Source organism: Echiichthys vipera, assembly GCF_963691815.1.
Source record: "Echiichthys vipera genome assembly, chromosome: 8".
NCBI lineage: Eukaryota > Metazoa > Chordata > Actinopteri > Perciformes > Trachinidae > Echiichthys > Echiichthys vipera.
Window position 1 is genome coordinate 9,526,837 of NC_139833.1, and position 144,179 is coordinate 9,671,015.

General features: G+C 38.9%; 1 protein-coding gene across 1 annotated transcript; it reads right to left on the reverse strand.

Annotated features, from left to right (window-relative positions):
* Positions 1-17,670: 17,670 nt before the first annotated feature.
* On the reverse strand, positions 17,671-117,838 carry grik3 (glutamate ionotropic receptor kainate type subunit 3; the record flags this gene model as incomplete). Its single annotated transcript, XM_083917552.1, has 16 exons — positions 17,671-17,865; positions 18,604-18,854; positions 19,085-19,310; positions 22,299-22,516; positions 29,431-29,549; positions 34,381-34,604; positions 41,660-41,863; positions 45,953-46,066; positions 48,188-48,295; positions 52,435-52,578; positions 54,673-54,843; positions 58,551-58,604; positions 63,162-63,343; positions 63,485-63,742; positions 63,975-64,148; positions 117,724-117,838. 16 exons carry the CDS (start codon positions 117,836-117,838, stop codon positions 17,671-17,673), a joined length of 2,757 nt encoding a protein of 918 aa, XP_083773678.1.
* Between the last annotated feature and the right edge of the window lie 26,341 nt (positions 117,839-144,179).

Genomic DNA, 144,179 nt, shown 5'->3' on the forward strand with positions numbered 1-144,179 from the left:
TTCTCAATATGTATAACACACGCTCTCGCCAAATGAAATGTTCCCTCAAAATTGAGGTCATTTCTGTTCAAATGTTGTTGTCCTGACAATCCACCAGGAGGGAAAATACTGAATATTCCAAGAACAACTGTGATGACAAAGGAAATATTCAGCATCATCATACCATCATACCATTGTTAGACATCCAGTGAAGTCTTTTTTTTTTCATTAATGACATTTTTATCAAGTTAGATGTCTTTGGTCAGTCAGTACAGTACTAATCCAAACTACTGACAGATGAAGACATCCTTGTTCTCAGACTGCAGCTCACAGTTTCTGTAGAATATATTTACACATGAATGAAAAGCCCTGTGATTTGGAGGATTTGTAATGCAACATAATTTGGCTGAGCATCCGCCTTAATATTTTACTTGCTTAATCAAACTGCAAGAAAGGGTAATGCACACTACTAATTGGATTGTGTCGTTTAATTCAATAATGAACAAGAAGGGAAAAAATAAACAAATGAGCTATCCTACGCAAATTAATTCCAAATCATATTGTAAGTGTCACAGTACACAGAGAGTTAGTAATATTAAAAGCTTTCTCACAACACCAAAGTACGGAGTGCAGTGAAGAAGCATTAAGAAGTATCCTGTCTGAATGTCATCAGTTGCTCATACACATATTCTGTATGATCTGTGCTGTGCAGGTCTTATCATTCTACTCCTTCAGTTTCTATCCAGAGCGAGCCGGATTGAAACCTATTTCATCTCAATCATTGATCTATCAAGTATTACTCTGGGGCAGATAAGATGATTAGCTGGAAACTGTCTCAAAGTATTCAGACCCCCTAAATATCAATGTTTGATTCTTGAATTTAATTCTGCGCCGCACCTTTAGCATATAGTAGCATTTGTACGACTATAAAACACAGTTCAAGTCCTACCTTAATAGTTGCACGACTGAGTTTTAGTACCATTAGAACATAGCTTTAAATGTCATGATACATCTGATTTTAGTATGCCTTAAGCAAAACAGCATAATCGCAGATACTGTTATTTACATAGAAAGCTCTCACAAGATCGCACACAAGATTAATCACTTGTGGGGTTTTACTCAGATTTGAAAACAAAGTACCTCATCCTGATCCATCTTGATGGTATAACATATAGCTGTCAGGCCTCTGCCTGCAACTGACAGAAAGGAAACAGAATCTATGCAGCCTCAGGCGTCTTCCCCTGGGGAAACCCAGGACATATGGTTGTTGAGATGCAGGGACTTGTTATTCTGTAGTAAAAGAGTCCCACTGGACCAGTTAGGTAGTAATGACAGTATGGAATGAGTAGACGAGAGCTGTATCTCCACAGGTGCTGCATTGAAGTCCCACTCAGGGTTTTGTGGCCTTTTTTAAATTGATACAATGACTCATCAAAGAGTCATTCCTTTTGAACATAAAATTGTAGTTCATGAATGGCGAGGGCTTGCAGCATCGGTTGGGGTTGTTGTTATGGTGCTAAAGGCTAGTGCTTACCTTCCCGAGGCTAATAAGACTGATCACAGTTAGTGCATCCTGATCTGACAGGTCAACAAGCGTATAAAAACCAGTGTTCTCATTAGAGCATGGAACATTGATTAAGATTAAAATTAAAATGATCAACGGCACAGTGAAGCCCAAGGACCATGCACAAGAACATCAGCAATGTTTAATGCACCACAGGCTGTTTACTCCAAGACAACGTCAAGTCTTGCTTTGCCAGCTCACCAAGTGTTTTTTTTTAAATAGCTTAATGCAAATACAACATTTCCACCACTTGCACAACACATCACATGGCATATAATGATGAACAACGTTCTTATGCATTTCATTATGCTCAATACGAAACATATGTTTCCATTCCCAAAACTCTTTAACCAATTCAGTACTGTATCACTGTAATCGTGGGATATTGTAGAGAAGACTGGTGTCTGTAGACATAACCAGATTGGACATGTAGGTCGAGCTGAGTGCTGCAGAGAGGTGAACGGCTTCTCGACTGTCTTGGGTCCACTGATTATGATCAGCTAGCGTCAAGCAGCTCCCAGCAGATATCAGCACATTATCTCAGGTTTAGAACAGCCTCTTAATCACACCAGGCACAGAAATCCATTAGTCTCTGTCACTTTCTCCCCAACTCAGGAAGCTAGATCCCAATCTGCCATTTGAATGTTATGGTCCCTCTCTTTCCATTTTCCCTCCAGATTTTTTTCTCCGATCCCACAAGACCTTTCCAAACATTGCCTTACCATTACCTTTTCTGAATTTGTTTCATATTGTATATTTCCATTTGTGCCTGGCCAGCAAACCAATGTATATCATCAGCAACATCCCTCCAAAACATATTTCCCCATCAAGCTTGTCAAGAATGCATAGCATACAAGGCAATGTTGTATTTGGAAGTGTCATGCATTAAGGATGTGAAGTTGTGATGCTGCATCCAGATTGCATACATTTTTCTGGAAAAAAAATATTCATAGTGACATATAATTTTTTTTTCTCCTTTAATTTGTATTATAAACAATTGGTCAATTCTAAATATGGTTCATGCATATCTCTATTTAAAGTTAAAATGTCCCACACATACAAAACAAAAAAATTTAAATATTGATATTTGAAAAAGCATGTGGACATAACCAATATTTTTTGTTGATGCCTCTGTGCAGACTATTTTTGCTTATAGAAAAATCAATAGAGCTTGAGTTATCAAATCCAACGTGTGTTGCAAGAGGGTGCCAAAGGGGAGAGCGAGCGGCAGCAAAATCGATCCTGAGATATTGCCTTATTTAACAGGTGCCATAAATAGCAGCATTATGATGTTAACTATTGCTGAAGTTACAGCGAGGACAAGGAGAGGTCAGACTGCATGTTACACTCTCTTTTTGCCGACTCAAATGTGTCCAGTGTTTCATCAAAGTACAGTATCCTTACCTGCCTAACTTTACTCCCGTGGGCAGATTTATTTTCAAAATACTGCAGTGTTCCTTGCATATAATGCCGTAATCATATAATGCAAATTGTACTGCTACTAAATTGAATTCATCAGATTTTATCAGCAAAACGGGGATCACTCTTGCTGGAAGGGCCTGTTGACTTTTAATTGAACTGGTTTGACACACATGCCTACACAAATGAATATGCAGACGAAATACAGGAGACATTTGTGACAAGATAGGAAAAAAATAATCAATGAGACAATTAGGGGGAACACAAGCAGTGTACAGAAATCAGTCCATCAATAAGAGCAATACATCATTTTGAAGAGGACTGGCAGGGCTAAATAGATTCCATTAGGTAAATAAATGTATAATCAAGACGATTAATTGACAGATGAGGTACATTAATGCAAAAGAGAATGGAGGGTAGGAGAGAAGAAATACTCTGACGAAATGGATATTGTTAACAGCACAGTAGCATCAGTACCAGATTTATGTGTTGTATGAATATACTTAAAGAGAAGACTGCATGCATTTATTCTAAAATTTTGTTCCATTCATTAACCCCACTTTGGTTTTATATTAGTGTTGTGATGAGGCTGCTGTCAGCTGCTGCTTTTCTTATAATTAGCTACGGCCTCCATATCTTATCTGCGACTCTGTGGCCATGCTCCAGCAGCATCTGCTGAACCTGTATCGCCACCCTGGGTGTGCCCTACTGCAAGTGAGCCTCAGATATAACCTCTTCCTAATCCTTCCACCACCTCCCTACGTGCCTCTGCATGGGAGCCATCCTGGCAGAACTACAGAGAAAAAGGGGCTTATCAGAAATGTGATTTGCGTTGCCCAACATCGTAGCAACGCCGACTCAACCATTAAAGGGTAAATTTTGTTCCTACGGAATGATCTTAAAAGTAACAGGATTAAAATGAGCAATGTAACCCATGTGTAGTAAGAACTGTGGTGTTGTGTAATTCAAATTAAAATAGCTTTGCATTAGCTGTGAGGTAAATGGAAATTGAATTGATAACAATTACTACATTAATAATTACTACAAAAAGTAATCGTGCGGCAATCATACTATGATGTTACCAAAATAATTACTACTACGGCAGCTAATAACTGCAACGACTCTCTCGGTTTTGTGACCCAAGCGTACACTCCTACAATCTTATTTTTGTAAATCAATGATCAGCAAGTAATCCAAAATGAACTGGGTTGTTTTCAATATTGTTGGTATGTGGAACACCTGTACCACAGTTTAGACACTTGGTGGGAGTTATCCGTTGGTGTGATAGGAACTAGCATAAGTCATGGAAAGTCGAATATCTCCTCTCTTTTTGTTTAAAAGCACTGCACTCCCTGCCCTGAAAGCTTCATTATGGATAGTAGATAGGAGTGGAGACCTGCTTCTGTATTCCATATTGTGAATTTACCCAGTGTCGGATCAATAAAGTTGTCTTCTAAAGTTTATCTTAAATATTAAACTTGTTATCCAAGAAGTTCCAGAAATGAAAGGCGCAAATTATTGGTCCCACAAAATTAATATAGGACACCCTAAATATAATGCCAATGGCAGATGTTGTCCATATTTGACTTGAAATTGCATTTCAAGAACTAAGACACATTTCTAAGCAACTTAAACAATTTAATTAAATTCAAATCCATTCTATTTATAGTGCCAAATCATAAGTACAGTTATCTCAAGACACTTTACATAAAGAATAGGTCAAGACCACAACTATGATTAACAGAGACCCAACAATTCCCCCATGAGCAGCAACTAGTCACACTATCTTTACCACAAGATGAGGTTTATGCAGTTTAGCATTAATCTAATTTGCAATTTTTTTTTTTTTAATCACAGTTACTTTGCAGCCATTTCACTTATAAAGATGTTTTATCTTTCTGATCTTCTACAGTTATTCGTGTGGAAATTTAAATACAGTATTTCAAATATTGTTGTTTGGGGGTCAGCACTTTATTGCCCATATTGTAGTCTGGTTTACTGAATGGCAGGCATTATCCTGCCTCTCCGCTATCTATTTTGCAAGTGCGCAATCGCTGCATCTGGGGCTTAGCACCGCCCAGGACTATTGTAATTAATATAAAAGAAATACAAACAAACAAGAGCATTTTCCCCCTTTATACCAGAATGTTAACTCATACAGCCCAGACAATACTCCAGCCCTGACACAGCACCAGTATTTTGACATATTTATGAGCTGACCAATGTGATACTAAGATCTAAACATAGGCCAGTCCAGCTGAATTGCACATTTTTACTAACAATAAATGAAACCAAGTTTAGAAAAGAAAAATCAATGATACTTTTGATATTAATAAGACACACAAAATATCCCCAGCAGCATATTTCAGACGTATTTGAGAGAGAGAGAGAGAGAGAGAGAGAGAGAGAGAGAGAGAGAGAGAGAGAGAGAGAGATAGAGAGAGAGAGAGAGAGAGAGAGAGAGAGAGAGAGAGAGAGAGAGAGAGAGAGAGAGAGAGAGAGAGAGAGAGAGATTCTGACAGCTAGAGAGGCATAAGAAGATGTCCTCCAGGTTACAGGTGCCATGGCGCAAATGTCACACAAATAGATGAGCTTGGGGTGCCACCAACAGTGAGACAGAGAAGGGGTCAACCATGCAATGATGGAAACAAATAATATACAACATGGTGAGGCCAGAAAAACTTGACACTGATATGTTTCAGGGTATGAAATTGAAGATCAGAAGTCATTCATCAGAATTTTGTCTCAAATATCAAAACCAGAATGTTACTCTGACCTTTTCATGTAGCTAGCAAGAAAGCACCAGAAACCAACCAGTTCTTCTAGTCTGGTAGACTGCTGTTCCTCCTTGTGATGAATTATGTCAATAGTTGTATATTAGCTCTTGTCAGCCCTTCTTCCAGTCTGTGGGCGTCCATCCATCAGCAATGAACATTATCACATTATCAGATCTTTTTTTTTTTATGTCTCGGAATGATGAATGTTATTGCTTTGAAAAGTGAAGACATTGCCACATTTAATTATTGCACATAATGCACAGTACCTTATAAGAGATGCTGCAGGTATATTTGCTTCAAATGTGTCCCATGGCTGAGTTTGTGAATATGTGTATGGATAAAAAAAATAATAAAAAAATAATTAATCCCAAATGTAGTGATTTTGATCATTTTTAAAATTAATCTGCTGGGAGCGGAGGTGCTTCAAAGCTAGTTTATTTTTTTCTGATTGGCCCAAAGTGGGCAGTCATCCTTTGTAGAGGGTTACATGTTTACCTTATTTTGAGAAGATCCTTCTACCAAGGTATCACAATGAACTATGTGACAATTTCTGAGGGATTTACTGGCAAAAGTTTCACTCACTTTCACTGCGTTCACCTTTTTTACTACTGCCGTTCCACCAATTAATGGTTCATCGTAAAGTGGTGCTGTATGTTCCATAGAATACCTCTCATTATTTTGGAGCTGTTTGTTCAGTTACAGCAGAGCCACTGGTGGCTAGAGCTTAACAGATGAGGTCTCTCTCTCTGAGCAGCTGTTGCAGGTTATTGATGACCTCATTAGAATGCTGCCTGCGGCACGACGGCTGACTTTGAAGGACTTCCCATATGCAATGCCACAAACCGCAGACGAAGCCCATGCCAATGCTTCATGCCAAGCAGTATTTCCTAACGGTCTTTTAGTCGGGGAAGTCAAAGGCAATGCTGTGGAATTGTTGTGGGGGTCCCAAATCTTCTTTCAAATCACAAGGCTTTTTATTTCCTTTTTAAGTATGACTTGAGTGCTTAGAGGTGGAGCAGTAACAAGCTTTCCAGGTCCCTTTCCTGACACACATTAATTCTGATCCCGATCATTTAACAAATCAACAGTAGCAAATAAATGTAGTTTTTATTTAGTTTGGTTATATATTATACACATTATATCTCCAATTCCACTGCTATGAATGGACTCAGGAATATAATTACTCAGTTATTAATACATTGTCCCATTTAGGCTCGTACAGGGGCTGTCTCTTTACCTTTTATATCTGAGACACTAGCTTGCATTAACAAAGCCTCATTGAGCAATAATGCTCTGTAATTAAATATGACTTTACATTTGGCCTTACCCATAAACAGAGGCAACACGAAGCCACAGAAATAAAACACAATGGGGGACATAAATTGTTATTTTCAGTGGCGACACATTAACATTTTTGTAGCTTTGCGTGGATATTAAAACCAGTCTAGCACAACGGAAGTCATCTGCCATAAATACTGAAAGCAAGACACACATTTTAATCATGCACTTTATGGTTACAGTGTGCTGCTTGGTTTGCAACTGCATATTTAGTCTGTGCCTGCAAAAGGTGATGTTAGTTTACTGTCCGAAACAATGGAAACCATGCCAAAATCTATTGAATATATTACCGAAGCCAGATTCAAAACACTAATTCTTAACAGACTTGTATGATAATATAATTTTAAAGGCTAGTCATGAATATATGAATAGCAGTAAAAAAAAATACATTCATTATCATTCAGATGTCCAGAGTCTGCTTAATATTCAAGATAGCACATGTTTCATTTGTCACCATTTAAGTACTACTTTGATTGATCTTTGGAGCAATAATTATAATTCAATTATGACGATGATGATGATGATGTAAAATTCAAGTGATATTTTGCAGTTAGACCACATCGACACATCAACACTGCCAAGGTCTTAGAGGTCCAAAGCAGCTGTTCTCTCACTTAACCACCACATATTGGGTTAAACAAAGCCCCCAGCCATCACTTGCAATCCCGCTTGAGGTGCCAAGACTGTATGCCAAGTCCCTCCAACTGTCACTTCCTTATTTAATATTAATGAGCAGTTTACGGTACACAAATCCATGCCACAAACACTCAAAATGTCAAATAGTTTTAAACAGGAGTTTTGTTTCCTTGGTGATGGTGGCCTCTTTTCCCCTCTTAAGGTTCTATTGGAAAGCAATAGAGGGAGGGACGTGACATGACGGTTTTGGACTCCATCTGCAGGCTGCTCAAATTGGCCTTCACAGCCCATAAACTTTCCCCCAGCCAGTCAGACAGACACCCTCTAGCACCATTCCTGTGGACAGGCCATATAATGTCATCTTATAGAAGAGAGAGAAGAGACTCTCTGGCTTCCACCACTAAGGATTTTTCATGTTTTACTAAGCAGGCAAGAGGAGTAAAAGAATTACTTACTTTTAGTTTCTGGTATAATTACTTCCTCTCTGCCATGGCAATGCAACATTGGCCTCACCCTCTTTCATAAAAGAAAGCTTCCTTTAGAATTATCATCTTGATCAAGTAATCATACTGAATTTACCAAGCAAGGAGAGCGGCTGCTAGCCAATTCTGAAAATGTACTTTAAGCTCACAACTGACTGTGGGCTGAGCAGATAAGCCAGCGCAAACCCGTTCACCCATAATGGTCAAGGCTAAGTCAAACCAGAAACGGTAAACATTGCCTTTGTACAATTTTTATGTTTTGGCATAACAACTCCAACTAGGCAAATTTAAGGGAGGTTTACATGCTGGATGCATTGACAGCTCCCCAAGCTGAAGGATGGACATGTAGGTATGGAGTTTGATAGAGAATAGTAAATCATCTGCTGGTGAAGTTCATGCCCCTCTGAAACCCAGTGAAGTCTGGTCCTGAGCCAACATCAAACAGCCTTGCTGTAGGCTGCAAGCAACCTTGGGATAAAACACTGACAGTATCTCCTGGGGTAGAAGTGAGTGAAGAGCTTTGGAATACCTGTTTGATGATGAGAGAAACCTGCATGACACAATGAAACCAAATCTTAAAAAAAAAGACATACTCAGTGGTCATTATATTAGAAAAGCCTAGCCGGTATAACTTTGGCAGATCCAACTGTTTTGTTTTAGATGCAAATCGAGATACCGGCTAGTATCACAACTCACAAACAGACTCACATTTAACTGACTGAAGATTCCCAACAGAAGTTTGCATATGCCACTTACAGGAAATGAAAACAATAGCAGATGCAATTTAATCCTACGGCAGACAGAGATGGTGATAGCACCTCCCACAGGCAAGGAAAGTAATAGCTGCTTCACTTTTAATAGTAATGTCCCCTGCTAGCAATGAGCTTTACAGCTCTGCATTTGGATGAAGATTGCTTTTAAGACCTTGCATCTGTGAGCTGTGCTTGATTCATCTTGATGGGAATTCTTCTGTGCATGGACTCAACAAGATGCTTGGAGCTTTCAAAAGGATATCGGTCTTTGATGACTGGAAAAAATCTTGCATTTTCTGAAGTAACTTCAGTGAAACATTCATGGCATTAACATTTTATCCGACTCATTTTAAAGGCACTTTAAACTGGTTTGTGAATCATTGTTTGGTCTGATATGTTTAGTCTTCTTGCATCAAGGCTGAAAAGGCATCAATGTGCATGTGTTAGGACACAATCTGGATGGAAGTCACTTCAAATCTGTGCCCTTTTAACAAACTTGTTTTGGCTATGGACTCTTGAGTTCCTGAAACCATCTTTGTACACATATCTACTTTGTTGTACAAATATAAGTTTTTGTATACCAATTCCTGAATGTCATATCTTTCAGCTCAAAATGTGCTTGCAACATTGCGTGCCTGATATGATAAATATCAATATAATACTTTCAGGTATAATTGTATATTCCATCCATGATGTGATTATATTTATTCATTACCTAACATTAATAAGTGATATGGGTTTTTAATGTAGAATAACATCTGGATCTGCACAATACCTGAAATATCCTTTAGCAAATGTAATATAAAGCTACACAGTCAGCAAGACATTGGCATTGCCATTTTATTTCATTAATATGACATGGTAGATTGAAAACAATTCAGTATCACCACCACCACTTGTGCTTATACTACCATCAGATGGAGTTTTATTGTTCACGTCACATTCTGGCTCATTCACTGGGTTACAGTAGAAACCATGCAGCATTTTTCCGTTTCTCCATCACACTGTACCACTATCTTAAGCTTCTTTTCTGGTTTAACCTAGCAGTGCTAAGGTTCAATGAGCTGTGTATTAATGAGATGCCCTTTACACATTACCGTTGTACCAGGATATTCCTTTCATATGTGTGGCCTACCTGTCAGCTTGAAGGAGTGTTATCATTCCCTGACACTTCCTTTGAACAAGGTGTTTTGCCCACAGTAGTAGCTGCAGCTGACTGCATGTGTTTCGTCTGCTGCACTTTTCTTAGTAAGATCTCAGATGCTTGCAACCGTTGTTTTCAAGCATGTACTTACTACATCATGTGCATTCTAACTTCTAATTTTAATTCTAACTAATAGTGAGTGAAAACGTTACAGTATGCTTGGGCCTCATTGACATGAGACTCGCTTGAGACTCATAAATTAGAGGACTGTAATTCACGTAAATGAAGAGGTGGACCTAATAGAGTGGCCACTACGTGCACAACGCAAAGTTACATTGCAAAAGCACAGCACCTCCTTGACAAACAGTACTCCACATTAAATGTTCAAGGGTGTTATTTTATGTACGCTGGAGAAAATTGACTTTCATCCAGTTCTATATTTATATTCATGAAAAGCCCTCATTCTAGTCATTATCAGGGTCAAAGGCAAAGAAGAGAAAGAGCAAGTCACTAAGGCATTTAATGGGCAATGTCTCTATCAGGCTATTTCACCAAAAGTCAAATGGATAATTCAACATGATGGTGTGAGGATAAAACTCCGATATTGGTGGTGTCAGTGTTTTGCTATAAAAGAGACGGGGTCTGGAATAAACAATGGTTTTCTCTCATTCCGACATTCTGCCATATGGTGTCTCTCTGTAGAAATACGATACATGTAATGCCAAGCTCATTATGGAAGGTAGAATATGCATGAGCATTCCCTCTGTGGTACCACTTCATTAGAGCGTTATGGTGTGCTGTAATTACACACTCATTAATTGTTCATCATATTTAATGTTATTGGGATGGACAGTACTATCGACCTTCTAATCATCTTGTAATCCAGCTTGTTTAGCACACTGCCCACGTATGATAGTGAAAGAGTATCAGTGTCAATACAACCTTTACGTTTGACTTGCATCACTTAAATACATTTGATGAGACTCATGGCCTGTGGGCCAAATTAGGATTTTGATTTTATTTTGGCAAGCGAATGGATCAATGATTGTAAAATACACTTAACCTTGCTGAGAAGCTGGTCGCCTTCATCTAACAGCTCACTGTGGCTCCTATTCATTCCATTACTCCCTTGCAAAAATAAAAAATAATCCCCCTGATAAGAAAAAGCGCAGAATGACTGTTGCCCTGTAAATGTCTTTTAAATGACCGACTGTTGTCAGCGCCACCCTGTGTTTCGCCGGTTAAACACTTTTATTACGAAATAGAAGCAGTAAGAAATGTTGATTAATGAACAGGCTGATATAATTAAAAAATATATATTGTAATGCTGGATTACATTCTGCATCTTTTCCTATGAATCCCTCTTGCATGTAAAGGCAATTTAAAACACGAATTGCGAACACTAACAAATTAAATTTACTGTATAGAGAAGTTATTACAGATTTTGAAAACACACTGAAGGGCTATTACTGAGAAATGCATACCATACATATAGTATCAAAAACAACGTTTGATTAGATAAAAGCTTAAAGATTATAACTTTGAAGTTAACTGTCCATGCCCTGGTTTGTAATACCCTCTGATCGAAGGTGATATCTACCTTCGTTCTCCCAGAACAATTTTTATTCAGCTACATCCTTTACAGCTACATATCCTGCGCTTCCTGGAGGGAATTCAGTTTTCTGGGATGATGACATTGCCTATAATAAGGTTCAGCGCACACTGACTCTCCTATCAAGCCAATCCTTCAGCTAAGATGGGCCTCTCACCCAGTGGGTCTACAAAGATGGGCATGGCATGGTCGGGCATTCATTCACCCCCAAATGGGTAGACGATGCACAGCCATCGGGGTCCAGCACACCGCCCTGGAGTGTCAAGCAGAACATCACCCCTGACGACCCTGTCAAGGTCATCAACGAGAGCACTGGTCTGGACATGAGCCATCAGAGTGAGAAAATCGCCATGAGCGTGCATGAGCAACAGACCAAGGCTTTCTCCATAATGGCAAAGACGCTGGAGGTCAGCTTTAGGTTTACTTTATCCATGCAGCACTTGGTGCGGCACAGTGAAATATTTGAGAGTAAATCTAAGGGAGGTGATATTTACCGTAAAGTCCTTATGTCAGTCATTGCTTCTGCTATTAACAACACGTGAAACACTATGCACGCCATTTTAGATAAATAGTTCATGGTACTACATTTGGCTGAGGCCCATTAACTACACTTACACATGAATTTTCTAACGTAAAAAAATGAAAAATGTCTCTTTTCTTAAAAGCCACTTTAACATAACTGTGGGCCTTCACATACAACTGCCTTTGAATAGAATTGTTGTTTTCACTCAAATCCATTTAGCAACTGCATAGTTTAGTTTGGGAAAAGCTCATTTCTTAAAATAGTCCATTCATTGACCTACTTCTAGAGCATCAAAATTATAGGTTCCCATCCGTTGAACATATAGCTAATCTTAAAAGTGTGTGCACAAAGTAGCTCATAGGGTTGTATCAGCCTTCCAAGTTCTGTTTTATGTTCCTTGAATCTCCCATATAAGTCTTTGGTTCCCTTCATCTACTGCTGCTTCACTCGTTATTCGGTCTCCCTTTTATTTCTATCTCATATAATTCCTGAATTGTCTTACCTCGCTCATATCATTTTACCAACTATACATCTTTCTTCACTTTGTCATTAACTCTTCATTCTTCTCCCTTCACTGTCTCTATAGCTCTCAAATCTTTGTGGGTATTATCTTTTAATCATTCCCTCATTCTCCTTGCCTTTTTCCTATTCTCACCCCATCTTTTTTATATCGCCCCACTGCCCCTTCTCTCTCCACCTCTCACGTCCTTTCACATCTCTCTCTCTTCATCTGGCTGGCTCCCATCCTCCCTCAGTCTCTCTCTCTCTCTCTCTCTCTCTCTCTCTCTCTCTCATTCTCTCTCTCTCTCTCTCTTTTACATACGCCTGATGTGCTCCTGCTGGCTCCGGTCTGTCCGAAGGGATTAATTGATAGTGAGACATAATAAATCTTCCCATTAGGCGCAAGGCCCCTGCCCATCTCTCATTATGCGCCCGCTGCTCCTCAACGCCGTGGCCTGGGGTTTCCCCTGCTTTTTTTAACACGCACGTCTGCCATCCCAACGCCAGCAAGGTTAATCTCTGCCTGTTGCAGTCAATTGGCTACCTCATGTCACGACGTGTATTCATTCATGCATGGACAGTATTTGAAGCGCACATGTTTATTCCTGTTTATTCCCTCTCTCGTGTGTTTTGCAGGTTGAAAACGTGAGGCGCACCGCACTGCCTTTTTCGATGAAGACGCCCTGATCAGACAGAGCTTTGCAAGTTGCGTCTTTTTGTTATTATTGCTACTTGCTGTACCATAAGGCTAAATGATGATGGACACTTTTCCTGAGTTTAAGTTGCATAACTCAAGGCATTCAAGGAGCTCCTGCAAATACGCCATGCGCAAACGCAAGGTGCTCACCAATGCAAAAGCTCTTCACTCACACTCACTCATATCTGTTTTATCATTTTGATCAATACAACATTATCGGTCTTGCTTTGTTTGGCCTAAATAAGGACTGTGGCAAAATTCACTATATATTAATAATGCCTGTTAGAAGACATGTTGCTAAGGCCATTGCTTTATATGATTATGTTTATGTCCCTCATTTTCAGTCATATACGGTAATTCTGCCCGAAGGAGGCAATTGACCTAGAATGTTGACCCACCTTCAGCCAAATTTATTTGTAGAAAACAAAGAATCATGCACACAGTCAATCCTATGAACCCAGTTTCTGAAAAATAAAGTGAAAAGACCTGCACTTGACGAACATTGTGTGGGATTCTTTGTTTTCATCAAAGGAAATAATCATTTGAAAATGGTTAATGTACTGGAAATCTACTACTTGCAAATGAGTTTGCATGCATGGAAACATCTGTAGAATGCATTAATCCTCCCACCTGACATCTGGCTAAAGTAGCTTACAAAAAACACTCAGAAATATGGATATACCAAAATCCTCGCTGTATTTTTCAATGTTTTAAATTTCGGTTCAATACATTTTCTTGTCTTAATTATTCACTGTCAATTTTCTGTCCATTAGTAATATCTGCTCACATCTTACATAGTGCTGTGATACCCACTGAAGTCATTACACATCTATTCTACAGTAATCTAATCCAATCATTTTGCTGGAAAAATAAAATACATAAAAAAACGACAATGATCTCAAATGAGAACCCAAAAGTAGTTCAATGAAATGTCACCGAAACATTGGATAAGTTGATACAAACTAAATTGATATTGTCCAGGTAAAGGACACACATTTCAGGTCAGCCCTACATGTTATAACATGGTAACACAACACCATTCAATCAGTAGACCTCAACAGGAGATATGAATAGTTTGTATTTTTTATTTGAAACTTCATATAACCCATACAGCAAACTGTACAATTGAATTATTCACAATGTGTTAAAAAGAAAATAATTCAATAGCTTTTCTATAATATTTTGTTGAATTTCCCCATGTTCTACTCAGATGTCGGTTATTCTAATGTTCTCTTAACACATACAGTTACGAGGGGAAAAAAATGTTTTTTTTTCCCTTTTTTTTTTTTACAAAACCTTACAAAAACTATATTCATAGAAATTCTGCATGTCCACAAAGAAAACCCTGGTTGGCACCAACATATTTATCGTATTGTTCGAGAGGTTTTCTGCCAAATGATAGAAGCTGTGCAACTTAAAAGAAAGGTATACATAAAAAGGCATACCGTGACTGCTGGAAAATCAAAACTTATATCACACACTGCTAATGGAACACAGGTTATGTGGCTTACATTTTGAATCACTTTTCTCTCACGTTTCATACAATTTTGTGTAAAATGACATTATTATTCACATTAATTTATAAAAAAAAACAAAAAAAAAAACCCGACTGTATCAGCCAAATCAGAAACCCTGTTGTTATTCCAACTAATTTTGATTATAATGAAATTTTCAATTATTTTCACATATTACAGAGGTGAAATACAAGCAAACTTGAGTCTTTGAATCACCTGCATGGAAAGCTACAGTACACATGAGGGGAACAGTAATATCATAACCACACATCAGCCATCTTTTAGACCAGGTCCTAATTTCAAGAGCAGTAAAGTTCCAGTTACACAATATAAATCCTATTCTTCCTATTCTACGAGAGTGCCCCCTAAATTATTGGGGAAGCTCAGCATTTCCATTTCATGTTCACCTTATAGAAATATATCAGTCATCATAAAAGAAGATTTACATACATTTTCCCATCTGGATGATAGTAATCCAATACATCATCATTTAATGCTTTACCCTTCAATAAATAAACAGGGTTTGGTGGCTGTGAAACTGGGGTAAAGTGGTGACCTCTCTAATGAAATAAATAGCATCTATGATATATTTGACTGTGAACAGAATTAATTTATAAATTTAGCAAAATACATTTTCTCCTGCTGATCTTATCTACATACTCTACTTTGCAGAAGGGAATTGATAGACAATTATACAGTGAATCTCGACCAAACCAATGCTAAGTTTTACAGATTGGAGTTTCCTTGAATCATAGTTAAGATATTTTTGTCTCCGCATATCAACAACATTAACCTCACAGAGGTTTGCTGTTCATTTGGTGCCCAGGTGACGGCAATTCTCAGACTCCTCGAATCTTCCTACGGCATGACATTTGCTGAAGATGTACACTTAATTAATATAGGCATTAAAGTCAACGTGACCACACAAAATCATCATCTGTCTTTTGTTGGCACATTACCTTTCTTCTTGTTCACAAACTACACATATAGATTTACTCTGTCCACATCAGGTAAGTTTAACAGAAAAGCTTGCGACTTTCAAATCTGAGATAACTTTCAAAATCCGCTCACATAAAACCAAACCCTGGCTCAATTTTCATAATGCTCATAATGCAAAACAATCAGTTTCCTGCCAAAAAGTAACTTAAAAAAATGGACATTCAATGTTCCTGTAGCGACACACGGACAAAGTCCTGCATGTAGTTTGATGGATATGTCACAATTAAATGTACTCAAAAAATGCACGTTAGTTTTAAGGTCACAGTCTCTTACCTTAAGTCTCTGTGACTTACTTTTTTTTTTACACAGAAATACCCGATCCAATGCCTTCCAACCCAGTCTGTACATATACTTGGTGTATATGTTTTAGTATATACATACAGTATAAGTACAGACATGCTACCATTTTTCCTCAAAGGTTGAAATTGATTTGAAATTGGTCCATATACAGTATATTTCTGTGACAATCCTTTAAAAATGACATAGGTCCAAGGGTGATGTCTTAAGAAAAATGTTATATCAGGAAATCCATCAGTTTTTTTTATTTTGCTTTTTATATAATGATTGTTTTACATTACAGTGTTGATATCAGTACTTTTAAGTGACATGATTTGCCAAACCAGCCAACACAGTGCCATGACTTTGCCAATTACAATTTACTTTGGACACATACTACTCTGCATGGTTGGGAAAAACTTCTATAGTAAAATACCTAAATAGCCCCATTTAAACCACTCCAATTTACTTTGCATTGAACACAAGAGTGCTCTCTAAAAGGCTAAGTGAGAAGGAACTGGCCTGTACTGTATCTACTTCTTTTGAGTGGTCAGATCTTTGGCTATCAATATTTTAACTGATTAAAATTCAATCATGTAAAAAGTCCTCTGGACAAAAAAATGTTTTCTGCTCAAATCAATTTCTACATTAATAATTAATTACGTGTGTGTAACAATAAAGTTTATTTCACATGACAACTTCAACAAACATATATAGTATTGTTGAACAGTTGTTTCTCTCTATGGGTTTCTAACAACAGCAACAACACTGCAGATACTGAATCTGTGTTCTTACTGGTTATCATATGTGTTACTGTGAACCATCAATCAAAAGATCCTGTAAGGTATCCTGCAGCTTATGACTCATAGATAATCATTGGAGCCTATACAACATATTTGAGGTAACATTATTTTTCTGCCATCAAAGGCCATTTGGGAGTTTGTAAATTAAGAGGAAAAAGGTGAGAACTTGATATCATAATTTTCATGTGTGGCAAAACTGATATCCAATGAAAACTACTCTCCCATCTCCTCCATGTATATCTGTCATTTATTGCCATTTTTAACAAAACCTTACTTCAGTCCATATTTTAAATATAATTCTCAGTCTTTTCACCGATTGAGTATTCCTTGAAAGATGTGTGTTTTCTTGTGTTTTTGTGTTTTTGTGTTGCGCACGTAAACATCAGACTTGAAACTAATTATTTGGGCATATTGTTTTCACAGAACCTCCCCCAAATATTACTTTGACCCCTTGTGGTTTGGAATACAATGGTGAATGTTGTCATACCTGTGTGGCTGATGCTGCCATTTTGAGTTGCCCATGTTTTGTTAGTGTCCCCATGTCACTGTGGTTAATGGTGAATCTGGTGATCCCGTCTATGCCATTGTCTCTAGTCTCTGGCATCGCCCCTGACATGTTGCTCAGGAGGGTCTTGCCCTGGGGGGAGCACATTGTCACGGGAACACGGGAGTCATCCCAGTGCTGCAGCTCAAGTTGTCCTTTCCTGGGAGTCGTCGGTCGTTGTAGGCGTGCATATTGATCACTGCATCCGTCTTCACCATGACTGGAGGTTGAGGCTTGTGTTTCACCCGCCTCTCGCAGGTGAACGACAGTCTGATCTCGTCCACCATGGCACTGCACAAAGACCTCTGGGCGAAAAGGGAGGATGCGGGGAGGGGAACAAGAACAGGGGAAAGGGACGGGGGGTAAATGCCTTAGCTTTAAATTGTTTCTGACAGCAGAAAGTGTCGACAGTCTAAAGAGCACAACATGCATTAGAACGTAACAATCATGTTGCGTTACAGCTGGTGTGTGAATGTGTGCACATGCATCCATGGCTGTCAGAAATGTCAAAATGCACCACAACTGCATGTAGCCTGCAAAAGGTTCATTATTGCTGCTGTGTCAGAAAGGATGAACAAGTATGGTGCATGAGCATGCGTGCAACTACTCACTTAGTATGACTCAAATTAGTGACTTACAACAGTAAAGGGTTCATGCTATTCTGACATCTCCAATGACTAATAATGGATTAATTCTCTATGCTCCAATTTGCAATTATGCCTGTTAAAATAACTAAATGTTATGGTGTTATGGCCCAAGTACTCCTAGGGATTAGCCAAAGGCATGCAAATCCTTTTATAACGTGTTTCGACCTAAAAGCCATGAATAGAGCACAGCTTTGGTTTAGAAGCTATGTGGAATAAGTATCACAACAAAATAAGCATGGTTAGTAACTTCTTTGCTAAAATTGAGGGTGAATTAAACTGAAATCCCAGTGTGTAATTAAATTAGTGTTAGACTAATTTCCCACCCATCCAAACCACAGAGCAAAGATGAAATTAAAAAAATAACACATTATGTATGTGATTTATGGGGATATATACCTGCTCACGTTCTGCAGTCTTCCTTAGCTTGTAGATGAATTCAGCAATTGCCACAAAAACAGACAGCACTAGGCCAGATGCCAGCACAATGAATATACCACCCAGGTTCTGGATACCCATGGGGCCTGTCTCGTGACGCTCTTCATCCAAGCAGCTGCTCCCACTCCACCACTTCTCCTTAAGCATGTGTAGGCGCCCATCCTCCAAGATGCTTAGGATAGCTATGGTGATTTTGTCCCTGTACGGGGAGCCTGGAAGCAACAGAAGGCTTGTTTTACTTTGGAAGAACCGCCAGCTGGATTCTGTGATAATAAGGTTCATAAACACGTTGTGGCGTACTGTCTGCATGGTAGCTAAAACAACATCACATCTAATCCTGCTACATTCCTCACCCTTATTCTTCAAAAGACAACACATAACCTATAAAAAGAGGTAGATTATTTTATTACTTGGTAGTCTCAAATGTATTCACTGGTCTTACCAAGGGGAGTGCCGATGCCATAGCCTTTGCTGTCGATGATCCCTCCCACCTGTGTCAGGTTACAGTTCCTCCTAGTAATGTAATCGATAGTTGTAGACTCCATAATGAGGGCATAGTCTGACTTCAGCACCCTCTGAATCCCATCCTCAATAGACTTCACCAGCGATGTGCTTGGCTTGCTGCTCATAAAGGCCCACATCTTCTCAAAAGTAGAAACCTTGGATTTCTTTAAGGGATGGAAAAAGAAAAAAAACTGCATTTGAACCTCATTTGAACAACCTCCCGAGCTGGAGGTAAGGAAAAAGTGGTCTGAAAAATATACAATGCTATTACCACAAAAAAAGTTGAACTTGAGCAAAATCACTTCCTAAAATTATAGCCCAAGGTGTTAAAACTGAAAATACTGCTGACCATGAAATCTGGTCCCTCTTAAGTTTTTTTTTTAAATGATTGAATAAAAAAGATGTCACACATAGCATTTGTTCATTTACAGCATTTAAGAATACAGATTTTAGCCAGTGACCAAATAGATTTATACGATTACTCCTTCAGATCTCCTTTGTCACAGGATTAAAGGACAGTGAATTGAAGCTTTGTGCACATCTATTCTCATAAGTGCTACTGAAGCAGCAATAATAGAATGCCTCTCCATTAGTCTTGCATCAGGCTATGTGGTATTTCATGCAATTTTGTATGAGGTCACATTTTTGCCATGTCTAATCCTAGATAATTACTGTCTAAAGACTATAAGCCATTTCAAATTGTGAAAGATGCTATTATCAGAAGCCCTCCATTATGCGTAACTACAGTAGAAGCATGGCCCTGGCTGCTTAAAACCAAGATATAATAGCCTGATATTAAAACTTAAAAGTACCAATTAGGATGTATTGCCAAGTTGGCATCTTTGTCACTAGATCTAGTGATTTTTTATTTTTTTTCTTCCCAGATGAGTAGATGAGGTTAGAAAAGAAAAGAATGCAATGGAGAAATATGCTGGCTTTGCATTGTATAATATGTAGCCCAATTCAAAAAGATAAAGAATGGTTTCCAAGAGATTCCTTAGTGTACAAAATGACATGGGGTATGACCACCAATTTCTAGGGCTGTACGGAATGTAATTTGTGTTTTTAAATTCAAAGCTTCTATTGAGGTTCTCGAATGACGCTTTCAATGCCTATTACCTATTTTATGATTATAGGTGAAAGCTACCTTTCCTGGAAGGAGTTGTCTTGCTTAGGTGACTCGACACCCTCATAGACAGCAGTGGCCACAAACCTCTGATTGTGGCTTGTAATTCAATGTGTCTGTTTCAACAGAAATGCCACTGACATATCGAGTTATACAGTAGATAATGTCTTCGTGTTGGCTATAAAAGTACCTGATCATCCATCACTAAAAACATTTTTTTGCTTGTGAATTATGTGTACAAATAAGAATTATACTGTATTAGTCTTCTGGGATCAGAGTTGTTTAACTTAAGTATAGTGGTTTTTGAATGGCAAGAAATGACATACCAAGGAGAGTTTTTTTGTGAAAGTAGTGTATGAAAAAAAATCAGGAATAGTAAATAAATTAGAACAACACCAGACAGATTTCACACGCGATCTGCTATCTGGTCGAGTAGATTCTTCTCAAGCTATAACACACATCACATTTTAATAGAATCAAGAGCCCAAACAAAGGCAGTTTAATACGTCACTGAAACATGAGTTTAGGACCAAATCCATCCAGTTACATACATCTGCAAAGCCTTTATCTACTCTGTCTCCTCACTATTTATCATGCTTCTGTGCCTCATTGAATCGACATCATTAGGCCTTTCTGTAAATGCGAGTGGGAGCAGAGGGCACTCCAGTCATGCAACTCTGATGAGGTAATTAAACACCTGTTTCTCCTTCTATTTATGATGCTACAATCAAAGCTACGTTTCATCAAAGTACCAAGAATTATCTGAAATAACTTTCTTTTACATGGCTATTCAGTGGAATGGAAATTTGATTTCCTTTCATAGGGTCAACGAATTGAATTGGATCCAGGCACACTAATTATCATTACAGGACATTTTGTTTTCATGGGATGTAGTATGGTGCAGTATTACGATTAAAAAACATTTTTCTTAAATAGCCACTATTGTTTTAAGTCTACATCTCGGCAAAAACCCTGATGACATAATCAAAGCTGGGGGCCGGGTCTACACACTATTCAGAAGAATCAACATTGAGGCATACAGTGGTTATGAGCTCCTCTACACATTTCTGGTGCATAAAAACTAGGGCAGACAGATTCCCTCAAAGAATCATTTCTTTTTTCTTGCTATTGAATGTCATAAACTTATGGACTGCCTTCAATAAAAATGTGCAGTGTTTTCATTTTCTTACTTGGAGAAACTGTAACACTGTTACATGTGTTATTCAGCACCACAGTAGCAGCAGCATCTCAAGCAAAGTGCAAAATAATAAAATAAAGTCAAAGACCCTGCAGGCACGCTGAAACTTTGGAATAAAAAAATCATTATTGAGGAACACATCAAACAGTGTAGAGACGGGTTGAAGCTGAAGAATTTGCTTTTGCTGTGGGAATTAAGATCTAACTGTATATATGTTAGATGTATGTGTTTGTGTGTTTGTGTGTGTGTGTGTGTGTGTGTGTGTGTGTGTGTGTGTGTGTGTGTGTGTTTGTAAATTACCTTAATAATTCAACATCTTGCTTCTTCTTATTTTATACAACATTATTATTGCAAAACTTAAAAATGTGTCAATCTATCATTATCTTATCATTGCTATAATGAGACACATTTAATAGCATTTGTTTTAATGTAATGTTTTAATAGTGAACATACAGCATACGTGTATAGATTCTGCATTTATAAGGGCACATCGAAAAAAAGATGAACAGACACTGGCCATGCAGTAATTCTTCATGTCAACACCACACAAAGCAGTTTAATGATTTTTTCCGCCGTGACAGCGGATGCTACTAAAAACACTGTGGCCACTTTTTAAAGAAACTTCAGACAATATCAGCAATATCTGTTGATATCCGGGCAAGCTTCCACTGTGCGGCGAGTGCAACACCCCTACGTTTAAAGTTTACAACTAAACATTTTATGGGGTTTAAATCCAAAACATTGCCAAATCGTCCCTTTTTTCATTAAAACATCATAATGATAAAATAGCTTAACCTAATCATACTCTATAGCCTGTGTGTACTATACCTTGAAGAAAGTCATGGTTGCTCCATCTTTGACCACGCCATACTCAATCTTGGTCTGCTTAGCGATGTCATCAGCAGAGTCCACAGGCGAGTCCATTCTCTCCACAGTGAGAAAAGCTGCTAAATTAGCCGTGTAGGATGATATGATGATGAGCGTGAAGAACCACCAGATACCACCAATGATCCTGGTCGACAGTGCTTTGGGCATCAGTTCTGAGCCTGTACACAACAGAAAATGAGAGACTATTAAGCAATTATCTCGATAAAATTGTACCTGCCAACACAGTAACTGAATTAAACAAAGGCAGAAACGTGATCGCTTGTGTTTTTTGTTAATTAGCCTCTAAATGTTTTTGCCAGTGCCAGTGGTGTTGATCTGTGAGTAAACAGAAAATGCAGCCAATTTAAGAGTTAAGCTAAACTCAAAGATAAGTATTCAGAATGGGTAGATCAGACCAGGATTCTACATTAAGTACAAAAGCCTTGCTCGGCACATGTGGATCTTTTAGAGATAGCAGCAATAACTTAACTATGTACTCAGTCACACTCAACTATCATTTTATTTTTCTTTGAGATCGAACTTACATTAATAACAAAATGTGTTTTAAATGAAAATATTATAAATATCTAAAGCATTTAATAAGGCTATATCAAAGCTACACATACTTGTTTTATTATTTCTACTATGGTGTAGTTTAAGTTAGGGCTGACGATAGAAATGACGATATATATTCTCAAAAGGATATAAAATTGTCCATCATATGTATTTTTCTATATAGTTTCTATGGCAATGTTAATAAATCAAGCGTCTGTCGTAGGAGATTAGTCAATAAGAGTCAATGAAGAAAGATGAAGAAACAATTAGATCGGCTTTCTCGATGTGAGTTTATTTCAAAATATGTCCTTGTAAGGAAGGCTGTCTTTAAGATGCCTGCACAAACGGCTCCCGTCAGGAAGAGTGCCCCGAAGGTCAGGTTCTGTAGAGTTGAAATGCCCCAGCTGGCATGACGTTTACAGCAACATAGCCAGAATACAAGGGTGACTTGTCCTGTGTTTTGAGTTACATAAAGTCATAATTAGAAATTGCCGTCACTAGTCCCAACTGCATTATGGCGATATTTATAAGATTTGGATAGCACATTTTGGTCTTTTTGCACTAAAAATCTTAATAAAATTAGAGAGTACTATAAATAGGCTTCACCATGTGGTGGTTTTATTTATTGTGTTATCTATACAACATCAAGCTATATCACGATCATTATCAAGATATGAAATTACCTACTTGTATATCGGGATAGAAGATTCTGCCATATTGCCCAGCCCTCGTCAAGTATTTGCTGAATTCATCATTATCACTAAAGCATGTAAGATAGCTTTCCTTTTCAAATTCAAACATTTATTAACATTTAAGTCTCGGATTCATACCTAATACACGGCTAAATGTTCACCAATGTAATCAAACCCAACACCACTTGCTACTGCCGTCACTAAGTTACAAATTTAGATGTATCTAATGATGATTAATAGCATTTGCAGTAGACCTTTGTCTAAAACTGAATATTTTGTCTGAAATGAGTTTTGGTGAGCAGGTTGGCATAAAAGTTGATCTGTGAAGATGTCAGGTCAGATATACAGTATATGAGGGAAATTAATCAATACAACGCATTGCAGTGGCTCTTTGACATATCACATGTTATTAACACTATACTGTGATTCAATTTTCTTCCATGTTCTTATTATGTTATTTCATAGCTCATCATGTTTAGTGGATTTACATACAAATACATCACCACAGTATGTAAGAGAAAAAGAAAAATCAAGATAATAGTACATAGCCAGACTGACAGTCCATTTCAGCACCAGGTTTGACTTTGAGCGGGCCTCTGCTGAGTAATACTATGTTTACAATGGCTCACTGACTGGTGTTAAAGTTTCTTTATATCTCATCTCTGACAACCTTAAAAATACCCTTGTGCTTTGTGTTCTCTGTTACTTTACCCGAGAAGATTTATGAGGGCAATTCTAAAGAGTAACAAGCCCACAGATGGGGGGCAGGGTGGTCAGCTCTTTAACCTCTTCTACCAAATTTGATTGGATTTGTCCTTTGTGGTTTGACAAAGACTTTACATTGTTACAAGCATGGGAAGACAATAGCATCCCTGAATTCAGTATGACTTCACAGAGGGAAGATCCAGATGCATTCTCTGGTTGCACTAAAAATTAAGTGAAGCAACGAGTAACTCAATTGAATTCCACACTATAAAGTGCTGTTGTCAGCAGGGAACAGTATATGGTGCTACATCAGAGCACTAATAAATACAAAAGCCGATCAGTCATATGGTGGCAAGGAAATAAAACGGTGTCAATATGCCACACATTTCCTTGAGGAAGGACTCATATCTTGTAAACCAAGGAAATGTAAATGTTCTTTCAGGGATGACAATACCCTTATCATTTCAGTAACCAAAACATCACATCTATCTCACTGACTTCTGCACTACTCATTCCCATGTATGCAGTAAATAGCTGCCTAAGACTATATATACTATAAAAAAAAACACTGAACTGCAAATATCATTTCAGGAAAGGGACATTTTTATTTATTTTGACATGTATCTGACCTCATGGGAGCTATGGGCTATGGCACTTTATCAAAGTAACTGGGGCTGCGATGTTAGTGGGTAAAAGCTGACAGCAGTAGAAATAAAGAGATGGTGTCCACTCAGTTGTTCTGTGCACTAGTCCTAACAACTATTTGGGTACACTTGAATGGATGGGGACCAATATTTTTAATTTGCAAATTAATTATATTCCAACCCAAGGCAGACTGCGGACGACAGTCATCTCCATGTTCAGAAGAAGTAGAAGCCAACGTGGAAGTGCCAAAAACCACAGTTCCTCAAATGGCCACTTGAGGCTGGCTCCAAAAATTAGTTGGTCCCCAGGGACCCCCAATTTAAATAGGCTACATTCGGCCTGACCCAGCTCCATCCACGGTCCGCTTCATTGCCCATTTTTGGATCAGCAAGGAGTTCGGTGGCATGAGTCACTGCCAAGATGGCCACAGCCAAAGTCACTGGAAGCCATTTACTTTGAGCTTCATTCTGGCTCTTCATAAAACCTATAAACAACTACATCTATATTTTCTGTCTATAGTTTAGACCAGATTTTTTTTCCTGAATGACATGAGATGATATGCTATGACTTTTTTTAAAAATATTTTTTGTAATTAAGAGTGCTTTACAACTGCACTGAAGAAGATACATGTAAAAAGTACAAAAAACTGTTAGATGAACAAAAGACAGCTATGCAAGTGGTCGTTCTTCATATCTAACTATCAGAATTAAAGTGAATATTTGTGCTTCCTGAACCATTTTTAAGGGTGTTGTATTATACAACAAGTTGCACATGGAAAACAAGCTATGAATTTCAAAGTGTTGTTATTGATGTTTGTATTGTTCTTACAGTGCCTATAGAGTCATAATACCCTTTTGGTCACTTTACAGCCTGAAGTGAAAATATATAAAATAAAATAAAAATTCCAGCATGATTTACACATTTTGCCTTGCAACAATCAGGTGAATTTTTTTTCAAAATTTCTGTAAATTAATAAAAAAAAAAAAACTAGAATAGCAGTCTCTTTATAGTGATGAGTCTCTTTATAATAGCCATTTTAAACATTCTCATGTATAACCAATCACCTTCCAGCTTACACACCAAGTTAAGTGGCCTTCACATGACATTAATTGTGGTGACTTTAGAATAAAATCAGCTGTTCCTTGAGGATTCCACTCCTAGGAGGATGTGGTAACACAGATAATTCACCATAGTTGGAAAGATGCTTTCAAAAGAGCTCCGGGATAACGTGGATAGTCGAAGGATATACAAAATATTTCAAAAGCTTTAACTATCCCCCCCGAGTACCGTTCATAGTATTGTCCAGAAGTGGGAGGGATATGGAGTTACAAGTCTTAATGGCAGAGGTCGGTCGATCTGTGCATGTGACAACAATTTCACATGTTACACTGAGTCTCGTTTACAGTATGCCAAAAAACACATTGAAGATTCTGATGCAATGTGGCAAAAGGTTATATGGTCAGATGAGACCAAAATTGAACTATTTGTGCTGAACTCCAGGCGCTATGTTTGGTCCATGTTTTTAAACCAAACACAACACACCACCCAAAACAAACCATACCTACAGGGAAGCATGGTGGTGGCAGCATTATGTTGTGGGTTTGTTTCTCTTCAGCAGGTACTGGGCAACTGGTCAGGAGTAAATGGAAATTGATGCTGCCAAGTACACCAGAATTCTTGAGGAAAATTTGCTAGACACTTGAAAATGGGCAGGTGGTTCACCTTCCAGCATGACAACGACATGAAACACACCGCCATAAAAACAACACAGTGGCTAAAGGAGAGAGTAGAGACATATCCAAACCGACTGATGGCTGCATTTAAAGCAAAGCGTGCCTCCACAAAGTGTTAAATCTGGGGATTCATCACTTTTACAACCCTCCTACTGTAGTTTTTCATTTTTTATTAAATTTCAGAAATTTTGAAGAAAAAAAAAAGTCACTCTAATGTTGTAAGGCAAAATGTGTAAATCACACTGGAAAAATATATATTTTATATGTTTTATCATATCATCAAAAGGTATCATAACTTTCTATAGGCACTTTATCTTTATTTAAAAAAATGTCCCTTCATTCTCTGTGATTTTCTCCCTGTGGTATCGAAAATGGTATTGAGTATCGAGTATTTTCCTGGGTATCTGTATCGACTTTGAAATTCTATCCTCTTCTATTCTTCTTCTTACAGCACACATTTCTAAAGAGGAGATCATAAATAAGTCCCTGACGCTGCTATTTTCCTTTTTTAATTAATAAACAGAATGTTTCGTATCTAATAAGGCTTTTTGAACCGTCAGTCTGGGGAAAAGCTGTTCTCGGTGGATTCAGTAGTGGCGAGGCTAAACCTGATGTGCCTGTTCTCTGGAGTGTTTCTCACCACTAGTAATGCCTCACCTTAACATGAGAGAACTAGGCTTCCCCATGATAATTATTATCTATACTTAACATTCTCTGTGGAGTCGCACAATATCACCCTTTCAAACCTTGATGCTTTTACTTGGTGTTAATTGCTTTAAAAAATGACACTTGTGAATGGAAATGTTCATTACATTTCAAGTAAATCTGAATCTCAAGAACGACCAAAGTCATAACTGCAGTTACTTAAACACAGACAACACTTCAGCACAGATTAGTTTGTGCATAAAGAACCAAAGAAAGAACACATATTTTAGGCTTTAAATCGTGTATCTTTGTTATGTTTTGGATAATCAAGGAATAATGTCAGTGAATAAGTCAACTCATGAATCAAACATACTTTCTAAAATTATTTTATGTGGGCGAAGTAATTTGCAGGATATGATCAGACATATGTTTGTTGTGAGCAGAAGCCTACTGAGACCCCCAGGAATGCTTTTGAAGTACACAAAGTGTTTGCTTTTGCACCTCCTCATATTTTGCGTTCTTTGTCTTGTCTATGACACCTCCCTCCCACAGACAACCTGGTGGATGTTCCTTTTTTTTTGGATCTCCTCAAACACTTTCATTTGCATTTTCAACATGTCAAGGAAATGGCTTCCATCTCAGCTGCTGTCACTGTGTTTGGCAGACAAACTGAGGATGTCTGTTAATGTGACACAGACAAAATATACCTCGCTGCAGATACCCCCATGAAGTATGTTTTACAAGGTGCTGCAGCAAAAATCAGTGCCAAGGGACACCAGAATCATTCTGGGTATTTTAAACGCAGAGAAATTATATTTTCAAAATCAATCAATCAATTCCTTATTTAAAAATCATGTAGAAACCGTTATGTAACATTGAAAATATGCATCCTATGTCTATATTCATGATGCAGATAAATCTGCTAGAGAACACACAGGAACTTCAATTAACTTCTATATCTCAATGTGATTTTTTGGAATAAAAACCGACCAGCAGCAGTGGCTTCAGTTAAATATGGAAACTCTGGAGCTCAGCCATTGACAGGCAACACTGTGAGTCATGATATGAATTGTAATAGGGAATTCTCTCCAGTTTAGTTTAATAATAAAGGCTACTAACTAGCTCATTTTGTTTCGATTCTCTCTCCCTCCTGGCACACTGGTGCTACAATCAGCCCTCTGCCTGCACCGGCAAATTGGTTGAGCTGCTATGCCGTTTCACAGGAGTGCTGCCGAGCTTCTGCGCTTAATGAATTGCTGAATGTGTTTGCTATCTTTATGGGCAAAGATCCACTGCCGAGTCTCTCTAAGCCTCCTTGATTTGTCTTGTTACATTTAGGTTAAGCATTTTATTACTAGGGTCTTTTTGTCCTACACAGTTGACTTCATTATGTTTTTCGTGGGCCTTCATTTGGTTACCTATCCCTTTTTAAGGAACACATAGCAAGTGAAAACCTATTTGTTTCCTTTAGTTTGGTCAAAAAGTAGAATTAAATCTGCAGTGGGATGTGTATTAAAATAAGCTGGGTTCTTTTGCTGAAAGAATTAATTGCTTCGTTTTTTCTGACTGGTTTCAAACGTCTACATCAGCATCAAACACGATTGCAGTGACATTTAATTGGTAGACTACTTGTTGAACAGTGAGACATATGGATTCTCTGCAGCGGATCACTCTCAGTGTAAGTTGTATGGTGCTGAAAACATCACACCAGCCGGCTCTAGCATGGCTGACAGCTGGCATTTGTCAGACATGTTCCTCAACTTACCCTTTTCGTCCCAACACTCAGAAAGCTCTTGAGCAGGGCCAGTGACTGCGTTTTGGTGGAATAAATGAAGCAATGTTTTCCATCCAGACCTGACAATCTCTGACGAGTGCCTGGCACCTACTCTTCCCTTTTTAAACAGCAGGTAGGTGACAGCAGCCTTCCTTTGTCATGTAAGTCTGAGCTCTGCAGTTGTTCTTGACAGGTAAATGTCTTATGAAACAGTCACGTTATGGAAATCATGGAGCTTGTCAGTTAAAGAGGCAGAAAGAGAGGGAGCTAGTAGGGCATAGGAAAAGGGGGCTGGTGTGATAGTATTGTTTCTGACAGGAAAGAGGATGAATGCACTGCCATACCTTGTTGCATTAAGGAACCGACTCCGAACCAGAAGCTGTTGAGGAGGGTGAAGTTGTTTTCCACTACATCTGATCCAGGGTTACAAGGATGGGCGTCGTACCATTCATACGGGCTGAACCTTGGAACGAGACAGGAAGTTAGAAAGCAGTTTTAAGTTTTCATCGGAGATCTGAGAAAATGCAAGGATGAAAATATCTTCCTTCTCCTTCTTGAACACCATTTCCTCCTCAAGAAGAATCTCAAAAATGGATTGTATTAGCTTGAGAGCTATTCTGAGAGCAACAGCTTTTTTAGAGTTCCACCTTTGGTTTGGAGTAACACAACTACAACATTGATGACTGCAGTAGAACAGCAGCTCTAAAAAGGGGTAGTTAAGGGCAGAATGACTAGGATTTCTTTATTGCGGTTTGTGAACACAAGATTCAAAGTTTGCCCCTCTTCCCTGGCTCAACAACACCAGAAGCACACGCCCCCTGATTGCTCTTCATCACCATCCTCTCCTTCAGTGCTCACCAGCGGGTCCCGGATTCACTCTCTTTTTGGAGTGAACTTTGTCTGCCTGGTGCTTCATTTTTTTCAACGGCATGCATGCACACCTTGTGCCCAAAGGCCGAAGCCAGACACTTCCCATGAACACAGCAAAATGAAAAAGCAAAAATACACCTTGACACACTTCGATTGGGTCATAGGTGATGATTGAGAGGGAATACTTTTGTATGAGCAAATGCATTGTTTTTTAGGAGAATCTTTTAAAGCAGCGCAACAGATTTTTTTGGAGCACTTAGCAGCAGCAGAACAAGCTGTAAACACAACCTTGACCTTATGAAGTTGTTGTGGCAAACAGTTGCCTTAAACAGTAACTCCAGGGAAATGCTAGGATAAATTTGGAGTTGTGTTTGTGGCCTCATAACATCCCGTATTAACTCTGTTTTGTCTCCACCTACTCCTGAGAAAAATATCTGGCTTGTTAGCTGCTACATGCTTATTTTCACCAGTTAGGCACTCATTTTGTTTGTCTGTCTGGTACTGGGCAGACAGCATATGGCTGTTTTATCAGAGCTTTTTCACTGAAAACTGCTGCTGGAGACAATTGATTAGAGCAGTAAGAGTAAATCTGAACATTGAATCTGACGTTAAAACACAAAAACCACAGCTCACTAAAAAAAAAAGAAAATAAATCATTACTTTTTCTCTGTTACAATTGGATGCATTCATCATGCTACTTTTAATTAGACTCTGCAGGTCCCATGTCTGCTGCTGGAGCCATGTCTCCACATGACTCTGTTCAAAGCGGCATGTCTGAAGCTACAGCAGGAGAAACATTAACGTTATGGCTTTCAGATAGCACTAGCAGCTTATCTTACAGAGGAATTGACAGTGCATATTGCAGCAGGCTCTGGTTGTGGCTGTTGGTCAGTACATCGGAGAATTGTGCGGACATTGATCTGACAGAGATACATAAATGTGTTGTGTTAATGCTAATAAGTTATACACACAGTACGTAAGGCTTCTGAGCTACTATAGCCTACTTTTTTTTAATCAGATTTAATATGAATAAATAAATATTGAAACTAACAATGTGCATTTATCTAGTCAGGGTCATTGGTGGAGCCCGTTGATTAGAGGTAGAAAAGTAGAGACCGAATTATGCACATGAAAATTATACACACTACTGTACTTGCTGCGCAGTAAAATACTTTAAATAGTACTTTTACTTTAGTACAGTTTTTGGCTACTCTACCCTCCACTGCTTACCTAAGAAACCACCTTAACTGTATGCTTTCTCCTAAATGTGGCCAAGGAGGCACAGACATCAAATATTTTAGGAGGGTATAAAATGTCATGGTTGAGTATATGAGGCACCAGGACTCATCTTAAAGTCACATGAAACCACAAAGCATGCATCTCTCCATATCTGCCATTTGGTTTGACACCTGCTGAAAATGCTGCACGCCTTTTATTGCACAAGTCATTTTCAGAAACAGATTCTGAGATAAAACATGCTAAATGTCACTACTTTTCCCTTTTTTAAATGTATTTTATATCATGTGAAATATCTTTTTCTGGCTCTTTATTCTGGGTGCTTTGCTAAGTACAATTGGATCCCTTAGACTCTAGATCGGTTCTCCACGAAATGTGGCATATATGTGACTTTGATGAGATATAGTAGAAAGGGCTAAGAAATCTTCAAAACCCAGATAAGTAACTACAATGGTCCACAACACTGGAACCCACGGTGAATCCTCAAGTCCATATTCTCAGTTCTGAGGGACTCAAAAAAAATTAATTGACTGAAATTTATATTGTTCAAGAGATAGATACACTTAATTTAATTACATGCTGATGAAATATTTTTGAATATGTCAGCAGTCTATTTTAATCTGACACTGAACAGAACTGATGGTTAATCATGAAACATAAAATGGAGTCTTCTATAGCCATCATTTAAAGTGCTTCTAATCTCAGTTAAACAATCAGACGACTGAACTGATGGACAATAAGAACGTGCTTTGCTCAATGTTGGCCTGCCTGATGGTGTAATGCATGTATTTCTTGTGTGTTCAAATAAAATGTAATTTCTAGTGTTTTCATCTCTAAGTGTCTTAACATTCATGTGCTTTTAATAACATTTGCAGACATCAGAAAGGCCTTGGGCAGCTGTTGTACAAATGTGGTTCTCTCTACCAATTCAATTAATTATTTCATTCACATTTTGTTTTACTTTCATGTTAAATTTAAAGCCATAGTCAAATAAAACATTTAAGTAAAAAGGCATGGAAAATAGGAGAGGCTTTCTGCACATTTCAAAACTACACATGAACTGAACTTAAAGTACTCTAACCTTAACCCTTACAATAGGCCAAAGTATTTTGACTATTTTGATTGCAATTACTACACATGACACACATGATATGACAATTTACCAGTGCTGATTCAATACCCCTGGTTCTCTGCTCTAAAAAGGCTTGGTAAGCAGAGCCATAAGCCTGTGTCAGACTACAAGCAGAACAACCCTACACAAAACTGTCTGCTTAACAACACTATTTTTGTCTGCCAAGAGTACAGCCTACACATACAGTCGAGGAAGTGATCTGGAAACAGCTTTGTCTCCAAACATAACAAAAGCCAAATATTATTTGGTTACTGTAGTTCTTCTGTCCCTTATGAATTATTTAATATGCAGCTATTCTGCATCAGTAGCTGGTGTTCAGTGGCAATATTTTAATACCCAAAGACACTTGCATGTAAACTTTTTGGCTAAATATAATCACAAATACATTATAGAAACACAAAGGGTTGCTATGTAAGTTATTTGAGATTTTTTTTTAAAAGTATGTAAGTACCGTAGCTACAGTAGCATATGAGCAATATACTTGGATCCATAAACTGATATTAATATACTGTAATATGCTTTTACATTTACTTTCTCCAACACTATAAGTATAATTGCTTTGAAATCTGTCTACATTATTACAGTCAAACACTTTTTGTTAGCACTTAATAAATGTTAGTAAAACCGTAATTCCAATCCCTAAGAGAAAACTGAACTAAAAACATTGTGAGAAATTAAACATATAGCACAGATAGATGCCCTAAACCAGGGAGTGTTAATATGAGTGACAATAAGGAGCCTATTGACATTTAGAAACCTCAACCATTACACATTTACCGATGAATAAAAAATTGTATGGACATCAACACATCACAGAAATCGTTTAATAATCACAGCATCTCCATGTATTTCTTTAAAGATGTATATCTCCAGGTTTTGAGTTATGATTTGATTAGAAAGGCAAAATGTATTCTCTCCTGACATCCTCTTAAATCATCCTTAGTTTTAAGGTGCATGTAAAGGCTGATATACAACAATAAAGGGCAGCAGTTTTAAGCATTACAATATATTTTATATGCCATTTATCTCCAGCTATGCACTAAAATGTGCCTTTGGAAGGGTATCTTGCAACATAATTAGAATGGTGCAGCAGAGATTTTGAAAGCCAAAGTGTTTTCGGCCTAATATTGTTGTTGGTAATCCTCAGTCCAGCATTTAAAATGACCTACTTGTGCTGAAGTAGCCCTCTTATTGTTCACCGCTGTCTGTTTTATGCTCACACGATGCACTTTATGAGATACAGATTTTCCGCTATCTAGGCCAGCCTCCAAAAACTGATGGAACAATTTAAGATGATTTTGTACTTATGTGAAGCCACTCCAGAATGTGTTTGGTCTCACAACAACGTATGAGGATAGAAGAGTGCAGCTGGTTGCTCTCAAGCCCCAGAACTCCTTTCAATGCCTGCTTTTCCAGAACTTCCTCAAGAACCACTTTGCATGAGAAGCAGCAGGAAATACTCACAATGACACTAACAGGATATTCATCATATTCATGACCAAAAAAACAAGTACAAGTGAGATACACTCATAACCTCCATCCAAAATAGTTTTATAACATATAACTGCTAGGAATTTTAAAAAAAAATGCAAAAACTGATGATCATCTATAAATAGTCTCCTCTGATAAAATTTCACAGATGTGTATATATTTGCTCTCTGGACTGCTGAATATGATCATTAAGTTATCATTATTTTGTTCAGCAAGTATTTCTTCTTTTTGAACGTTCATTTTAAGGCGCATCGTTTAAAGCCGCGTTGCCAATTCCAAAGACATCACACAGGAAACCAGAAATTGCACACTGAATGAGATGTTACAACTCAGCTGAATATATTTTTCAATTCGTCCTCCCACTGCTGGGCTGTAGAGAGCCCATGCAGGCATAACTGCCTTGATCACTACCCAGCAGCAAACACAGTATGATAAACTGGCTGGTGTACTCAAATCTCAACCTGTGATGATAACACAGTAAATTATTATGACTTTTGAGAGACGAGGAGAAAGCTCCAAAGGACTAAAAGGACAAACAGTACTGTATGTATCTTTATGGACTTACCTTGCAATGACAAAGAGAACGCAGCTGACGCCCAGGTAGGCCAAGAGGATGTAGACCCAAATGTCAGGAGTCATGGGGTTCAGGAAGGAGAAGAAGCCATTGTTGGTGGCATTGGGTTTGCGATACAGGATGCTGATTCCCATGCTCATGAAGGGCTTGGAGAAGTCAATGACCTTTTCACGCATGTAGGTGATGGTTAGAGGAGCCACTGCCAAGTCTGCTCTCTGTAATGGAAAATAAATAGAGAATTACTCTGATTCCTATTTTAATAATTGCAGAGAAATTGAACTGGAATACTGTGTCTAACCAATGCAATTTGTTTTGGCATATATGTTTTCCAGAACATGAATGACTATGGTGATGCCCTGACTTTTCCTCCAGCACCACCATGAGATTGACAGTTGTGGCTTTGATTAACATGTCTCAATAACTATTGAATTAATAACCATTACATTTGGTTCAGGCATTAATTTCCCCCTCGGGATGAATTTCTTTAACATCCTTAACTTTTCATTTAGCACAACCGTCAGATTAAAGTTGTAATTTGGCCAATATTTCGATTTATGACCAAGTACCTGCAAAACAAACAAGTTCCCATTAGCCTCAGCTGTTCTTTTGTGCTAATTAGTAAATATTAACATGCTAAAATAAGATGCTAAAGATGGTAAATATTATACCATCTCAGGTATGTGAGCTGAACATGCACTGATGTTGTGCACAAATTAAGTTTCTAACGGATAAATAAAGTTAATTGATTTGAATCAAATTAAATTATACATCTTAGCATTGCCATTATTAACATGTTAGCAGGCAAACTTAAAAAAGGCTGGGCCTAAGCACTGTCTCTTACAACCATTAGAATTGCTGTAGTAGACTCTTCATCTTGTCATATCGTTCATATTGTGAACTATTTAATGGTAGGTTACAAAACGGCTGTATAAGGTTATTTAGAGTTTGGTTGACATTCTCTGACATCGTATAATGTGAATCTGAAATAAGTTTTCTGTCTCTTTGATGATGCCTTTCGGAAAAAGTAGAGCCATCATCCCAATGTATTAGATGCAGTTCCGACTATAGAGCCATTATCTAGTGTCAATAGAATGACATATGACACCATACCGCATTATGTAATGGACACGGCTGAGCATAACAGATAAGTTGCAGTCACTATTATATGCGTATGACTGCATATTTAAAAGGTTACCATTTAAATTGGCAGCCCCCTCAACTCCCCTGCACCCCAGCTGGACAGGAGGTTAATGAAACCAGCTGCTTGTTTCACGCTCGGATACATCTTTCTTCCAAGAAACGACACAACTCACAAAGTGAGGCTTTCTTTTCTTCCTACATACTGAGCGTTGAGAGAGGAACAGGGCATACAACAGTTCACAGAATGTTCACAACCTAAAAGTAGATCTCATGTTTTTTTCTTTTTTTAAAACTTTTTCAAAATCATTCGACCTAATCCAATAGGAAATAAATCTGCTAGTTCGAGGAACACGCAACTTTTTTGAGTTTAAAAGATGTAGCTGGGTGATGTGAACTAGAGTACTGCATCTTAGTTTTTGTTTTAACACCCATATATATATATATATATATATGTTTTTTATATTATATTATATTATTCAATACATGATCTCTTGTGTGGAGCTTTGGGGCAAAACATAAATGCTATATATATACTGCAGGAGACGGCCATAATAATTGTAAGTTGATCTAGTTATTATGACCCAACAAACACACTTTTCATTGAACTATATGCGTTAAAATTTTATGACCTAGTTGAGTTGTATAAAGCACAAGTCATTTATAAAGTGAGTAAAGTAAAATGTCTACAGAATATGTTTTTTTATTTATCTAGAGAAAGTCCTCATCAACTCAGAGGAAAAGGGAATTAAAAAAAAAAAGCAACAGTTAGAACTAATACTGATTATATATTTATTTTCTGTTTTGTTTTTTGTTTGCATTTTTTTATTTGACTGATTGACACAAGTTAAAATTATGGCAATCATTTAAATGTATGTGTAATAAGCTGTAGCTTCAGCCTACAACCTTTCAGTCTACATAACATGTTTTGTTGCTAAATTGATTGTTATTACTTTCTTTTACATTGAGGCTTGATATTGTGGACTGTAATAAAATAATGAAATTAATATATGTTTTTTTCCCACTATATATTCTCAGTTTCCGGACCCGAAGGCTAGTCTTAACATGAGTTTAACTTTCCCTGTGGCTTGAACAGCTCTTCCCTTAGATTCACGTGATAACCACCACATAGCAGTAAACAAAGGTCAAAAAGAAAACATTTCCACTTTAAGTGTGACACTGTGGATTATATACTCCTGTGGTCAGCACCATGGTAGCTAAATACACAGTGGCCTCTGAAGAGATGGAAAGATTGGGAAACGGATGCATCCCGCAGTGCATCTGCTGTCTCTTAAACTATTCAAATTCGTAGATAACATACTGCTCCCTCACTTCTCTGCTGCCAACTGCAGCTTTGAACCAACCTGCCACTCAGCCGGAAGATCAACCAGCATGCGATTCCAGACATCCCTACGGTGGGCTAATATACATGCCTCATGTCCTTGTTCTGCTTACTGCTTAGGCACACAAACTGGGCACAAGCAAGATAACCTGATAGTGCCCTGCTGCGTGCCACATGGCTCAGTGTTATCTGGTTTTGCAGATGGTTGGCTTAGTGGTGTTCTCCTCCCGGACCTCCTCACCTGATGAAAGCCTGGAGGATTCATAAAGTTACGACTACCACGTTCCATGCCTTTGCAATCCACTGACTGTACACTGAACCTGAGGGTTATTACAGTGAGCTGTTTCTTATTTGTTAAATGATTAACAGCATAAGACATTAGTGCATTTGCTTCAATGCCAGTAATTACATACTGCTTATACGAAGGCGTTTTATCCCTTAACAAACATTTATACAGTATGCTATACAGTCTGTTTATGCATTTTACAGCTTGCTGTCACAGTCCTAATGTAAGGATTATATAGCACTTGCATATAGGGCTACTGTGTGTGACCATTTAGAGCAGATACAAGAGCAGATTTTGCTTCAATGGAATGTGATGCAGCTGCAGAAGCACACTTTGCTGAACAATGCAATGGTCACCACAGATAACGGAGAGCAATTTTTCTCACAGGGATGCTGAGGGAATATAAAAAGGTCTGATTCGCCAGTTGAAAATGCATCTCAACCCATGGCGAGGAATGAATGCACAGCGTGACACTTCGGTGAACAACAGTGTAGATTGGCCTCCTATATAATGCAGTCCAATATCAAAATACACAAAGGGCTCATGATGAAGCGTGTGGAATGTAATCAAGACATTGTTGCTTTGCATAAGCAGCGCATTCAGATTGTGGTGGCCTGAAACTGGGATTTATTGAAGGAGGGTTGACAGGCAGGACAGACATGTTTGCTGGTGAGGCAGTTGAACTTTTGCCCTCGCTGCTACGGGTCAGTCACTCTCACCAACAGGTCATCCGGCTTTCTCAGATCGAAATCACACTTGTCCATTCACTTGCTGTCACACGCTTTCCTCAATCACTAAAGATGTGCATACAAAAACAAAATATGCGTTTTTACTTTATTTTGCTTGTGTAAAATGTATATATACACTGGAGATCAAAATTAGAGAGAGTATCAATACTTGAATTATTCTGAAATATTGTTACTATTTATCGTCAATAATTTGATAGAATATCCGCAGTGGCTATTCCACTGCTGTACTAGCATGTTTTTTTTATTTTAATTAACCAAGGCACCTCAACAAAAACCTTTATTTTGTGAAAAAAACAGTGAGGAAAATCAGAGAACAGTAACCACTGTGTCAGAAGACAAGATTTAAACAATGTTTTCTTCGGGCTATAGGATTCAAAAATGAACAGGAAGTGTAGAGACCGTTGCTTTGAATGACTTCAGCACATCTGCGCCCACAGTACATCGTTAGTTTCTCACACTGCTCTGGTTTTAACTTGGTCCATTCTTCTTGCAGTCTTTTCCATAGTTCGGGAACTGTAGTGGGTTTGTTAGATATTACTTTGTTGCAAACGATTTTCCATAGATTCTATATGCTCATCAGAAGTCATTCAAAGCAAGGGCAGTGGTTACTGCTCTCTAATTTTGCTCACTGTTTTTTTGCCTTGGTTATTAAAAAAATACATGCTAGGACAGCAGTGGTATAGCCACAGCTGATAGTCTATCAAATTCTGAACATTAAAAAAATATTTATATTTTGATCTTCAGTGTATATATTTTCCTTCTCCATAGCATTTTATTCTATCTTCTCTATTTGATAGTTGTTTGTGGAGCTTGCAAAATGTCACTTAAATGTTAATTTCATTCGATGAAGTCGATTACATTGTCTATCTGTGTAGTTGGCTATCACCTTCCAGCATATCTATTGAAGCAAATATTATGCCATGACAGAAACAAATGATGTGCTAAGCACGCTATTAACATTTGCATCACAGCGTGATTAAAGTGATCATCTATTGTGACTAAATCAAGTTTAACAAGGCCTGTTGCATCATTTAGCACCTTCCAAACAATGCCCTTTGGCACTGCAGTGAGCTTCGACTACACAGAGGAAAAGAAAGGTTGTATGTTACACAATGCTTAATTATTTGCACTTTCATTCCAGTTTCTAGTTCAGAAGTATCAGTTGCATGGGGAGTAAATCATAATAGTATCATATTCATCCAAAATGTATAGGCAGAGATACACTCTTACAGAGTGTTTAGTCCACCTCTGTGTGACAAATCTCGATGAACTATAGAGATCACTGATTTCAAAGAACTCAAGTCTCGTTCTCGAATAATAATAATATAAATTCATGTATGTAAATAATACTACTTGGATTATATTCACAGAAAGTATCTTATCTATATTACTTATGAATAGAAATAAATCCTACTGAATTGTGCAAGAAATTAATTTATTCTTCCATTTTGTGTTGCAGGGGGAAAAACTCCTAAAAATGACTGATACATTTCAATGAAGGACAAATCTTCCTACTCTGACAACAGACTCTATCAGAAACTATTTTTCCTGTACCAGTTCGGAGAATTTCTTCAATTTAAGTCCTGTATTTGTTTATCCGACTTATTAGCTGCTACTTGATTATTAAGTCTCCAAGATATTTGATCTAGATAAAACACTAAAAGACTTAAGAAAATAGCTTTTTTACAGTACATATATACTTCTTAGAGTTGGGAAGAAATACATCCTGAGCTTTATTAGCTCAGTGAAAGGAAATGTGTTAGTCTGAGGTTTGTTCTCAAGGAGCCATACTGTCCTCTATCATTCTCGGGTGACATCTCTTGAGCTTGAGTTAAAGTTTATATTTCAGGTCTGCTGAATCACGATCAGCTTATCCATACCGACAGGGGTAAGGAGAGCACCAGACCACAAAATAGAACTCACTAAAAATCCACAAAGAAGATGTCATGCGCCCTTGGCCATGCGATAAGGAGCAGTAAAAGCCTTAACTAGCAATATAGATTCTAATCTTCACTTCTGCTGCTTTTTCAAAGGCAATTGACCTAAAAAAAAAAGAAGCTTAAATATATATGTACATTCTTAAAATTCATTCTTAAATGCATCTCTCTAACTGTATTCATCTCCTAATTTACAATTTATCTTGTTTAAAACACAGGCAAATGGAGTTTCTCTCTCTCTCTCGCTCTCTGTGTGTTTGTGATCGCGCGCTTGTGCGCATGTGTTCAACAGCTTACATTTGAAGGTATCAGTCACCAAAGGCTACATCTTTACAAAACACATGCATGTCACAAACAACAACTACAAAACACCATTTTTTTATTGTACTGTGAGATGAGCATACTCTGTGACCACATGCACATTTTCCTTTTTACCCAGAGAACAGAATAATACAAATAGCATATGTGCTTCTCAATGAGTCATGCATCTCTATTTCGTGCCAGCATTCTCACCCTTTAGTAATCCATTTGTTCCCCTCAAGGTTATTGTTATTAACATGGATGTAGCAAAAAGCTTGGACGGAGAAATAAAGTGCTGCAGTGGGAGCCCACCTTTCCCAACCCTTTCAGCACCAAGCCATTGACTCCTGCCATACGATTCCCTGCACTAAATGCCACTTAAGCTATTACAAGTTTTCAGCTGAGTACAGCGCTGACCCCATGGGGCTGAGGACAAAGAGAGAGCACTGACAGGGACACTTATGAAATGCCAGCAGAGAATTGCCACCATCACTTCGACGTGAGGCTGTTTCATGGTTGCTGAGGCTTTGAGTTTGACACAGACAGCTGTGAATTCCAACCATGCTTCAGCAAGATGATTGCCAGTGTGTTCTCCTGTATCCTATATGCAGGATCACATTCTCAGCCGAGATCTTTGACTTATCCAGTTGAAGGAAGTGGTTCGTCTCACTGAATGACATCAACACACTGGTAACTTTTAGGCAACCTTGACATAATTGTGTCATAAATGTAACTGACAGCTTTGCAGGTTCTTCCTGACTTGTACTCAATCATAACTATACCACCGCCCACACAGAGGACATAACCTGCAACTCAGTTCAATGGCATGCTTTTGTAATTTTCCGTGATGAGGTAAAACATTTTTCAAGTGTATGAAGCTGCATTACGGCAGCACGATATGAGAAACATATCAAATTGTGATTATTTTTTGAATAATATTGCAATTGCGTTATATAAGTAACAATACTGGAGTGAATGATCATTTTGCATTGTTTTCCCATTTTCTGTGAAAAATATATTAAAATGATCATGGTGTGATTTTTCTGAAATCAGCCTACAAGTCTGTAGAATATGACTTATGGGATGTCTCTGAAGCACCACAATACTTGAATGGTATTTTAACAAATATTTTGCTTTTGATAAACATTGCCCCCCCCCCCCCCGCACTATCAATTTCATGTCCAATGAACATGTAGCTGGAGCCAGCAGTTGTTAAGCTTAGCACAAAGAATGAAAATATGGAAACCTGGCTCTGTCTAGAGGTAATACAATCACCAGCACCTCTAAAGAGTTTTATCCTGGACGATCACTTGGCTGAGAGCAGTAACTTACTGGAGTTGCCTGGCAACTGCTAAGCTAAGCTAACCAGCTGCTGGCTTCAACTACATATTTCCCATAGAGTCATGAGAGTGGCATCGATCGTCTCATCTGATACTTGGAAAGAAAGCAAATCAGCATATTTCCCAAGATTTCAAACTATTCCTTTAAAGAGAAATGTGAAGCAAGCTTTTTGACTTACATGCTCTATAAGTTCTCTGATCATGCCGTTCCATTGGCCCTTGTCGTCCTGAGAGCCATATCTCCCATCAGGCACCAGGCGGATCTCATATGTGAAGCCCAGGACGTTGGCCAGCTCTTTGAGCAAGTCGATGCAGAATCCTTCGAAACGGTCGTTCCCAACCAGCGCCTTGTCAGACTTCTTAAGCATGACGTATGGCTCCTCCTGCAAAGATCCACAAGATCAAATGAAAAGCAATTGTGAGGTCAGCTTTTTCAATTTGTTTCAGCACATGCACTTAATTGAAGCAAAGTGATCTGAGCTGATGAGTGGCTGTTGCATTTAACAGGCAGTGACAGCAGATTCAAGTTCAGTGTGCAGGTACAGGGAGTGTTAAAATATGAAAGATGGTTGAGGTTTTTCCTACATTGATGTATTAACAAAAAGAGACCTGAGCTAATTTAAGACTGTAATGCAAAGTAAGTGTCTAGCTATAGTGATGGTAATACACACAAAAGTAATGTTTATACTATCAATGTGCCTGCAGTGTTGAGCTAACCTACTGTCTCCTCCACATTGCTGTGCGTTGACCTACATTGCTGGTGCACAGGTCAGTTGGTTTTATGAGGTAGCTGACAGTCTTTACTGGCCTGTAATATCCTGCCTGGCTGCTCATAATTTGGGCTGTATAAAAGCTTGATTAGGAGCAGAATGCCGCAGTGAAATGGAACATGCCCACGACGTTGCCTTCATCAATTGACACCAATCTCCAAGGGTGGGCAACTGAACTAATGCTTGCAGTGACAACGACTAACACAGAATAGCTCCTAAATGATTTCCTTTATTTGGTGCCTGCTACCATTTCCCTGCCAGAGAAATCTGCATGCGCTGCTGTGCATTTCAAAGCATGTTGGTGCATCTACGCAAGGGCTGTGATGCATGTTTCCCCTCGTATAGCACAGATGTATAATTTGCAAACCATGCTCAGAAGCAGCTTAACGGACTCTTGAGTGAAGGTGCCCTTTGCTTTGTTTTGTTTTTTCCAAGTGTAGCTTGTGTGGCACGAAGTAAAAAGATATACTATTTCTTTCCTCAGGTATTTGTTTACCACGGGGGGAAGTGGAGGTGATGACAGGGACAGTGGGGGGCAACAACAATATAATTTCATGTGCTTGTGGCATGTGGACAAAGTTACACTGTTTGTTGAGGTTGCCTGCAAAGAACTGTGTAAAATGAACATCATGCAGGGCATAATTTATTCCATAAATTCTACTAAAATAATAAGGCCTAGAAAACATACAGTAAATGATAAACATCTCTAATTGTTTGCTATCAACATATGAAGCACTTTTACTATTAGGATGGCCTCTTTAATAAATAATAAGTTATGAATACTTGATGACAATGCATTCCGAGAGCAAGTGCTTAGACGCAAACTTTGCTCAAGTTGTCCAATTAACTTGATCAAAAAGTTTGCATGTTAAGGGAAAAAGCCATTACCATCTGTTTCTAGCCTTCCAATTCTTGCTATTCCCTAAGGTTTGGACTCAAATCAAAGTGTTTATACCAGTTCTACCCTCACAGTCGCAGCATGAGCGTGCATAACAGAACGAGGAGGGAGGTGGGTTTGCGCAGAGACATTACAGGCAATGGAGTGCAAACAATTAATGTAAGGGGAAAACACATTAAGTGCCTTAATCTCTTTGACAAAGTTATCACTATAAAGCTGTCAGACGTCTTGTTCATGCATCATTGGAATCAGTTTGATGCAATGTCATTACACTATAAGAGGGGAGATTGATATTAAAGTTGAAACTCTCTTCAGCAATAGAAAGTAGGCGATTTTATCATCTTAAACTAATGATTCCCAACAAAATAGTAAATCGAGGAACATGTCAGAAACACTCTAAGGCACTTTAAGGCAAAAATGATCCAAAACATTTTAGGAAAGCTCAACTGTAACTGTAACTGAAACACTTGAAGCACTTGGAGAGAAACACATCTACATTAACACCACTCTAACTACAACATAAAATCTGCCCATACTGCCACTTCCTACCGCTGTAGTTCAACATTACAGCACTTAAATCCTTGTTCAGTTTCGCCTCTTTGAGACAGAATTAACATAGACGGCACCTGATAGGCATTAATTATGTCCCGCCTTGACCTCACTTGTCATAATTACAGCCTAGTGGTCTGATATACGCATAATGATAGTGTTTATCGTTGTAGCTTGTGTCCTGACAAGATGCAGGGGGGGTAGAATCTGTGTCGGAACCTCCCTGATAGCTCCACAAAGACCCCAACATTCAGTGACAGTGTTAAGTACATACAACTAGGGATCTACAAATGAATGTGATGGGCTGTGACGGTATGGATTTTTCCTTACTACGGTTAAAAAGCAAAGAATCACTTGCGATTTGGCAATCCACACTGACCACACGCGTAACTTTGTATTTTAAATCTATTTTTGTCACACTTTTTTGTCCCGTTGTGTATGTGTTTTGATCTCATTAACCATATTTACACTGATTGGTCAAAGCTCCCAGTCTGTCTGTGAGTGTCTGTTTGTTTCACTACAGGCAGATGGCCCTCACTTGCTACTGTGGGCGGGGAAATAAAATCAATGAGTCAATTCATAAACACTGTTAATTTCAGATGGAGCAACATGAAAACTATTTGGAAGAATCAAAGTCAGTCAAAGATAAAATCATTATTTATTGTATTTCCTATCATACACCATATGCACTCCTGTAACAAGTAAAAACATGCAGTGAAGACCTCATCACTGCAGCACCATCATTTGACCGTGGTGATGCTGTTATCGCCACAGCCCTAATTTGGAGCTGAGGGAGGATCACCTAGTTCCCTCTATCTGCACATGTAATTATTGCATCTCAGGAATAGTTCATTCTGTTTCACTGTCTCCTTCTTCGTTTTGTTTTTTTTGCTCCAGGCCGTCTCATTTAACATGCACATGATGTGACTTCACATTCTCATCTGAATCACTTATAATTACTATTGCTCACCCTGACAAGCTTCCAGTTCTCGCATGGCATACATACAGTATAGCAGTTTATAATGATAGCCCAGACTCATCATTTTAAATTCTTAGTTAATTTTGGGCTTCTCATTTTTTAACTGATGTTTAGCTGAAATAACAACTATCTCATTTATAACCTGCAGCTTTCACTAATTAAGCTAATGTTAGCTTCATGAGGTGGTTGCGAGGGCTCTCTGACTTCTTAAAATTTCCAGCTGACTTGTTTTGAAACCAACCCTATGAAACGCACCTGAAATACAAGATGGCTACATACATGGTCCTGCTTAGAGAACGAGGCAAAAGATTATCTATACTACAATACAATAAAATGGTATACACTTCTGATTTCTTAAATGGGTGCGGTTTGAAAGTAGTAAATGTCATGTGGATGGATGATAAGTTGTATGTGCATAATGTATTTTTATTTTATTTAACATTAGATACAGTATTTACACAGCTTATAGCCATATTTAGCATTACAAAAATGACTGTTGTTATCTGGGCCTCTTGCGGGTGTTGGTTGACATTAGCTTAGCTGCCACATCTCCCAAGAGTTTATTGGTGAGACAGAAACAGGTTTTGAACAAATTTACTTTACCCCTCATTTGTCCATCTGATAAATCGTTAAAATAGTTAGAACACTTGTCTTGTTTGACTTCCTTAAAGAGCAGGGCCCAGCCACTAATGTTATAGTCCCCCCGATGGGGAAACACATAAACTAGCTTGCCATTCATGGTAATGGTTGCATCTTACGTTGAAGCAGTTAAACACTGTTTAATCCATTCCTTACACTTTTTGCTCTAGTATTTTTGGTTTAGAAAGCATTTTTAAAAAAGGACACTGCCATCCAGACTCTGTGAAGGCTGAGTTTTGCTCTACAGCCCTGTGCACGCCACTTCAACATGTGGGGATATCCAAAGCTTGACAGGTCTGCTGTGTCTAGTTATGGTTGTTAAGCATGATTGTACAATCTCCGTTTGGCAGAGGGGATTGCCAAACACTCAGTTACAATACAGCATCCTAATGTGAAATCTATGATTTTTGTGCTAAATTGTGATGATGTAAATGTCATATGTCAGTCCCCAGGGAAAAGAAATGTAAGATGAGCATGCTTCCAAATAATGCAATAAATGTAGAATAAAACGTGGCTGGAAAGAGCTAAATGTAAGACCTTGTTGTACAGCTTAAGTTTCAATGTATTATCTGAAAGGAGAACTGAGCAGGCATGAAGGGTTGGATATCTTTTACGCCAGGCTACACAGTTGACCTACCAGGATGGTGGTGATGACGAGGGAGCGGTTGGCCAGGGAATCCGTGATGTTCATCCCTTTTCGCTTCGGCACTTCTGTGATGTTAAGACCACCCGACGCACTCCACTTCCCCACCTGCGGAAGATGAAAGTGTGTAGCTAAGTGTTCTGTGTCTGTTGGTGGGCTGTGACCCCAGCAGACTCCCCCGCTGACGAGCCCCCCACATTAGTGCCAGGTTGAACACATCTCCCACAGCATTAGATGATTGGCTGAGTCACCTTTATATCAGAGCACAGCGTGTTTTGAAAAGCAGGGGGTAGTTAGGTGTCTTTCTTGAAAGAAATCAAGCATGACGGGCAAATCAAGGGAATCAGAATCATTTGATGAATTGAATGTTGAAACAATGGACTTAATAGATATTTTTGTGAAAGAATAAAATACTGTTGATTGCATAAGATCAAAAATAATAAAACATGGAAACCTACTTCACCTTCCCTATCAATTTAATGATAACTTGATATACTATATCAGTGATAATGATTTATTATATTGGTATATAGATGTTGTAGGTTTCTGATGTGATGTAAAACAAATTATTTAATATTATATTATTAAAAATAGCAAATATTGCAGAATGGTTACAGTTGATTTTTTTACATGAAGGTAGAGCATGGGGTTGCTGGTTGGATCACGCAGTGAAAGTGATTTTTCTCGGCAGTCTTTGTGAGATAAGCCAAGAGATTTGAACAAATAAAAGGAGTCATACATGTGAGAAGCCCTCAGGCAAAAAGCTCTGCATATTGTAGAGACACACTCTGGAACATATCATTAGCACAAATAGTCCTGTGGCTGTCGGTAACAATCTCTGTTTGCAAGTCGAGCCCTTCACCAAACCCTCCTCCTATCACTCCCGCTTCCTCTATTACTGCAGACACAGCTTTTAATATTCACTGGGGTTTGTGCTTGAGGTGGATCCATTTAAAGACATACAGCCCCCCACACAATAAAAAAAAAACATGAAAAACGTTTGTTAATGTCCTCCCTGCCTAATCCAGAGAGAGGCATATGCTCTAATTTGAAAAGCACATTAGTTACAGCTTGTCACACAACCAAAGAGGACTGCAGGAGAGAGATTTAAAAATATCTGAATGCTTTCCGCTTTACAAAACTCTTTCTAATTGTACGCAATTACAATTAGCTCAATTCATTAAACATGATTAGCAAAAGACTTGATTCAAAAGTTATTTACTCATGCAACTACACAGAGAGCATTGCAGTTATTTCACCCTCCTGAGCATGCTGGCGTTGAGTGAAAATGGCACTCTGAGAACCTGTTCATAATTTCAGTACAAGCTAAAACTTGGGCTAATATTCAATTACAATGGATTAGTTGAGAAAAGTCCACATCTTAACAGGCTCAAGCAGTTAAAGCCGATTCCACGGATATACAGGGAAAAAAAGATTCCAGCAACTCACAGCACACTGCTGGATAAACACTAACATGCTCGAGCATGGGATTTGTCAGCGACACAATGAGAAGATGCTAATATGGCATCAAATACTTTTGCAAGAAGACTGTGCTTCAGCTTAATTGACCACATGCAGGACAAGATGCCAGTGGAATAGAGAAGAAGAACCATTTCAAAGCAGCAGTGTTACAAGCTCTATTCTTGAACAGAAGGGTTACAAGCTGAAAAGCCCCTGCTATTATATAGTGTTGAGCCTTTAGGGAGTACTTGAGGAAGTCATAATGGGACTTATCCCTATTTGATGTATTCATAATGTATGAAAGCCCTCTAGTAGAGAAAAGCTGTTATAGTCCAGAGGGTACTTTGCCTTCCAGTATAATAAAATAAGTTCTACATTACCAACCTTTTAGTTCTTTTTCCCCCCCTCTTTTTTGTAAAACGTGTTTATACAGCTCATTACCACCAAACAGCATTTTGGGCATCACCTCAAATTATCATTAAGAGAGGCTGCAATTAACACCCTAATGTGTACCCTAATCCAATTTGCTTTATGATCCACTGACTTATGCTTATGTTGAAAGTGCCAATTTGCTTCCTTGTTAGGAGTAAATGATACTGTCAAATTTGTATTATCTGTTCCACATCAAGAGGTAAATCTGAAACGTATTTGTGAAATCAATAATACATTAAATTATTTTTTATTAAATGGTATATTCATCACAGCACTTGTTTTCCTTTTTTACACGATCTCAGCAAAGAATACACTGCAAGAAGGACAGAAATATACCTTTTCAAGTCCGTCCTCCTTTAGACTGATGATGTCCAGGTCGAAGTCTGTACGTAGACCACTTGTCTTGTTGAAGGACAGTCTCCCCGTCAAACCATCCCAGTGGGACTGAAAGAAATGTACATTCATTCAAACACATGTTTCCAAAGACAAATCTTATTTTGGCAGTATAGAATACTGATTACCCTTACCCCCTGTACAATCAATACATTTAGGGGGCTTACAATGCCAATTATATTTTGGAAAATAAGTGAGGCTTTGCATTGCATTATATTGTGTCACACTGACTGTATGTTTATGTACATAACAAAATATTTGGTACACGAGACATTACAAAAAATAATTAGCAAATACTGTAAGCAGAGAGAAATGTAAGAAAAATGACTAAGCACACAACTACCACACACTACAACACCCTCTATCTTTCACTGAGTGTAAATTCACACCCACCCGGATCAAAAGTATAAACACAACCCGTACAGGCTGCATTTCCTTTTTTAATTACATTTTACAACTCAACGCCTCCAACACATTTTCCCTGCAGACTACGGAGTTAATTAACAACCATCTCCTTTTGCTTGATTCCCCATGAGGGAGAAAAACACATAACTGCCCCCTATTACGATTCCCTGATACCCGCCACCTCCAACAGATGTGTTTATAACCCAACACACAACAGTTATTTTCATACTTATGCTAATGGAGGTAGCCATATTTTAGCACTCATCATAGTAAGGCTTCTTGCCTGTATCTGATAGTCATTGTTTTAGTTTAGTCTTGGCATTCATAGACTCATGGGGGAATCATTTTTCTAAATGTCATGCCAAGATTCATTTTTATCTTATTTATTTATTCTTTTGTATGTTCTGATAATTCTGAAAAAAATGATTTTCTATCTGTTTCATTTACATTCAGTCCCAGTATGTGATGCAGGCACCAGAACTCTAATGAATTTGATAAAATACAGTAATCAATCCCTGTGTGTCGAGTTGCAGCACTTTTCTGATATCTAAAATCCAAACTGTCACAACCCAAAAGGCTATAGCTCTCACTTGTCTTTCTTGCTGCTTGCCAGAATTTGTTGGGAGAAGATCGAAGCTTCAAGGAGAAATTTGTGGCCCTCTCCTTTTTCAAACCCCCTCATACCTCATTTCATCTGGCCTTTCGCCACCAAAGTGGGTGGCATGTTCAAACAGCTCTAATTCAGAGAGTGACATAAATGCCTCAGCACATCGCATCCAAAGGGCCAATTCGACCTTCAGGATATGTCAGACATCTGTCTAGAAGAGAGAGTAAATCAGGCCTGAGTAGGTGTTTTTATAACCAAACACTATATATGTGGATAAGGACAATGAAGTACTATTGTATTGTCTTTAGTCATGATCCCTTAATCATGTCACTAACATAGTTGCTAATGGTACAGTACAGCTGACATGCACACAAGACATTGTTTGTTGTGCATTGTAATGGTATAGGCCTTTTGAAATTGTGTTTGCACATTTGGCAGACAAACAGGAATCGTTGCTGCAACTCAGACACAAACAATAGTATTCATGGATGTTGTGCCAGTTGGAGATGTGTAGCTTAGAAGCATAAAATGGGGCATCCGATTTCAGAGCACAATTTTACAGTTTACACAACACATTCTTGGTATTATTGGTAAGGTCAAAAACATTCACCTCATGACGGGATGTAGACTGTTGGTATGAAACCTGCTATTGGCAGCCTATTTCAGCTGAGATTCTCCTCCCCTTCTGCTATCTCAGCTATCTTTTTTGCAAGGGCACCTTCGCTGCATTTGGGGCTTAGTGCTACCCAAGATGATTGTGATTGAGAAATACAAACACGTATTTTTTAAACCTACAACAAAATGATAAGCTGTGCAGCTCGACGTTCCTTCAGCACTGTGCCTGGCAATGCGAGGATACATCAGGAGTGGAAGGAGAAAATGTGCTTTTTCTTTACACGTTGTAACTCTATTTAAGATTAAGATTGAGCCCTTATTTTCCACCAAACCACGTACTAAAAATGGGATTACATGTACTTTTAATTCATCCCTGCAGGCCCACACCACCTCCTTCAGTTCACCACTGACCCTCTTCTTCATCACACATCAGTCTTCAGACACTAAGGAGCTCCACCTGTGTTCACGGAGCCAGGGTTACAATGGCTTCACACAGGTTTCTCTGTGGTTTCTCTAGACTTAAGGGGCAATGCATTATAGCTATCCCCCCTTCTTTGATAATGAAAAAACTCAGGTCAGCTTGTTTCTCTGGAGTGTGGGACTGCTTAAGTAGAAAGAGAGAAGACATATAAGTAGGAATGGGGACCGGAACCTAGTATTAAATGGGCCATGGGGCTAAATTATTAAAGACCGTAATATTGATAAGCACAGACGCTACTGGCTCCTTTATCTGTACTTTACAACGTTTTGGTATAATTTATTATCACGCTGCAGCATCTCCTTTGATGCCTGTGTCATGACTGAGCTGCTTCTACTGCTAATTAAAATGTACGCCAAGGACGTCATGGGACCTTGACAGCGAACTAACTGATGTGCAGCGGACTGATACTGACTGGTGTTTTCTTAATTCTTTCTAAACTTTACTCAGTATTGTGATGTCACAAATAATACATATTTTATCGTACTATATTTAATATTGCTTCCAGTGAGATAGTATTGAATTAATATAGTGACTTTTCTGTTGTAAACATTACTGTTGCTGCTTTAGAAACAACATTTAGTTGTATTTAAGACAAAGTAGAATAAATTCCAATCCTGTTTGGATTTTTTTTTAATATATTGTTTTATAAAGCAATTATTTAGTAATGAATAAGAACAAATAAGAGTATAGATAAATAATTGAACTGATAAGAAGTATCAATAAGAGTAGTACTATTGATAAAATCCTATCCCTACGCACAATTAATAAAACAGGGACTATGGGTCCCTTTTTCGTGCAATGCACTAACCTGAATACACATGGGCTGTCATCTTTCCTCCCTAACAGAAGGGGGAAAACCTTACTACCCCTCCTTTCTTTGCAGCTCACGAAAAAAAGGGTATAATGGTAAATCTTTGAATACCAGTGAAGAAAAAGAGACGTGGCGGAATATCAGGCTTTACACTTCAAGGAAGCTGCCTGCTGGTGAAGGGGAAGCCTTGGAGATGCCACAAGCAGTGACCATTTCAAACCTCCCACCCACCCACACTTTCTTTCAAAGCTAATGCTTTATGTGATGTGTTTTTTTGTGAAATCCAAAGGTGGCCAGTCACAGCTGCAATGGCAGCCAACTTACACCCTGATTCCTCAGTGTTCTTTGGCATCTTTAACGTCTCAATGGAGAAGGATGCTGCCATGCTGTGGATAGCTGTGTTGGGCTCAGGAGATCTATGGCCACACTTTCACAGTAAAACTCAAAGCACTCTGGAAAATAGGCCCAAACTGGAAATAAAAAACATGCTTGAATCTAGCTCCAAATGTCGTCAGGATGCTCAGCAATAAGGAGAAAATCTTTGGACAAAGTCATAGGTAATGATCAAAAGTCATAGCCATTTTGCTAATGATAAGTGGGTGAGGAAAGAGGTTTAGCTCTGCCTTTTTACATGGACAGCCTCCTGCAGCCATCATTCTGATTGCTCTGTGGGTATATGCAAATTTATAGGGCAGTTACCAAAGATGAGGGATCCTGGTTAGAGGGCAAAGTCTGTGTAAAATACAGCAGATCCAGGAGGTTTATGCTTTAATTTTGCAATAATAGCTGCAATTATGAGGAAAGAAAAACAAATGGTATTCCTACCATTTATAGACCACACCTTAGACAAATACAAATTATTCTTTTGTTTGAACAAATCACAATACAAATAGTACCATCTCTTCACAACCTTTTTCTGCCATTTTGCGCAGCCTTGTTTGTGTATTCTGAGACACTGTCAGACTCTCATGTTAGATTAAATAAGAGCCGATTACACTAGTTGTGCTTTCAAAAGGTTACAGTATGTGCTTTCTGGAAAATAGGTTATGAATACAGGGAATTTATGAAGCTGACAACAACACAGCTTTGATGTGTCTATCAAGGCTTGGTTTGCTTTGTGTGTGGATATGATTGATTTGCTGTGTAAATATCCAAGTCCCAAATGTCTACACAGACTTCACTCCACATCTATTGTCATGTTCACCACTCAATCAGTATGCTGTAATATGAATAATACTTCATTAAATAGCAGGCCGAAGGTGTCCCATCACCTCTTTGATGAAACTCATGAAGCGCCCTCCGAATCTCCATGGTTTGTGGCGGTGGCACTGCAGCGAGTTCACCGTCATCTGTGGGGCGTGCTGGTATGAGACGGATACAATGTGGACTGCATCATAGGTCAGAGCCGCATCTGTCTGGAATAAGGGGTGAACATTAATTCAACTGATGCCTGTGGAAAGACATTTAGGTCATCATCTGTCTAATTGTCAGAGTGAAAGATCCAACGTTATTTTAATAGGCTTTTTCTGTCATACCACTTTTAGTGCAGACATTCAATTTCCAGAGCAATTATATACTTAAGAACTTGACTGTTAGACCTTCGTTTTTCTTTTACATGACAGCTTCCGACTCCCTTTAAAGGCATACTTTAAACAACAATATACACTTGACTTAAATGCACCTACGTAATTGAATATTTTCAATGATATAACACCTTGTGTGTTTGAACTTCATAATTCAATATATAGTATAACGTTGTTTTGTCCTGTGTTTAGCTGCATCTTGAAGCTCTATAGTGCTCTAAAGCCCAGATAAAACCATTTTAGAACGTCGCAGGTAAAAGTTGCAGCGGTGTGAACTGGCCCTCCTCATCTTGACTCAAACGGGCTGATGTTGTCGCTAGCGACTCAGCTTGTCAAATCTCTAGCAGCTGGTTTTAGAACATAAGACACGTAACCCGTTTCAACAGCCAATTAAGTCTTAGCAAAGTCCAAGAGAGAGAATTAACAAGGCGAGGGGGCGCCGTAATCGAGAACAAAGTAGTGAATCAGGAAAATAAAGTTTCATCACTACTAGCCATCGTTTATATTTTATAATGCTACACATTTGCTACATTTCTAATGTTTATAAAACATTTAGAGGATCAAATCAATGGGAATTGCACATCATTTGGATTTTCACATATGACATAAAAAAGGCTAAGTCAATGAGCTCCCCTTTAATTTGCTAAATAAGGTAAATATTTATATCATGTTAGACTTATACTGCCAATCAGCCGTTCTTTCCTGGCAGTAAGACACAAATGGCCCTCTGTTTATCAGCAACTGCCCTATGATGACCAAATCATTCAGACTCTAAACATGTACTGATAACACTAGTGTAGCTACACAATCTGTAACAGTATGAATTCTCCGCCAGAACAGACTGGACAGCCTGTATGTAGGTATGGATTCAACAAGGACTGGAAGCCTTCCATAAAGATCTTTCTGTCTTGATGTCATCGTTACATTTCTGCAGATTGTTCATTCATGCTATGTACATCTTGCTGTATCTCATTAAATGGGTTGTACTGAGTGTGCTATCTGGACTGTGTGGAGTAAGCCCCGTCTCTTTCATTTCCCCTGAAACATACCGAGACAATGGTGCATTAACCATTATAAACTATCCATTTAAAAAAATAGATGTACAAAATTCATTGGTTACATAGTTTAAAAAGATGATTTGTACCAGATTGGGATGCACCTGGTATGAATCAATGTGAAGGGAGAATGGTGCATCCAAAGAATAATATGTGCTTAATGAATGTTCTCCACATCATTATATCACTCCCATCTGTACTGGTGAAAGCAAAAATGATAACGCAGTAGATTTGTGCTATTTTTGCCAATATCTGACTGGCATGGTGGAGAATCCTCTTCAGTCATTCAGGTCTAGGGATTTTAGCTCAGTGTAGCTTTGGCTTTTCAATGCTTTAATGGAAGATAAAACTGTACATATGGGCATGATCATAGACAGGTTGTCTTTTCTTAGACGCCTTCTGTACCTTAATTGTTAAATTCGAATGAATTAATTTTTTCTTCTCATCTCTCTAATCAAGAGTCAATTTCCCCACAAGAACCATGAGGAAATAGGAGACATTGGGGTTGCATACATTCCCAGGACAATAGTTGATTGTGGTACCAATAGTCATTACACTTTTAAAATCACTTAAAATTTATTTCCCGTTCAACATTTAGTTGAACTGCAGCTGAACCTCTCACATCAGTTGACGTTCTTCACACAGTGTTTTTTTTATTTTTTATACATGAGCCACAGTGTGAAAGTGTACCTACTGTAGTGCAAATAACTGCTGAGGTAAAGAGTTTGTTATGTGTTGCTGTTAAGGTAAAGACCATTTCTTTCTACGTGCAAAAGCAATGATAGATATACGACATATGGATGTGGTTCCTCAATATTGACGTTTTTGTGACTGACTTTAAATGAAACAACACAGAAGTAATAAAACATACCGTCATGATGCCCTCCAGCAGGCCTGAGTCAGGTTTGTGTGGCAACTGTCTCTCCATCGACCATTTCTCTACAATGGATGCAACCTGGGGATTATCCACATTGAGGATGCGGAAGCCGGTCATGTTGACACCACAGAAACGATACGGCTCGAGGTCAATGGCCATCAGGTCCTTTTAAGAGACAACAGTAATAAAGGAGGAATTGTCATTTAGTCTGCCAGCATTGAGCATCCTTGTTTTTAGTATTCATCATGAATGTTTCTCCTCACATGAAAAGAGACTGACGCAGCTGCTGATTAAAGAGATGCTATATTAAGACCAAATACTGGGGAAGGAAGGAAAAACACTGTAGTTTTCAATGTCAAATCAGGGGAGCGTCTGGAAACAGTGTCTGTGTAATAAGTGTAATCTGAAAAGGCTGTGGTGGTGGAGTTGCTTTTCTGCTGGCAAACCCTCTTGGAATTGACCAGTTCTATTGTTTTTGTACCTACATAACAATGAATCACACTTAACAAACTACAAGCTTGTTGTATTTTGTCATTCCTAATCATGTTCATGTGAAAGAAATCTTTATACTGTGGCTGCAATTATTAGGTTAATTCTTGTTTGTAGCTCATACAAATTAAAGTAATATAACCAATTCCGTTGGATCATATTAATAATTCAACACTTGCATTCCCTCGGTAAGTTCTAAGAAAGAAGCAATTCAATTTGATCCGCTGTAATTTCTGGGGCAGCCATTGTAGCCGAAGTGTGAAGTCGCATGTTGACACATGTCGTGCCGGAATAGGCCACAGGGCTTGGAAAAGACATTTGGATGAACATAGATATTTCATTAGCACCCTGTGGGGTTGGTGCTGGGGGGACGAGAGCGTGTAAGACACTTACTAACGCTGCCAGTCACTGAAATATTTCTCCTCTTTTATTTCTTTCCTACTGGAACTCAGTACAGTAATCTCTTTGGTGAACAGAGATCAAAGTAGATCACTGTTGTTCTATATGACATTCGAAAATGCTCAGAAAAGTAGATCAGGTTACAAGTTTCTGAGCTTTAAAGCTAAGAATACAGACTAACTGGGTCAGAATTGTTTGTAAGAATCTAATTCTTCTTTTTTGACATCCTCATTTCTATTAGGGCATTTTTGGATGTCAGAAAAGTGACTTGTTCCAATTATAAGTTCACTTTTTGCAGTGCTGCCTTGTAAACACATCTATAACACAAAACCAACATAATCCTGCAGAAGCATTACACTGAAATATTTACCCTGAGAAGATTCTGTAAATGCCTGAGTGCTTATAGTGCATTAAGTTTTCAGCTTTTCGTTCTCAGAGATAGTTATGACAGACTCATTTTAAAGGACAAGGAAGAGTTGGGAGGATTGTGAGTATTGTGTGTTTGGTTCTGTGGAGGGAAAGTCATGGGCCTTGAGCATGTGTATATGGGGTTTTATATGCTTATAAACCTGTGCAAAAAATACAATAAAGACATTTAAAAAATGACAAGGAAATTATTACCCCTACCACTGCTGTTGCCTTTTCACGCTCTAATAAGTCGCCATTTCCCTCACCTCAGAAGATAAAACACAGACATCAGTGGATTCCATAGAGAGGAAATTGTATTGCCATGTATACCACACAGGCATTCATCATTGTGGCTCAAATCAAGCCGCCCTAGGTATAATCTCCTTAATGGTGTGTGTCTATCAACATGACCGCTCATTGCAGCATTAGATAGATACCACACTCTGATTCTATAAAGATAGCCTGCCTTGATGTGAAAATATTGTTGCTGCAGAAAATTGAGCCACATAAAGGTTTTTAATTGAATCCTCTTGTAAACACTTTTCTGTTCCATCTGCAAGGCAACTGTTACCCTCGAACACATTAACCAGTGCACTGTCAATAAAAAATGAGTTTTGGATCACCCTATTAAAGCAACAGACATGCTACACAAACATAACATACGACCGAACAATGTCATAACCACGCTGTCAAGTGTGAAAGATGACACACATCATGCCTGGACCTTTGTGTCATATCACATTATTGCAACAGACTGGATGAGTCCGGAGAGACAGGGAGGGTGTGTGTGTACGAGAAAAGCAGAAACAGAGACGATAACAAAGAGTGAAAGGAACAGCACACACCACGCTGGTATTCATTCCCATTCAGTCTGTTTGTCTCCAGATAGACTGTGTCTCAGTGACGGGCAGCAACAACTCCCTGCTGGGTCTGCTTGTGTTAGTCATTTGTGAACTTGAAATCCTCAAGATGGGAATGAAGCAGCACCGTACGTAGGCTGTGTTAAAGCTATTCTTACCTTTCCGGCATTTTTACACTTTTCTAATCTTAAAATTATCCTAATAAGCGTATGGCACACTAAAATGTTAAAATAATCCACCAGGTGTTAAAACTTGTCAATATTCAATTCTCATATGTTTCTGATAAAAGTCTGACCAATCATTTTATTTGGTCCAAATAAAAGGATTTGCCAAGCTTCCTGCTTGTCATCGGTCATTCCGTTTCACTTGCGCTCCTCATGCAGCGTTCAAGTGCCATGAGAAGTCTGATTTCAGGGTAGGTCGATCTCCCCCGCTGGTAGTAGGTTCCACTTTGACAGGCATTCCAGTGCACTTTACCTAGTAGGAGGTCTGAAACTTTGGACTTCCCATGGCACTTGAATGCAGCATTTCTCTCTCAACGCACGTGTCAGGGGAGCAGGGAGTGTCAGAGGTCAGACAGGGGGAAGAGGGTGGGACTTTCGAGGGAAGCGCTGTGAGACATGCACAAAAGGTAATAATTGCTTTAAACATGTGTGCTACTTAAAAAACACAATGTTTAAGCCTAAATCAGTTCCTGCTGAAGACATCCACCCAGTTGCTAGTTTATGAGGCCCAGCACTTAGCCAAAATGAATGCAGTCTTGCATATAGCTATGATCAGGCCCAAAGAATCGATTAAAAAAACTCAAAGTTTCCTGTTTTTTATCCATGCATGTAAGTTGAATCGATATCCAGGAAATTTGGGGGGGGGGGGGGGGGGGTTCTGGTTTCCGGCAGAGAATCATAGCTGCAGTCTAACACGATCATTTAATAAGTCCTTCCTTCAGTTTTTATTGCTTCAACTTGATCATTTTGGATCGGTGTAGTGCTGTTGAAATGTATTGCATTATACTGACAGGTGTCTCTGTTCTTGTGTCCACTATACACGGGGCAGACACAATAATAAGAACACCTGTCAGTATAAGGCAATTCATTTCAGCAGCACCACAAACTGCAGCCTCCAAATTGAACATAAAGTTGAGTCTTATAAACTTTATGAAGATATATTTTTATTATACTTCTGTTGCATTAGACTGCATTCATTTTAGCTAGGTGTACCTAATGCACTTTAAGTGTCCATTTTCAGTAGGAACAAATGGGTCACATATCCTATATATATTTTTAATTTCAAAAACTGTAGCTTTTTAGGAAATGGTTCCCACAGAAGATTTAATATATCATTTGTTGGGGATTATTTCCAGCCTAGTCTGTTTATTTAAAGTGTTGTATATGGTATTTAATTTAATCATATATCATAAAGAGCTCACAAATAGTCAATTTTGGTCCTTTTCAGACTTGGAAGCAACAATTTTTTTTAAATCTCAAGCTGTTGTTTAGTTGCTGCCACCTCAAAGACTTCTGTGACTTCCCTATAAAGCGGAGTGTTTACTACAGCACACTGAAGACTCCATTATGCCTCCAGCTTGTCAAACAAAATTGATATTATGGACTGGATCCAAACCACATTGGCAATTAGCCACTATTCATCAAAAACTCAAGCGGTGGAGAGATGAGAACAAACACGACTCTATTTGCATTAACAAGCATGGTACATTACCAGAGTGGTGAAGATATAGTGGTAATACTCTGTCATCATCCCCATGGTCTGGGCCTGGAAGGATAAAGAGACAGAGGATGAGATTGAAGGTGTGAATAAATAGAGACAGGATAAAGAAAATGGGCATTTTGTCGTGTCAGGGCATTTTAGAATCAACAGCACGGTCAGAACAAACAATACCAAAGAAATGCACAAAAAAACATAATCAGTAAAAAAAAGTAGCTTTAGTTTTAATGAACATATTGACTATTGCGGCTCATTTTGTGGGCAAGTTTCTGCTATTACTTTACAGGATTTCTGCACCATATGTGGTCCATGCCTTTCTATGCATTTTAATGGTTTGCAATGGCTCGGGGCATGTGACGTTATTCCATCAGAGAAGAGAGCCTTCAATCAAAAGAGCTCGGAAATCTTTGCCTCATACCCAAACACTCCATCACAGCCACTTGTTTCACTCAATCTACATTCAAAGGCACCACATTCCCATGGCAGTTGTTCTTCCTATTTAATTGTACCATCTGTTGTGGGAAAAAAGCCAAGGTTACGTACGTAAATAAGATGTTTCCTATGTAGAGGCAAATTCACTTCTCCATCTATACACATCAAGCCAAATACTTGACATTGAAACTTTGTGTCACATTTTGTATTGTGAGCAGGAGTTTTCATTAATTAAGTACATTTTCTACTGCTACACAGGGAATTTACCGTATGATTCATAGTAATGACATGTCTATTCATCAACCTGTCATTTTAGTAAACCTTCCCACCAATACAGCGGCAGGGTCCCAGCAAAGTGTTAAAAAAATAAAAACATATGGCAATAAAAGGCACACAAAATTATTTGTAAAAGACACCAAGGACATGTCTCTCATTTTCTCCCATCCAGTCTGAGAGGGAATATAACCTGACAGAGGCGTGTTGAATGCAGGTGAGCCTGTCAGGGCGAGGACAGCACCTGACATATTGTTGAGAATCATGACATGACAAACAAAATATCCCAAGGACATGAAGCAGTATTTGTAACACTTCACTTTTAAAATAGTCACATCACATACTCTTCATATGTGTGCACCTACTATACCAGTCAAGTACTTTGTCACCGCTGCCTGTAAATCAAAACGTAGGTGATATTCATTCCAAATGTGCCTTTTACTAATGAAGTTGTTTTAGGTGACTGTCACACCAAATTTTAATTGAGGGTTATACAATCATCATATATAGTACAGTTGAAGATTGGCGGGAAATGGGGGGGAGAGAGAGAGAGAGAGAGAGAGAGAGGCTGAGGAAGGATGATAGCCAGCCAGATGAAGAGAGAGAAATGTGAAAGGACGTGAGTATGACATGCAGCAAAGGACCACAGCTCGAGTCAAACCCGGGTCGCTGCAGCGTGGACTCACTTCAGTATATGTTGTTGCACATTCTAGCACCTTTTTATGTCAATAAATACCCCCCCCCCTTATCTGAATATGTCAACTGTTGCTTTTGGCACTTGTGATAGGGATTTTTCTGACATTTTAGAGGTCAAACTATTAATCAATACATTGAGGTACATACTTTAAAGGTATTGATGGAATAACCCTGTACCAAGTAGGATTGAAACTTCTTCAGTCATACGATATCTGCATTTAATCATTTTTATACCATATCTTGACCGAGATGTCTTTGATCGCAGTCAACCATCACAAGTGTTCTTTGATTTAATGCCATGTATGATTGGCCCACTACCGCACCAGCTACTGCACACTGAAACATTGTTCCAGTGTCAGTGTGTTTGTGCACAGCACAGCTCTGTAGGTAATTAATCTATGCCGTGTCGGAGCGCATTGTTGTTGCGCACGGCCGCTCACTGATTTTACCGTCATTAAATTACTTGAAAACAACACAGGATGCTACAGTATAACCATAAAGACCTCTACACATATCAGACTGCTCATTTATTACTTGATATTCTGCTTTTTAATGAAGGAGAGGTCCTGTTTCCAGGGTTATTAGAGCCTCTTTTCCAACTTTCTTTTTAGAAAGAATCTCATGTTTTATCCTGCGAACACTTGTTGTAACATTGGTTGCTAAGCTATTGTTATTATTGTAACTACCTGATGGAAAATCACATAAAAAATAGAAGGCAAATGTTCAGGGATACATAAAGCTGGGGCTCAGAGGAGATCACTATAAAGCGATGAAGGTTGGGGTAGTAATAACAATGAGACCTTCAATCTACTTTGACCCCTGTTTTTGTAGCCAAATACAAAGGCTGTGGTATTCTTGGCATCACTCAAAATTAGCCCTGACAATTTGGTCATGGACAGAAACTGTCTGGAGCATTTTTTGCCTCAAAACCTTCTCTCACTTCTTATCTTAAGAGGACACTGATTCCTTGGTGCAAGATGTGCAGACTGGCCACGAGCGAATATATGTCAACTTAGATCTCTATAACTTGGGAGGACTGAGTTATTTAAATAACTTCGGAGGAGATGATGCATTTGGTAAACATGTTGACAGAAACTGACAGCACACTGAATGGAGGGCGGTGGGGGGGATCCACCATCCTGTTCCTAACATCTATAGAGCATTAGACTTCCTACACACTCTCTACTCTCTACTCTAGACTGACAGTTAAGACAATCGTTTATATCAAAACCCATTTTGATAAGCATTTTGGATCTTATGCATGTTTGTAATATGTATATTAAAGTCTTGGGTCGACCACAGTATGTCAGACTGCAGGACGGAGTGTCTGACACCGTGGTCTGCAGCACTGGAGCTCCACAGGGTACTGTTCTTTCCCCATTTCTGTTCACCCTGTACACCTCAGACTTTCAGTTCCTCTCTGAGTCCTGCCACCTGCAGAAGTTTGCCGACGATTCTGCAATTGTTGGCTGTGTCAGTGAGGGGAAGGAGGAGGAGTACAGGGACGTTGTGGACTCCTTTGTCGACTGGTGTGCAGCTAATCACCTGATTCTAAACGCCACCAAGACAAAGGAGCTAGTGGTGGATTTCCGCAGGAGTAAATCTGCCCCCACACCCATCTCCATCAACGGACTGACTGTGGATGTTGTCCAGGATTACAAATATCTTGGAGTACACCTGGACAACAAACTGGACTTTTCCAAGAACACTGAGGCTGTATACAAGAAGGGCCAGAGTCGTCTCTATTTCCTGAGGAGGCTCCGGTCATTCAATGTTTGTAACACCATGCTGAGGATGTTCTACCAGTCAGTGGTAGCCAGTGCCATCTTCTTTGCTGTTGTGTGCTGGGGCAGCAGACTGAGGGCAGCAGACGCAAAGAGGATCAGTAAGATCATCAGGAAGGCTGGCTCCGTCCTGGGGGTCACACTGCACTCTTTGGTGGCGGTGTCTGAGAGGAGGATGCTGTCTAAACTGCACAGCATCCTGGACAATAACTCTCACCCTCTCCACCAGCTGCTGACCTCCAGCAGAAGCACATTCAGCCATAGACTCATTCTCCCCCGGTGTAATACTGAACGCCGGAGGAAGTCTTTTCTTCCGGCGGCCATCAAACTTTATAATTCATCTCCCCCCAGTCAGGTAAGGAACAGTGGAGACACTGTATCCTGAAAATGTCACTTTGTCACTATATACCATCACTGCATCACTTTATTCAGTTGTACTTTATTCAGTTGTACTGTCACTTACTTCAGTAAGTAATGCTGCTATACCACACTGTCACTTTATATCACCACTACATCACTTTATTTATTTATTAATGGTTTACTGTAACTATCTGCTGCTACACTTACTGTGCTTTTAGGACATGCTGCTACATTTCACTGTGGTTTACTGTAACTGACTTAAGTACGAAATGCTGCTACACTCCACTGTGCCACACTGTCACTTAGTTCTGTAGGACATGCTGATACATTTTTAACATTTTTAACACTTATAACTTATCGCTCCTTCTCACTTATTTAGTTTGTACTTATTTTATTTCAATCTGCTGCTAAACTGCACGCTGCGTATTGTTGTATATTGTATATACCTACGCTTAACCACGACGTCTGTTGCACTCTGTCACACTTGGTTCATTGCTTGATTTATCTGACGTTAGCTTTTTGATTTGATTTATGTTTATGATTATTGTTACTCTGATCCTTTTTCCGCCTTTGTATCGAAACTGTTGCACAATAATTTCCCTCGGGATAAATAAAGCTTCTTGAATCTTGAATCTTGACAACAACTCATCCATGAAAAATCATCTGAATGAAACAGTTTGACAAACTATGAAATGTTTCTCTGCTGAAGGTCATACGTAGATTGTTCGTTCCGGGAAGTATAGCCTCCACATGTTCACACACGCATCAGTTGGTCAGTTTTATCTTAATTTCTACCATTGGACACTAACTTTTAGGGTGTTTTTAGCAAGCGGTTGACACAAGTGGAAATGCTACACATTACACACTCTGCTGCTACTCTCCTTCCAAATTCTTGGCAAGTCAAAGCCCATTTTCCATTCACAATGGATCTGATTAACTAAATGCTAAAGAATCATCTGGTTCCGGTGACAGCTGTGTGGAAAAGGACCACATGCTTTCACTTGTTCTGCCATGCTAAGATCCAACATCACAAGAGTCTGTGCCACATGCTCTCACTAACCTGTTTGAGAATCTGCGCAGCCATTTGGTGACTGCAGTCAAAGATGATGCGAAACTCCCGACTTCTCTTCATTTCTTTGAGAAGGGGTCTCGTGTCCTGTGAGTCAAGAGGCAGCTGACGGATCTTTAGCCGAATGTTGTACCTGGACGGGGCCATTATCAGCTCTTGTAGTCTTATAAGACCTGAATAAGAGAAACGGCACAAATAAAGACGTGTTTTACAGTATCACATAGTCCCATTATTCTTTCCTTAGGTCATTCAACAGAGTACTTTGTCCAACACTGTTTGTTAGAACACAGTAGTATATATAGTAGTCTGTTCACCTGTACTGTCATCGTATACGACAGTGGCTGTTTTCCATTTGAGAAACTGCACCAGGTCCAGGATAGCATAGCTAAGTGAAGAATAATCAGGGTATAAATTGGCATAAAAGCTGTCCCTGTTGTCCATGGGGTGATGTTTCCATCGCACCTGGACGTGCGGCACTTCCAATGCATTGCAGATGGACTGCACGGCATTTGACGACGAACTATGTGAGGGCCCAAATATTGCAACCACACCTAAAGACAGCTGGTCACAAGCTAGAGGAGAGTAAGAGAAGAAAGCTTGAGAAAAATGGGTAAAGCATCTTAAGCCACAGTCAATTTATCAAGGATTTCCACAAATAATTATTTCACTAAATAACAAAATTTGATTTGTGAGCCAAAAACAATCATGATTATCAAATTAATAGACATATAGTTTATTGACTGACCAGATTCTTCTCCACACTGTAATCACAATCCTTGAATAAACAAAAAACAAGCCACTCACCTTTTCTTGAAGCCTCAAAACTGTCGTAGATATTAATCCTCTGTATGTCATATGTTAATGTTGTGTTGGGCAACAAAGTCCTGTTTCTGTTAATGTTATTGACAGCAAATTTAAAGGCAAGCTCCTCTGCACTAACAAGAGAAACGGGTCCATCTGTTTGTTCAAAAATCCCACCTGAAAAACAAAAGACAAAGAAACACGAGGCCCATGACAATTTGTCTCAAACATAATCAAAAGCAAAAAGAGAAACATAGACACAATTCCAGGTACGGCTAAATGGAGAAAAATATATTGAGAGACACACTTAGAAGGACTAGCAGCACAAGGTATTACATTTGCAAACATGGAGTAGGCCTCTCTATTTTCAGAGAATGTTGAAAAAAAAAAAGCAATATCAGCTTTGAAGTCTAAAGCCATGAGAGGGAGAGGGAGTGTGTCTATCTGTCTGTCTTTCTGTCTGCCTGTTCCATCATGGCAGCAGGATATCTCGGGCTCTCGTCTTTCCATTATGTTGTCCTTTTATTTCACTAGAATACAACATTAGTGGAGCAGAAAAGTGGACTTGAGCACTGTTTTACATAAATTTCAAAGGAAAGTTTTTTTTCCATTTGTTAGATGGGCTGGACTACTACTCAAAACTTACAATGCATATCTATGTGCACATCAAAGTAGAGTGTTGCTTAAGATGGTGATGTGTATCAGACAGACTACATCCTGCAGTGCAGAGGAGGAAAAAAAGTTTGTTTTTTTAAATAGTTTGACGGGGTTAATGTTTTTTAATGATATATCAGGCCTGCAAGGCAGATAGTACAGGATAAACAACCAAAATATTATTATTAAATATTATTTCAATTCACTCAAGGGAAGCTCCACAGAAATTATAGACAAGTTTATAAGGAAGGAGTACTACTCAACATGTCTTCTTCAGTTCTAAAAGGAGCTTCCTAAGTGATAATGATGTCACGGTGATGGCCATCTTTTACACTTTCGTTAACATTACGGGATAGGGCATTACGGATGTATTCATGTAACACTGCAAAATAGTGTGTTGCTCAAATAATCTAACACTTCATGTACAGAAAACAAGATATTTCTGTTTTATATTAACACAGAATATTCAACAGTCAAAGTATTTTGTTTGGCAATATTTCACTGTCATGTTCCCGGCGTCTCATATTAAAATAGTGTAAGTTCCTCCATTTGTGTGTAATTGGTAAAGTAACAATGTACTGTCGAATGTAAGACAACAAAGTCCCTCTGTGGCTCAGCTGCAGCGTTTAAGAAGACAGTTTAGACAGCTTCTTAAAAGGCGCCTGTAGGAACATTAGCTTATGGAGGAACCGACTATTCCACCTCCACTCTCATCATATTACCATTTGAATAACAAAGAAAAACGTCTCTGCCAGTTTACTGTCATCAAAAGTTACAAATGTCTGTACTTAAGTTGAACTTTTAAAGCAATCATTTAAGTTCTTGAGACAACCTTTTCTCCACATTGAGATCAGAACAGTTCTCAACACTAAATCGCTCTAGTAGATATCTTTAAAGATATTTCTGCTTCCTGTTTAAGTTGATTTACAGTCAGACCTCTTTTTAGGATAACCTGAAGGTATCCAACTTACAGTGATCATAAATGTTGCCCATTTCTTTTATGATAATTGAATAATCAATTAATCAACTAATGGTTTTAGCGGTTGCTTTTGTTGGAGGATAGCTTTAAGTATATGTCACTGTAATATTGGTATTAATATATTTGCCTTAAGTTGGAGGATTGAAATACTTCATCATTTTGATAAAAGGGCTTTCATTCAATTCAAAGAGCCCATTAAGTGATTTATTATATTTTAGTGTTTTTTCTGCATTATTTATGCTTAGAATTTCGCACTCCCATGGCCTAGCACACGAATACTGCCTGCCAACCTGGTATTATTTCCCTAATCCTAGAGAATACCTGGTTGCAGAGAGCTAAGCTTGGAAATAGCACCCATGACCTGTTGATGCTCCTGAACAGACCCTCAATGCCTGAATCACTGGTTCACCTTCAGTATATCTGCTGCTGTAGGCAGAGTGGCAATTCTGGAAGCTAAGCTCATCTTACTATTTATGACTCAAAGCCTCTCTGGATTGCAAAGGGCCGTGATGCATAAACCGCCCAGTGGAATGCGTCACATTAAAATAAATGAATCTTTCCATTTCATGGGGAAATCTCATTAGAGTACATTAAGTAATTGCTGGAGTATATAGTAATTTGACTGTTAAGAGGATAAAATGTGCATTGCTCAGAAGCACTTTAGCAAATTTAATAAACAGGAGGAAACCTGCTCCTTGGGAGGAATATCCTCTGGATAATTTGCTCTGCCCTTTTCAGAGCTCTGCCATAAGCACAATAGCCTTAAAGCCTTAATGCACAAAAGCTCCCCCAACTCCTTCTGGAAAGAAAATATTTTTTTTTTAGCATCGCACAAAATTCCCTCTAATGATGTAGAGATGGGAACATTATGGATCATGTTTACAAGTTCCCATTTAAACAACTACACTGACTGTTCGTTATTGCAGTGGGCGCGTGCAAATTGAGATGCATGAATTTCGACTTGTTCTTGTGAATCTCAGTCAAAAGGCTTCAAATTAGCATGTCTCCGATAGGCAAGAACACAAAGGGCTTTAATTAGTCTCTAAGGTCCTACCACAATATATAAATCAGCCACTAATTGCAACTGTTTCCATAATTTGTCCTTTGAGGACTTTGTGGATCAGCTCCATTCAAACGCCTGCTAAAAGGAAACCAGACCATTCAAACTTAAAAGGAATATTAACAGACAGTAGGGACAACCAGTTGTGGTGGTGTAAATTATAGTGAAAATATTATGCTACAGTATGGTGTAGAATTGTGCAATGAAGAGCAAACGAGGCTGGCCAGACTATCATTGGTAACTCTGGTTATAAAGCAGAATCACTGTTTCCAGGTAATTTCCTAATTTCTCATTTGAGTTACAGATCTGGACTGCTGGTTTCACCCCAAGTCTCCAGCAACTAAAATAACAAGCCTGAGACTTCTGTAACTGTTCAGTTCAGTTCTGAAAAACAAGAATATACAAGGGAAATTAAACTGGCAACTATGAGGTTATATCTTACTGAATATTATAGTGTAAAATGCCCTAACAAAAATACACATTCAGAAATATGTAAAAAGAAGCAATTGTGATGAAAGTGCGGCTTACAAGTGCATAAGTGGTATTATTCAAGCTAATAAATTATACATTGATAAAACATTTGGCCTGCCTGTTAGAGAAAGCCTTTGGTAATTTGCAGTGTGAATAAAAGTTAAACTGCATTTTATTCTTGCACAGAAGCTGTGAGTGCAGAGCGGTCTGCAAGGCCTAGAGGAACTGACAGAGACAAGCTGTGTCGAGTCAAAATCAGAGGTTTCACATTTCAGCTTTACATGTCCTTGCAAAAATCCATGTTGTAGCATGAAAGCCCCACATGTTATGTTCCCACAAACAACGTGGGCAAGTGCAAAAGCATAAACCCACCCTCTGCTTTTATGTAGTGGCAGACATGCCTGCAAGCCAGCTTAGCTTGGAATCATCTGAGCACCCCAAGTGATATTTATTTTTAACATCTACTGCATTTACAGACTTGAGACTTCAAAGAGAGTGATCCGAGTGACAGAATGACAATCTGCCAAAACAAAGCAACATTAAAATAGCATGATGTCAGGGTTGTTTTTTCTTATATTATTTTTTGGGCTTGATAACTTTTAAAACATTATGATGAAGCTATACATAATGCAGTTTTACCGATAATACAAAGTAACATAACAATACATTTTACATGTTTCTGCTCACTGATAGAAAAAATTTTCTAATTCCTGATGAAATTGAACAACCTAAGTGATATGTGTTTTTTTCTCTTTACTATCTGAGCTGTATTGGCTTGAATCCAACATTGCTTTTTTTTTAAAATATATATATTTTTATTTTTCCTGAATAAAGAAGGCAGTGATTAATTGAGCCTGATCTTAAAACTGCTGTGTGATTAAAGTATGGTATGTTGTTTTTCCTACAATGGTTATTCATTCAATTATTTGGGCTTATATCCAAGATTGAAGAAGTCATATTTGTTTGCTTGTGAGAATGTTTGTTCCTGTCCAGAGCAAATAAGTCAATCAGGTGATGTAGTATAAGAGCGTTAAAATCTGCTTAGGGAGGATGCTCGGGGTGGTATATGGGCCCCAAAACACAGGACTTTCATGCGATGGGATCCGCATTAGTGTACTGGAAGTACAAAGCCAAACCACAACCTTTTTTTTCTATTCAATTTAATTCAATTTATTTACAGTGCCAAATCGTAACAAAAGTTATCTCAGGACACTTTACGGAGTACGTATACACTCATCCACTCTATGACTTATGTATGATTTACACAGAGCCAACAATTCACCCCGTGAGTACACAGTGGCAAGGAAAACCTTCCCTTTAACAGGCAGGAACGTCGGACAGGCCCAGCTCTATGGTGGACGGCCATCTGTCTTGACTGGTTGGGGAGGAAGAAAAGGAGAGAGAAGAGAGAAAAGACAGACAGATGGACAGAGAGAGACAAAGACAGATGCAAAGACAGACAGATGGACAGAGAGAGGCAAAGACAGACACTAAGACAGACAGCACGTCCTAATCTCAACCAAGTTGTTTTGGTGCCTAGGTTTTTTCGTCACCCTCAGTTCCCTAAACCTAAGAGGTTATATTTTACAAGATGTCATAGAAATTGCTAAGCATATGTTTTCAGAAGATATCATACCAATCCAGTGAAGAGAATATATGTTGCCTTAAAACAATACTCTCACAACACCACAACTCAAAGATTGTCAGATTACCATCCATTGTCTAAAAAAATCAGAAAATGTCAATTTACAACTGGAAAAAATGTCACATTTACACAAACCATGTGTCTTAAAAAAGAAATTGAAGTACCATCCATTTATTTACCATCGTCATTTTTTTATCTGCACTTTCCACGTCACAAGGTAAAAACTGGGATAATATTGCTTTTGTTCAACATAAAATCTGTGCAGTGGAGAGGCAAGATTTTTTTCTGTTTTTTTCTGCCATGCAACAATCTGACCTCAGTTGCGGTTACAACCATTTTCAAAACAACATCAAATATAATTCCATTTCCTCACTTGTCCTTCTAAATCTGGATAACCCTGGGACGAGGGGGGTCTGTATATAAAGACAATTGATAATCTACAACCTCTGGACATATGTCATAATAGATGGACATCTACTGTAACTATAGGTAGATATGGTAGCTGGAGTACACATACATACATATCTAAGAGTAAACATACATATACATGTTGTGTTTACATGCAAGAAGCTATAGCCTTCTTTTCTTATATATATATATATATATATATATATATATATATATATGTGTGTGTACTCCATTTTCCATATCTACATATTTCTACAGTGTATATATACAGCATATATAAATGTATATATATATATTATTGTTTTTATTGACATTCATTTTATGACACATTGTGCTTGTTAAAACAAACTCCTTGCTGCCAGAAAAACCAATGTGTAAACCCAAACAATGACACTAGCTCATTATGCTCTTCGATACATATGTGCTCGCCCACTGCATCTCTGAGTGTTGCTCTTTTGTACTTTCTTTTCACTGGTGGGATTCCCAATCTCCCTGTGAATAGCTTCCTGTCTCCCTGGATGTGCAACAGCACTCAGTTACACAATGATGGCAGCAAACAATGACCACCACAAAGCACACACACAAACCACCATGAATGTTCCGAAATACTGCCAATTTCGGGAAGAATACGTTCCCTCATAATTATGGGTAACAGCATGACACTAGGGACTAACTGTTATACAATACAGAGACCAGCAGTTATGTTTGCCAATACTGCATTTTCTACCACACATAGTAAACAAAAAGGCCAGGAATCTGTTATATTTAATCAATGATAAGTATCATGAGAGGAAATTAAGGGTGCTACTTAATTAATGGTGTCTGGCAACATGTTTGCTCATTAGTTAACAAAGTCATCTCACAGCAAGAAGGGTCTCGGTTTGATCTTAGCTGTGGCTCTTCTCCCCGTGTTCACTCGCGTTTCCCCCCACTGCTCTGCCTCCCTCCCGCAGTTCAAACACATGGAGGTCAAGTGAATTTAAGACTCTAACATTGCCCGTTCGTGTTAGCATGAATGTGTTTGTTGATGTGTTAGACCTGCAGTGAATCAGTGATCTGCTGAGGTTGTTCCCATGTTTTTCTTCTAATGCTCCAATAACGCTGTAGCCTAACCCTTAATAATAATAAGGGTAATAATAAGGGTACATAGATGAAATAATGATCAATTACTCAAGTTAATAGTATGCTAAATAATGATTTACAATCTCAACAAATCTATGTTTAAATATTTGAATGAGGAACACACAACATATATGCATTTGGAAATAAAACACTAAGTCAAAAGTTGGGAGGCTGTTTTTTTTTTTACTGTATTCCCATTTTAAAAGAAATAAATATATCAGTATTACTTTACATACAAACAAATAACTCTCCTGGATAATGTGACAGTCCTATAGGTTTATGTCATGGGCACCAGTTTTAACTATTCCAGATTTGTTTCAGAGATGTTTTGTCTATCATTTTGGTGGATGGCTCAAAGTACACTAGGCCTAGGCGTGAAGAGCAGTAGCGAATTCAAAAGGCTTTCCTTTTGAAGCTGAGTGCTCCATCTGTGAGCCATGGGAAAGATTATGCATATAAATGTGCGTGTGTATGTATGTATATATATATATATATAGGCATGTTCACTCTAGGTTGCTAACTAGTCTGTAGAATATGTGCTAGCTGGAAAGCTAGTTTCAGTGTGCTGCTGATCAATCCAGTGGGGCAGGAGAAAACCAGACTGACTGCTCTCTCTCTCTATATATATATGTGTGTGTGTGTGTGTGTGTGTGTGTGTGTGTGTGTGTGTGTGTGTGTGTGTGTGTGTGTGTGTGTGTGTGTGTGTGTGTGTGTGTGTGTGTGTGTGAATATACAGTATGTGCATGTATGCCATGTATGTATGTATGTTAGTGTGGTATAGAACAGTCACAAACAACCACAACACATGGTGGTCCACATGCTATGCTAATCTGTAGTCTATTGTCTTCTTCTTCCCTCAAAAAGGTTGTATCTATTGGCTCAAACAAAGTGTTAACTGTCAGATCATAAAGGTCTCTACTGTTAATATTGTTTAATTGTGTGAGAAGTGTGATAGCGACTGTGTGATAGTGCTGACATGCTAATGCTTGCACACATGTTAATTTCACAACAACGCAACTGACTATTAACAGTGTTAAGGACTTATAAGTCTGATAAATGAATTTTAATTACAGAGGTGTTATCTTTCACACTTTTTCTTTCACACTTCTTGTGTATGCTCATCTGCCATACACAAGTCAGACTGTGAAAGCAGGCTTGTTGAAAGCATGCAATTGTTGGGCTATTTAGTTTAAGCCAAAATCAACAACAAACACATCACATTAAAATATAAAATATTTAATATGTTTTTAGCCTAGTCTTAACACGATTATTTTTATAGACACCAGATGTTAGAACCAAGAGGAAAACATTCCTGTTGTAAATAAATGTTTTCTGAAGAGGTTGTTTCGTTTAAAAGCCTTTCTTGGAGGCCTTTGCTAATGTGGATGCCTATGTTACATATGTAAGGCAAGGAGTGTTGAAGCTCAAGCGATTGAAGGGCACGTTACGGTTGGCATCTGCTGTTAAGTGTTTGTGTTCACTGATAACGCTTGAAAATGAACATAAAGCCTGCACTTTAGTTTAATGGCTGCCTCATTCAGTGACATTTTACTAAGCTCTTATTAACGCGTGTTTAATCCCTTTTAAACAATGATATCAATCTCTAAACATTTAGTAAGACTTGTTATTAAAAATTATTGCAATTGTAATTATGCTTCATTAGTGACATTCAGATGTCACTGGGCAGCGGGAAAACAATACTGCTATATTCTGCTTATCTTATTAAATATTAATAGCACTCACATATACTTTAAGTAAAAGTAATTTCTAATAATGTAAAATGAATTGTCTATCTATGCATTTCAGTTTCCATCGTTTTAAATTGTATTAACTTGTGAACTATTATCAATTTACTTAAACTCTTGATGTTCTGACAGCCAGCCTCCTTTTTGTATTTAAGAGGCTGTAATGGGCCCAATTTTAAAGCTATAGTGAATATGATGCTATCATCGGAATATAGTGTCCCATTGGTACCAACCATAACATGCTAACTTGTCAGGAAAGGGGCTAAATAAAACTCCACAGTTAGGTCAAATTTTGGTGAGGGAAAAACTTTCATGGACATTTTCAAAGGGGTCACTTGACCTTTCCCCACAAAATATCTGATTAAAAATATGTTCTGTGGTTACCCACATGTCTTCCCTTTACAGACATGCCCACTTCATGATAAGTCTATGCAACTTTGGGCATGTGTTATTTCCGTCTATTCTAAAATGATATATTTGACCATTTCTGCAAACTGGGGTCCTTAAACAGTCTTGAATTGTGAAAATTGGGTATGACTGAAAAGCTGAGAATCTTGTGGATTCACTGTGTAACAAATGGCTGTAAGAACTTATGAGACATAACACAGCATGGGAAAGGGCATCATAAACTCCATCATAATGTAATCATAAACCCTTATACTCTCTAAACTTTCAAATGAATAGGCTTCTAACCAAACACAATGTGTATTACAGATTTACAACTACTATTACGCTTTCAGATGATATACACCACTTCTAAGTGTTTATTGATTTCATTTAATTAATGTGTAACTATTTACTGATATCTGGCGAAAACAGTTAATATGATGTAGTTATTTTGAAGCGATCCCAATGTCTCATTTAATTTAACTAAGAGCCTCTTTTTACTGGGCTAATGGTCTAATCAAACCAAAATAGGAATATCAAATTCGCTCTGACAAATGACCAGGTATATTGACAATTTAAATATTGCAGTCAGTAAGGAGAGGGGTTATGGGTTTCTTATTCATAACCTTGGCATTGATTCGATCATTGTATTCTGTGCCAGATTTCTGGCAACATGCAGACAACAAGTAGAAAATAAATGAGAAATTATCAGTCGGACTTGTGATATCCACGACTTCTAGTTACGGCTGGGCAATAAAAACAAGACTATATTCTATTCCGATATATTTATTTTCATACCTTGGTAATTATATACACTGGAGAACAAAATTAGAGAAAAATTATTGATTATAAAAAAAGGTTTTTGTTAAAGTGCCTTGGTAAATAAAAATGTATAATTAGTTCTCTAATTTGGATCTTTAGTGTATATTAGGGCTGAAACAATTACTCGAGTAACTCGATTACATAAATGCATCGAGACAAAATCTCTGCCTCGATTATTCGTTTAATTCCTATCTCGCAGGGATCAGCGCAGGGATCATTGTTCCACACGGACCGTTTTTGCGGATGCACACCACTATATCCGGAGAAGGCAGAGGATCATTTCACACTTAAAGAAGAAGCCAAAACGGTGCAATGTGTCCACTGTCAACTAGAACTGTAAAACCACAACAGCACGACATCTGTGATTCAGCGTCTGAGCTGAAAGCAGCCTGTTGTTGACCCCACTTCACCGAGCGCCGCTGTTGCGGTTTAAGGAGGGCAGTTGCTATAGTGACGGATAAACAGGAAGAGAATGGGTAACGTTAGCTGTCCTCGTGAATGCCTCTAGTTTTTCATGAATGTTAAACATAATGTCAACTACCTGATCAGTCATTATAGTTTTGTTTGAGTGAATGTGTCTTTGGCATTTTGTACGTTGCTTGTTGTTACGGTAAACAGGGTGAGAGCGAATCCCTCTTCCTGATAATATCTATCTCTAATTCATTTTCTAAATCATCTATTTAACTTTTGAACCCTGTTTGAGTGAACATGTGCGTCAGGTACAATTTTATGCACCACTTTGTATTGTTTAAATAGTAAACTTATTCATTATGAATTGCGAGTGTATTGCCTTCAACACACACACATCTAGTCTCTCTCTCTCTCTCTCACACATGGTCACACACTCACCCCTGTTATGTTACCACATCAAATATGGCTACCCAAGACATAATATATTTTTTTGCAAAATAACGCAAATTCTAATACATCTTTGAGCAAAATTATTTATATATTTTATCCGATTACTCTATTATCATTGGTATAAAAGGTAGAATACTCAATTACAAAAAGATTTGATAGCTGCAGCCCTAGTATATATTCATATAGCATGTTTTCTTTCAATAAATCGTTGATATGAAGTAATCACATGGTAAAGCCTATTTTTGTGTGAGTTAAATACTTGAAAAATGAAAGTACTGAGTGTTTTCTCATTTTATTCAGAGCTTTAGTGCAAAATGAACGTATCATACAAGGATCAGAACTTAAAGTATTGTCCGAAGCAATTTGGCTACTTTATTTGACATTGCAACAAAAACGATATAGAAAAATATATATGATAGACATTTTTATATCATCATTTATATCGCCCAGCTTTATTTGAAAACCATTTGTTGTTCTCTAAGACTATTTTGGTCTGTAGAGATTTGAGTATATAAACACATGACAACACAAACAGTTGTCATTACTTCATCATTCATAGCTTGATAGTGGCATGCATAAAATACCGCCATTCTACAATAACTCACAACCTCAAATTAATATCAATGTCAATATATATATCAATAAATAATTGGGTTCATCCTTAACGTTTACATAAATGCCAGAATACAAGCAAATGTAACACCCACGACTCCAAGTGTGCACAAGGGGCATCTGGTCTAAATTTAGAGTGATGTGTTACAAAAGCTGCAGATATAAAAGTGTCTGATAACACATTATTATTGATTTTATGAGTGTGCTGCAACAGATAAAACCATCATTATCTATTTGAAAAAAACAATTACCCATATATTCATCACATTGTGGAATAAAACCATTATTATATATGTACTCATAGTGCACCACATTTGTGCTGGGTTCACACACACATATACACACATGCACAGTATTTCTTCTCAGAGAATACTATAGATAAAGCTTTCCTCAGTGACTTGTGTCGCACACACACACACAAACATACACACTGTCTCTTTGCAAAGCCGACTTGAATTAGAGCTTCCATTTGTCACTCAGATTGATTCATGCAGTCTCCATTGTTGTCTTAATGATGCATTTAACTTACTACCAATAACATGGCAAATAATTGTTTGCTCAAATACTCTGCCTCATAGCAATCCATTATGTAGAATGAGTGTTTATATTCCTTCCTTTGACAGGCTGTGCATAAAGTAAATGTGTGTTTTGTTACATTTCTGCAACATATTTCTTCTTTCTTCTAACCACTGAAGCCACTGTATTACAGGAAAGCAAAGAGATTATTATCGTCAAAAACAATTGCGTATCGGCAGCTGATAGGAGCAGGAACGTCTAATGATGCAAGAGAAAGCAGATATTATTCCAACACACAGACTACTCTCTATGAAGTCTTGCACCGAGGAGAGAAAAATCTCCCTTAGAAAACAGTTATTCTCAAATTCCCATACTCTTTTCTTTAAATGTGAAATCAACAGTCAGTGACAATGTTTTCAGTATCACAGCATTTAGACAAATGTGTCATTTGTGTGTACAACTTTAACAGATCATAATATATTATCATATAAATTGAATTTGGGCTTCTAATGTTTGAGTCCATAATGAAAAAGGCTGTTTTAATTATGTTATTTCTACCTCTAACTCACTGTCCACATTGAATCTCCATCCAGCTCTATCACAGCTGAGAGGCATTCTTATTTATTTGATACGATTAGTAGTACTCATGCAGCCCTATAATGTTGTGATATCTCCTCTGTCAGAGGACTGTCAGGTAACAACACATTTGTAAAATCTAATTTTATGCTCAAGTGGTTCTGCTTCTGCAATTTATCGCAGCTATCGCTCACCCTCTCCCCTGCTTGCTCTTGCTCGCTTTCCCTTACTCCATCTCCCTCTCCAGTCTCCACCCTCTCTTCCCAGCTTAGCGAGGTGTTTTGATCTCATTATCATTCCCAAACATTCACACCGGATAATCTGTCAGGGCGGGAGCCTGTGCTCTGCACCGTACAGGGCACCCTGGTCATGATTAGGGGTGTCGGGGCGTGCTTGCAATGAAAATCCCCCCCCCCCCCCCCCCCTTTAAACCAAACCAGACGTAATGAGTATATCTTTCTCCCTGCATGCTACGAAAACTTGGCTGTGTCAATTAGATCCTTCAGTAAAGAGAAACTGCCTCATACTGTATGAGGAAAATTGTGGGACAACCCAGCGAGGACACAGAATTGGTTAGCCAAACCAAGCAGCGGGACTCAGGTGCACATTTACAAATGACAAATCCCTTTTTAGAAACACTGCACAATGCACAGTGAACCTCCATTAGACAATCCTGTTCCACAATGCACCATACAAAGAGCTACCTCCCTCGTCTGTGGCCTATTGTTATCACGGAGGTAAAAACCTCTCTATGCCAAATCCTCACCTCACCGCCAGTTCAATCAAAGGCTCTGCCAGGAAAATGGGGAGCTAGACAATGGTAACTAATGCCAGGTGGATGGGGGCCCTGAGCTGTGCCAAGCTACCTGTGTCCATCACCATCCCTACTCCGTCTATCTCCTCACCTGCTGCCACCTTTCTTTGTCCGCATATGGTGGCAGAAAATATGCAGACCTGCAGTCTTGGCACTTGTCATAGTGGGAGGCAAAGGTGGCCAACAACAGGAAAAAGCTTCACACTGTGCTTAAACAACAGCTTTGGAAGGTGCACCTTCGATATGGTGTGTGTGTGTGTGTGTGTGTGTGTGTGTGTGTGTGTGTGTGTGTGTGTGTGTGTGTGTGTGTGTGTGTGTGTGTGTGTGTGTGTGTGTGTGTGTGTGTGTGTGTGTGTGTTTTGGAAGTGGATTTTCATGAAGCTAGATACAGGGCACAGTTAAATATTGTGTCCATAGCAACATTTGTCAATAAACAATGTGCTCAGGATCGCTTACAAGCTTACTCATGAGCTATTCTGTGGCTGCCTCATCTTTCTGTGGTTTAAAAATATAGTAGACATACTTTACTGTGTATGTTTTATCTTGCCAAAGAGCAATACAATTATATAATACAAAATTATATAATACAAAACTAAAAGTACAATTTGTTTTCTGATATACTGTATATTTTCATATTCTCAACTTGGAAATATACTATGATTAAAAGTGGTTAACTTAAAATAATCTCAACCTAATAAAATAATTTCAACCTCACTGCAGCATCATACTGTGCCTAGAAGATATAGTCATCCTCGCTTACCAGCTTTGAAGCCTCATACTTAGTCTGCTGTTGGCCATGTTTATCCTTTCTTGCCATCTCAACATACCCTAATATTGTCAGTAACAATCATCCATGTGTGCATATTGCAGAACTCTTCAAATTTCAAACTCTTCTTCACTTATGTGAAGAAAAATAAGGAATTGACCTTGCAACAGTTAACTTTTAAATGGTAATTCAACATTAAAGCACATAGTGCAGAGACCTGCTGGCTCTTTACTGTATGTGCTGAAACTTTCAAGCATTCTCCATTTGTGTCATATCTGAGTTTTTCTATGAAAAGAAAAATGTCAATCAAACATTATTTATGCATGACATAATTTCCACATACAACCATGAATTAAAGTATAAACAAATTAAAATGTTTGCAGGGCAGCTGAGTATTGTTTGTTTGAGACTATTCTGAAAATATTGGTTGTCATCCATAAACACATGGCTATGTTTTTTCCCCATTCAGACCCCTAGGTGGACTCTCATCTGCCAGGCAAGAAAAACACAGTGATTTCTCAGAACATCTCAGCTGCTACTGCAGTGGAGTAAAGTCCGGGTTCATAGACAGCAGCAGTGTGTGGAAAAATGTATTCTTCTTTCCAATGAGAGCGCTATCACAGCAAGGGAGGGCTTTGGCATAAAAATGTGGGCTTGTTGGGCAAAAAAGAAGAACCTGGCTCCACTTTTGTCAGAGTGCTGCATTGGCCAATCAGTTTCTGTTCTGTTCATACCTGATGATCCTAGAGACCTAGGAGAAAATAATTTGCTCACTTACTCACAGTGCTTTCTTCTTGTCACTTGTCTCATTGGCTCTGGTTGAATATAATAATTTGTTGGTTTTGTTATGATGTTAGCTCGTTTAGTGTAGAGCTTCTGCGAAAGGTTTTTCGCTGACAAAGAAAGTCGCAGGAGTACTATTCAGAAATATTTGCATTTGAGGCAAATGAGAGCCCATATATTATGTCAAACGGTATCAAAAATGGTTTTAAATATTGATGTTTTTCAAGGTATCGTATTGAAGATAGAAATGCTTTGCAATTGTCAATTGCAGTTCAATGGTTTGAACTTTAAGGATGGGGGTTCACCAAAAAGCAAAAAGACAAATCTAGAGGAAATGTACAGGGTACAACAGAGGCGGCTTTGTTTACATTCATAATCAGGATACCAGCAGGTGATTCGTTTTATTCTTTAAAAAAAAAAATGCTTTAACAAAAACAACATGGCTCAGTTCAAAACAAAACTCCTAATCTCCTCTCTGACATAATTTTGACATCATTTGCTACCTGCCAAAACCTGCCCTATACTGCAGATTAATAGAATGGAGACAAGGATGTAAAAGTAAGATTACTTTTAATTTTTTCTTAAATTTATAGCTCACATTAAGAAAAAAGCCTACAAAATTAACAAAAAAAGGTCAAGTGTAAGATGTGTGAGGATGTGCGTGCATGCGTAGCTATATACTTAGTTAGCCTATTAGCCCTGCATTAGGAAATGTTTTCAGTCAGAGTGCCCGGTAACTTGTCACACTCTTTACATTCCAAACAGTTACAAAATATTACTTAATTTTATTTTAACACAACTCATACTGTCTTCAGAAGTTGAATGTCTTTTTCTGTAAGGATGTCATTCGAAACAGTTGACACAGGAATGGCCAACACTGAAAGTTTGAAGTTACTGAAAAAAATGTGAACAGTTTGAATGACTTTAAGTTCTTACAATACTGTATGTTACATTTTGTCTTACAATCAATATATCATTAGGAGTGTCAATGAAACAGCAGCAATGAAGGCTGAGTGTAATAGACTCCCACCTCAAGGCTTAACCGGAGAATTTTATGTTCATATTCGTTGTGACGGGTCAGTTGGGGGCTCCGGGGCTTGATTTTCTTCAGAAGCACTTTGGAGAGGCCTGTTCATTTTACTGTGTCAGACCTGTTGCAGACAAATTGACTCATCCTGAAGGTTAAAGTACCACAGTTGGATGTATAGTCACTAAAGTGAGGGGTTAGATAACTACTCTGGGTCAAAAAAGAGCAGTGTAATTGACATTGATTTTACAACTAAAGGTGCAGTTAATATCAAGGCCTGTGTTTAGCCCTGCAAGCTGCTTCAAAGTCCATACTAAACTGGAAAGGCATTTTTTAATTTAGGCCACCTTATCAACATGCAGTTTTGACAACCACTTAGTTGCTTTAATGCTTAACATAATTAGAACAAGAGTTTGAGTTCAGCTACGTATAAAACTCTTTGACAGTGCTATTATCATCCCCCCACCCACAGAAATTAGTGTCTTTTGCCAGAGGCTTAATGAAAACAGGACGTAAGTATCTTTTTATGATCTCTTGTCTTACTTTCGGAAAAAGGCAGTAAACATCTAAGACACGCTTTTATTGCAAGATAGAAAACATAGAGCTTGAACGTAAACCAAATAATGTCAGACAAAGGCAGATGTCAATGTTTGTAAATTAATAGACTTGATTATTATCAAAATGAAAAAAAAAACAGCTTAAATAGAGATGGATAAGGGCCTTGAGTTGCGAGGTTGACAGGGGTCTGAAGACAAGAGTCACCCTGTTTTTCAAAGTCATTGCAGGTGCGGCTAAATATAAATCTGCCCCACTTATTGTTGGACGGACCGCACATGCAATGTTAATGTAGACAAATGAGGGGGAGGTCCAGGTTAGATCATTTGGGACACCTCTGGCTAGTTTCTGGGACATGAGGCACTCAAATGGAAATTCACTGTGTCTGCAAGAGCGTTCACATCCTCTGGAACAAGACCAATCTTAACACATGTGAATTGAAGCCCTGGGCGCTCATTTCTTTCCACGTTCTTGTACTTTTCTGGTGGTATGAGAAGGGAGATTATTCCCCTCAGGGTACGCAGAAAGGGCCATGTACTCATGAGGATTAGCAGAGAGCAAGGAGCAATGAATTTGAGGGACCAGTCAACCGAGGGGACATTAACTGATACCTTCGGAATGAAATTCGACATTTATATCTTTATATATCTAACTTCAACTTATTACAGGTAGACTTTTTCATTTTAAGACACTGCAGTAAAATATATCATATTAAAATGCCAGAGAGTGCAAAAAACTATCCTTAATGATTAGCTTCAAAGCACATTCCCTCATGGCTGTATGTAAATCAACGTGTTTGACTGCGCTGATGTGATTGACAGCCTACACGAAGCCTCTCTTTTCATCACACTACCCACGGTCAGCCATGTAGTCTCATGAAACTGGTCTATATTTGATTTTCACATATATACAAGGATTGTGTTTTTCTTTCGGGATCTCTGAACCCACTTGTTAAATAAACTTAACCTAGAGCTTCCAGACACCTCGAGGTTCTCCTTGGGATGATGAGACGAAACAAAATTTCAAAATTGTGTGAGAACGCTTTTGCATACACGTCATTTCCTGAATGAGAGCCATTCATTCTCAGTGTGGAGAACAAAATGCGGTGAGCTTATATTTGAGTTCTTTTTCAAACATGGCTTGACTATTGTAGGTTTATAATAAAAGCTGCCTGTTTTATCACAGAGCACAAGCATTATTCCTAAGCACTTTGCACCGTCTTTTCAAAGCCGATTACAGCACGGAGAAGGAGGCCAGCTCATCCTTGCAAAGGCAGGATATTTACATTTCAGTGCCATGTGCAGTGAATTTTAATTTGCCTGCTACAATTTAATGCGCTGGCTTCCTAGTAGTTTCACACATGAGTGCTTAATGGCTTCGTTAACATCCTGAGGGACTTTCCTCATTACCTGATCTGGTCAACTCTGACAGGTGCAACGAGTCTCATCACTGATCTTTGTTCATAGTCCCAAGTTCCCTTGCACCATCGATCGTGGTGAAGTCGGAATCAAAGAAACACATGTGAGTCAAGAAGCCAAAGTACAAAAAGGAATGTCAGTCAGTGGCATAAGGGAATAAATCTAATGAGATCTGTGCCCTTGACAAAAATATATGGGCCAAAGTTAAATGTCTAAATTATTCCTGTATTGCCTCTCTGAGTATCTTTGGACTCAGACCAAGAACACCATTAGGCCATTTTAAACAAACCCATTAAGTATGTGTTTCATTGCACAGTCACTGATACAGTCTTAAGGCAATGCTGTGGAAAAAGCTTAAGATTATTTTTATTTGTTTTACATTATGAAAGACACCAAAGAATTGTTGAGTGCCAGCTGTAGCCCATAAATGACACAACGCATTGTTTATAGTCTTTATAGTCTATTCATCTCTGTAAAACACCTTTACAGAATATAATTCAAATTATTGTAATAGAACTTTATATTCCAGCCTGAAGGTCACTGAAGTTATCTAGAACTGAAGACAGTTCATCTTTCTGAAACCTGGTTAACAAGAATCTCGTATATCAAAACACCTTTGTTCTTGTCAATCATTATTGAACTAAACTTAACAAATCAAACACATATTTAATTTGTAAAAAATGTTATTTGAAGGTGACCTGAGGGAAGAACTTAACATTAGCTGTGTGTCTATTCGCCAGTGTCTTTTGACCAATGCAACAACTTGTTTTCTCACATCACTTCCTCCACGCTTGCTCTCTGAGTGATGGTCACACACGCTGCACAGCATAAATTGTCTTCACTGCCTTGATCCCTGACATGGACATGGTTTCCTGCCTAAGTAGCTCCTTCTGGAGTACTTACAATCAGCCGACACTTTGTTGTTGAAGAACACATAACATATGTGCACCTTTTGTATCGCCTACACAACAGGCTGTGCATCTTGTCTGGTCAGGCACTGGAAAAAGACAGTGGAAATACCGATCCGTCTGGAGTAATGATTTACCATCAGACTTCAGACAACCTTGAGACTAGAAACTATATGTGGAACATATCTTCTGTGAGATATAAATAGAAAATGTAACTTGCATTCAAATGTTTGTTGAAGAATTGAAATCACTGTCACTCCAATTGAGCAAGGGCAAGTAAAGTAATCAGTTATGACAAACAACAGCAGAGGCTGTAAATATTCTCTTCGATTTTTTGGAACATGACGAACTATTCTATGCTATTTATGTTCCAGTGAAGCCTTTCTTACATTCTTGACCTTGTTTAAGTGCTTACTTCAGGGCTCTCCATCAGTTCTGATAGTAATGTTGCTCTTGTCATTCATATGTGAGCCTTTTTAATTCCATTATTAATGAACTTTGTTAAAAAATCCTCATCAAACTTAGGAAATGTGATGTTAATAGGGTTGCAACTTATACGTTTTTTTCAAATTTAACTTATATGTATTATTTTCTCAATTCATTTATAATGCGTATGGCCTATAAGATGTCAGAAAACCCCCCAGTGACGTAATAATTTTGTCTTGTGTCCGACCAGCAGCCCAACGCCGAAATATATTCTGTTCCTAATCATATTAAAAAATGAAAAAACAGGAATTCATCATATTGGATGAATGTTTGCAATAAGGAAAGTTACTTAAATAATCTATCGATTGTCACAATATTTGCTAATTTCAACCATTCCCAGTTGTAGATGTTTATGTTAATAATAGTTAAATATACTTGTAATTTAATAATAAAAAGAAAAACATGATAATATGATGCTGTTATGTATTGAAGGTTTTATTTTGTGAAAGTGCAATGTTACCACACTATTAGGTAATTATCACATGATCAGTAACTCTTTTTTTTTCCACTCACAAATAATTTGCTTCAGAGTATCACAAGGAGAGCCATACAAGACATCATAAAAGCTTCATCCCACCCACTGCAGAGTAATATATTCTACCTGAGCCGATGGCGTTTTCCTCTGCCAAATGAGAAGGCAAGAAATCTCAAATGAAGGGAAAAAGGACTGAGGCAAATCCATACCTCATACTAACCTCACCTTTTTGTGCAGTCAAGTCTCAGTGCTTTTATCTGGCAGGCCTAATACTATTGATGGGCTGTTGAAAAAGAATAGAAAATCCCCTACAACGGCACTTTGGCTGCTTAGCATTTGTGGGAATACACAGTAGGAGCATTATGGGAGCAGATTATTTATTTTGAATGAGAGGCAATTCAATACCTTGGCTCCAATGGGAAAAGCTCAAATGTGTTCCTGGTGCAAAACAAGCGGCCGAGCGGAGACTTGAGGAATCCATTGGGGGAGAAGAGCGACCGAAGTGCTGAATTGAATAATAACACAAAGCGACAAAGCCAACAAACTCTAAAGCCTCAGAGCTGACAAGTTCATTACCCGCTGAAACCACCTGGCTAACAGCTTTTCTTATGAGGCTTTTACTAATAAAAGGTTTCAAAATAACTGCACATACTGCAATTTCTGTCTGGCCACCACAATGCTTTTGGCTTGGTGTCAAATTGAGGTCATGTTTTTAATTCCATATTTTCTCTTTTCACACTTTTCTCTACCTGCTGCTACTTATCAAACCAAAGCTGTTTTTTGTTCCATTATTTAACTGCAGAGGCTGAAGCTTGTCCAATTCATACAAAATACATTTTGAATGAGAGCTAAATCGAGATATTATTAAGGATGGATAGATTAGATAGAATATGATGAAATGAATTTACAGGATACACAAATATACATGTGTAAAGACAGGTGCATTTGCAACATGGAGAAGATTCCATAGGGAACTTCACAGTAGCACACCTGCATAAATCATACTGCTCAACCCTGTCTCCTAAAATTTCTTTTTATTTTATATACACTGCAACCGCCAATATGTTTTGATAGGATCAGTTTCCGATTCGTATTGGTGAATATTTTCACCCCTAACACAAAGCATGAGACACAACATGTTTTTAGTTATGCGATGTTTGGTATATATTGTGGACACTTTTGAAACTTGACCCTATCCTGCAGCCTGCAACACAGAGAGAAATGAGTGCAATTGTTTTTCTTCTCCCAATGTAACGCTGTATAATAAAGGCCATACGCCAGGAGGCAGCTACTAAATACGCCTGGCCAATCTCAAGGGTGCTTGTGGGATCAAGAGACCGAAGCAAGCATAACGCGGGGCTTAAAGAGAGGCAGCAGTGTGTTGAGAAGAGTAGACTAGCACACAGGGAAACAACCGTGATGCACTTGCTTCCTTAAGGACTTTCACACTGCACTAGTTTAGTAACAGTCACTCCAACAGGGGAACGTGAAAGCAGAGATACTGTTAAGCCAGTGAGTGGATGGAGTCAGGGACCTATTTTTTCATTCAAAGTGAAGAGGGCCGGAAGCGCTAAGATGTTTGAAGAAACTTAAATAGGAATTGCTCTACCTTGTCCATAATATCCTGTTACAATTTTCTGAGAGGGCATAGCAGACTGAAGAAAATCAAGTTGTACAGCTGCATAACTGTTGTGCATCACTGAATACAGATCCCAAACATCAAGGGAGTCTCACTGACAATTTTTTAAGGGACACTGAACTAAATCATTTCGGGTGTCTGGAGGAATCAGGAAAAAATCGTTCATGAGTCATTACATGCGATGCATTATGTTTCAGGCACTGTCATAATCCGTTAACAGACTTAATTAAAGAGCTGAGCGACTCTGCAGTCATAATTCGGTCTACTGCTGAAACAACGTCCCCTGTTTGTTTATATAACCTGGATTCAAATGGGGACAGTCAGTCGTAATCAAGTCATCACTTGGTAATACCCATGCGAATGCATAGTGTGTCACCAATGACTCGTGAAATATGTTACTCCGATCACAGGTTACATCCACGCCATCAATCTTCAAGATTAATTTGGCTTGGGAGATGAGTTATTCAATAATTCATTGTGTAACATTTGCCTGCAAATTAATCCTTATTCAATGTGACAAGGAGAATTAAATGATTGCTTACTGCGTAATTTGGACATAATAATTCTTCTTTCAATCTATGGTCCACGGTGCAGAATCTACAGGGTTTATCTTGCTTCTGCCAGGTGTTGTTAAGACAAAGTACCAGTCTGTTTGTATTTCCCAAAAGATGAAAAAAGCTAAGTTTAGACTGAGCATATGGAAATGATGCATGTGTTCTATATCTTGTTTGTCTCTCAGGAAGAGATTTATGATTGGTATGTTACACAGGATATTAGATCGTCATGTTTATGCCATGTGTCCTGCTAGATATCTAGTGTTGTCATGTGTTTTACTGTAAGTTTGTTACTTAAATCTAAAGTTCACAGGGGGGACTCATTTACCTTCTTCCCCTTCAAACCTTAAGAGATACAAAGCAATTAAGCTTGCTCAGCACCCACCTTTCTCTCCTTCTGACGACCCACATTTAGCCCTAATGTGTGTGGTGACTTACTGTATAGAATTTGACACTAACAGCAGGTTTCATTTGCCTTTGAGAGCATTCATGCGAAACAAAATTAAGAGCGGAAAATGCTCAGGTCAGCATTTACCTTTTGCAGGGATATTCGTTACATGTCCATCATTGGTGTACAAATGTACAAAAATGTACACATTTATGAGACATAATCTCACTGGAGATGAGTTAATGTTAGTTATAATCCTTGCAGAAAGGTCTTTTAAAACAAACATCCCATTCTGAAAACTGACAATGACATCCCATTTTACAGTGAAGTATGTGTGGTACTTGTGAATTCAATTCAAACTGAAGGTCAACTTGATTAAGAGTAAAGTTGGACAAGAATTAATCCATGTGAAACCGTTAGCTGCAGAGTGAACTCTAATTATACAAGTCTGCAGAATGGAAACAGTAGCACTTCAATGCCCTCAAAGGCAGTTTTTCATTCACTGCTTTTTCCAACATATTTGAAAGACTGAGAGAGTTATTGCACCAGGTCGCTACAATTACTGTTGAACAACAAACCTTTACTCTGACATTTTAAAAGCTCAACTTGAAATCTACAAAGCATGCCACTCGAACAGGAAGAATAGATGGATTTATTAACCTTAAATTAAATGAACAGGACTGACCGCATGATATCAGAAACACTTGGAGTGATACAGCCCGCTATGCACAGAAACAAGTATATCTTTTTTACTCACACCTGCTGTCTACCTGCTGCCAACCCCCCAAACTAGTCGAGCCTATTTACAATTGCAGGCCTCCTATTGTGGTCTGTCAGATGCCTGCCTCAGACATAGAGCACCACTGCGCAGTGTCTCCAGAGCCAACTGTCACTTATTTTTTCCTGTGCTTCTCTCAAGAAAAAAGAATGCAAAAGACACAAGAAACACACCCGGGAAGAAAGATATGGCCGAACCTGTCAGCTAGGAATCATTAAGGCATACACATGTTGGTAGGCATGTTACATTACTATTGTCAGGAATGCTACAGTTCAGTTCAAAGCAATGGCTGTGTGTGTGTGTGTGTGTGTGTGTGTGTGTGTGTGTGTGTGTGTGTGTGTGTGTGTGTGTGTGTGTGTGTGTGTGTGTGTGTGCCTGTGTGTGTGTGTGTGTTATTTAACCTTATACATTTTATATATAAAGGATAACTCGATGTTTTGAAACGGAAGCCACTCCAATCTCAACAAACTGAATATTTAAACCATAAATTACAATTTGCTAATCTACACTAACAATTTTTATACAAACAATGGATCAGGCTAATATGTTAAATGTGTCGCTTGTAATGAGAATCTCACAGGGAATTATCAACAGACTATTCGGTTTTCCTCATTACTACAGATAATTGTATTGTTTTTGTGTTTATTAGGCTCATTGTTTCCAGTTTCAAAGCTGTTGTGGTTCACAGACAACGTTAGAGACTAGTTGGTGAACATAGTGAAGTGTTTACATTCCTCAGGTGGCCAGAAACACAACTCTAAATTAATGTATATGTTGCACCGTATCAAGGATGGGCATAAGTAATTGATTCCTTGATTACTCGCTGTTATGAGGGATTTTTTCGGGTTAATTAAAAAAAAAAATCGCAATTGTGTGCAGTCCATATATTTTGACAGCAACTGAGTGTAAGACTATCACATTGCATTGATGCTGTTTTTTCACACTGAATCTATTAAATATACATTACATTTGTGGAAAGGTTCTAAAATATGCTCTTGAAAAACAGTTTATATTTATATTTCTTGTGCACCAGGGGCCAGTTTTGCCAAGATATTTTAGACTGGTCTTTAGTGTTAGACCAGTCTTAAAGTAATTTTGCTACATTTTAGACTGTTTAAGCCTAAAAAGTCTGCCACCCTGCCCCCAGGTTAAACATGTACTAAGAGCCGTATTTTTCAGATAAATTTAGACGTCTAACTAAAGTCTGACTAGCAGTTGGATCTAAGCCAGTGTCAAAGTCTCTGTGAAACCAGCCCCGGAAGAGTCCCAACTTGTGTTTAACAAGGAGCCAGCACTGTCACTTCACATACCATCCCCCCAACGCTCTGCTGAGCTACACACACATGCAAGTAGCCGTGCAGACACACTCATATCCTCCCAAACTACTCTTGTGTACCTTATATGGCCATGTTTAGCCTCAACAACGGTTAAGGATTAGGTCCCCTGTGTTGTTCTTTCTTTTCTGTACTGTCTTGTGTGCTGTTTTCGTGTTGAGATATGTTGTGATGTGTGGTTACGCTATGTGAGTGATAAAAGGCTGTTAGGGGTAAGAAAAGTAAAGGTGGATGTGGATGCCGCATGGAGAAGCTCGCTGTCGAAGACACCGTTCAAACAGCATCGCATCGTTCCAGCCCATGGACACCTGCACTATGTTTTTTTCAGGATCTATCAAACACCAACCTTCCCTGAACCAAAGTAACACGACAGAGCTCGCTGCTCACAAGAGATTGGGCGGGGCCATTCCTGAGAGATTAGCTAACTTCTAATCCAACAACTGCCTAATCTAAATTATCTCAATCTACTCTACTTTATTTAGGTTTTTGTAGTGAAATGAAAAGGAATTTCAAAGATAACTTCTAACTTCACAGATCAGCTCTTACTCATCCATTGTGAGGTTTTCAACGCAAGCAACAGGGGGAAAAAAAGAAACAGGGTGTCCGGCCAAAGTTCAGCTCAAAATAATGCTGTGCTCACTTAAATCATGTGTTTTAGGTCACTGTGCATTCTAAAAATAGATCTCCCTCCATGAGTAATTTGATCACTCAATTTGGGAAACATTTCTTGTGCCATCCCTACTCCGATTTTGCTGGATATGTAAATGAGCAACTATGTGCTAACACATACAGTCGATCTCAATGCTGTGTTTACAGCTTGTTGTGCACAACAGGTGGACAAAAACACAATTAATGCAGGTTTCAACTTCCATCAATAAATGTATGCATAACCAGGCTGTTGCAGTGCTGCAAGGTAATGAAACCTCTAGAGATTTCTGGCTCAGTAGCTCAAGGTTCATCTACTGTATGAGGAATTTTTAGGTGTCCTTCAGTAAAACCTCTTTAGGACAAACGTCTGGTGTGCTCAGGGAGTTATATTTGGACCTGCTTACACTCTGCAGAACTCAAAAAGGATTCTGGGATCAATTTAAACTGAAATTAATACAAATTTTAACTGTAAGATTTTAGACGCTATGATATCCATGTCAAAACGAATCTCGCGCATCCCATTTTGTGTGTGCGTAGTTAAATCTCCTCTCACAAGTCATGTAGAGCGTGTGTTTGTGCCGGTTTGTTTAATGTGTGTGTGTGAGTCGTGCTACTCACCTTGAGCATTAAGAAACGCTGTAAAAATGTCAGAGGGAAACTGATATTCAAGCAATATATCTGCCAAAAACCACTTTAAATCGTCAATGTGGGAGCATTTTGGATATCGACAAAATGACCAGGGAGTTGTACAGTAGCAGAAATCTAGCATTACTAAGCTGGACCAAAACACTTTAAACTCGGGATCTTCCGAGGATATTTTGTAGTTACCTGGATGAAACTCTAGTTCTATGGGTACATGCTGAACCCTCTATTTTAAATATGACGTAAATTGATCTCTCTCTTTTTTTTTAAATCACCGCTCTGAATATAACATCATCATCAGTTGCATCAACATAAATGCATGTAGGCAGCAGGCTAATCCAAAAAGTGCATACAGAAATAATGAAATAGTAACTGCGCACTTAGACTTATAGCAACATTATGCTTTGACAGGAACAACACTATTTGGATCCCTCAAATTATATCAAAGTGTAATAGACATGGACAAAGAAAGCTATGCAGCATTCAAATGTTGATTTACAAGGTGAACTTCAGTGTTGTGAATTAAGCTTCAGACTTTTCGATACAGCCAAACCGCCTTCTGTTGAATAAATGAACTAATACTTTCTGCTTGTTATGGAAATAATCCTTAATCCTGTTATGACATAAACATTGTGTTACCACTACACACAACAGTGTTGTCCAAATGAATTGTTCTGAGCAGGTTTTATTTATAACTTAAGAAAATGTGTTAAGTTCCTGTGTTACAGTTTGTTATTGTTTTGTGTGACAGTGGAACATAGTTAATGGCAAGTTGGTGTGATATACAGTACAATGACACAGAAAAATACTTTGTTATTGTGATATTGATTGCAACCCCAGTATACAGTATATAGGTCTACTATATACCCGTCCTCGGCCCCTCTTGTGCTTTCTCACCTCATGCACACCACTCGAAGTGATGCTTTTGTTGTACATGATATTGGGCAAGTACAGCCCAGCTGAGTTAATCTGTTTTCTGCATCAGTGACTTGCAACAAGTCCACTCTCTTTTTCATTAAGTGACTGAGGGATCCTGGAGGCTGAGCAGAGCAGAGAGCAGAGCTGCTGTCAAAACGCCCCACCCAACCATCACACACATTAGCAGGCACCCATTTTGAGAAATAATACACACAAACAATATCACAGAAAGTATGATATCCAGTTTGAAATGTTTCCAAAAGTATGTGCTGCATGGGGAATTATCCTGAGGCAAAAGTATTTGGCAATCTGTTTTTGTTAAGATTTTTAATTTATTTATCCACTCTTTCTCGATTGGAAAACTATTGTTTACAGCTTTTTTCCTTCCGTAAGCTGGAGGAAAGAACAGGAGGGATCAGCCTTCCCGGCCACAAGGTGCCACCATCTCCTCTCTCCATCTGTTTGCCCACTCTTCCGGGGGCTAATTATCCTAATCCCTTGAATCCAGAATGTAGGCTGGTGGTACGTGCCTCAGTCCCAGGACACTAGTATTTTGCCTCCCAGTTAAAATGTGGAAATTAATTACCGCCTGCCCTGCTGCCAGTGGGAGGAGGAAGAGGAGAGACAACTGCAGGAAGGCCTGTCCCTGGCAGGTGTGGGAGGGTGCTAGAGACTTCTCTTGAGAACCTCATGTAGGGACACTAACTGCAGCTCAGTTTGTTGAACACTCCATAGTACCACTGGAGTCCTGTAAGTGATTTGTAGTCTCTTTAGGCCGCTATACTGGTAACTATACCAATTTACATAAAGTACGGTTAAACCAGATGTTACTTGTTAGGTTCTCCAATCAGTAGGGCACCGCAGAAGTTGACACTGTGTCTCAGGCTTGGCCAAATTTCTGTCTTTTATCACCACAGTTCAGGAACTATTTTTTATGTTGTTTAACATTTACTGCATCATCAAACGGAACTTGTAATACGTCAAGCAGTTTAATTGGATTGGACTGAATCACGAGGTACAGGATAGTATGATATATAGTATAGCTTAATATTTTGATAAAGGTGGAACTAACACAGATGTAAAAACAAACAGCTCAACAGAATAGTGTTATTTACCATGAAGATGACAGACCGACGAAAATTACTTTATTTGAGGAGTGTGTTTGTGAGTGTGGAGTGCCATTTTCAAAACGTTGTTCTTGTGAGAGAAACATAATAACTGCTGTACTGCGTATGTTTTCTCTATTTCCTTAACACAGTTGAGTGAATGAAAAAATAACCTGCAAGATATGTGAAAGCTTTATTCCAAAACACCCACATGGCCAAATGACACAGACATACTCAGTCACGCTTTGCCAAGGGAAGCGGGGTGAAAAATACCACTATTAAAATGATATTCATAGTTGAGAAATTACAGGTTTTTGCATCCATGAAATCACACTTTCTATTTTTCTCAAGGGGGGTGGGGGATGGGGGCTTGCACTCATTAACGCAAGTACTGGTCTTGAAAATGAACTGCCTGAAATGATGCCAGGATCAGGAAAAAGTTTTCTTATTAATTTACGATCTATACTTCTAGGACCAAGAGAGGGGACCAGTAATTATGTTGGCATTTGATGCACTATTGTGCCCTAGTCCTGTACATGCCAAAGCATCACCTGTGTTTTCTCACATGGACACAATCAGCTCTTGATCACAGACACTACCCTCACAGGTCTGGCCAAATACCAACCAGCATGTTGTTGCTCCAGATCCCCAAGTATCCAGTGAATTCTAATGAGTCAGGGGCAATCTGAGGTCCCACTGGCCAAAAAAACCCAGTAACAACCATTAACATCTGGCTTTTCTCTTTATTGGGAAAGGTTACAATCTGCATTCATTCGTGGGACAAATTACTCTGCAGCTGATTGGCTCCAGCTCCAGTCGACAGTGATGAAAACATGACACTCCCAGAGTCATGCCAATTTCCCTCCCTTTTCAGGTTGATGCTTTGACTGGCGTCAGCTTCGTCTGTAAACTATGCTACTCTCCGTCATCTCAGCCACAGTTTTCTCTAAACTCAAGCAGCACTCGAACAACATTCCAAATTAGTTAAGATGATAAAGAAAAGAAAAGGAGAGACTGAATAAGTAACAACAACCAATGTAACATTTTCACAAGACTCCATGCTGATTTTTACTGTTCACCAGCCATGTTTACCAAAGTGTTTGTGGCACCAGAAAAAAACGAAGGCATACTTGTCTACTGGCAATGGGAAAGGAGTCCATCACCTATTTTTTAGCGTTTTTTCCAACATTTCAAAAAAAAAAAAAACCTGTACACGCTGATTTTGCTGTATTTAGACCAAAGTGTTAATCCTGTTCTGTTCAATTCGGCAAAACTGCAGTGGTTGTTGGTGACTCTGCCAGAAGCAAGGCATGAAATATCAACCTTGGGAGACAATCAAACATTTTAGTGTCTAGTCAGCAGACAGTTGTTTATACAGTACAGGACGATATTATATATATATATATATATATTAGGTTATGCAAGATCAGTTTAGCCATCAGGTCCTAAGAGGAACACTAGATTGCATCTATAAATCCACTGTGCGTGTACTTAATGTCAAAAATCATGCATCAATTCCCTTTGCATAACTGCCAAAATACAGATGTGTAGCATTAGAAATCCTTGTAATTTTTTTAGAACCTGTTTACTGAATATAGTGGTAGACCATATAAAAGAGTAGCGAGCAGAGTAAGTGGTGGGGGAAATAACATTTGCAATTCAGGACATCCACCGCTTCCAGTGCCCTCAAGTACAAATAGATATAAGAAATAAAAAAAATCTCCACACAGTCATCTTGGAAGGACAATGAGGTATGTACGAGTAGTGCTGCTCATGATTAAATCAGCCCATGTATGCACAGATGGTTCCATTGTTGTTGAGGACCCTCCTTTAGCCTCTCCACCCTTCCTGTGGCCTTGTGTGTGAAATTGTCAGGAAGTACATTTTATTTGACGCAATACATGCCTGACCTTTGTGCCAGGTGGGTAATGGGGGTCATCAGTGAGCAGGTTGCTACGGAGATAATCAAATACCCAGAGGTGCTGAGAGAGTTTGCCGTGTCAGTGGTATCATGCTCTTTCCTGCCCAGACAAGGTTCTCTTTCTAAAGTCAAAACAGAGCAGTGCTTAATCCACGCTGTGCCAGCACTGCTCATTTACTGATGTGCTTTAGACCTCACAATTTCAGAAAAAAACAGGTTTCCAACAGAAATAAATGTGTTGATGTATATATCATTATTGTCTAAACAAAGGAGAGGATACAGAATGCAGTTGGAAAGCTAAAATCACAGTCCTCACTGTCAGACATTTCATGAACCTACATAAGACTTTTTATAGTGGATATGTTAGCAAAGATTTGTCTTTTATATTCAGAAAAAAACATTTGTAGCTGTGTTTATTGCTACCTGATGAATGTAAATCCAATATTCCTATAATGTCTGCTTTGGTCTCCAGTCCCTCAGAAAAGTATCTACAGTAAGTCTTTAACCTTCTGGATGTTCAACTTTCTTTGATGGAAGGTCACTAGTGTTGTCAGGGTCATGACTAGATGGTACAGTGCCACGCACATTATACTTATGCTTAGTAATACTCTGAGGAAATACCTCTTTCCGATGGCTAAAATAGTTTTTTGCTGTTGCCCCTGTTCACAGCGGTACATTGCTTAGCTTCTGTGCCTGGACTCATGTCTGCTTCTCCAAACCGAGGGAGCTCTGACCATCATGTACTGAAGTAATACACTACACGATATCGATAACTATCTCATACAACTCAATTTTAAATTACCCAGAATATCACTTTAATCAATCAAGATCAATGCTTAACCTTTACCAATCAAGGCAAGGACTCCCATATATTGGGTAACAATTGAGACACAACCCCTTGGCACTGAGTTAGCATATACCTGAGCTTTTTTTATGGCTGCATGCTGCTGCTTCAGGAAACAAAAGAGTAGTAAGACTGGACTGTACAATAAACCTGGCTGTAAAAGTAAAACAATCATCTAAGAGAAACTTAAAAAAAAGCTAATTTGGAAGATAATTTTGAGTTCAGCCTCATGAGAGACCACTTTCACTTAAAAAATGTCATTAGTGGAGCTTTAACAGAGATGAAAGACTGTTTGCTACAGTTCCCATTAGGTTTTGACAATACTTCTAAGAAGCATTGACTATGGTGTTGCTTTTGAAGGCTTTTTTTATAGATTCAAACATATGGTGCACAGCAGAAATCTCCACCCTATATGGTAAAATATCTCTTAGAATTACGTTGTAAAATGTATTGCTTAAATAATGCATTTGAACAGTGCCATTTTGTCTTAATAATGCATTGTCTTACAGGCCCTTTGATATAGAATAGACAAGAATACACTTATTTGAAATGTGTTCTTTGGTCATGATTATTTGAAACTTTATTTTCAATCAGTAGATATTGCAACATCCAAAACAGAACAGTCTGAGAAAAGCTCATTGTCTTCGATTCTTCATTATAAGGCTTCCCATTATAAGGGATAAGCAACCGTGTGACAGGAAATGGCCAGGAGTCTGCAGGTTTTCATTCCAACCAAACACTACACAGGGTGGTTTCACTGATTAGCATGCCTTCTAGCTGACAGAAGGAACTAATTAGTGTAATCACCTGCTGTACCACGGCACATGGTTTCCCATCGCTGCTTTAAAGTGAAGCAACTTTGTTTCTCCCTGAAATAGTGCTAGCTAAGTTGATTACAGCATCTAATGACCTTGATAGTGTGATGAGTGGGCCTGTGTGCATTCATGGCTTTTAGCATACTGCTGGAATCTTAACACTGCACTTGACTTCCAGAGATGTGTTTCCACCTTCACATATCCTCATTAGGAACCCTTTGCTGATCATTAGTGCCTTAAGTGCCTTTAATTGATAGTCATCTCTGACAGATGACTTTCCCATTATTTGCTGACTAGCCCCTGCACTTGTTAGCCTTACAATTCCCCATTCTCCCACCTTTCACCCCTGACTAGATTGCACAGTTATGCATTGAAATGTTGCTTATCATTCCTTGGAAATGCAAACATCTCCTCCTACTCTAAACTGTATCACAGTGCTACCGGACCTAACAGGTCATTTGTTTTACCATTCAAAAATAATTTTCCTATAATGCAGCGCGTGATGCCTCTGATAGTCCACATCATTTTGGAGGTGAGTGTCACAGAGTGAGTGACAGATGACACTAGGTGACTGCTGCAGTCACAGCCCTCATTACTTTTTCTCACTTCCTCCTCATTAACCTTTCCCTGACCACAAATATCAATCTTTCTCTTTCTCTGCCATCATCTACATCACCTGTTGCTGTGGTTTCCATCCATCTTCATATAAATCTCTGCCTAGCTGTATTCTACATCAGGGATGTGAATCCTTTGTGCTCCTTCCAAAATTACTGACACTCTTGCAATACTGACCCCCACAGTTCACTCTGTTATATCTTACAGCATGAGGATATATTAGAACCTTATTAGAAGGCAAATGAGAACAAGGCGAATTCCCACCGCATGTATACTAAACTCTCCATTAGCAACTCTCAATATAAATGATTTGCTTTGATTGATGTGATGGGCATCTTCAACAGCCTCTCATGTTCTATAATCATCTCTCTTTGACATGTTAAACAAAGCACACCTGTAGTATGTTCCAGAGACTCAGAGAAGAAATGCAGAAATAAAATATTCCTCCTTTATTTTTTTTGCAGTTACCCTTTTCATGCCAAATACTTGCACTGATTTACTTAATATTGGATGCTAATGTAGTATTCATTGTATTTTAAGTGAGAAACCAGGTAATACAAACATGAGGAACTAAGCTGCTTCTCAGAGGAATCAGCACTTAGTTGGTCAATTGTCCCTTCCTGAAAAAATAAATGTGAATGTATTTATAAATCCCTATCACTGTTAGATCCTGAAGAAATGTTTAAAAATTTCACAGCGATCTGCGCTCGTGTTTTATCTGTTCACAAATGAATGAGCAGACATCCAGAGCCAGCTCTTCTTTTTCTACAGCAGCAGGAATTTGGCAGCAAGTGTCTGACCTCCAGGCACGCTAACAGGCTAACGATACGCTAATGTGTCCCATTACGCCCGATGTGCCAGGAGGGGATTCTTTTTGTGGAGCATCATGCTGCTGGTGGATTTCAGACGGGCACTGTATAATGATGTGCGCCTTTCTTCCTGGCTCATAAAAGATACAAGGAGTAGTCCTGCTGAGAGTCATTAGGAGGGCCATTTACACTGTGCTTTTCTTTTTCACACACTTTTTTGTGGTCTTTGCGGAGAGCCACAAGGCTACGCAGACATCAGAAATATTACTCCGGCTGAAATACTTCTTGTGAAAGACTAATAAACAGCTGTTTGGCTCTCACCATTACCACCAAAACCAGCCTTTGGGGTTAATAATTTAAAAGTAACCAAATGGATCAATAAATAATAAAAGCACCAACAAAAAACATAATTGTGCACCAGGGTTGAGGGAGAGAAAAATTGCCATTTGGCTTGCATTTGCAGAGCATGAAACACAAATTAGCATGGTGTGAGCAAGCGAGTGGGGGAAATCACATACTATTTTCTGCCTCCTCTCTCTGGCCATACTATTACCATTCCATCTACAAATTGAATCCAAGGCTAATTTGCATTGCATCACTGTATAACCTCTTATTTATTCATTGCTTTTCTCTGCCCTACATACTATTAAATCTAATAATTTCTTTTTCAGTACAGCAGCCGCCACAAACTGTGAAGACCAGAGTGATTCCATGCTTCTCAGTGCATTCTTCCCAATGAAGGGAAAAAGTGAGAGGAAAATATACTACATGGTTATAAACTCCATTGCTTTCATCCCTGTCCCTATTTTGCAATCTTTTCCATCATATGGATCGATTTTCACCTAAATTCTGATACCTGTTTTGTTATAAAGATACTTATGTGGGCCAGTGCAATGATAACATTCTCTATCCCAGATATACATAGGGCTGTGTATTTGGTGATATGATATGTAACATGATACAGTTTTGCGATTCAGTATAATGCATTACTATAGGCAAGGCGATATATACAGTAGCTATTTTTTAAATAGAATTAAAAGGAAACTCTACTGTCATAGTATAAATAACACTACACCATATTTTGTTACGTTGGAATGAAAGAGTCAAATGTCTGAAGACATATTACAGCACTGCTATCTAACGGCTGAGGGTTCAAAACAACACAATATGAACAACTATCTGCCCCAAATCTTTGCATGTAAACTATTGATTAAAGATTAATACATAATGTATACAGCTCCACAAAAGTGTCAAGTGTATCAATATATATATTTTTGGGGGATTGAGAAATTGCCAGTAAATTTAAAACAAGATCTAAATTCCTAATCATGTTGTTGTGTTTTTCTGGCTTTGTGACTGAAATATCTAATTCTGTTATAAAGCAGTCCTACTCATTAACTGGAAGAAAAATATATTTAAGGGACAGTTATCGAAGTATAAAAGTATGGCAGATTTATACTGTTAATGATTGCATCAAGGTAAAAAAATGGACTGACTTGTGCTTATTAAGCTAACCCGCCAAAGGATGCTGTAATTAAGATCGAATAGCTCATTTGAAGATTCCTTTTGATTCTGTTGAACCAAAGTGTTGGTGGTGTGCAGTCTCTCACTGACAGGTAATTATTCCATTACAGTGATACATCTAAAATCTGCCCACTGTTTACTCTGTGCTTGCCCTCTCACATTAGGCAGTTTGCTACGCTTGACAAGAAAATTATGAAAGAGGCTGGGCCAGGCAGCACTGAGGTGTGTGTGTGTGTGTGTGTGTGTGTGTGTGTGTGTGTGTGTGTGTGTGTGTGTGTGTGTGTGTGTGTGTGTGTGTGTGTGTGTGTGTGTGTGTGTGTGTGTGGTAGTGCGTGCGTGCGTGCGTGCGTGCGTGCGTGCGTGCGTGCGTGCGTGCGTGCGTGCGTGCATTCATGCATGCTATAAGGGGTCGAATGTTTCTAAAATCATGCACACTAGTACCAGTTCTACATAAGAACATAACTACGATGCAAAAACATTACCCATCTTAGGGATGGGTATCGAAACCCATAAGCCTATTAATGTGCCCCAGGCATAAATTATTAGAGACCTACAGTATTGATATGCTCCAACCTTACTGGTACCCTATATGTAGCCTACATTTTTCATTTGGGCTTAGCTCTGCCAACTACCTGCACATAGTGTTGTTACTGTAAGTAAAAGAAAACCTTAAAATACTTCAATACTGTTCAACAAGCATAAACATGTAGAAAAGTGAAGTTTTTTATCTGCTCATCTACCTCTGTGGACACCAGAGGTAGACTACCTGCATATGGCTAACTTATTATGCATCCAAATATGTAATTGACATGCATAATAATTTGCCATGTACAGGAAGGTAACCACTGTTTTTTTCCACCAGCTGAGTCAGCAATAATTTGCCAGATAATAAGATACAAGGCAAACTAACATAAACAGTTAGGCTACAGACAGCTTCTGTTTTAACCTCTATTTGCTGTTAGCCGAGCTAGTGCTCTGCTATTTTGTGATAAAAATTTCACTTTTCAACACGTTTATGCTTGTTGCACAGTATTGATAAAGTGCTGGAGTACAGTAAAGTCCTGGAGTAAAGTAACTGTGCGCACACAGTGCACTGTGTACAGGTAGTTGGAAAAGCTCAGCCATGAAATTTAAAAAGTTGAGATCTTTAATCAATAGGTGTTTAATAATTTAGCCCTGTTGTCCGTTAATAGGCCTACTGATTCGATACTCATCCCAAAGCAGCTTGCTTGTAAAATAAATCACTGTAGCTATATTCTCAAAGTACACATTACACAATTAAAAACAACATTTACTTTGAAATATTATTAAAAAGTAATCCCTTTCTATCTCTATCTCTCTCTCTGGATAAATATGGTTTTGCTAAAAGAGTGTATCAAGTTATTTGCTAGCCATAAACGTTATAACGGTTAGGTGCCGCGTCATGTGTGGCGACGTAGTGGCGACGTAGTGGCGACGTAGTGGCGACGTAGTGGCGACGTAGTGGCGACGTAGTGGCGACAGTCGAGGTGCGGCTTGCCAGCAGGCAAGGCAGGCATCTGCTTGGGGCCCATGTCCAGTAGTACTGATACATAACACTAGACGCCACAGCGCCATGCCTGCCTCTCCAAGGAGCTAGAAATATTATATTTTCTAAGTGTTAGGTGTAGTGTCAGATGTTCCTTGATAGTGAAGCACACCTGACAATTGTAGTTTCAGTCAACACTAGGTACACCTGCTTCTACAAATGGCTACCTAAACAGTTTAGCTGTTTGAGGTACTGGTGCACATGGTTAATGATACACCACCCCCCCCCCCCCCCCCTATAGTATGTGTGTACATATGCAAAAAAAGAAGGGGATGAACAATGACTTTCACTTCACATCAACACACTCTATGATCAATTCTGATCATGAACTTGGTAAGAAATTTAGAGACACTCTTTTCAATTAAACACTGTCAAAGAGTATGACAACCGTGAGGTGATATGAGAGGGAATGTAATGCATACCCTTTTGTTAATTAAGTAGAAAATAGAGTGAAGCGCAGTATCACTTCCCTCTTGTAGTTGAACAAACTTTGCACTGATTGCATTTGGAGATATACTGACATCACTCTGGCAGAAATTTAATTCAAGGTCATTTCTCTAAATTGTTTATGAGGTGTAGACATGCAGGCTGAAACAGAGAATGTTATTACACTTTAACAGTTAATATGTTCAAGTTATTATGTTTATGTCTCCTGGATATGTGCAGAGTGACAATATACCAGGAGCATTGAAACTGAAAAAGGCAGCAAGTGGCTGAAAGTAAAAAAGATGTTGAAGAACAACAAGTTAATAACTAATAACCTCAACGCTGACTCCCTGCTCTTGAAACACATTCGGTGCAGTGTTTTTTTCATCCCCTTTACTGAACCCACATATCTCAAACCTCTGGACAAGTTAATCACAATACCAACATGCCAACAGCAACCACTATTGATTCCCACACTCTGTGTAGCTCCAAGGAGTTTGTGAATTTAAAACGTGTCTGTGAAACACTAGGTAGGGCAATAGTTAAGGCAATGCTATTTGTGCATCAACCCTGACCTTTTCCATTGGAAGGGGCAAGGCCATAATGCACACAATCACCACCAGGTACTGCTTTGCTGTTCAACATACATTTGGCTTAATGCCTGAAGATAAGGTCAGCCAATTGGGTTTGCAACCACGAGGCTACTGATGTAACCTAAAGGACTTATTATCACACTTGCAAAAATCACAACAAACGTGCCCTTGAGCAAAGCAGACTTTTTGTTGTTGTAATAGCTTGACATGGATGAAGCATCTGTCTCATTGGGTTCTTCGTCTTTGCTCCTTTTTCAATGAAGAAATACTCTCTAGATCTGATATAAATTATGCTATTGCAGCATCTACATTAACCTCCTTAGAAGCTGCCATTGTCGTTTCCTCTCTATGCTGTCACACACACCTAAACTAAGCCTTCAGCAGCCAGTAACTAACAGGACCCTGATTGGTACCGAACAATGGCGGTAGATCTTGATTCTCACATGATTGTGATCCTGAGAATCCACCTGCCACACAAGGTAATATCCACAATGCTTCTTACCTGCTTCTGTTTTGTCAGTGTGCTTAAGCATCTGTTTCTGTTTTAAACATTGCATCAGCTCTATCATTATTTGTCCTTTGATTTTCAGCCATGTCTTGATCCACGAGTTAAGGGATCTGAGCTCACAGCACTGACAGACTCTGTCACAGTGCTGATTTTTCTGAGAGAGAATACAGAGTTACTTGTTATCCCAGCCACAAACATGCTCACAGGCACCCAGCTACAGCTTGTCAACAAAATGACATGCCTTACTTTGAACTGAGCTGAGGGTATCTGTCTCCAGCAGTGACACATTACCAGGAAGGTGTGCAGCTTTGCAAGGTGTTACATTTTATCCGGTCCATAAAGGAGGAATATACTGAGGGTGGACTCACGAGTCATGTTTCATCCTGTTCCATCAGTAGGTGAAAAACCACCCATCATTTTTTGCCACGTTGAAAATACTGTGTACCTGAAGGCACATGCAGTTATGTTTCAAGAATCCAAGATGGGTATCATTTATACGTTCACAATTATGAATTCATTTAGACAAAAACATCAGACATCCAACATGTCACCATGCTAAGTGACACTTCATACCATGCTTTTCACTGCCGGTTTGACTTGATTGTTGAACCCCAAAAACATTTGTTTGAGCTGACCAGTTGACATTTTCCTCTATCATATCAGATGCCTTCTATTGCTCATCAATAACCCGGCAGCGCTTCTAGAGGACGCAGACACAATGTTTTTTGCATCTGCTCTGCTAAAAGCTGTGATGAAGTCTCATGAAGGTGAGCACATGTTAATGCAAAAACAATACTTTGTCATTGCCAAGGTAAACAAAACTTCTTAGGGTGCAGTTTCATGAGTGTTTATGACCAAAATCCAATTAATTTAAATGTTTAAGTGGATTCGCTCAAGGTTGTCAAAAGCTCATTTGCACAGTGCTTTACACAGCAATACGTTTTGGTGAACCTGTGAGAATGCACTGTTGAGCAACTGGAAATCATCTGGATAGTGCTCACATTTCAGGGAATAGACCGAACTTACAGGAGCAAGCAATCACGGCAGCTATGATGCACCATCTAATTTTATATAAACCTGCTCTGCCGAACGAGACATATGCAACACCTGAGGTTTATTTTTTAAATCTATTTTGTCATGAATGACACTAGCCAGAGCCAACAGTAGCTACTGCTTAACCTGCAATTATTCACTATACACCAAGCTTCCAGTACCACCTACTTCATGATGATGCACTGCCATAACAATCAAGAATGGTCAAAATTATGATTGTTAATTGATCTCCAATGTCCAATACCAAGCTTGATTAGGTACTGTTTACCAACACAGACTAGACCATGCTGACCCTTGTTGAGTGTGATAAGGCTCTGGAAACGCTTCTCTTATGTCTGGTATGTGATAAAGGGCAAAGGAATTGGTTGTCTTGTTACTGTTTAAGTCTAAATTCCCTTTTGTCAACATATCCCTTGAGGCCAAAGTTTACCCATATTTGCTTGACTGTTCAAACAGAATTTGCAAAGGCTTAAATTTATTAACAGTTGTAAAAAAAAAAATCTTCACCTCACTGAGCTCAAAATATCTTAACGTGTCTGTCTCAACAGAGTAATTGTGGCAATACTCTGCCAGTTATCCAAAATGGAGGCTATACAAGTGATACTGAGTTGGAGCTGCAAGAGTGACTTTTTTTCAGTTGTCAATAAGATTTTCATCAGAATCATCAGCCTTGAGATCACAAAGGTATGCTCTGATGCTTCCCTTGCCAATTAAATAGCACACACGATGTCCAGATGTGTTACACAAAGGGGGAGGTAGGAAAAGGGCAATACAATCAAACAAAAAGCTATTTAATTGACCCTGTGCATCATTGCTGTGACCTTGATCATTTTACTAATACAAGGTGGTGGTAATAGAGCAAATAATTAAATATTGAAACTCTACAGCCAGTTTTCAACAATGCAATATTGTAACTTACTCTATCTTCATTATCTTTCTGTTACACACCCAGACAAATACAAACACAGGGACCCAAAGGGAGGTGAAATAAACCAGCATGCCATTTTTACCCTGGTAACAGCCCTCTTCAGGGACCCTTGACAATGCCAATATTTTCTGAGGCTTTCCTTTTGACTTACAGTGAACACCTCGACTCATTTCTTGACTGAACAAATGCATAATGTTACAACAAGCCACTCATCTGCTACAGACCTTTACCTCTAATGTAAATGCTGAATGTGATGGTGGATTTACTTTTCAATACAAGACTCTGGCACTGTAAAGTCTAATACCATGTGCACGGCTGACACTGAGTCCTATTTCATTCGAGAGCTGTGACACTATAATCTATATCAGAGAAACATCAAGGAAAAAGTCATGTTTTATGCTCAAAGTCTAGCAAACATGCAGCAGGTGAAACCACTGCAACTGTAATGGGTGGATAAAGCTAATGTGCAATTGTGGATAGAAGAGTACACTAAGCCAGTGCAAAAGTGAGTCATCAAAGACCATCCTTACTTTTGATATGGTGAAAATAAGAAAATAAATACAAGGAAAACACAACAAAAAAAACATTAGTGAGTGATTTTAGACAAATCTTGACAACAGAAAAAGCTTATTAGTTGAGTAAAAAGTCTGGACATGATAAAGCCTGGGGTTGCAGTCATCACTTCCGTGGTAGAAAATAAGATAAAAGCTGGCATGTTGTTTAATGCAATTGCACACATCACAGACAGCAAGCAAGTTATTCTACAAAAGGTCTTCTTTTACTTTGGAAGTTTCACCCCGTAGGTGCTGTGTGTGCCTAAAAGTTGTACTCCATAAGATTTCCATCTATTTAATTGTCTATTTAAGTTACTGTCTATCAAAGAATGACTTAAAACAATGATGATTGATCGTATGACTCACTAATGAAAGCACTTCTACTTGCCTTTTTGCCGAGTTTCCGTGTCTGTGGCGGCATTCCCATCATAGCCGCCATGTTAGTGATGCTGCTGACAGTGGTTAGTCTGCCGGCCTAGATCGTCACTAAAGGTTATGCTGCATTCACTTATAATTGGAAATCATTAACTTCCAACTTCTGACTCATACATATATGGTAACGGACTGGAAGTAGAGCGGGGAATATGTTTCAATAAAGTTTACAAAAGAGTAAAAAGAATTGAAGCAAAGTCACATAGTGACCGCAAACGTGAAAAGTCCGAGGACTCTGAAAGAACAGGCACGCCTGCAGTTACATCTTACTTCCAAAGAGGCAGCGAGAAACAACGTATCTCAATTACTAGGGAATACAATTTTAAACATAGGGGAATGGCTTCTAGGAGCAAAACAGCAGAGAGGTAATTGCATGTTTCCTGGTTGCGTAAAAATAAGCAGCAAAAACATTACAGTTTTGCTGTACGTATCACACCTGCTTGGCCTTTCAACAGAAGCAGAAAGAGGCATCCAAAACAAGACACAGGTGTCTTTCCATTCCATGCTTAAGCATAAGAAGACATGATAACATGCCATGACTTAAATGTAACAGGAAAGATGATGAACCCGGAACTAAATACCTCCCTGTGTGCCTGGATCCTGGACTTCTTGACTACCAAAACCCTCCAGTGGGCAGTCACACTTGTGAACACTGACTGTGGTCTGGAACAGCTCCAACTCCATCGTCCAGTTTGCTGATGACACAGTGGTGATGGACTGGATCACCAACAATGATGACAAGGACTACGGTCCAAGGCAAACTGCCTTTGGCTGAAGGTCAGAAAATTCAAGGAGCTGGTTCTGGACTGCTACAGATGGCAGAGGAACCTTACACTCCTGAGAATCAACAGGACACTTGTGGAGATGGTGAGCACCTTCAGATACCTTGGGATCCACATCATCAAGAATTTGACATGGTACACACACACACACACACACACACACACACACACACACACACACACACACACACACACACACACACACACACACACACACATATTTTGGACCATAGAGTTTTACAGATCTCCACTTCACACCCTGCCGGACATACACCCACTACCCCATCTTCTTTGCTCAGGCAAACACCTCTGTAGCCACACGTCTAACACAGACTCAGGAGAATCTTCTTCCGACAGGGATATTGGGATATTGAACTCTGTAAATATTTGTCCATATTTAGCACAATATAGTCTGTAAATCATTTGCACTGCCTTAAAATTGTGACATGTACATTTGTACAATTCTTATTCTTGATATTTCTGTTGGTTTTTTTCTTCCTACTAATATTTTAGCACGTCTGCACATGTGACAAATAAACCTTTAAATCCTTGAATCCATTCACACATTAAGGGTCCTAAAACCAGTGCAGTGTCCATGACTTGCTTTAAACTAATGTCAGCCAGGGTGACACAGATTGACCATAATGGTATGGGCACAAGTCTTTTAGAAACTTTAAGAAATTTAAGTGCCCCCAGAGGCTGATGCCAGGACATAAAAATAATTAAGACAGTCTATGATTTGATGGGTTCCACACTTTGGGCATTTCACCCACATAAACTATATAAATCAATAATCTGGGCCAGGGCTCTCAGAGTTCTCCGTTCTAACTGCTTTAACTTTCAATCATGTCTACCAACCCAATGATTATAAATGCCACGGTGGCAATTCTTTTCTAATTGCCTTACTAAAAAAAAAGACATTACACCAGACCCAATTGCAGCTGCTGGTGCTGGCAGACAGAGAGAGAGAGAAAGAAGATGCACTCCTCAACATGAAAGTTGTCCTGTTATTTTGCAGCTGCTAATTCAGTTCAACCTTGCATCCATACAATATTCATTAGTATGAAAGGCCATTTCCTTGATTTGCATCTGTAATGGACCTATTCATTTCCTGTTTGTTGTATGTTGTGTGATAGTTTTTAGGTCTTAAAGAGATGGTATGTTTTAAGGGTAGTTGTATGAATACTCTGCATTGAATTTATCTAAGAGAATAACCGTTTGTCACCTGTTAGTTACTCAAATCTCCCCAATCGTAACATTTCTATGACACATCCCTTTCATATGGAAACATCTCAAGTCTTTGCGTTCTGAAAAACAACAGGAAAAGTCAAGTATTGCGTGACACATTCTCTGACACGAAGATGAGGTGGCAGCACACTGGACACTGCAGCAGAATCCAGGACAATTATGAAGCACCGTGTAATCAAGGGGGTCCCTGACAGGCTGAGCGGGGTCTGATGAGCCAGTGTGTCACTCCGGAGCTCCGGGGCTCCACAGCTAATCAACCACCAAAGAGGGGCTTGAAGGGGTGCGATCACTCAAGCCCTCCATCACCACACGGGCATGAAGGCAATCACCAGCCCATTTCCATGTGCTGTTACTCCCAGCCCCACCTACGACTCTCAAATCAAGGTGTACAGATGACCAGGGAAGCACTAGATGGAGGCAAAGGTGACTGGTGGGTGCAATCAAATGAAGCGTGAAAAATAACGAGACGAATGAAAAGAACAAGAAAGAAAAAGATTTTGATTCTGCAAGTGGTTTATTCAAGTAATTTAAAATCTTTAAATAATCATAAATGGATCAGAAATATGAGGGAAACGGATTGAATGAAGCCCAATTGCCATCCAACCAGCATCTCATAAGATCCGTGTGATTGGTCTTGCAAATTGAAATGTAAGTCTTGTAATACAGTGGGTTGAGGAGACCGAGGGGTACGGATCAAGAAAGGTGGGAGAACAGAGTTCTCATTTTATCCTGGCAGGGGATTAACACAATGAGCATATGTTAGCAGAGTCACATCTTCTGTCTGGGGAGTAAAGACGAAGGGCAAGTGAATGAAACCCAAACAAAAGCTTATCTCTTAAAAGGACATGGCTTCAAATAAATGGTTATTTCTTTCTTCAAGGAAGAGAAAATGGGGACTAGAAGAAGGAGACAAGAAACGAGTAAGAGGGGGCTCATTTTCTATCACCATGATTCGTATAATGTGAAACGAAAATTAATTAATAAACATACAAAAGTCTGACAGGCCGGCCACTTGACATTGCTCAGACTTCACAGATGCATCACAGCACATAATTGGAGGTAATGCTTCCACCTGTCCTTTGTTTTAAGTTTGACAGTGGCTGGAGAGGCTCCCGACACTAATAAGCTCCACTCAGAAAAGCACATCGACACACACCATACTCATACTGTCATCTCATTCTTTCCTCCAGTGCTTTGGCAGAATATTGACAGAGAACGTGAGGCAGCTGATCCGTCTGGGCTCGAGCGAGCCATCGGTACAGACTGGAAATCCAGATCACAAATCCTGCTGATTGCCCCTTGGCCTCCTAAAGGCCTTGATGGATGGGGGAAAAGATCATATTCTATTAAAGTCATTCCTCCTTCTCGTGTGGTTGAATCTCTGATTTTCCACCATGCTGGGTACAAGGGACGGAAGGAATGTTGAATTCTTATAATATGAAACTCTATTGAGATATTTCCGAGTCTTTGTGCTGGAATCTTTATCTAACTGACATCCGGATGTAAGCAGTTAGCAGAATTGTTTATTTATACGTTGATTTCTTCTGGGCCGCAATAATAACACCATTAAAAATGTCAAATTCTCACAATTGGGAAGTTAGAACAAAGGAACAGTTGGTATTTTTGCTTGCAAAATGATATAAAAGATTAATCCAATAATGTTGCTAATTAAATTTCTCTCGATGGACTAACTGATGAATCAACTACTTTTCATTTCAGCTTTAGTTGTTTTTAATTAATTGGTTATTTTATCTATAAAATACTTAAATAAATGTCAAATGTCAGTTGTAAGATGTAAGATGTGTAGTTACCAAAAGCCAAATAAGTATTCAATTTTATGATGATACAAATGACACTGTAGCAATCAACTGTATTTGTTACTGAATTAATGACTTTTTAAAAATGCTTCATTATGAGCTGCTTTTTATGCTTGTAGCCTGTGTTCTCTCTATAGTTCTACAATAGGAAAGGTCCTTACCACATTCGAATGAATTACCCTCTGGCAGACAGCCGATCAATATGTGAATAGTGCAGAGGGAGGCTGAGCAGGACATTAGCTAAGCATTAATTCTGTGATGCCAGCATGATGCCAATTATTTTAAATGTGGTCAATGTTCTGATGGTTTTAAAATTCTCCAAGTATAATCGGGCTAACAAAAGCTTGATGGTGTAAATTTAAAATGTACTCAAAAAGGCAAGACCAAAGCAAAAGCATGAGTTTAAAAAATGAAAACCAAAAGAAGAGAACATGTGTTCTGTAAATTGGAATTGGAATAAAATTGTCATCATACAGTACGTACAGTAGAAGATCTAAAAAGTCAAAGCTATTGGTTTCATGATAGTTATAGATTTCTATATTTTCCACCATTAGAAAACCTTGCTCCCACTTACATGTGGTTTCTGACATTTATAATAAACCTTAGAATATTGACATTTATAATATGTGTTGCACTCAAAAAAATTCTTAATAGATTTAAAAGTCTAGACATGTAAATACAGTGAAGAGTTTTTTTTTTCTTGTCCTTGTTTTGACTCAAAGAAGGCTTTGTTTTATGTTTGTCTTGGATCTACAATTATATTTAGCATATACAGTATTAAAAGAGATAAGGCTCTGGTTTTGCAAATACTCACACACCCTAGCACAGTTTACTGATACATACAATATCCTGCATGTCGAAAATACTGTAGATAGATATTGTAAATATGTTTTTTAAAAACGCAGTTGATGTTTCATGGCATTTCTGAGTAAAATCGAAGGCAAGAAGGACATGTATTGTTTGCTTTGGCAATGAAAATAATCAGCCTAATTCACTGCAGATGTCTCATTAAATCTGCATACGATTATTGCAGCATTACTTCAATTGATCCTTTTCATCAAACCAGATAATACTTGCTGATTGCAGACTATTTCGGCTTCGGTAATTTCATGGTATTATTTTCACTCTTGGTGAAAAGCAATTAGGAACATAGCTTGTAGTTAGCATTGTATCAGCTAACACCTTTGAATTAAACATAATGTAAGTACAAAAAAATATATTCTATATAAACTAATTGTATGAATAACAAAGATACTCTAATTTATGGTTAAAGACATTAAAACTATTACTTGTGAGCTTTTATAACGCCCCAAATTATGAGGAAATCATTATTTACTTACAAACCAATTGAACTACGTTCAAGTTGAACGATGGTTTACTGACAATGAAAAAAAAAACAGCAACACACTGGACTGGTATGATAACTAAGGGGGGGAAAAGCACTTGAGGCAGGTAGGGAAGAAACAGAAGCCTAATTTTTCATTAACTCTCTGTGATAGAGAATTGATTTGCCAAAAAACCTGCTGCTAAAATGATAGACTAATCACATGCTGTAATCTCCACCAATCACAATCTTCTTGGCCTGCTATGTGAGCTTTTGTTACTATGACAGCCATCTCTAATCCTCAAACCACATCTGAGAGGGTGAAAACCTACAGGACGAGCTACCTTTTCTGACTTCACTTAAAGGTCCTAATTCATACAAGCATCACTAATAGCTTTACTGAAATGTACCGTTAGCCTCAAACTGCCCACAATTTCCCCTCATCCTCCCCTCCCTGTCAATGATAATCTCTGTCTTGTTCCATATATCTGAGGCTGGTCACATGCAGACAAGCTGTCTTCAGATGAGTCACGGGGGAACATTTTGCGGTTAACCACACTGCTCTCTGGGGGCAACCTGGACAGTAGATCGGCAGCCGGTAAAACATTTGCTGAGACAGGAGAGACCATCCCAGATTGTCTTGCCTGCACACACACAGCACGAGTGCTGAGTGAAATCTTCTGGGTATTGGCTGTGTTAACTAAATTGACATTGGCTTTCAACCTCCTGGCTATCCATCAGTGGAGGGATGAGCACAGGGGCTAGAGAGGTAACCCCAGAGTCTTATGCACTGTCTGCGGTCGTGCTCGCATTTGTTACTGCAGGGAGAAAAAGAGACAAGGAGGGTGAAAAAAAAAGATGTGTGAGGTAGAATGCGGAGGAAAGAATCTCTGTCTCCCCCCTGATATTTTTAGTGATAGCTATTCATTTGTAGTGGTATTGGCCTGAAGAGGTTTGTCTTATCTGTTCCTTCTCTCTCTCCCTCTCTAGGGGGAAAATAGAGGGTGAGTCTTCTCTAGCCTCCTCTCTCACAGTTGATTAGTAACTCCTGCTCTACTCCTATGCTCTAGGGATTCCATGCCAGCTCCCCTTATACATCCCCTTGTCATGCACATACTCACACTTCCTCTCTCTCCTAAACACCCGCTCATACACACACATCTCTGTACAGTCATGCAACAGCAATTTGAGGGAATCACACAACCAAGACCTGACATTTATAACAATGAGAGCTTGATTAAAAGGGCAGAATGATACAGTGTCATCCTCCATTCATTGTCCTTAGTCTAAGTTAAATAGGATTTAAACCTGGGCATTGCAGCTGATACCCCCGCTGTCAATTCCTGATTGCTTTAAAGCAGTTAGAAGAAAAGGTCTTGTTATTGTTATGCAGGTGTGTAGCAGTATGTAACTGGGATGTCAGAGGTGACCAAGTTTACACAGAGCGTCTGGGAAGAGATAAGGACAACGCTAATGGGAGGAGGGAAAGCAAAGCTAATATTGCTCCAGTGAATGCCATGGCGTTTCAAAGGCACAGGAATAAAGCTTAGTTTTATCTGTCTTGGGGCAACACACAAAAGGCGCCAGCATTGCAACGTGGCAGGTTTTAAAATTGGGATCAAAAGGCTAAAGCTAATTAACAAGCTAAATAAGCGTCCCCTAGCTTCATCTATGTAACCACCCTCGCTCATCCTCCCTCCCTCCCTCCCTCTGTCTCTTCTGCTGCAGTACTTTGTGCGCCCATGCCACTGTGTGTGCGCCATGCCAACATGTACAGTGTGTCTGGAAAAGTGGAGACAAATTGCTCCCCTTGCTGAAATGTTTAAAAAAAAAAAAAAAAAAAAAAAATCACCAAATTACCTCCAACAAGATCATTCTAATTAACTCTATTATATTGCTAGCATGACCCTGAGCGAAATGCCCCGTGATCAAGCTTTATTCAAACTGTTTTGATGTTATTCGACTTTTCCAGCAGAGCCCCGAGGAGGGCTGAGATGGGAGAGTGAAATAGAAAGGACAAGGGCACATAATAAAGACAAATGGTTAGACCATGAAATTTGATTCATTGCCTTGGTACAGAAACATTCTCAGGGAAATAGCCAACATTGACATGCCATGAATTTCCAAACACTGTCAAATCCAAAAATCACATGTCGTACTATAATGAAGTTGAGTCCCTTAGGGGCCTGTAGTTGGACTCAGGCAGATTGTGAACCAAATCAATCAAGCTGTTGTTTCTTATGGATGTTTCCACATTGAGCTGTGAATAGATCTTTAAAGGGTTGCTTCATCCAAATCATATTTTTGCCGTTTACGTCTTGGCCCTTGATTAAGTTATGCTTTGATATGCTATGGTTATGATTTGACACTATAAATAAAATTGAATTGAATTGAATTTATGTTTTTTTACTTTCCTACCATTCCTTACATTTGTTTTTTTTAATCTACCAATGATGCCATGATTTTAGCTTGCTTAGTTCTTTCTTTTTTAGCAGGATTACAGAAAAACTACTGATGTGATTTCCATAAAACATGACAGTCTGGAGCAGATCAAAATCACGAGGCGGATACACAAATTTTATTTTACTTTTGTTAAAATTGTGAGATAGGGCATTTTTGCTGCATTCATGTGGTGTCAGAATAATTGTAACTAAAATTACGGTACAGTTGTATGCTTCCGTCAATGAGTCAAGTTTACATTCAAACCGTTTAGACCTATATCATTTATGTAGTGAAGACATTGAATGAATTTATTAAAAGGTATTAAGTGTATTTTTTGGTGAAACGTGGATGCCTCACACACACCTTCATCTATACAATCAGCAGAGTTTCAAGATTAGTGTCAACAACTCAGTATTTGACCAAATGTCTCCCCTTCTGTCCCTGAGTTATGGCCTTGGATAATGGACAGAAATATTATGATGTTACAGTGAGGTTGACCTTTGACCTTTTGGTAAAATGTAATCACTTCATCATCTTATCCTGTTTGTTGACAATGCTGTCATAATTAGCAGAGGAATTCTTAAGCTATGGGCAAAAATGCATTTTGTGAGGTCACAGTGACCTTGATTTTTGACCTTCAAAGTCAAATCAGTTCATCCTTCAGTCAAAGTGGACATTTGTGCCAAATTTGAAGAAAATCCCTCCATGCATTCCTGAGATATTGTGTTTACAATGGTAAACATGGACGTTGCCAGTGCAAAGACATAAGAAGGACTTTGTGACTTTAGGAACTAGAAATTTAAGTTGGAGCGTTGTGAGATAGGGCATGACTCCGGAGATGTGTGTCACCGAGTGTCCTTCGAGTTTCATTCATTTTTTTATTTTTTTGAAGCACAAATTTCAAAACCAAAACATGAACCCCAAACTATCTGCATGTCATATTTATCACTGCAGGTAAATAAGAAGGTATTTGTTGCAATTTGGGTAAAATGACCCTTTAACCTCCTGTCCTATCTCCAAATGGTTACAAATGGAAACCAATGAAATATTATCTGCAAAATAATATCTACCATCTATATGACAGCAAAGTGATATCCTCATAAAAAAATTTAAAAAAAACACAAAATGTATAACCGTATGGAACTTGGTGCCTTATTTATTTCAGTAGGCATCAGAAGCATATGTTTGCAGCAGACCTTTCACTGCAGAGCACCCACTTTGTAGTATGATATGAAAACACCATCTGGTGTGTTAGCAGCAGCTATGCTAGCTAGCTGGGGCTAGATGGGGTCCTGCAGAGTCACAGGATTATCTTACTGTTTTGGTAGATCCGCTCTGTTAGCCTCTAGTGGTTTGGATTATTGGATGATCATTATTATGCGTGACTGAACAAGGAGCTAAGTACCTGCACTTCCTTGAAGCAGCTAAGTCTAGTTATTGTAAGTGATCAAACACATTACGAGCACATTTTTAGAGCGTTACATATTTATTACACCTTCTCTGATACATAAACATGCACTTGACTTAGATTCACAGTGCGTTTAAAACATGTTGACTGTCATCACTGTCTTAAAAACAGGCTTTGCGTTGCAGAAAAAAGGATATAGCATATACTGTAATAAAGTAGCAACATAAGAATATGTATAAGAATATACAGTAGCACGTCTGGAGCACCTATTTGAGTGCCTTTACATGGCCATGAATAACCCGTTTTTGAGGCTCATCCTGGTTATGATGATATTCGGGATAAGTTGTTTAAATGAGCACAGAAAAATTGGGTTATTCATGTTCCCTGTAAACATGATAAATACAAGTAACCAGGTAACTGGTTACTGTATATTATTTCTGGAGGTGTTTTACATGAACAAACCAGCAACAAGAAATATGAAGCACTACACTGTATATTTACTACCAATTCACGTTACTACTTATTCCTTTTTTGCTCCGATTGCCAACTACAACTGTCTGCTCCATGTTCATCCACTGTCACTATCTTCACCGGCACTGATACAATCACATACACACACACACACACTACGTACTAAACTATTTCTGAAAGGAGCTACGCTATGCTGGTTGTATAACGACCTCGACACCTGTGCCAGCCTGTCACTGTCACTCAAATTGCATAGGTCAGGGGAGCAGTGGATTAAGATATGTAGCCTTTTAATTTCCGAAATACAAAACTCCATTTCTACATCATTACAGAAAGAGAGACATTTTTTGCTGCCACCAATGTTTTTATTTCAGTTACGTGTCCATGCAAGCACACTTTTTGTTTTTACAAGTAGAATGTTATTTTCTAATCCGTCAAAACAGGATCACAGGCAAGTACAGAAGGCCGCACGTTCTGAGAAGGGCCCTCTGCTCAACAAAACGAACATCTGCCGTTTCTCATCAGCGAGATTGAAGCTAATGACGATCCGCGAGTGTGCTGACAGAGAGAATGGAATTGGATTGTGTACAAGAGGCCCAGTGAGACCAGACATATGTTTCGGAAAATGTTGTGGATGGAGTATGGCTATTTTATAGTGTGTGTCCGTGTGTGTGTGTGCTAGGTACGATACAGATGCCCAAGACTGGGAGAGGCAGAAAATAGGCCCCTGCTATTTCTGTTGCAGTTCATGTTTATACAAGTGGATGAGGGGGAGTGTGTAAGCACAGGTAAAACAACCGTTTTATTCCACCCCCTTCAATCTCTGCTTTCGCTAACAGATAATGGAATTACACATCAAAGAAGCTTCTCCCTGTATCCAATTCTTCTGTGACCTCTACCAGGCTTTGTTCATATTCACCACGACAACTCCCCATCCCCATGCCTCCACCAGCAGGCTTCTCCCTGCTTCCTCTCTGTCTAGGGAGAGATTAAATTTAGATGAAAATGAAATATTCATTTCCACTCAGCAACTGATGGCCATCTTAATTTGATACATCTTTTGATGCAACATATTCTCATTGTTCTTTTTCATCACCAAACACTTTTTTTAATATCCTCCTCTTCCCTCTGTTTTCCAGCCATACCATCCTCCTGTGGGTAATTCTCAATACAAGCAGCCCTTTGGGTTTGACTTTGTAAAAAGTAGAATTGTAAAGTACCATTACAGCTTCTGTGGTCTCTTGAAATATGTCTGAGTCATTTCAGACGAGACATTTGCACAAACCCCAGTGAGGAGGATCTCTGGGAGCATGCAAGTGGAGAGTGCACTCTATAGCTCGCTTGAAGAGTTAATCACATGAAAACTTCTTAGTCTCTCGGTGCTGCTGGTGCGGGGATAAAGACGAGCTTCTGAAGTGGCTCTGTGTTTGCAGACTTCATCCAAAGTGGTGACCACAAACCCGATTTATCCCACTGAAGCTTATGAGTGGTCAGACTGCATACAGTTTCAAGTGCTGCACATTTGTCATCTTACATTTAAATGTTCAGGCTGTTTCACACACAATAATTAAAACAGCAGTCATGGCTGCCTAAAGCATTTTAGGGAGGCTGAATGAAAAATGCATGTGACCAGGTGTTTTCGGTGCAGAGCAAGGAGCAGAGGAAATGAAATCAACATGAACTCATGAGGGAGATTGATTAACTGGCACTGATTAAGTGCTTTAAGTATTAGGTAGATAAAGTAATTGATTATTCAATAAATTCCTGTCAGGCAGTGAAAAACCTCTCTGAGAGGGAAAAGAGACAACAAATGATGAATTAGTTTCATCAGTACGCAGGTGAAACAGACAATGTACAATAATCTGTCATTACTGCATGTATGGATATGAATGAATTGTGCAGATGGAATGCTTCTCATTGGCGTGACAAAAAAAGCAAAAAAAGCAACTTTCATATGCAATGAAATCATAAGTGAACTGAAATTTTTTTCCGTGTTGGCAAACACACAAATTATCTACAGACACATCTGAGAGAAAAATGACGTCCTCTAGCACTTACTGTATAACAACATCGCATTATCTGCTGAAATTGTTCCAAGATGAGATGAGAGGTTGCAAAACATGTCAGGAAGGGGAAAGAAAATTACAAAAGGTAGGCGGGGGGAGACTAAAGATAAGCACAGCGTGTGAGTGGACAAATACAGGAGGAGAAGTCCTTAACTCCCTCCAACAAATAGAAGCTGCAGAATGAGATGGAGCGACCATCTGGCCTCAAGTTAGAGCAGTGCATTGTAAGAGCACTAAAATCAATGGCAACAACTCTACCTTGGATGCCCACCATTACCCAGATGGTGTACTTGGAGAACTGCACAGGACACCTAACCCAGAGCAGACAAAGCACAGACAAGAGTGCCGTGCATATACCACCGCCCACCTCGATGGTTTTCACTGGTTTGTTTGTGTTGGTAACCAATGCTGAAGAGCGACGTTGGCCACAGAGCACTGACTATAAGAGAGCCCTCTGTTGGTTTTAGCAGGTTGGCTGTGACACAGAGCATAAACACACCTGCACACCAAGGACCAAATTACAAAAAACGGAGGAACAAAAAGGTCCACCACACAAACACACTAAAAAAAGTGCTCATCCCTAAATTAAGCCACAAACTGTGAATACTAACGTCCTTTCATAGAAAACATTATAGTATGGATGCAATAATACACATTTAATAGCTCAAATTAAATTGCGTAAATGCAATAAAATAGATTATATCACGCATTTTTTATTATTTTCACACAGGCCTATTTTTTAAAGCAGACAAAATAAAACATACACACATGGCCGTTGTACATGAACACTCAGCTTCAAAGATCATATTAAAATGTAAGCGTTTTGAATTTGATTATTTTTTCTTTTGGCATTGAGGCAAATGCAAAAACCTTCTCTTGCATGTCCCTCTTCACAGCCTGTCAAAATACAATCTTAGGAACACAGAAAAACCAAACTGGTCCAGCACCGCGAGCAATGATAGATTCTATAAAAAGCAATAGTGCGACTGTAGCACATTTCAAGGTAAATTTGTCTCAGCACTTTGACATTTTTAAAAACAAAGCCTGTCAAGTCTATTTCAGGTCTTCATTTGAGCTGCTGCCACCGTGTAAAAAGGGAAAAAATTGTCCCTTTGACCAAATGATTTCAGTTCAGACGAGTAGAAAGAGAGCTTTAAGGATGTATGCGCTTTCCAAGACACAAAAGTCCATACACAGGGATGTCAGAGAAGTCATGGCTCTACAGAGTGCAGCAGTCAATCATAGGGACACCCTGGGCCTGCCCGACAGCATATGATGCTCAGCACTAGGCATTAGACTTTACTCTGTGTTTTATTTGAATCTCTCTTTTAGAATTTTTTATCAAAGTCTAATAACTTTAATTTGAATGAATGTAGCTCAATGACCACCCACTGAGCTTGACACGAATTGAATTACAAAATCTGTGATGTGTGATGTTGGTGACTTGCAGTTATGTCATGCAAGAGACAACTGATTTTGGAGGGAAAAAAAGGCAATTTACCTCTGTTTCAGTATGGTAATATAGAATATGCATTTTTGTAACATGAATCGCTTTTACCCATCATTTATACTTGGAAGACAAAAAGCTCCATGCCATTAAAATGCTCTCACTCCCTGCCTGAACCCGGCCGTTGTAGTTGTATGTTAATGTGGGCCAATGCCATTTTGAGTAATTGTCCTGCATGGCACTCCGCCAAATGTCAAAAACGATTTGCCTCGTGACAAAAACGATATTGATCTTCATTCTGCTCCTGTCTCTTGGCGCGTAAAATGTTTCATCGCGTTGCAAGCCTCCGAATGACAATTCTCACATTGTTTCTCGGTGAGTGATTGGAAAAAAGACAGCGCCAGCAGAGACTCTGCTTCTTCTTTGTGTATCACATGTGCGAATACAGGAGAGAGTATTCATGACTTCACGGTGCACTTTTTTTGGTTTGCAGTGATAAGATAGTAGCCTATAAAATAAGATTAGATCAAACTTTACTTATCTCTCCTGAATAAATTCTAACCTGTTTGAAACTTCCTCTTGGTGTATTTCTTAATTCGAGACTGTAGTTTTTTTTTTATTTAACAGACTGTCCTTAAAAGCTTAAACTTACTCCCAGAAGGCATGGCAATCAGCCTGAATTTAGCTAGTGACTCAACATGCTGGCTGCAGAAAATGGAACAGACAAAGCAGAGTGCATAGAGGTCACACTAACCCACGATATTTCATTGCACGGTTTCTGAGTGGAGCAGGCATCCTCAATTTCACAGGCAATACTCTGCTATAATGCATTGCTCTCTTGTTGCTTACTGGCTGCTCATCGTTTAACTATAAATGGAAATTCACACATGACCTGAATCAGGCGAACGGTAAATGAAAGGGACTGCTCATTTACTCCAAAAACTGCCCGCTGCCTCTGTGAACGCACGAACAAGGACCCGCACTGACATGAGCGGAATGGAGCAACTTTCAAGGTTATCATTCAAACGTGTGTGTACATGTAAATGTAAATGTGGATAACTTACCTATTCGAATAACATGAGGCATCCCGTTAGAGTAGTGAATCCAAAAGAGACATGCAATCAGCGATGTCCAGTATTCCCAAATCGCACTCCGGGGAGACAGCCAAGTATTTCGCATGGTTGTAAAGTCGCGGGATCCACTTTTTTAAAATTCCAAAGACGACTCAGAATTGCTCATCAAAACTGAATTCGACGGAGCATATGGATTGTGGTGTCTGCGACAAATTTGCGCTCATTGTACTTGGTGCAACATTCTCTCAGGTTTTATTTTTTTTTCTGTTACCCACAAGTCTGAGAGCGGCTCGATCAGGATGAAGCCCCGAGTCCCTCACAGGCGGATCAGTGATACACCTGCGAACGCAGGATGCTACAATTAGCCTGCAGGAGTCTCTGTATCCCCTCCTACCGCCGATGCTATCTGTCTACTGGCAAGTACCACGGCAACAGCCGAGCCGGACTCCCGCACCGTTGTGGAGGAGGAGAACTGCGCCTGCGGAACTTTGGGTCGCCTCGAACGATTCTGTCGCCCGAAAGCCAAGCAGAGAAAGGCGTCACACGATGAGTGCGGATGAATATGAACGCACTTCAGAAATTCAAAAAATGCTCACTGCAGTTTAATCATTCCAGTCCCCAATACAGAGATACTTTGTGAAGGTGGTAAAACCGCTCCGCGACGCTCCTCTCCAGTTGCGCGCGGTGATGGCACGAGGCTGGTTATGGAAGAACAGCCAAATCTGTTCAAAAAGGCTCTTTCTTACACAATGTTCATTTTAGAAGATCTTTTAGTTTGTGCTGGATGGAAAGCGGGTGCAATAAGCCGTGTATCTGCGTGCGTCTGACGACCCTCCTTCCACGGTGCCACTAGAGGCACGCGTCGTTACGCATACTTGTCAACTATGTCCAAGAAGTATTTTATGGAGGTGAGACGTATCCGAATAATGACCCGGTTCTCTCCTTTTCCAGTTGTATACACTTGCAATATCTTATTTGTTAATGTCTTCACATTTTATATTATGAGAAATACGGTTTTGTGTTCTCCGGAATGTTAGAGTTGGAGAATGTTTTATTATTTACTGCGCTGAGATGGAAATTGCATTTTTTTTTCTTTACCTCATGCAAGAAAGAAGGAAAGCCCCGTCTGCCTACAGCATTATAAATGGGATGAATTATTGCATGAGGGAAATAAGTGTCAGCTGAGGATTGGGCCACTGACAAAGCAGGCTTCTTATCGCTGTTATTTGAGACATTCTATCCGTGTCAATGAGTACATTAAACTCCCATAACTGCTTGGTTCCTATCTGGCTGTCTATTTATCTTGCCATGCAAAGAGCCGTCAGATACAAGCTGCAGGTTACATATACAATCACGTAGTGCTGCTCATGGCTCTCTCAACACTGCAGTGGAGGAGGTAAAGCCCGTCTGAAAGTATTGAATTGAATAACCCGCAGATTTCAGTAACTTTATTATACATTTTGCCTAAAATATATAACTGATACTTGTAGCATCATCAAAAGGCTGAAACTCACTTTGGAAAGATGAAAGCTGCACCCTCCAGGATTCATGACTCAAAAATATACCTTCATTAATCATGTTTTAGATGTAGACAATGTTTTCTATCTATCTAGTAGATAGATGGATAGATAGATAGATAGATAGATAGATAGATAGATAGATAGATAGATAGATAGATAGATAGATAGATAGATAGATAGATAGATAGATAGATAGATAGAAAGATAGATAGATAGATGGACAGATACATAATTTCCTGGAAAAAGCAGTGGTCGATATTTTAGATGTTATTATTTTATAATAAACCAACACCAGAAATTGCTTTTTTAACGTAAGTGATTTGCCGTTTTTAAGCATATTCTGAAAAATGTACTGTTACATTTCTTTGTGCTTAATAGAACAATGCTGATGAGATAGTGCTGCGGCTCATTGGTTTTATTTTTCTGTTTGGAATGGGGGAAAGGAATAAACTGTGCATCAGGGGGCATGCAAGCAAGAACAAGCCAGACTGACTGCCACTGCATATTCATGTCTCCCAGAGCAGATTTATCGCCTCTTGGCACAATGTAAGGACTATCAATGTGAGTTATGTGGCCCGGCTCTCGCATTATCGAGATTCATTGACTTGCTGCTCTTTCAAATACAAAATGTACACAGCTCTAGCAAACAAGACATTCTGGGTCTGTGGGTGCCCTCTATAGAGAGATGGTGGTCTGTGCTCTCAATCACCTGGACTGATAACTGGAGGGAGTCAGACCCGGGAAAAGAAGACAACCCCACTGAGACACAGTTTGAGGAAACAGGAAGCACAACTTGTCATAGTTATATTTCTACATTTGGGATAGCTGTCGGTGCAAAATGGATTTGAATAGTTTGTGTTTCTTACAGCAGTTGGCATTAAATTTTTATGTAGCCATCAGTTTTGTCCCCCTGTCACTCCCTCTTTGTAAGAAGTGCCATATGTAACAGGGTCTCCTGCCATTACAGGAACTAGTAGAGATGGGCTTTGGCAGTGGGATGGAGTGGAGCCAGGAAGATTATTAGAGAAGACCAGAGCAGTGCTGGTGTCACGCATATCCATGTCATTAATGTTATGTTGTACACAAAGTATGAAATCAGTTAGGCTTGCCATAGTAATTTGTGTTATCAAGGGTTACCAGTGTTGCATGATGCTCGGGCATACGCCATTTACATTACTTGCCCTCTACCCCAACTGTTGGTTTTCTTAACTTTTTTTATATATAAATAAAATATAAAACGTTTCCTCTGCTCCTTCAACAGCAACAGCAGAGTTGCATGCACAGAGTAGCAGGAGTCAGATATTATGTATCAAGTGATGAGACATGGTGGATGATTTGGTGTCAAAAATTTAAAAAGTACCTATTTGACTGTATTTCAGATTTAAACCCAATATTAGTGAACCTGTTGCCGGTTGCAACAATTGTCTAGAGTTGCGGCAATCAGCTCCGTTGGCCGCGTCACAGCTAGAACACGGTGCGGCCCGACTATGCAGCGAAAGCTCGACAGACAGGCCAGAGATCAGAATAAGGGCTCTACAGGAATAGAGTGTCATTGACAACTACTTTATTTTTTAAGATGTCTCAAGCAGTAACACTGGCGTTGGAGCTTAGTAACCGGTTGTAAAATGTCCTCACTGTGGCATCCCTAGTAAAAGTACTAATACAACAATGTAAAACTAGGGTTGTAAGATTGTTGATGGAAAAGGGAAGAAGAAAAACATTTGATAGACCAATAATAATAATAAAAAATAATTTATATATATATATACTGTATATTGGCTAATTGAACCTCTTTGAGTCTCAAAGAGGTTTTTTAAAATTTAATATGTCACAAGTTTAGAAGAGAAATGTCACAAACCTAATGTTGATATGTCATTGATATAAAAAATGGTACTATTTTGGTGAAGGTTGTATAATGTTTTTTTTTTTTATATGATATCTGTACAAGGCCATATTGAAGCAAGACGAAACAAACTAGTATGAAAGTGACTGAAGGACACTGAGGACCGAGCCACTGTTGGAATAATTCAGCCCAGTCTCTGTACTTTGAGTGAATTAAAGGTAATTTAAGGTGACACTTTATAAGCAGGTCACACATCCATATGTGACAGCAGTCTGCTCTATTTTTTACCCCTGTGAAATGATTGCATGTTACATTTGCAACCTGCCAGTGATCAATGCCTCGTCTGGCAAGTTGGTCATAACTAATGGCTCCAAAAACATGAAGTCTCCATTGTGAAGCTGGAGACATTGATAGTTAGTTGACTGGATTGATCAGCACATTTTGTTTAGGTTTTGAAGATTGTGAGAGTGGAGAAAGAGGACAATCAATTTCCACACGGCACCTTTCAGTGGCTGCTTATACACCTATGATTGGCTGGAGAAGAAGTGCAATTCAAGATGTTAGATTGTCCATAATTATTTGGAAAAATTGCTGTGCTTCGATTGAGCCTCAAAAATGAATCATGTGAAACATTTTCACCATTGATTTGTCTTTTCTCTTCAAGAGAAACATAAAGAGCTCCAGTCACCAGACTGAACATAATGCAGAGGATCGAACATCTCCCCTCAACAATGGGTCAATAGGAACTCATTTCTAAGTCTGTGGTTATAAATTAGGTGCCTTTTTTCAAGTCTTTTTGATTGGAATCACTTTTTTTTTAAATTGTGAAGCTTTAGCTTTGTTAAAAGAAAAGATGATTGTTTCATCAAAAGGCCACAGAGTCAACTTTTCAAACTATGACGGGAGTTTTATTGATCTCTTTGAAGAAAAGATAGTGACGAATCAAAAACAGGCTTTGAAGGCAGAGAAGCTTGATGTTTGGGAATGAATACTCCATATTTGGGTTTTCATTGTGAGTGGAATGAAGTCCAGCTGAGATGTTTATTTCATATCTTTCTTTTGTGAAGGTCCCGCGTCTTCATAGAAATAAAACAATTAAAAAAGCTTTGTTCCAGATACCTGTCCATTGTCAGCCGAGCACAGAACAGAACACCATATGCAACAAGATGCAATGTTATACTGTATCGCTGCCATAACGTGGTTTGTGGCAGCTCCATTACATCAGGTCTACAATGCCCATACAGCTTTTGTGGGCAGACAGATAATTAAATGTCGATTTACCCTCTTCAACTGTACTGGGGCAATATAGCTGCTTTGCTGACAGATTGAACACTTGCTACTGCCTCACGCTCTTATGATTCAAGGCAAGGTGCCATGTGCAGACAAGGTTATGAGGAATCGGCCCAGTTCTGGCGCTGATTGCAACGTTTACTGGTCCTCTATACTGCTCTGGCATGGAGTTAGAGACTGCTCAAGATGTATGTGCTGCTGCTGATGTATGTAGCGCGGGTGTGTTGGGGAGAGGGGAGACAATCACAACCCTGATCAGTCATCCAGACAGTCTGTGAGATGGGAAATGACTGCTAGCGGGGTTCAGCCACTAGTTATAGATGAGAAAGGCACAGAGAAATAATAGATTCCTGACCCAACCTGATTTATCAGGTGAATTATTGGTGTTATCATCTTCATCATCCCTGTCATATATCTTCAATAATAACCGAATGCCAGCTCAAAATCGTGCAGCAGTTTGTACACATGAAAAGAAAAGAAAAAGTAATCCCAACCATTGTCTCATGACCTTTAAATATACAGTTCTATATTTGGAGTTACGTAAGTAGAAAAAGAAAACATGATGCAAGTTATGGTTAGAAAGATGCTTAAATGAGCTTGTCAAACAAAAAACGCCTACTGCTACACCAAAATGCAGTCATTCAGCTCTCAAGTGAGCAGTCATTGATGTTCAAGCAGACCTTTAAGGTCAAGGAGGTGAACAGGCTAATTAAAATCACACTTGAACACTTCTGTTTGAGAACCTATAGAGTGCAATCAGGGAGTGATTATTTTTTCCCCTAAAACCCTCTGTAATTATTCTTGACCCTGTGTGCACCATATGCATCACTGTTCCTGACCTACACTCAGGCTGTCGTCAGAATGTAGTCACGGCAAGGATGTTGTTTTTCTCCTATGCTGAGGTCATATTATTTGCATATGGTATTGCAATGCCAGTTCAACATGTTTTTGCTTGTATTCAGAAGCTTTACCCCGGGGTTATTCAATCGGCGGCCTGCAGGCCACATCAGGCCCAGATGCAACACCCGAGCAGCCTAGCAGAATCAGATCATTTAGATTGTATATAATATAGGCTATCCTTTATCATTTATAAGAGATTATCAGTGTGTTAACAGTGTATTGTCTTGCCAAATTCACTTGCGGCGCACAGAGAAAATAGACCCGATGACGAAATACTACTACTCGCGAGCCTGCCAGGGAGCTCCACAATGTGGCACATCCTGTTTGTCTTTCTGAACAGCCCAATTGGTTAAAATGGGTGCCCGAAAACAAGGGGACAGCAGCAGATGCCTCTGCCTCCTCCCCTCAGTCTAGTATCACTGCTGTTTGAGATTGTATTTTTTAAATTACATACTTATTCCACATATTTGTCATTTGGGCACAAAGCAAGAGAGACACATACAAGAACACACACACACACACACACACATACACACACACACACACACACACACACACACACACACACAAGCAGACAGACACGTTTCAAATAAGCTGCTGGAAATGTATGCAAGTCTTGTATGGTTTTAAAATGTGGCCAAATTGAATCTGTAACTGAATAGACCTGCTTTACACATTTACACCTGGACTAAAATATTGCATTACATCAATTTATGAGGTTTAAAATTTTTCTAAAGGGAGGCCACCCTGTGGCCCAGTGGTCTAAAGTGTAATCCCAGGCTCGATTTCCATTATTGCATGTCATCCCCCACATTTCTTGTCTGTCATAACTGTCTATCAATCACAAAAAAAAAAATGCCAGAAGAAAGGAAAAGACACCTCAGAGTATTACAAAACCTTAAAAGAGCTGTACTCAACATTCAGAGCATTAATATAGCAGAAAACAACTATTTGCCATGTAAAGATAAAGATAAAACCAATGAAGTCACTCTCCCTCTGTGTGTGTTGTAATCTGAGTTTGTCTATTGCATGCATGTTAGTGTATTTGGTTGGGGAAAAAAAACTAATAAGACTGTGCTCAACTGGGTTATTAGCTTTGTACATTCATTCATTCATTCATCTTCATCCGCCTGTCCCTGTCGGGGTCGCGGGGGGGCTGGAGTCGATCCCAGCTGACATCGAGCGTGAGGCGGGGTACACCCTGGACAGAACGCCAGTTTATCGCAGGGTACATAGAGACGAACAGAGACAGAGAACCATTCACACCTACAGGCAATTTAGAGTCATCAATGAACCTAACACGGACATGTCTTTGGACTGTGGGAGGAAACCGGAGAACCCAGACAAAACCCACAGAGACAACATGCAAACTCCACACAGAAGGGCCCCAGCAAGGATTTGAACCAGGAACCCTCTTGCTGTGAGGTGACAGTGCCAACCACCACACTACCATGTCACTCTAGCTTTGAACAGTTTGAGCAAAATATACTTTTTTATGATAGTTAAATGTGATTTTGACTAAGAACTATGTAATATGTGACATTTCCCAACTTTCATTTTTGAGCATTTTAAGCTGCTAATAATGACTGTTTATATGTCTTTGCTTGTAAATCAAACCATTATTCATTTGTCTCTGTGTTTAACTGCTTTCAAGTGCAAAATACCAATAAGAGGAATTGAAACCTCAATTAAATGTATTTAATATACAAAATCAAAAATAACAACAGGTCTATCACAAATCCATACACTAATATCTCATCTCATCTCATCTCATCTTCACCCGCTTATCCAGGGTCGGGTCGCGGGGGCAGCAGCTTTAGCAGGGGACCCCAAACTTCCCTTTCATTAACCAGCTCTAACTGGGGGATCCCGAGGGGTTCCCAGGCCAGTGTGGAGATATAATCCCTCCACCTAGTCCTGGGTCTTCCGAGGCCTCCTCCCAGCTGGACGTGCCTGGAACACCTCCCTAGGGAGGCGCCCAGGGGGCATCCTTACTAGATGCCCGAACCACCTCAACTGGCTCCTTTCAACGCAAAGAGATATCAACCTTCCTAATTTGCAAATAAAATAGGCATGGACATACTGTATCTGCGGTTGCAATTGATTGCATTTGCATCAAGAACTTTGCTGATTATTTATCTTTTAATGACTTTGTTTCTAAAATGTGAAATAATCATACGCAGGTGACTTGTCAGAACACTTTGCTGCAAATCTCCACATTTAAGAAGCTGGAGCCAGATGATGTTTGCAATTAAATCAAATATACTGAGCAGGAGTGAGGGATCATTGTGACACGTGAAGATTAAAATGGCATGAAACCCTGATGTCACAGGGAACCGGTATGTTTCTTTACTATACTGTATAAAGCTGTGTGCACGGTGATCCTGATTTCCTTCCTGAGAGTTGGACTGTGCTGAGCCTCATGCAAAGTATCAGGGCTGGAAGTTTTTAAAATGTGAACCTGTATAAAAACATAATTATGTGTTTTTAAGTTTTAACTGTGAGAAGGGCATCAGTAAACCATCATTTAAGTGTGTTTACCAATTTGTTCAGTGCTTCAAAGTGAGGCGGATTGTGAGGCCTATATCATGACATGCCTTGAAATACTCCAGCAGCCAATACCCACAAGGCTTTGTTTTAGAGGTTATCTTCACTCTCCACTCAGTTCACTCGAGTAGCCTATCTATCAGTGACGGAAAGGGAGCAGCGGTGACAGCCACAGTACGATTAGACGCTATGTCAGCTAATATTACGCAGGCAGTTGAACAGGGCCAGCCTTTGTTGTTGTTTACACAGCGTTTGCCCATCATTAGGCTTGGCAAGGCTGGCTGCCTACTCCTTTTATATTAATTAAAACGAATATACAGTACAGCGTGCACGTGTGGCTCCCAGCCAGAATTTTGAAGTAAGACTCAATTAACCTCAATGACCCTGTCTAACACAAACAATGAGAAATTAATTATATGCAGCATCCAACCCAGACAAGCTTAGTGGCTTCAAAACCACATTATAAATAGTTTAGAATGCATTTCCACCTTGTTTTCGTTTGCGTCTGCCAAATCAATGGCCCATTAAAAAAAATCTGCAGATACATAAAATGGATATCATGAAAGCGCAGGTGTTTGCAGAGCATGCGAACTCTGAGAATCAGCATTTTTGTTTTGTTTATTATTATCCTCTCTCAGGCCCTTCATTGATTTAACTTTATTGTTAGACAGATACGAATTTGTCAGATATTTTGAAACAAGAGTGAACACTATATATATATATATATCTTTGTGTGTGATGTAACGGACCATGAGATTTGCTGCATTTGATGTCAACTTTATTATTCTTATTTCTTACTTCTACTTTTCCATTTTTAAAGTTGCTTGTGTAGTATAATTAACATATGTTTTTATATTGCTTATTTATATTTATTGTTATATTTTCCCTTTATATTTGTATTCTGGGAGTAAATGTAATAAATAACAGTACACAAGTTGGTTGAATTGATCAAAGGCAGCACATTCATGTCAGACCCATCACACTGGATGGCAGCTTTAAGACTGTATGCATCCCTGTGTGTCTGAATGTGTGTGTGTGTGTGTGTGTGTGTGTGTGTGTGTGTGTGTGTGTGTGTGTGTGTGTGTGTGATAAAGTTTCACTCCAACACACACATTTATACAACCTGTGAAAGAAATTGTCTCACTAATTTGAAACGTGTTTGCATTTGTGTACAATACAGTGATCCGGAGACTTTCATGTTATCACATTGGCAGTTATGAGTAATTGCACCCTGCAGCAGTCCCTACCCCTGGACAACTTTTAATTATGTTACAAAGTGCACACGCTCTCTTGCATTAATATCTCTGCTGGAGTCTTGAACGATTACATTCACTCCAAGAACTAGCTTCCCCAAATCATGAAAACGTGTTTATTCAACTGAGAAACTCACACTGTGGCATCTGTTGATTTCAGTGACGGATTATTCTTTGTGTTATGTATGATAAGGAATTAAATAAAATAATAGAGAAAGGTATATTTTAAAAAAGGAGCAGCAGAGAGAGAGAGAGAGCACTGACATAAATGAATGAATGAATGCATGCACCCACTTTAACGTATTCCTCAGGCACCGTGGTTCACTTATGTCCTGTATGCCCCGTGTCTGAAACAGCTCTCCCTGTGGAGATGAATGCGTGTGTGTGCTGTCCATCACTGCAGGAGCAGATGAGTGTGAAGTGAAGCACATACCAACCAGCAGCATGTCACTCACAGTTTCATGTTGGGCAAGTCTCTCTTGTCACACTTGAGTCAAAGAACATGTTGAGGCGTGATTTCCCCCACAACCACTTTTGACCAACATGTCAAGGTATAAAACATGAATTTCTTCTCTTTTTTTTCAGACGCAGAGGCAGGAAGCAATATTTTAGAAGTATTTTCTGTTTTCAAAATGTTACTTCTCATTTGAATTTATGATGCAGCTAACATTGTAAAACAAGCACCAGATTCTATTAAATTAATGTTGCAACAAGAGCTCAATTATTGCAGTAGTTTATCAGATAAGTACCAGGGACAAGCTCAAAACTGTGCACTGTATACCAACACATCTCTGATTCATACACTTTCTTCCCTGTGGAATTTCTTAATATGCAAAGAATTATGAGACCAATTTTCCAGAGAGGATTAAAGAGACCTTTGGGATACATCCGATAACATGATGATGAAACCATGAAGGTGTTGTAAGTTGGATAATAACTTTTGAAAATATTGCATTTTTTTGGGGGTGTTATACTTCCCATCAAGAAGTAGGTTACCTGTTTAGGAATAAAACTCCTATTTAATGCTTGGCTGATTATGACTGCACATACTGTATAAGCACAGTGGAAGGATTGACCACCTGTCACAACAGCAAGAAGGTTCAAGGTTCGCATCCCGGCCTGGGTCTTTCTGTGTGGAGTTTGCATGTTCTCCCCGTGTCTGCGTGGGTTTCCTCCGGGCACTCTGGTTTCCTCCCACAGTCCAAAGACATGCACATGTTAGGTTAACTGATTACTCTGAAAATGTGAGGTGTGAATGGTTGTCTGTCTCTGTGTGCCCTGCGATAGACTGGCGTACTGTCTAGAGTTTACCCCGCCTCACGCCCGGTGTCAGCTGGGATCGGCTCCAGCCCTCCCGACCCCGGGATAAGCAGTTGAAGATGAGATCTTTATTTCCTGTTTTCCAACTCTGATGTAATTTCAAAATCTGCCACTCCCTCCTGCTCTGCACTACCTGCTGATTGCATTCACCTGGTCTGCACCACCGCCACTCTCACCTGCTCCACATCATCAGCCCCTTCAGAGAATATATACCAGTCCATTTCCCGCAGTTTTTTGCCAGATTGTCTTTTGTGTTCACCTAGCTCTCCAGTGGTCCTTTGTGCTGGTCCTGCCTGTCTTTGTTTCAACTTGCCTTTATTTGGGATTGCTGCCCCTTCTTGATTTGTATGCCATGCTGACTGATTAGCTTGTTTGACCCCTGCTTTCTATTAAACTCTTATTATACTCTTATTTTTTGCACCTGGACTGTTTTCCTGTGTCGTGCTAGGTTCTTGTCTGCCATTTTGTGAAACCTGACACCACCACGTTTACTGAAGTAATCACTGACTTGGTTTTTGAAAATAAAAAAAAGAACTGTAATGAGAGTTCGGTCATAGTTCGTTTGGAAATGTGCTCTTTCAATCAATGTACACTGCACCGTACTGGCTTAATCACAGATCCTGTACATGGATAATCGCTACAAGTGCACTTTGCCTGGCTGACATTTGCATATATTGAGTTACAGAAGTCAGTCTCACTCAGACTCCATCCGGTGGATCATCGCGTGGTGTTATCTGTGTGGAGCTGAAAACATCAAAAGCACTTTCTCCCAGTCATTTTTCACGCTTCAGTGAGGTTATAGTTTGATGTTGATTCTGTGTAATGGAGGGCTGGAATGCAAATCTAAATCGATTATAGAAACACTGTAATTGTGTTAAAGTGGATATGGGAATGTCACTGCTTAAGTCTGTAAGTGAACTCCTAAGTGCAGTTATGGTGGGATAATTAATAATTATTGATACCGAGTGTATTCATATGTTGTGTCCTCTAAGCCTGTTTACCTCTAACGAAGTAGATGGCTATAAGCCAGTCGTTCCATTTCATCTTCTAACCACAGTTTAAAAACTGTGTTGAAGGAGAAAAGATTTAAGCATGTTGCTCAATGACTAATATCAACATTTACTGCTGATTGCTCTGTACCGCTGCTACGATGACCTAATTTCCCCTCGGGGATAAATAAAGTTATCTATCTATCTATCTATCTATCTATCTATCTATCTATCTATCTATCTATCTATCTATCTATCTATCTATCAATCTATCTATCTATCTGATTAGAAGAAAGGCATGAGCTCCATCAACTGCAATGAAGTTTTTGAAGAGAAAAATGAAAAAAATGAAAATTAATGATAACTGGTGAGTGTCACAATACAGTAGATTCCTGGTGGAATTATTATTATTTTTTTTTTTTGATAAACAGAATATAATCTCTGCTTTTAAAAGATAGTTGAATTAGCAAATTTCTAATGGAAGGTTCTTTGAAAAAAAATAGGGGGAAAAGGTTCCCTGCATTAAACAAAGAGTTGAGAGTTAAATGAATGTATTTCAAATTTGCAAAATCTGATTAACTGGAGAGGAATGCAGGAAAAAAATCATTTTTGATACAGTACCACTATAAAGCTTAGTATAAGAACTGTAAGCAAAACCATCCTGTATCCATCTTCTTTGCAACTGATTTTCCCTTTCTTCAAGAGCATGCATTAATCAATTAAAACATTAATGGGAATATCTGTGATATTTACGTTTTGTTAGATTTTTGATATAAATCCTTTCACAGAATTCAGCAAGGAATTAAGTTAACTTAATATTTGATTAATGCAATGTGATTTTCTTAATGCATGCACGCAACACATCTGTAATTTAGCCAATAAAAATTAATACCTTCATAATTTCCTTGCAACCTGTAAATCACATTTTGACAGCAGCACCAGACAGTGTGACGTTTTGTCTGAGAAACAATATGACAGAATAAAAACAGAACAGTTAATACCCGTAAGTTACTTTAGTCACTCATGACAGAACCACATTTTTGAAGTGCTGCTGATCTTTGAAAGCAAAATGAATTATATTTTGTTCAGATAAGCTGTCTGTCTCTGGTCCAAACCTTCCTGTCACAACAGATCAGTAAACCTAGTGACAAATTACTACAAGACACATTACAAAATATTATAGGGAACAACCTGGAAAGCTTGTGGTGCTCGCAATAATTAAAACAATAGATATTGCAGGTGACAGGATCTGGGAGAGGTGGGTTGCAATGTGACAGGAGAAAATTCCCAATACTGTCAGCACCTCTGAGGTGTGCATGTGGTGTGCATGTGATGTGCCATGAGTGAGAATTGGGGTGCAGAACCAGCGACAGGTCTGTTTTTTTCTGAGATGAATGAACGAGATGATCCGAAATATCATGATGCACCTTTTGCTGTTGCTCATATCTAAGCTTTTTATTTCATCTGCTCTGTTATATGAAGCTTAGTCAACATAGACCAGTACAAGTCTCATGAGAATGAATTAACCCTATACTGTTCACAATGATATCCTTCGAGGGCTCTGTGGGAACCTGAGTGCTCCTGCTTTACTTGAATAGTCAATAAGAGGGTGTGACCTGACAAGAATGTAAATGTCATTTAAAGTTGTCTAATGAAGCACACTGTTGCTCGTTTCTTTTATGTCTCAATTCATCTATAAATACCTGGTAGCCTTTGAAATGACTGGTTTATTGCTATTATAAGAAAATTGTTTTTGATCTCATTAGTTTCAAACATAAATTTTATAATCCATCAATTTGTATTCCATATTGTATTTTTTAACATCCATTTCTACCGTCAGAGTTGAAGAGCTTCAGTTTCAAGTGAGCATCGTCATTTTGTCCAATAAACCACAGAACTGGCTCCACCAGGGAGCAGCCTTAAAGATTGGAGCTTCAACTCAAAGACCACACATTTAAGTGTTTTACCACTGGGAGGTTGCAAAGGTCTAATTAGCCACTGTGTCTGCTCTGTCAGAGATGGCAGACCTGTACAAGGCTTTCTTCCGCTGCCAAGTGAGCTCCAGTTTACTGTAGCTCCATATTATGGTCTGAAGCCTGACTGTACCTGCTACCTGGGTACTGCGTGTTCTCCCCATGGGAACGCTTCTGAGGAAAGAATACAGCAATTATCCATGGACTGCAAAGGGAAAGGTGAACAGATTTCCATTTACCAGCCAGTGAGTGGTTAATGACAATACAATACGCTGGAATTATGGGGATTAGAGGCCAGGGATTTGTGTACAGTCAGTGAAAGTTCAAGTAACACCTTAGTGCTACTTCAGTAAATTGAAAGACTTTGGGTGGTGGAGGATGGCTTTACTTGCTAAGGGAAAGGGAAAATGAGTTGGCAACTTTTTTTTTAAATATATTTTGCTCATGGGGCCTTTGCCCGTGTACTATGACTATGTAATGAAAACATCACAGTATACCCAGGAGGGGTTTCTCTTTAAGTGGAGTTTAATTTATTGCCCTTACTTACAGGCATTACTTACAGATCCTTAATAATGAAACAAGAAGTCCCACATCAGAAAGAACTGATTGGACTTTTTGTAAAAAAAAAAAAAAAAAGAAAAGAAAAGGAAATTCAGGAACAAACAGACAACACACCAAATGCATAATAAGAATGCTTGATGAATGTCCATGTCTGGCATGGAGCATTAGCCCAAACCATGTTACAGTCATCATTCTCCTTATTACATACACACAAGACAACTAATTTACAGTGTACCATAATCAAACAAGTGCAGTGGTAGTAATTAACATCAGATTACCTGACAGAACTACTTGACAAAATGTATTTTTAATTATGTGTAAAAAGATTTCCCTTTGCCTTACTGTTACTGCTAATGTAAGTTGTGTGGTCATTGTGTATGTTGCAATGATTGAATATAAGAATGCATTCACACAAAAAGCAGCAGCTTAGTTTATTACTGTGGGGAGAGACAACACTCAACATTTTTCTATTCAAGCTAAATGTCAGGAGGGATAGCACAGCTTTACCAATACAGTATCAAGCACACTTTGGAGGGCAATAAAATGGCAGCAGCATCATTTGGGAACGTACTCATCAAGGGGTTTTTAAATCTGTTATGCATATTACACTTTTAACATCCACGGAGGTAAGATGGAAGACAGTGGTACTAAGTCGAGGAAAAACATATGTCACTTTGCAAATTTGAATTGTGTCTTCCAGTTTAGTGCAAAGATTTGTTGACCCTTCATATATATAACATTTAATGCCAACAATATCCACGTATTGCAGCTACGGAATAAAAGAATAAGGCAACTTGATTGAAGTTAAGATAAGGGCATGGCTACGTTAAAAAAAAACAAAAAACATGTAGGGTTTATTACAAGATGCAAACACATCCGGCATCAAAGATGGAATCCATCCACCACTCCAACCTCCATAACCTACATTTTGCGTTTTGCGTGTATTTATTTAGTTCGGCCATAGTTCCTGGAGATACTGAGGTGGACCAAACACACATTAAGCTATTCCATTATTTTATGTTACACTGTGATTTTAAGACACTGATTTGGTCGGCTTTATTTCTGGTTCTACTGTAAGTTAGTTCACTCTGTGGCTGTTTTAAATCGTTCAGTTCAGTACACAACTGCAAGCATTGTTTTTGATGTTACTGCCACAGCATCCACCTATACAAAGTCATGTTTGTTTCTGTGGCTTTTGTGGTCTATCATTGAACTTTTAACCAGTATGTACTGCAGGCCTATACCATGGTTAAACTAACAATGACATTTTTAATCCCCAGAAAGGGAAGCACACGCTACTTATTCAGTCAGTTACACTAGTGATTCACTAAGTTCAGCCAGTACAGTACAAAAGCACTTGAGTAAAGCTTTGTTGTCTCTGTATTTACCACCATAGGCAAATGCAGAGACTGAATTGCTTTAGTGTTTCAGACTACACTGAAATGTGATGAAAAAAATAGTCTGAAAACAAGTTGGTTTTTTACATGTCTTACAACTTGAATGATTTTTACAATGGTTGACTTAGAGTAGCACATCAATTGTGACAACGCCACAGTCTAACCGTGCATGTAATTGAAACAATCGATTGCAATTTCATAAACACAAATGTGCATAAAGCACAGAACCGGTAAAGTGAGCTTCTGTTGGTTGAGTGATCAGAACTGTGCACCTATCAATCTCTCTCTCTCCCCTCCCCCCCACAGGCTTGTTTATTGTTTTCCCATTGAATGCTGGATTGGGAGGCATTGTGCAGGTCTTCTATCATCTCAAGGAGAGGCAGTTTCTGAGCTCTGCCTAAGGATCCGTTATCTCACTTCAGCAGGACAAAAGGTCTTGTATTACAGGCTCAGAATATGTCCTCGATCAGTTACTAAATTGAAGCCTTCATAGAGAAAAAAAAATGGTGTAAGTGTTTGAAATTTTTCTTTGTGGCGTGATGTTAAGAATCTCAATGCAGGCTGTATGAGACCACCAGATCTAAGCAGCCCTTCTGTGTAAAGAAAGTGAGGAATGTTACCTGAAGTCTTTCAGTTTCAATATTTCCCCGACCTCATAATATAAAAATGTAATGCAGATTAGCAATACCTAAAGAGTTTGTATCATTTGTATCACCCCTGTAAACCAAAAAAACTGCGGCAAAAGTGTAAGAAATGGATTAAACAGTGTTTGTCTGTTCAGACTCAAGTTGTTTATGTTAGCATGCATTATCCAGCTTACTACAACAGCTGCCCAGTGTTACTTCCTAAGCTAAGAGTGAGCATATCCTTCAGTCACTTAATTATTACAATATTGGCTTAAATACAAAAAGACAACCCTGGTGCATGTCTTTTTACCTTTTGAGCTCCTGAGAGTTGGTGTTACAGTGGTCACAGATGCTAATGTATCAGAGTTACAAAATCATTATGGCTCTGTCCTGTTCTATACTGGGTGTGAGGAGGATCTTAAATTAGTGTGCTAAACACAGTGGTTTATTTTCATCCAGCCTTTTCTCATGAAAAAAACACATTATTTGAAAATATTTACACTAAAATGTTGTTGTTGTTGTCGTCATAATACTGAACTATACTAACAGGGCTAACAGGCTCCAGCCTACAATACTGGAACAATTCTGCTCCTTGATTTCCATGAGATCTACATGTTTCATAGACTAGTGAGGACATGTAGCATTAGCCTTCAGTCTTTTCTAAATTAATACATATTAAAAATACCTTTCAGGACCTCTTGAGTTAGCTGGAAACATTAAAAGTCAAAGACCAAGAACTAATGATACAGGAGGGTGTAGTCATTCTACCCAAACCTTTAAGGGTGCTTGTTAACATCAGTGTTCCGGACGAAATGGACTTTCCTCTCTTGCTTAACCTGTATGTTTCCTCTCTCTTTTTCTCTGTTTCTCTTTCTCTGTCTGATTTTCCTGGTGTTAAATTAGATGAGAATAGGTAATGAGAACATTTCATGCAAGAAGCATTAGTAGCAATAATAATTAATGTCCATTGTCTTTTGGATCAACTAAATATTAGGCATCAGGCAGAATTATCTCCCTGTGTGAAATCACATTAATCAACATTTGGGACCACCTGCTAATCACGCTAATGTGATCCCTAGCCTGCAAATTGGAAAAAGGAGCTGCATGAATGCATAAGGAACTCCTGAAATCAAATGTGGGGATGAGCACTCAGATTTCTCAAATATATGAAAAGCTGATTTCTAAGAGGATTTGTCAAACAAATAAGTAATATTTCTCTAACAAAGGGAGCAGTGTCAAACGATTGAAAACAGTCATGTTCCGTTAATCAAGTCTGTGTTTCCCCATTAACTGTAGTTGATCTTTTTTATGGGAAAATCCATCTAAAAGTCAATTTGCTGTAACACTGCTAAACATAAAAACAGCTATCAGTGATTTACCTTGTAATATTGAACCAATTTTCTTGTCTGGTTTTGGATAAATGGCCATCCGTGATGTAACACAGTGTTTTCAGTGCAGTTACATTGGAGTTTGATAGGAAAAAAATGCTGTCTAACATAAATGTAAACATTAGGTTTTATTGTTAGAACTTGAGATGCAGAGAGCAAGGGCCTCTTTCTAGTTCCCTTTCTGTCTCTTGTTGCCTTCATGTTCAGCAATCATACAGGAAGAAATCCATTACAGATGAAGGGCAGCTTTTTGAGTAATGGGTGCAACTCACCTTTTTGTGACCTGAAAAAAAAATGCAGTTTATTACTTTTGCTATTTTGCTATCAATCTTTTTACACTACACACATTGAATAAAAAGTTCAGGTGCCTTCTCTGGCTATGTAGAAAGTCATTCTGGGATAAATACTGCATAAAAGAAAAACATTGGAAGTAGGTACAGGGAAAAGAAAAATTACAAGACCTCAAAATGATGGACTTTCAAAATGCTACATACATTTACATTGAATCAGAGAGTGTAGTTTTCTTTTAAGTGATATATTTAAGGTAGGGGATTGAGTCGTGGTGATCATGAGAAGGTGCTGAGCATTTTTTTCCCAACATTGTTTGAACTGCTGCCACCGTCCTCCGCCAGCAGAAAATCCTTCCAGAATTCCACTTTGGAGGTTTTGCCAGCAGGCCAATGCATGATGTGAACCACGCCCGCCACAATCCTGCACAATGTGGTGTGACCAAAACGGCTCAGCTTGAAGCCGAGCAGTTGCTCTGGTCCGGGACCCTGATTAAAAAAAAAGCCAAATGCTTGCTAGAGAACACTCTGTAGCAAACAAGGGCTGGATTTACTGTACCTTTGTTCTATTTGTGTTCCTGCATGTTGAAATGTGATGTGATGCACTGCCCGTGTCTTTAAAGTGAGTTCATGTTCAGTCGTGGGTCATCGTTGACTGTGTATCAGATTATCTGAGGTAGTGTGGATAAGGGCAATGTTTGCAGTAGTTATTGGTGACGTGGGAGTAATCATAGAGGATTTGGAGGAACAGCAGTCTTATTTTGGAGGTATTGATTTTTTGACTGCCACTGGCAATGTTAGACAAGTGAGGCAGGGATTTCAACCCTGCAACTGTTTTTGTGAAAAATAATAGAGCTCCTCCAGCAGCCACAATGGCACACTCAATTAAAATCTAGTCCCTGGTAATACTCTTAGATATTTTAGGGTAACTTCAGACCTTAGTTGCCTTAGTTGCCCAGTGGCTGTGTCTTGTTGTCAGTTTAATTTACATGCCATGCATCTGGTACGCATTCTGACAAGTATAAAAATTGCACGGTTTTGTCAAGCCTCAGCCTTCCAGTGTTAAGCTTTGCGAAGAGCTCTTCTAATTTCTGTTCCTTATCCGATTCCCTTCCGTTTTTGGATCACCGCACAGATGCAGTGGTGCGTTACAACCGGTGCCCACTCACAAGCCACAGCTGCTTTTTTTTTCTCCTTTTCTACATCTGATTTCAGGAATAATCCAAGCAAATGGCCCACTAACATTCTAGCATTGCACCATCATGCCCTGACTCCCCCTCCACACCAGTGGAAAAATTCCAATCCAAGGAATCCTGGGCTGTTTTCGAACTGCAGCTCACAAGGATTTTACCATTTCCACAGTAAAGTCATCAAGGAGATTTACATACAGTATAGTGTGATGTTCTGTTTGTAATAAGTGAAGCTTTCTGTTGATTTGAGTGTTACGCTAAGTTAAAGGTGAGACAGAATCTGTTTCTCAGCCTTACGAGGTGGCGTGGCTGTATGATCATGTCAGTCAGTTGGATGGTCGATCCAGACTAAAATATGTCATTAACTATTGCCATGATAGTTTTTTTTCTTTTACAGACAGTAATGGTCCTCAGAGGATGTGTCCTAACGACCACTGGTGATCCCTTGACTTTTTTCTTTTGCATCACCATGAAATTGAGATTTTTTGGTTTTTAGTGAAATGTCTCAACACGTATTGGATGGATTTCCATGCCCTGGTTTGGAATAACATTGGTGTTCTCCTGACTTGTCATGTTGCACCATCGTCGGGTGCATTATTTAATTAGTACATTTCTTTCATTTATGACCTTAGCTGCATAACTAATGGAATGTCCATGATCCTCAGGTGTACTTTATGTTTAGTGAGCAAACATGCTAAACTAAGATGATAAATATGGTCAACTTTATACCTTTTAAACATCAGCAAACATCTTTTGTATTGTCATGCTGAAAATAGCGTTTACCTCAAAGGAAATCTCAGTACATCATCACATAGCTGTAGACATTTTCAAATGAGGTACGATTGATTCTTAGCCCCACCACCACCACCATTCCCCGCCTCTGAGCTTTCACATTAGTAATGCTGTTCCCTGCCAGAGAACACTTGTGTCATCATCTACATGACATTTATTTTATGTTGTCACTACAGTAGAAAAGGGAGCTAATCGCAAGATCCCTAGCCCATATAACGGAATGGAGCTTCATATTATGCCTAATGTTGTTTATGTATTGTGTAGACATTGTCAAGACCAACCCTCTTGCTTACTTCCTAATCTATCAGCCACGACTGTGCAGTTTAGAGGATGAGATTGGCATGTGCTGCATGCATATGCAAATTTCGAGGAGATGGCAGCCTTGAGAAATGCCTTCACAACTCTACTCACTGACTGCTAGTCATGTTAAATAGCAGTCCACTTCTGTGTTTTGGTACAGTTGGTCTTCACACCTGAACCTTTAGTATAACATAAACCGTGCCATAAGACCACCATTTCAAGTGAACCCGGGCACGTTCACATTAATCAAACAAACTGGAATTTGAGTTCAAGTTTACAGTGAAAGCACTTGTGTACTGTGAATGCCTCCTTAGTCTTGTCTGAATAGTATTAGTCAACCCTGGATTCCTGTTTGCATGTGTAATATGTCTTAGATAAAACACCAATAGGAACTTTCACTTTTAAAGATCGGCTCCTTGCTTTTAAAGATAGCATCAGTAAATTAGCCAAGGTCAGCAACTCAATAGACTCTAATCACAGACCGAGAGACTGGCTAAAAAATGCATTATGACAGTGCTTCAATGTAAGTTGATTTCATCATGTTCCCCCGTGCACTGAACAGTGTCAGAGGGTTTTTCATCTGCCCAGCCTCATCTCACTCACTGGCTAGAAATAAGGCTTCTACCATGGTCATGAGCTGTGGAGCAACAATCATTTCAATATCAGGGATCATCTTGTGATTACTGTAATACTAATCAGCTAGTAATCACCTTAAGAGCCTTTCGAGCCATTGATGGAGCATTGTAGGAGCCACCATTCTCATCAATGTGACCACACAGCTGACAGAAGTCTCATCCTGTTACGGGGCCTCATTTGAACTCCCTCCAGCAGGATTATGCTGACTGAGATATCTAACCTCCAACTATTGTTCCTCTTCTAATCTTTTCACACAGCATATTTTCAATTTGAGCTTTTCACAGACGCTATTGAGAAGACCTCCAAGTCTGATCTCACATTTCTACACAAAAGGTAGTTTCAGTTATGTAGATTAGGGCTGAAAAAGGATTCTTTTTTTGACAGAGCCCACGGGGAAAACTTTAAATTGTTTGTCAGAGCCAACAGTCAAAAACTCAGAAATACTGATAATGATATAAAACCAAGAAAAGTTGCAAATCATCATATTTGGTAAAATTGGCAGTTAAAGGTTACTTATTCTAATTTAAGATTGTTGTGTTTTCTGTAAGTCAACTGTTTGTTTGATTGATGTACTAATCATATCAGCACTAATGAAGACTGCTCAAATTTAACCTACATAAAGATTTCAAAAGCCCTTCCCGGAATAGATGTCGAAACATTCAAAATAAAAGCTGTCTACAGTTTTGCAGTGCCAAGTAGCATGAGGTATTTTGATGAGCAGACTGATAAGTCAAGCACGAGTGACTCATTTGTCCCAGAAGACTATACAACATAATGGTAACTGCTCATTTGGTAGTGTCAGCCCAATTGAACTGCCATGCATTCTGCTGTTATTCTTTGTAAACATGTTATCTCTTTATTCCAGAGCTGCAGCTATGCGGTGGAAGTAAACACTTTTCCTAAAGCTTATTAAAATGGTTATGAGCAGAATACACTGTAAGTCATTGTCAATGTGTATTTACTCCTCATTTGTGGGAGATATTAAGCTACATTTTATTATCTAAAGTTTAAAATACTTTTATACAGACAGGTTCCCTGAATAATAAACTTGGTAATGAGGGGATAAAAGCATGCCTGTTTCATTGCAATACCTTGTGTGCTTGATTGGTGAGTGTGCACTGTCCCACTATCCCGTGTTTCAGCTGTAGCATTGTTCATTAGAATCCCCTGGGAAACAATTAAACTTTTGGAAAATTCTAGAGATGGCACAATGGATTTGGGGTTTCTTTCCCTCTCTTATTTAGACATATTTTATGAACGCAAAGATGCATTCAGTGGACCTTGCAAGCTCTAGTTAATTAGGGGCTTATGCAGTATAATGTACTTTTCATGGCTGCTCAAAGGCCAAATTACAAAAGCAGTCAGAAGTCAAACAGCGAATACGGCACATAGCGCAAGTTATACATTTTTTTGTCTGTGTCAACTGCTGCCTAATAGTGCTGTCTGTTTCTAAGCTCTTTTTAAAATTACTCCTCCTTACCTCCTTCTAAGGCCAATTTTTCCACCATTAAGCTGACAGATTTACTCTTGTGATTTAATTCGATCAATTGGAAAGGGCAATGAGATATAGTCCAGCCACGGGACAAAGGTCTGCATCATTCGTCTGCACTCAGTCTGACCAAAACAATTATACAAATGACCTTTGAACACATTACCTTAGTTTCTTCATTAGATTAAGTGGTTCCTTTGAGCTACATTTGCCTCTGCCTTGGCTACTGCCTTTCCAATAAGCTTTATTTGAAGAAAATGCAGAAAAAAGGGTCAGAAATCATCTGGCAGCATATATTAGTCCAGGCTACATCCTCCCCAAATTGCCTTACGTCATATATTCTCATTGCAATCTTACCTCTATGTCAGCAAGAGCTTTTAGTCACCTTTTTATTGTGAAGCTCTACAGATGGAAGAAGGGAGTGCAGCATTTTGGGGGAAAGTGGTTAGTAGTGAATATAGACTGTCACTGCTGGGAGAGCAAGAGGGAACGAAATGAGAGAAAACAGGTACATCTCCCCCAGGTCTATAATCCTGAGATTACTGTTTGCTCTGGGCCCTGTCTGACTGCACTTCGGGCCGCCTGTGCTTCACTTCTAATCTCCTCAGTCCCAGCTGTCCAAGAATTGATTTGAAGATTCTCTGAATCAATTACTCTCCTGTCCAAGGTCTCATTGCCTGAGAGATATACTCACACATGCACGCGCGCACATGTACACATGAAAAACAAATTCACTGAAAAACGTACACACACACAGACACACACGCACACACACACACACACAGCCCATTCATCCGTCTGTAGTAAACACTCATTCACATAGGTTAAATGCGCAACCTCTGACACACAAGTCTTGAACCAGACCTTGTAGCTCCTTGTAGTACATTATACAGTTGGATAGGAGAGGATTAACCGATGTAAAATTAGTTTTGATCTTTTAGTTAGTCCACCTACTCCTATAATGTGATTGTCTCTTTCCATCTTCATTTTTCATTGAGAGAATATCCCAGGGAATATTTTCTGGTTTTCCATTAGTAGAGTGCCACTTTATTGTGTAGTTATCTGTGAATATCTATATTATAAGTCCAAGTGCTGCTATTTTGCTAGCTGCCATTATGCATCATACTACATGTGCATGTATTATCTAAAACTGGCTTTTGACTTTCAAGTGTTTGTAATGATAATATTAAGTGGAAAAGCACCAAAATTCAGGCAAAAAAAAAGATCTCTTCAGTATACCTACCATAATTTATTCATGTGTACAATTCCCTATCATCATTCAGGTTTCGAACCACACACTTGCATTCCTAAACGTATGAATAATGCATATGAGATGGGAATAGGGGGTTTCTGTGTAAGGGAGAAGAAGCTGGAGCTGGAATGTCTACCAAGTTCCTTCAATTGAGCTTATTATTTATTCATCTGTTTTTTATTGAGTCATGGAAAGCCACAGACAAGCCCACAATTGTATTATTATTAAGGCAAGGGAGAAGAAATCGACTCCTTTGGTGCAGGGGAACTTTTTAGATGAACTTGCCTACCCCCTCAGCAGTAATTACTATCTCTCCATACAGCCATGCAGGATGGAGAGGGAGAAATCCAGGGAAGCTGGTGCTGGCATTTGTTTCATTCGCTAGTCCAACAGTGTTTGTAGTAGCTTAGAAATGCAGTTTGCAGCTGCAGAAATAATTGCAGTTTATCGCCAATTAAACTAATGAGTTCTAAAAAAGCCTCAAGTGTGCTGTTTGACAAAGCTGTGTTAAACCACACTATGAGAAAGAATAGTAATGTAAGAAAATTAGCAGGAAGAATGAGCGATGAATATAGGTTAAGGAAATTGAAGGTCAACTTAAAAGAGCCCCCCTCAGATGCACACTTCTCTTCTCCTCAAGCCAATCTGGACTGAAGTACCCCAGCCTAGAAAGAGATGTGCTGCTCTTTGACAGATGTCATCCCTAGGCTTGGCCTCCAGCTTCTCCCTGAGTGGGGCGTCATTAATAATGCATCATGTTTCTGCCCAAACCTGCCTGACAGATCTGAATAGATTGAGCCTGAAGTGCCCTTTTGTGGGTCACTTAGTTGTTATTTTTAGGGATAGGTGTACTACAGTAGTACATTTTCTTTTAAGGTAGAGGTCAGTCAGTTAAAACAATAGGGCTGATAAATCTGCCCCCCCCCCCCCCCCCCCCCCCCTTCACTAGGGATTCAGCCGGCAGTGGGCAAACACAACCGGGCCTCGCAAGTGGCATGGCTCTGTGGCTATCTCAACAACAATTGGATGGATTGCAGTGAAACTTTACAGGCCATCATGGTCACCAGAGGAGGATTGAAATAGCTCCGGAGATTTTATGAGGTTGGCATTTGTGGTTTTAAGTAAAGTGTAATTAGCAGGTTAGCTTGCTTAAATGGTATAATTAGATGATGAACATACAGTAGTTAACATTATTATTAGGGATCGACTGATTTTCTTGAGTCGATATTTGGAGCTGATATTACTTTTGCTCCCTCAATTTACATCATAAAATTTCCCAATGATGAAAACAAATGTTACGAGTCTCAACTTTTTTAAAAATAGGAACATTTATTGAACTTAAAAAAGGCGTCTCCAGCAACACGGAACTGCTTGTGGACGCCTGTCTGTAAATAATGCCGGGGAAAAAATATCGGGGAACGCAGCAGCCCCCATCGGATGAATTGGTACACTACCAATTATTATCATTACTTTCTTAACAATAGCATGTTAGCGTTTTCATTGTAAGCGTGTTAGCATTAGCTCAACCACCGTGTCTAAGTACAGTACAGATTCAAAGAGCTGCTCATGTGGCTGTAGACACAACACATTACCGCTGAATAGCACATGTCAGTATTATCATTTATGTACAACCCCAACAGCGGCAGCAGCGAGGTGTGTGTTAGCGCTTGTGGACACTTAACATCACTGGCCTATAAATAACACTGTACAAAACATGTTTTTCCCCCTCCCTTACTGTTTGTACATCCTGACTACTGTAGCAGTTCTTCTCCTCTGCTTCCATGGCAGCCCCTATCACTTCCTCAGCCTTTCTCTCATGTGTCAAAAAAAAGGATGAGGAGAGACTAGTTGTTGAATCTAAGAAATATCCCGAGCTACACTGGTGGTCAAAATTAGAAACAAAAATTAAATACTTGATTTCAGAACAAATTAAGTATTTCAAATTTAAAAAGAGAATATCTGGAAAATCCTTGGTGACAAAGTAATGGCTGAGAAACCCACTACAGTGACAGAACTGTGGAAGAGACTGCAAGAACAAACGACCAAGATCAATTCAGAGCAGTGTGAGAAACTAGTGTGGGCGCAGATTTAAGTCATTCAAAGCAAGGGCCTCTGCACTTGAAACATCACATGAACAAGAAAAGCAAGTAACAGATTTAAACCTCAAATTACATCAAACAGTGTATTAACTGTGTTCAGTGACAGGGCATGTGGATTGAGTGGTCAAATGATCCAATTAGCTCACACCAAGATGAGGGTGCAAAAACTTTAAAAGCATTTTTAACAAAAACATCATATGACATGCTTCAGTGCTGCGGCAGTGGTGGTGTGTTTTCAGCTTCAGTGTTGTTTTTGCTTCAGTGAGCAGGTTTATCCACTTTTCAGCACTCTCAGGACAGTTTGGGTTTCATTTTAGTGCTCATATGTGGTTTGACAGAGAAGCTGTAGGATGTTCATATGTGTCATGGATACGGTATGACTGGTAAGCCTCTCTGCCAAAACCAGTCTGATTGAATTGATTACCCTCTGAGAAAAAAATGGATGTATTTATTGTATTAAACAGTACATTTTTATTAAATATTGTATATATGACATACAGACGGCATAATATCATATCTTAAGCTACCCAAGAGCTCTGAACTTCGTAGATTTGTATACTCTTTAAGTGTGACTTATGTATTGATCATAGCCTGCAATGACAGCAATAATATCTGAGAAATGCAGCACTAAATTTGATCTGTATGGACATTTACTTTTAAATGAGAATGGAACATACAGTATCTAGACCTGTTGTAAATGCCTTAGGCTGATTTCAACACTCCAGTATGCTTTTTTACCATCTTTGACTTTTCTTTGACTTACCCTCTAAGTTTGTCCCATAAATGAACGCAGAG